The 105000-nt window shown below is 41.4% G+C and overlaps 2 protein-coding genes across 5 annotated transcripts in view; both read left to right on the plus strand.

Moving 5' to 3' along the window:
* Positions 1-2612, plus strand: part of trdmt1 (tRNA aspartic acid methyltransferase 1) — an 84437-nt gene extending 81825 nt beyond the window's left edge. For all 4 annotated transcript variants that reach the window (XM_077623773.1, XM_077623770.1, XM_077623771.1 and 1 more), the window contains one exon: positions 2468-2612. In XM_077623773.1, coding sequence (XP_077479899.1) covers positions 2468-2574 — 107 coding nt within the window. In that variant the 3' untranslated portion in view covers positions 2575-2612. The remainder of the gene's footprint in view (positions 1-2467) is intronic.
* Positions 2613-39892: 37280 nt separating this feature from the next.
* rsu1 (Ras suppressor protein 1) lies at positions 39893-96065 on the plus strand. The gene is made up of 9 exons (XM_077623844.1): positions 39893-40039; positions 40169-40279; positions 45972-46022; positions 49368-49488; positions 52312-52430; positions 66035-66117; positions 74020-74134; positions 80231-80363; positions 95486-96065. The coding sequence occupies exons 2-9, from the start codon at positions 40171-40173 to the stop codon at positions 95586-95588; spliced, it is 834 nt and encodes a 277-aa protein (XP_077479970.1). The 5' UTR covers positions 39893-40039; positions 40169-40170; the 3' UTR covers positions 95589-96065.
* Positions 96066-105000: the final 8935 nt, after the last annotated feature.

The following is a 105000-nucleotide window of genomic DNA, read 5'->3' on the forward strand; positions in this document are numbered from 1 at the left end:
TGTGTGTGTGGTGTGTGTGTGTGTGTGTGTGTGTGTGTGTGTGTGTGTGTGTGTGTGTGTGTGTGTGTGTGTGTGTGTGTGTGTGTGTGTGTGTGTGTGTGTGTGTGTGTGTGTGTGTGTGTGTGTGTGTGTGTGTGTGTGTGTGTGTGTGTGTGTGTGTGTGTGTGTGTGTGTGTGTGTGTGTGTGTGTGTGTGTGTGTGTGTGTGTGTGTGTGTGTGTGTGTGTGTGGTGTGTGTGTGTGTGTGTGTGTGTGTGTGTGTGTGTGTGTGTGTGTGTGTGTGTGTGTGTGTGTGTGTGTGTGTGTGTGTGTGTGTGTGTGTGTGTGTGTGTGTGTGTGTGTGTGTGTGTGTGTGTGTGTGTGTGTGTGTGTGTGTGTGTGTGTGTGTGTGTGTGTGTGTGTGTGTGTGTGTGTGTGTGTGTGTGTGTGTGTGTGTGTGTGTGTGTGTGTGTGTGTGTGTGTGTGTGTGTGTGTGTGTGTGTGTGTGTGTGTGTGTGTGTGTGTGTGTGTGTGTGTGTGTGTGTGTGTGTGTGTGTGTGTGTGTGTGTGTGTGTGTGTGTGTGTGTGTGTGTGTGTGTGTGTGTGTGTGTGTGTGTGTGTGTGTGTGTGTGTGTGTGTGTGTGTGTGTGTGTGTGTGTGTGTGTGTGTGTGTGTGTGTGTGTGTGTGTGTGTGTGTGTGTGTGTGTGTGTGTGTGTGTGTGTGTGTGTGTGTGTGTGTGTGTGTGTGTGTGTGTGTGTGTGTGTGTGTGTGTGTGTGTGTGTGTGTGTGTGTGTGTGTGTGTGTGTGTGTGTGTGTGTGTGTGTGTGTGTGTGTGTGTGTGTGTGTGTGTGTGTGTGTGTGTGTGTGTGTGTGTGTGTGTGTGTGTGTGTGTGTGTGTGTGTGTGTGTGTGTGTGTGTGTGTGTGTGTGTGTGTGTGTGTGTGTGTGTGTACAGACGCTCCCCTACTTACAAACGAGTTAGGTTCCGAGCAATTGTTCATAAGTTGCTCAGTGCTATATTTTGTATTATAATTTATGTTTAAGGCCTATATAAGTATATTGAAGGTTTATATAAGTGCATTTGTATGTTTAAGGCTTGTATAAGTAACACGCATTGGTTTGTACTGAAAAAAACATTTAATAAAATGGAGAGAATACATACAGTACTGTATACATACATTAGAGAGAGAGAGATTTACTAGAAACTGGCCGAAATAAGCTATCTAATGACGATTGCAGTTTTCTTTTTTCATCATAAATGATCCGGTAGCACTGTATGGCATCATTCAATTGATTTGCAAACTTTGTGCAACGTTCAATATTTGGGTCCTGCTGCTCGATCTTTATGTTTATAAATGGTACTGACGGTCGAACGATTCAAGTTGTTTTCCCGTGCAACGCTCGCCACTTTCTCACGCGCATCAAGCTTCGTTATTATTGCCGCTCATTTCAAATGAAATGGCTTGCCTCTTCCTTGCACCTCCCTCACTAGAAGCCTTTCGCTTTTCACAAACCATATTGAATAATGGATGGACGAGATATTTAATGATAAAAATGAAAAAGGTTCTTTGCGCACTGGAGATACGTTCATGCACTTCCGCACTGCAACGAACTGGGCAGAGGAAGGTGGATGCTGGGTGAGCTGAGCTCTCACAGCGCCAGGCGTCGGTATTAGCGGCGGAAAGAAGCACTACTCGGAAAAAGGCGCGCAATACAAAATCGAACTTACGAACATTTTTCGACATAAACGCAATTTGCAGACATGTTCGTATGTACCGTTGTTCATAAGTCAAATGTTCATAAGTAGGGGAGCGTCTGTATATGTACATATCAGTTGCGGGCCGTCAGGGCCTTCAAGGCCTTCTCTGCTGGCCTAAGAAATATCTGAATCATATATTATATTTTATCCATCAATACTTATTAAATAATTCCAAATTGTCTGTTAGCTTCCTTTCATTGCTTATCCCCCTGGTTGCACTGCTTCCAGATTGTTTTCTTATTGAAGCATTTAACCAATCACATTTCAGCCATTATTTGTTGCCAGGGTCAGAAATCTGCCTCAAAGCCTTCACAATTAGTTCTGCGGGCTCTGCTGCATTAAACAAGCGTCGATAAGACTGTTGCTTTAACCAATCAGATTTCGAGTTGGCAACACCTCAATGCCTTGTCGCAGGTGTAGGGATACCAAAGAAAAGGTGACATAACGAAAGACAGAAAATACACTGGTTGATGTGATGACATTAACAAACACGTGGGTCGCACAAAGGAAGCAGAGCCAGAAAGCAGAGGTCGGCCACGGACACCCCGGGTACACTGTCTCCTGACTGGTATGGAAAAGCCTTGATCCCCCCGCCCACCTGAACTTGGATAAAGGATGAGGGCAGCTTAGTAACACCGGCTCACTCCCTAGAACTTGAAATACTGTGTTGACAATGTCTTTATATAATATCATCTATATCATATAATTTTTTTTTCATATTTCCTTTTAGCCTTTCCAGAGGAGATCTCTATCAAGCAACGTTACAAAATTCTCGGAAACAGCCTCAATGTTTTGGTGGTGTCGACACTGCTACGCCAGCTGATCTTCAACTGTTGAACAATAAATACAATAAGGAACCATTGCAGAATTTGTAATTGCTGCCGCCTTTGTGTGCTTCAATTTTTCTGTTAAATAAATAATCATATACTGCAAATTTATATTCAAAAATATGTATATATCACATTGCTCTGTAATCATACTGAAGGAAAACAATTTAGGTAAATATTTTGTGATAACCTTTATCTATAATCCTTATAAAGCGTGATTTATGGGTGTGTGGGTTAAGATTCTCTCGCTACATTTGTCCAAACCGTGCAACGTAGAGAGTTGAAAATTTTTATGGTGGCTAGAAACAGCTGTCAGATCCTAATAGACGATTGAATTTCTTCACCTTCTCTAAGTGTGTAAACTCAACTTTTATTTTTTAAAGAAAAAAAAGCTGAGTTGATGATGTGCCCTAAACACACCGCGTGGCTGATTGTTCGTAACGTCGGACGCCTTTCCACGTCATTTACTAACGTCATTTTCTGAAGAATTTCCGCCAGTGAGTTGCTAGGTGCTCTCCGAACACTTTTTTTTCCGTCGTAACGGGAGTTATAAAACATCCACCCATCCATAAATCACGCTTTATCTCTTCTTTAATCCTTTTAAAGTGTGATTTATGGATGGATCTGTGGGTGTGTGCACCTGGAAACCACACTGAAGTGATTCTTAGTCACTTCACACACAAATACCCATCAGCACCGCTATTGTGAGTTTTTATTTTCTCACTTCACACACAAATACCCATCAGCACCGCTATTGTGAGTTTTTATTTTCATCATATTTTCACTTTGGTTTACAATGTTTTACCAAAAATAAAAATGCCCAAACATTGCTTAAATAGGTAAAATTCGTCAGCCTTTTGTTGGATTTATTATGGGATGTTTCTATATGTTTTGTAAGCATTTTTAATAAGTAATAAGGCTATGATGATATTATAGATGTATGCATTTTAATTACTTTTGTATAAGAGTGTCTTTAATTTGAGACTGGGACAAACTCGAGGTCACCCTGCTGGCTCCAGCTTGTTGACATAACACCTCACCCTCCAAGGACTGTTACTGGGAGATAGACCTCGCAACCCAGACACCCAGATGCAAGTTCGCAATGATCTACGAAGGACTCATAAATTGTTTTGTCTGGGACGCCGGCAGTTTACCTTATAAAGAAATTATTATGCTTATACTGCAAATTCTTATGCAGGTGTTTTGGTTTCAATCTAATAATGGCAATTGTTTTGAATCAGATTGCATTGAAATGTTTTCAGTTATGTGCGACTAAATACAGAGAAGAGGAGACTGCACGTCAGAAATGCTCAGGAACGAAGGCGCGTTATGAGTGTGGCTCCTTGCAAGTTGTAACCAGATATGTTAAAGATGTCTTCCAATTTTAATTAAATATTACTAATAATGATTTAAGGGTATTAATCATTATTCCAACACCTTTCTTTTGAAATTGACCGTCAGTTTTCCTTACTTTTTTCCTAAAAGGCATACTGCCTGTTAGGAGTAGCTTTTTATTGTTTTCCCCATTGCCTTTTCCCTACTCTTGTTTGTCCCTCCTGCCTTGCCGTTGTGCTCGCGCAGCTGCGTGTGATTCAAAATTAGTTCCTGTTGTCTATTTAAACCCCACTGATTATAATGTCATTGTCAGATTGTCTGCCTGATTTCCCTTGCGGTGCAATTGCGTAGAGTGGAACTGACTAGTGGGCGGGACAACGGAGTGTATATTGGGGGCGTGGCAAATAACCACTCCCTTCACAAAAGTATTAGGCAGAAGAAAGGAGTGCGTTGTTTTATTTTTTGTGACCATTGCATCACTTGAGAAGAATTTAATTTAACCCTGTGGGTTTCACAACCACTGACTAATGTGTTTGTATTGAAATCATTTTTTTCTCACCAGTCCTCTTGATTTATTGACATTAAACAAAGCTAGTGGATTTTGTCTGTTGACGAACCTAACATTTATCGTATTTATTAGTCTTTCGAGTTTGGGAGTCAATATGCCGAGGGACCCAGCAGCTGAGCCGATATCCGGGAAGACCGTAGCCACGGCAGTTAAGACCCTTTTAATGGGCAGGGCTTCAGCTCAGCACCTGGGTACCTTATTTTAAGGAGTTGAAGACGGTGAGTCCAGGTGAATGTGTCCATTCGTTAGGGCATGATTGTGGTGTGTGTGTTGATAACCTGAGGAAAATGAAAGAATGGGGAAATTGCAGCCCTCATCCAGTATTAAAAATTTGTTGAGAACCAGTCCGCTTCGAGGTTGAAACGCTTAAATTTATGTATGCCAAAATATTACTTTGCTGGCCAGCTTAATGAGATGAGGAAAAAGGGATACAGTGGTACCTTGAGATACGAGCTTAGTGCGTTCCGGTACTGAGCTCATATGTCGATTTACTCGTGACTCAAATGAACGTTTCCCATAGAAATGAACTAAATACAAATTAATTTGTTCCCATCCTCTGAAAAAACAACAACCAAAAAACATATTACAATGGAAAAACAATTTTATTTGTTCTAAATCACCATCTATTAACAAAGTAACAAATAACTAGTGGTTTAATAGTAATAAAGTATGTTTAATAGTACTAAAATTAGACGGATTTCACGGAGGGGAGAGAGAGGGAAAGAGAGAGGGAGGGGGAGAGACTTTTTGCACAGCAATGCGCTCGTAACATAACAAACACATTTAAATGAACTTGGATTACGATGCAGACTGTTGGGTCTGTTCTGGATTCAGGAGCAGGCACAGAAAGAGAGACCAATTTGAAGGAAATAAGTTTAAGACTGCAGAATAGGGAGAGTCCGAACAATGCGGACGCACAGTCTGTTCCTTGCAACTCTCTCAGAACGAACAGTTTGTGAGTCTATATATTTGTGAAAAACAGGAATTTGCTGGCAAGACTTTGGACTGATACGTTTAGACATCTGCAGGGCAAAGTTTGATTAATCAGTGTCAGACAGTTGAGTATTTGGGCTGATACGTTTAAACATCTGTAACAACGATATGTTTATAACTCACACAAACTGATGCAATACAAACAAGCAATTGCAAAGCGACTTTTTCAGCTTATCTTACACAGACACACTCAAAAATAAGTTTAATCTAACCTTACACTAAACTTATTTCTAATTTTGTTTTACATTTTTATACCATTCTTCTCCCAGGTTGGCTCTATTTGCCACGCCTCCACCCTGACTTTCAGATGCAGCTAAAAGGAACCTATCAAGGGTTGTTTGCTTTTGTCTTCCCTTCAAAATATTCCGAAAATGATGTACACAAATGTCCTCACAATAGGATAACGCACGACCACTTGCCAACTTGCCTGGGAAGTAGTACTCCTCTCGTATTAGCAAACAAGCTCAGCCATTCTCACTGACTAACGGGGAAAAAAAACTGAAAAAATGCAAGGTTCCGCCCAGTGCTCGTGGAGACATTACACGAGGGAGTTGCGACCAGAAAGACAGTGCCCATGATGTTCTTATGAGCAACCTCTCGCGTCCGCTGTATGCTCGTATTTCAAAATTTGTCTCGTATTGCAAGATAAATATTTGTTCAAAATTTTACTCGTATCTCAAATTGCTCGTATGTCAAGGTATTACTGTACCTGCAGTTAAAAGTAAATTCAGCTCAAAAGAGATTAAAATAATAATAATAATAAATGATAGGTTCACCAATAGGCATTCCCAAATACACGCACAAATAAAGAGAAAAGGCAATCTTCTGGATTTCTTCTTGCAAGGAGAAGCGAACCCTTGAGGTGAAGTCCCCGTTTCGTTCACGCGTCACACGCTTCTTTTCTTGTTTATTAACTTCAAGGACCCTAGTTACAATGGATGTCTCAACTGCCAAGGGAGGGGTCGGAATCAGAAGTGAGACGTCAATATAGTCAAAAGAAATGAAGGGTGTAAAGTCATGTGTGTTCTGAATCTTCTTTGTTTAGTTCACTCCAAGCAGTCCAAGATCTAATACGTTTTGGTGTTTAGTCTCCCTAAACTTCTCAAGAGCAAAGCATTTACTTCGTTGCAAGCAACCATATAATAATAATATGAAACTAAGTTTACTAGTAAAGCAAAGCATTCTTCATTGCAAGTAAATATAAAATAATGTAAAACTAATAATCCTAACAAATAACAACAACAATAATAAAAATAATAACAACAATAATATTAACAACAACAATAATAACAACAATAATAACAACAATAATATTAACAACAACAATAATAACAACAATAATATTAACAATAATAAAAATAACAACAATAATATTAACAATAATAATAATAACAACAATAATATTAACAACAACAATAATGATAATAATAATTTAGGATATTGGGATCCCACAGCCGTTTCTGGCCACCGTAAAAAATTCAACTCTCTACCTTGTACGGTTTGGACAAACGTAGCGAGAGAATCTTAACATACACACACATCCATAAATCACGCTAAGGATTATGGATGACCACCGAGGTCGAAGCCTCGCCACCACTTTGGAATGCAGAAGATTGTGCTACCATCTTGGTACACTTCAATTGATTACGCCTTTCCCAACTCAGTACAAAATGAGAAGTCCTCTTTTTTGGCATAATTGGTGAAAAGTGGGCGGCCGGTAGCGCGTCAGCCTCACAGCTCTGGGGTCCTGGGTTCAAATCCAGGTCATGTCCATCTGTGTGGAGTTTGCATGTTCTTCCCGGGCCTGTGTGGGTTTCCTCCGGGTGCTCCGGTTTCCTCCCACATTCCAAAATAAACATGCATGGTAGGCTGATTGGACACTCTAAATTGCCCCTAGGTATCGGTGTGAGTGTGCATGGTTGTCCGTCTCCTTGTGCCCTGTGATCGGCTAAACACCGATTCAGGGTGTCCCCCTCCTCTGGCCCGGATACAGCTGGGATTGGCCCCAGCACCCCCTCTGACCCTAATGACGATAAAGCGGTTCATAAGATGAGAGATGAGATGAGATGATATCAAACATTAAACAACAATGCAGGAATGGGATCCATTCAAACAATTAAGTAAAAAGTAGCTTGCTGGTTTGGATAAATTAATTGATATTTGAATAGGTATAATTTCCCTTGTTTTCAGTGCATGGAAGACATTCCCTGTTCTGTCCTAGGCGGAGACCGCTGGGATTGGCTCCAGCACCCCCTGTGACTCTAATGAGGATAAAGCGGTTCATGAGATGAGAGATGAGATGAGATGATATCAAACATTAAACAACAATGCAGGAATGGGATCCATTCAAACAATTAAGTAAAAAGTAGCTTGCTGGTTTGGATAAATTAATTGATATTTGAATAGGCATAATTTCCCTTGTTTTCAGTGAACGGAAGACATTCCCTGTTCTGTCCTAGGCGGAGACCGCTGGGATTGGCTCCAGCACCCCCCGCGACCCTAATGAGGATAAAGCGGTTCAGAAAATGAGATGATATGATGATAATAACAATAACAACAATAATACTAATAACAATAATAATACTAATAATAATAATAATTAGTAATAATTAATAATTGATAAAGGTAGTTATAAAGAGACAAAAAGAAAACGGGGTTTTAATAGGGAAAAGAGTCAGACAACTTATTTTGGTTGTCTTAATTGGCTATAAGTGCACTCAATTTTGTATGTGACAGTCCTGTCCTTTTTTACCCCTCTCTCCTCTTTCTGTCTCCAAGTGTTCTCACAGCTGTGATCTAATGTGTATGTAATGTGTATTTTTCGTTGCTATCAAACTGGGCCGTGACCGGGAGTCTGTCCCGCTATCATTATTGTATATCATTGTTGTTTCTCTTTTATCGTGCTTAAGTCTGTGCATTATGAGAAAAGTATAAACATTGCTAGACAAAGGAGTGAAATGTATGACGGAAGAGCATTGTCATAATTCTTTACAAATTTATCTAATTGCGGAAACTCTTTTTGTTATAAAGCCTAGTACGGGAGAAGAAGCGATGCTTCAGACCAACCATTCCATCTATTATGGGAAAGTGAGATTGTTGAGTTGAGTTGAGTTGTACACTGTTACTGTTGATTCTTCAGCTCCAGACTACTGAGGGACTGTGCGGATACGCTTGGAAGAGTGACTGCATATTTTCAACCTCGGTCTCAGTCTGCAGAAGTTCCCCATCTTGTGGAAGACTTCCTGTGTGTGGGTCCAGTTTTATCCAACTCTACAATGTCTTTTTCTTGTGTCTGTATCCGTTTTTGCTACTGCAACCAAGGTGGCGCCGCTCAAGTGGCAGCCGGTAGAGGTAGCTCCATCCGCTCTTGCTCGTTTTGTGTTTTTGCTGCTTTTCTATCTTTTTTGATTGCATTTTAATATTTCATCATGCTTTCCCATATACTTTACTTTGCTTTGTAATTTGTGCTTTTTGCTTTGTTCTTCTGCAACCTTTGCGACTCGAACCCACTCGTCGCGTGGCTTGGTTTCTTTGTGCTCGTCCTAGACATCTTTGGAGCTGTTCAGCTGTGCCTCCGCTGTCATGCACGCAGGATCAGCTGTGAGCAGTGGACGATAGTGCCGGGAGAAGAGGCAACGCTCCAGACCGAGCATTCCATCATTGTTATGAGAGCGTGAGATCTCTCCCCGGTCATATGGAGGAGCTGCGGGTGCTTGCTGGGCTGCTTGTGTGCTTTGAAGCCCCCCACCGGCCTCTCCAATGCTGCTGATTAGGTGCTAGGACAGCTTAGGAGGCTGTAGGCAAGGAAGATGATCTTTAAAACCTCCAGACTATTGAGGGACGGTCCGGTAACCTTAGTCTCAGTCTGCAGAAGGTCCCCACCTTGTGGACTTCCTGTGTGTGGCTCCAGTTTTTTACCTAGGTCTACAATGTCTTGTGTGTCTTGTGTCTGTCTTGCTACTGCAACCAAGAAATTTCCCGAATATGGGATGAAATAAAGTTCTAATCTAATCAGCTAAATGTTAGAGTACAAATGAATCGATTGGCAAGGACAATCTTAAAAAAGTGGGGAATTGACAATTCAAAGCTGCAAAACCTCTAAATAAGAAGCAGATTATATTTGTTGTTTTCGGGGGTTTGACAAGCTGGTGGTTTATGGGTTATAGATTAGTACTCAAGTGTGGCTTCCATTTCTAAAACAAATTCGAGGGGATTTGGAAATTAGCCCTATTTGGCACTGGACACTCAGAATTTAGCAGGGCTTTCATGGCATAAAACAAGTGCAAGAATATGGTCAACTTTAGCACTTCTAAATTATGAAATATCAACTTCTGAATAATGCAAAATTCTTTATGTAGACGGGTTATATAAGAATTAATAGAACAGGTAAAACTCAAACAGGATAGGTCAAAGAGGATTGACCTACAGTATTTACTTGCATATAGGACGCTTTTGTCGGACAAAAAAAATGATGACTGAATTGAGGGTATGGCTTATATGTGCATAAAACACAACATGCAAAAAAACTGCAAATTGACGGCACCGTGACACGATGACGTCACGACAAAATGGCGCCATTGCGTCGGCGTGTGACGTCACGACGCAAGCGAATTTGGCCGATACTTTCATTTATTTCAAAATAGAGACAAGATAAACATATAAAATGCTAAACTAAAGAAAAAAATGTATGTATCTTGTATGAAACATCAAAAAACTCATTCCTGTCACTGCTCACTTGGGGCACAGCCATCTTACTTAGGGCGCTGACATATACACATAGTTAAACGTGCTCTGACTGGCCAGACGTGAAAGGCCTTGATTTTGAAATATAACAAAATTCCACTTTGATTGTTATGAATTTTCTGTTTTCCGTTGTTTTCATTAAAAGGTAGGTTATATCCTTCTTTTCATTCAAGCACCTAGGCGGACAGCTTGGGGTCCTATTGTTGTAATTTGAGTTGTAGTCTTTAGTAGAGAGCTCTGCGAACGTTTCCAGCGGAGTTTGATTCAGTGTTCATCAAAGTTGACTGTAATGTGTTGTCAAAGAAAAATGCTCTACATTGTCAATTACTTGGATTTGATATAATGAAGAATCATCTATGTGCCTTCATCTAACTCTCTGACCAAAGTATATGAGAAGATGACGTGTCTCAGCACTGTCAAAGAACATCGCAACGCAAAGCTAACTCGCTAATATTGATTTTTTTTCGTTGTATTTCTTGTTCGAAAATTACAACTATTGGAGTAATATGAACTATCGAAAGAATTGAGATGTTTTGACATTAGAAGCAATATGGCTGCCACAACATCTTAAACTTCTGGTAAGAAAATTGTAATTTCTGTAATTAATAAGCATCAGGTTCTCAGCAAGATAGACATTTCTTTTTTCAAATTGAATAATTTTATTAACGTCCTTATGATATTGACCCTAATAATGTGCTTTTGATTCATACAGTATCTCAGAAAACCACTTGTGATGATTTTTCTTAAGATTTTCCCTTCAAAGTAACACATTTGTACTCCCTATTAAAACCATGAATATGGAGGTGAAAATTGGGATACGGGGCGGTTTATACACAAGAAATTGTAAAATTCAAAAAGTTCAAGGCAATTTTCAGGGTGCAGCTTATACGTGCGTGCAGCTTATACGAGAGTATATACGGTATACTAATACTAAAGTTTTAGAAGCAGAGCTATTACCACCTCATTCCTATGCACAAACAGCTAAACTGATAGCATTAACAGAGGTGTATGACTTAATGCAAAACAAGGAGGTTAACATTTATGCAAACGATTAAAATGTTTGTGTGTGGGTGTGTGTTTTCAATGTGTCACAATTTTGACCATTACTGTGTTCTTTGCAAACATAAGGTTAATCACAACCAATGGCATGGCAGTCCTTTTGCTGACTTAGTGTCAGTGACTAGTGGCTGCAGTTCGACTTCCAAAACACATTATTTGTAAATGTGTGGCGCACACATCTAGTTCATTAATTACCTATTTCCTTCAGGAATTTCAGGAATTGCCCTTCATGGGGATGGCAGGCCTAAGGGCCTAATCGCGTACACAGTTTTGAGATTGACTATTGAGTCCACTGGTGGGTTCCAACCTTATAGTGTGTGGCATATGCATGGTGTCCACCGATAATTTGTGGGTTTTCTCCGGGTACCAGTTTCCTCCCACAAACCAAAATTATGCATTCTAGGCTGGTTGAACACACTGAATTACCCCTGTCTGTGAGTGTAAGCGTGAATGGTTGTTCGTCTTCTTGTGTTTTTGATTGACTGGCCACCGAGATATAATCAATCGATCAGATGTCAATGTGGAAAATATTTGGGAATTTGGAATCGATTTCTGAAATAGCCAATAAGCCTCTTTAGGGATGGCAGCGACAGATTATGGCAGAAATATTTTATCATATTAAAGTTTATTGAAATGCGGTGTGAATGAACAAATAAGCTGCTCTGCGAAATGGGGATTTTGGGAGCACTGGGGGAAAAATGGCGATAAACTTTCTTGGGTGGGCTCAGTGGCGGGCCGTCAGGGCCTTCAAGGCCTTCTCTGCTGGCCTAAGAAATATCTGAATCATATTATATTTTGTCCATCAATACTTATTATTCCAAATGGTCTGTTAGCTTCCTTCCATTGCTTTCCCCCCTGGTTGCACTGCTTCCAGATGTGTTTTCATATTGAAGCATTTAACCAATCACATTTCAGCCATTATTTGTTGCCAGATCAGATCTGCCTCAAAGCCTTCACAATCAGTTCTGCGGGCTCTGCTGCATTAAACTAGACTGTTGCTTTCAACCAATCAGATTTCGAGTTGGCAACCCCACAATGCTTTTTCATACGCATTAGCATTTTGCTGGCTGGGATATGTCATTGCTTTCACCAACTATGATTGGCTAGTAGGTGGGCCAAAGCCAGAGATCGCAAACTCCACCCATAATGGCCGACAGAAGCAAAAACAAATGGATTCTGTTGCAGATTTGCTCACAAAGCTATTTTCCAGACGGACTTTTCCAGAAAAAAATGGACATAATTAAGAAAGGGCGGTCAACTCTGAAGCTAGCAAGCCTGTTACAGCCGGGAAAATGGTGTGTGCAGCACTTTCAGTGCGCTAACTTAGCTGCACAAACAAATAGTATATTGTTGTGTTGATTTAAAGCCATTTTCAAAACGGACTATGCCGGAAATATGACAGGACAGGCTCGACTTTCATCATTAGCTTCGATGGCGATAGGAAAGAAGGAAGAAAGAAAGGAGGATGGATATTCTGTACAGTTAAAAATATTTTTTGGTGAGTGTAATATGGCTATATTCCTAAATAATATTTCAATTGTGGGCCTGGTTCTGATATCTGAAAAGTTCCAGTGTTTGTATTTAAGCCCCAGTGTTTGTATTTAATCACTAAATGCTGCTAGGATGTGGATTTTACCTAATTTTAGTGCATTTTTTGTCATTTCACGTATGGACGTATCGACATTCATCGCTGTCTTTTTACCGGGGAAATGATACTCTGGGCCCAGTTCTGATGTCTAAAAAGCTCCAGTATTTGTATTTAATCAATAAATGCTGTTTTCGGCTGGATTTTACCCCATTTTCGGGCAATGTTTGCCCGTACGCCATTGACGTTCATCTTGACGTTCATCACTGTCTTTTCCCGGGAAAATCGCCCCCCTGGCCTGGTTTTAATGTGTGAAAAGCTCCAGTATTTGTATTTAATCATGAAATGCTGCTAGGAAGTGGATTTTACCCCATTTTTGTGCATTGATTTTTTGCTCTAGCTGCAGTAGAGGTTTTATAGCCATAAAATAGTTTTTGAGGGTTGGATTGATACGTTGAAGGAGCTACCAGAAAAAGCACCGACTGCCACTGGGTGGGCTACTATATTGACTCATGGGAAGTCTCATGTCGCAACCAGAGGGGTGTTGGGCTGAATGCAGCGCCACTAAGCAACTTTTGGGTTAGTTTGATTTCTAAATACAAAAATTTCTTGGAAGTAATTGTTCGATCAGTGCTCCACATAATCCTCAGGGCAATACATGACCAAGGTGTGGTCAATCCCCCCCAAAATTTATCAATTTCAAAGAATCCATATAGATATTATCAAATTAAATGACAGTGAGAAGTATTATCTATTTATTGGAGATGTTTTTTTAAATGGGTTGACAATTCCATTATTCACTACGCAATGGGATTTAAATGACAAGGCAAATATATAACAAAATTAATGGCCTACTATCATGAATTGGTCAAATTAAACATTAAAAGGTAGATTGCTGAATGACTTAAGAGGTGCATAGTAAATAACTAACTTAATACACTTGCGGATGCAACAAGTCAGATGTTTAGAAACTGGTATAATTGTTTCAATCAGATAACGTAAATATTTAGACTTGAAGAAATAATGTAAGAAGAGTTTTTTAAAATGTGAAAATCTAGTCGACTAATTTGCTAACTCACAAACTTAAAATATAGGAATAAATGGGACTTTATATCGAGCTTTTATGTACCTTTAAAAGTTCTGACCATCGTGTTCAGGTGTTTAGTCTGGAGATGCTTTTGTGACTTATATATTACAAGCAGGGGGCCTGGCTTTGCCGGTCCCACATGCTTATTTAGAACCAAAAGACAATTGTTGCGCTATTAATTTTTAAAAAAAAAATGGTTGTTTAACAAATAAAAGCTTGAGTTTACACACTTAGAGAAGTTGAAGAAATTCAATCTATATTAGAATCCGACAGCCGTTTCTGGCCACCATAAAATGTCAACTCTCTACGTTGCACGGTTTGGACAAACATAGCGAGAGAATCTTAACATACACACACATAGACACACACACACACTCACACACCCATAAATCACGCTTTATAAGGATTATAGATTTTAAAAAATAATGATTTTGACTGGTGTCAGGTTTTCCACCTAACTGCTGGGTGAAACAACTCAAAAGAGAGACAAGTGCCGCCTATTAATTTTGCTCATGGCCAGTGTCTCCTCACTCGTACTTTTATTAACTAGGAGAGTCCTTTATTACACAAGCTCATGATGTACTCAGAGAAATGCAACATGAGCGCAAAGATTTTTTGCTTTGTGAGTGTGTGTGCCGTGTGACTGTTGTCTTGCACTATTGCACTATTCTCGGATAGGCTCGGGGGGAACCCCCGCCGATTTTTAAAGTGCTCAAACTCGGGAAATATATGGAGCTCGATAATGAAACTCAGCATGTGTCATTAAAATCCGCTGTTAGAATTATTATGGAATATTCTATATGTGTTGTAAGCATTTTTAATAAGTAATAAGGCATTTTAATTACTTTTGTATAAGACTGGGACAAACTCGAGGTCACCCTGCTGGCTCCAGCTTGTTGACATAACACCTCACCCTCCAAGGACTGTTTACTGGGAGATCTACGAAGGACTCATAAATTGTTTTGTCTGGGACACCGGCAGTTTACCTTATAAAGAAATTATTATGCTCATACTGCAAATTCTTACGCAGGTGTTTTTCTTTCAATGGCAATTGTTTAAATCAGATTACCTTTGAATGTTTTGGTTATGTGCCGCTAAATGTACCGAAGAGTATGCAGCTCGTCAGAATGCACTGGGGACTAAGGCGGCGTCACATTGCATCTCCTTGCAAGTTGTAGGCAGAGTTTGTTGGAAGATGTTTTTCCTTTTTTTAATTAAATATTACTAATAATGATTTAAAAGGTTTGAATCATTATTCCAACATTTGGTCCTTCGAGTAGCCGGGGTCAACAAACCGATAGGGAATCCAGACGCTGCGGTTTAATATCTGGAGTGACCGTGCACGGCGAGAATCCCTTTTCCAGGCCGGACTATTTCTCAGCAGCGCCTGTTTTCTAATCGGTTGACGACTATCCTCTTGGTAAGCATCTTTCGACATTTCTGCCGAGTCCGCGTGTGATGGCTGCATATTGAGACGGGTTCCGAGTGCGCGAAGGGCATCACACGCGAAGGCCTTATTTTGAGAAGTAAGGCTCGCGTCCTGGGGATTAGCGATTTTAAAACCCTGGGTATACTAGTCGATGCCAGGTAACGAGACAGAGCATGAGTCTATAAAACTTGGGGCAGTTCGGGGTGTCCTGTACCGCGGTCCGGATAGGTACAAATATAACTCTGACAGTATATCAGGCTAGGGTATACATTTGTGTTGCGTGTGTTACGTGTGTCGTTCCGCGGAAAAAGAATTTGCTAACTGATAACTAAGTGCGAGCGCGCTCCCTTCTAAAAATGGGCAGCGCAAATGTAAAAGCGGCTATTGACGACGATCCAAAGATGCGTCTGCCGTGTAAAGATTGGAAATTTGTTGAAAATCAAAGCGCTACAAGGGTTAAACACCTAAACTTATGGATAAATAAATATGGATTTGCTGGCCAGCTTAATATGCATAAGATATTGATACTGCAGGATAAAATACGTGCTAAGCATGGGGGAAATCTTAACAAAATGGAGCAGGAGGGATATAATGATACCCATTATTGGTTTATGATACATGGGTTAAATCAGTTGATAACGGTGGGACTGGAGACACAGAGGCTGTGTTATTCCACAGAAAAGAGGACGGCTAGCCCGGTGGGGAAGAAGTGTGTTGTTGTCGTTAAAAAGGAGGGCCCCCTCCGACAAATATGACCAGGTCGGGAGGGCCCGTGGGGGACATAGGGAGAAAACGCTATCTCCCCAGCCTGGGGCGCCGCCAATGAGTGATGTGTTTATTGAACAATATCCCATGATCGAAGTTGCTAATACTAATGTGGGCAAGGAGCAGGCTCCTACTAAATTTGGATGTTCGAATCCAAAAGCTGATGGTGGCCCGTTGTGTCATGACGGGCGTAATTTGAATTTGAGAGTGCATGAACTGATTGATCGGGTTACGGGGAAGTTTAAAACAAAAGTTAATTATACCGTGATCAGCAGAGCTAAGCAGAGGGATGGTGAGCCTTTTGCAGAATGTCAAATCAGGATGACGGCTTGTTTTAAGGCCAACAGCGGCCTCGCTGAAGACCACGCGGTGGGCAGCATTTATCAGGAGCAGCTAAAAAATGTGTTGCATGCTCATTCAAATGTGTTGCATGCTCATTCAAATTATACTTATATATATTACATATATCGCTTGATTGCCTGGACAAAAAGGTCTCTAAAAACAAGGCAGGCCTGCTCAAAATGATTTGAACATGAGGATGTTGAGCTAATTTTAAACCAGAGATCACATTCTTTGGGAATGAATTCAATTGGATTTTTTTTGTGTGATGCTGAAAGTTGTAAAATGGCAATTAAAATGGTTATTTCAAAGAATGAAATGGCTTATTGTGGCTTATCCTGGTTTCGTTCCCGTCTGCTAGCGGGAATATTTTGGTTAACAGAAATACAAAACAGCAAATTAAATGTTTAGCGGGGTTGCCAAAACTGCGTTTTGGTCAGACTCTAAACTTGCCGAATAATGCTTTGATTGCGGGGGGAGCGCTCTGTTTTGGTGCGGCTGAATATTAAAATAATTGGCCTTGGGGGTGCTGAAGCAAACTTGAGGGCAGAAATGGGTTTTGCTATGATATAGTTGTGCTTGCAGCATATTGTAATTTAGTCTTCTCTAAAAAATAATTGCTCACAGGAGGCACAAGAGGGGAAGCATTGGGCACAATAAAAAGAGAGCACTTAGGAATGTCAACATTGATAAGCTGCTTCTGCAGCGAGCGTGAAGGTCACAGTCAGCGGGTAAGGGCGCGCTTCCGTTTAAACATTTCAGAATAAGAACAAAACATGGTCTGCAAGGGATGCAGAGTTCCGCGATTATCTTCGCATTTATTTTTGGGATTTAATCAGAAATGTCTTTCGAGGTGATAGAAGATCTGTTTGGCTTTGGAATTGGGAATAATACTGTTATTATTGGTTTCTTTTTACTTTAATATAGGAGATTGGCTGGTTAAAGAAAAATGAATGGATTTTTTACAATATTATGGCATATTGGTTACAATTTGTGGGTCCTTTATTAAGCATTGAAAATTGTAATTAGGAAATGCCTAGTAAAAGGTGGATTTCACTAATTTAATTATTGTAGATTTTTCTTGTGGTAACAGGGAGCTATAAGAAATGGCTCTTATCTTAAGTAAACATAGTATGGGGTGATTTGCAATTTATGTCTTAGGTATTAAGGGTTATTTGGTTGTTAAAGAAATCAGACATGAAATTAACAATGCGGAAATGAGAAATTTCATGGCATTCGTCCAAATTGTTAGGTAAATTGAACCTGGCTGGGGTAGATAAGATAATTGGTTAAGGATAGGCATAGTTTCCCTAGAAGAAACATGGAGCGTCTTTAGGTGCACAAAAGACTTTCCTTGTTTGACCTGAAGGGGGCGTATGCTTTGCTATAGGTCATATTGATGACTATTGGGACGTTATTACTGTCTATTGCTTTAGAGGCATACACATTCAGAGTTTAGCCAAAACTTACTGCATTGCAATCATGGGGTTAATACAACTGAATGTTACGGTGATAACGATGGGCAATAACAAGCTTAGATAAAGGGGACTATCTACAACAAAGTCTGGTAGGGCCTTCCATGGTGTGAAACAAGTGAAATAATGTCTATGTTTTAAAAATAACAGCTCCAAATTATAAAATATCAACCTTGGAGAAATGCTTTAAGTAGATGGGTTGACTAGAATGGGCAAAATTCGATAACATTGAAAGGGGGTGTAACTTAATGCAGAACAATGAGATAAAGTTTTTTGCAAACGGTTAAAATACTAAAAGGGGGTGTGTGTGTGTTTCAATGTGTGCAACTTTTCCGTTATTGCATTATTGGCGAATAGATAGTTAATCACAGCCACTCGCATGGCAATCTACATGCTGACTGAATGGGGTAAGGGGCGGTGGCAATTGAACAAATTTCTATTTTTAGATATGTGGCATGTGAATCTAATACATTAATTATCTAGTTTCTTCAGGCATCAATCTTGATGATTGGGGGAGCACTCTAAATTTCTTGATTATGAGTGCCAGCGTGGATGAGTGTCTGTCTTTTGTGTTTCAATTGGCTAGCCACCAAGATATATCAATATTCTAATATCAAGGTGGAATATTTCTGAAATCGCTGATAAGCCTTTCAAGGACGGCGGTGGCAGAGTAGGACAGAAACAAAAAGAAAAGAATTTCGCCAAATGAAATTTTTTGATTTCTGCAATGGGAAATTTTGGGAACCTGGGGGACTAAACAAAAACAAAAGACTTATCTGGGAGGGCTGCCATTTTGAGTCATGGTAAATTTCATGCCTCAAAAAAGGGGGAGGTTATATATTCAATCTATATGCAGATATATGGCAAAAACACGGGCGATTCCCCCTTATGTCAAGCTACAAAAGCTACGTATCCATTTCAAAGGATACACATGGAATATGTGTGGTACATAACAGTCCTAAAACAGATTGGGGAAACCTTGTTGCAGAAACTGGTCTAGATTGGCAAGCTTGGATGACACACGTGTGCAAAAAACCATCAGGCCTTCGATAAAATTAACCCATACGGTGGGGCATTACAAATCATAATTCAGACTGACAAATTAACTTGTGAAACACCCGGATCCGCCATAGTAAAATTAAAATCTGAGATGACCAGAGAATTCATTTCTGCAACGGGGAGTTCCCAAACGGGAGGCGGTAAGAAATAATTGGTTATTGTTGATGGAAAATGCAGCTATTATAAATCAAACCTGTATCAAACCTGTATCAAACCTGTATAACATGTATGGGGGGCCGACCTCTCTTAAGAGTAGTACCCGCGCAAATTACCCCTGATTGTGTAAAGGAGATAATGCAAAATTTTTAGTGTTATATAAAGGTCTCATACTACAAGTTCTGTTTAGAAGTGTTACACAAAAGAGGAAATAATTTATAATTAGAATTATACCAATATTTATTACAATAATTTATACCAATTATTGTGGCATAAAGGCTCATTGAACTGTACTCATGTATTGATCTTGGATTGAATCGAATTTTGCCAGACTGTAATATCTGTACATACTGTATCGTTTTTCAAAGAATTGATATTGACAAAAGATGTAAGCCCAAAATGTATGAAATGGAATAATGTCTACCCAGTTACAACGGCAGCAAAGGACAAGCCTAACTTTTCAACACATGTCGCGTTTAATCATTTTACCTGCTTAGTCCTCACAGGGCACGGACCGGCACTGGGAGCGATAAATGTGACGTGGTGTGCCCACGTCCTAAAACAGACTACACCCCTGATTCCACGTTCTGACCTATGGTGGTGGTGGGGTCAAAACAAATTATACGACTCCTGTCAAAATGACAGCAGGACTTTGTGCCTTGGTCTCACTGCTATTACCAGTGTCTGTTTTTCCATCTACAGTAGAGGAGATACAATTGGCTGCACAGAAATCCGGTATGATGGCGGGCCCCTCGCGACGGCGTCGCATGGAGAGAGGGTGATCCGACATACATTGATGATGAGTATAAGTTGGCTAATCAGATCGCAGCAGGTTGGGAGTATATTTTTCTTTTAATTACTGCAAACAAAAATGTTGATTGGATAAATTACCTGCATTACAATGTCCAAAAACTTGGAAATTATACTGAACAGGGATTTGTGGCCATAAAGGAACAACTGGCAGCCACTAGTCTGACGGCGTTCCAGGATCGTGCAGCGGTTGAAATGCTTCTTGAAGGAGCAGGGGGCGTATGCAACGTTTGAAAATGTTGCACTCAACAACACGCCCCCCACTGGGTCCCACACCAGGGCCAACGATGGCCTGCAGACCCTAAACCGCAAGATGAAAAAGCATCCTGGAGTAGAATAATGTCCGCTGACAGATTTGTGGCCTCACTAATAATGATTTGGCCTAATTTGTGGTAGCCCTTTTTGCTACGATTTTGACATTATGTGGGTGTTGTATTATTCCCTGCTTAAGATCTTTGATGAGCCGACTTATAACCACTGCGATTGCCCCTACAAATTCCAAATTGCATGAATTATATCTCCTACTGAAGTGCTGACACTAACAGTGAATTCCAGGAGCATGGTAATTACGAGGATGGATTGGACGAAAATGATCTTGTGTTCTGCTTTTTAGACCTGCCGAACGAGTAGAGCCTAAGCGGGTAAAATTAAAACAGCCAACGGTGATATCCCTCTCATTTTGAATTTGTCATAAAATGAATAACAAACATATAGTAAAAGGAGGGAATGTTAGAATTATTATGGAATATTCTATATGTGTTGTAAGCATTTTTAATAAGTAATAAGGCATTTTAATTACTTTTGTATAAGACTGGGACAAACTCGAGGTCACCCTGCTGGCTCCAGCTTGTTGACATAACACCTCACCCTCCAAGGACTGTTTACTGGGAGATCTACGAAGGACTCATAAATTGTTTTGTCTGGGACACCGGCAGTTTACCTTATAAAGAAATTATTATGCTCATACTGCAAATTCTTACGCAGGTGTTTTTCTTTCAATGGCAATTGTTTAAATCAGATTACCTTTGAATGTTTTGGTTATGTGCCGCTAAATGTACCGAAGAGTATGCAGCTCGTCAGAATGCACTGGGGACTAAGGCGGCGTCACATTGCATCTCCTTGCAAGTTGTAGGCAGAGTTTGTTGGAAGATGTTTTTCCTTTTTTTAATTAAATATTACTAATAATGATTTAAAAGGTTTGAATCATTATTCCAACATCCGCCCACGAAGCACTGTTCCCGGGGAGAAACCCCTCCGATGACCGTAGGGATATGATTTACCTACTCGGCGGGCCGGATTAAAAATCCTAACAGGCCGTATATGACCCGCGGGCCGAGATTGAAAAACTTGTACACACACGATCCGGGGGCGGGGCGAGCGCGCGAATCCCGTTTCGGCGAAACCTCCGTCCGGCCGAATGACCGTTCGTTGGAACGTCCATTCGGCGACCTGTCCGTCTGTCAAACGTCCGTCGGCGAAACGTCTTTAGGCGAATCATCCGAGTACCGATGATGTTGAATACTAAAAAGAGACATTATTCAGTACAATGCGGAGTGCGGGAGGGGGAGAGACTTTTTTAGATCAGATTAGATTAGAACTTTATTTCATCTCGTATTCGGGAAATTTCTTGGTTTTTGCACGGCAACGCACTCGTAACATAATCTAAACTAATTTAAATGAACTTGGATTACGATACAGACACACTCAAAAATAAATTTAATCTAACCTTATACTGAATTTAATTCTAATTTTGTTTTTAATGTTTTTACCTTTCTTCTCCCGGCTTGACTCTTTTTGCCCCGCCTCCACCCTGACTTTCAGCAGATTTTAAAAAGAACCGATCGAGGGTTGTTTGCTTTTGTCTTCCCTTCAAAATATTCTGAAAATGACGCATACAAATGTCCCCACAATTTGATAATGCACGACCACTGGCCAACTTGTCCAGGTGCCTCTTTTACATAAAATCAGAAAACTCTTGCCACTTCGCTAACATGTCTTTGATTTCCTTTGTAGCGAGGCGGTCCCCTCTTCTACTTGCTCCTCGCTACTGAGGTCCCGCAATGCTCAGCCCATCATTTGAAGGTATCTTTACACAACGGATTTGCTGCGAGAAAGACATCAGAAAGAAATCATAAGCAGCCTCTCGCGTCTCGACCACCTGGCTGTCTCGTATCTCAAAAATTGTCTCGTATCTCAGGGCAAATATTTGCTCGGAATTTTACTCGTATCTCAAATTCCTCGTATGTAGGGGCACTCGTATGTCAAGGTATTACTGTAGTGCAGAGGCATATAATAAGTGTACCGAGCACTGTCCCGGTCCAACAAAAATCACGTGACCATCCCAAACGAGGCCCTGTACATCACCAGATGTATCGACGAATCACACTGTTTTGTGGGAATTTCATACTCGGGAAGCGCGAGCCTCACTCGGGCCGTCTCATTTAGTAGGAACGCAATAAAAAGTGATCGCTAAAAACATTTGTCATTTATTTAATAAAAATATTTGACAAACCTTACTGCAGACCGTTAAAGCCTCATTTGTCTCAATTTTCTTAGGATATTAACATCATATGGTATGCAATACATATTTCGTATATACTTCAATACGTATTGAAAGAAAAAATGAGAGACTTCAACAGTCTATTTGTGTGAATTACACTTGAGAAGGACGACACAATTATATGATTAAAAAAAGATGACATTAAATTAACTTTATTGAACATTTGTAAATGCTGAGACTCAATACATGACAGCATGGAATAAAGCTTTGAGAATTTGATTAAAACAGGTTTAACCTTCCTGGATCTGGCGTCCACATGTGTGGACATCACATTTTTGGTTGTCACAAGACTACAATGTTAAATTTTGGACTACAAAAGCCTGGCCTCCACTTATGATGTGGACATCATTTTTCTCAGAAACTACATCATGTGAAAAATATATAATTCTTTGTTTTTACACTCATCAGGTCCCAATTAGCCATATTATCAAAGAGTAAATAGAAATGCATGCCTTGAAAGAGTTTGGGTCTTAGGACGTTAAAAACAGGTTTATCCTACAGATAGAGCTCTTTCGCGGTGTTAAAAGCCTAAAGTCAGTGATTCATTTCAGGGCAACCGTCTCAGTAGTGGTTTGTTGTTTCGAAAAGCCCCAGTTTCTCCATTCCTAAGGCAAACATACACTTTGGTTGGAAAATGCATGATAATTGCACTTAATAATTCCAACACTGATGTAACGGTGTATTTGTGCTTGTCTTTCAAGCAAAGAAAAAAGTCTTAGTTATTGAGTTAGATTGAATTGAATGTTTTTATTCTCATTATACAAGTATACAGTAATCCCTCGAATATCGTGGATAACGCAGACCAGATATGGCTGCGACAAACGAATAACCGTGAATTAGGATCACCCCTATTATTACTACCATACTCCAGTCATACCTCTACTTACGAAATTCATTGGTTCCAGAACTTTTTTTGGTAAGTTGAAAAGTAACTAGAGCAGTAGTTTATATATAAATTCGCTAACTCGTTCCACAGTCCTCACAGTACTACCAACTAATTCCTTTAAAATTGATCAGTGTCCCAATTTTGTAGAAAAGATGGGGACACAAAAATGAGAGAAAATGATCATAACATTATTTAATAAGCCATTAAAATGAATAATAAACATGCAAAATCTATTTGCGTTGAAGCGCAGGTGCACAAGTGTAAGGATGCTAGGCAACAGAGATAGAGCACACAAACATCTAATAAACATAAAATTAAGAATTCAAAACAACCTTACATTGAACTTGTACAGTGGTACTGATAAGTTTATCCTTAGGTATTTCCAAATGCAACTTTCAATAAAAGGCATCTGAAGTCACATCTTTGTTTAATTCTTGCAAGAAGAGAATACATCCCGCGTGTCCGGTCAAGATCATTCTAATAACTCGATGTCTCTCTCGCTAACTTATTCATAAGATTTTAACACCATGGCCCACAGAAGTCTAAACATTTTTAGAGTCTCATAACAATTTATCTCAGTTCTAAAAACAATTGTAGGTTTGTCGAATCTTCCCAAGAGAGTTTTGATGTGAACCATCCTGAGAAGATGATGCTTCCCAAAATAATCCACAGTTCTTGTTGTGAGCCATACTGAGAACCTGATGCTTCTCAAAGCAATCCACTGTTCGATGTGAACCATCTTGATGCTTCCCAAAACAATCCACAGTTCGATGTGAACCATCTTGATGCACAGTTCTGATGCAAACCACAGTCATTACTTTTGCAAGAGATGTATTAAAATGCCCTTTGTATTAATGTCAATAACTCTTCGTTGCAAGCACATATTTAATATACTAATAATATTGATACACATTTATAATAATGATAAACCTAACATTCCCCCCTGTTATTATATATTTGTACGCAATCCCATAATCATTTTTTATTTATGACAAATACAAATACACTTGGGGGAAGGCCGTTGTCTCGATCTTTACCAGAATTCACCTTACTTGCATATCCGGCCTGAAAAAGGAAGAACAAAATCATTCTCGTTCAACTAATTTTCATAATTTGCATAATCCTAGACATCAATGTTATCACCAGTAGGCTGTCTAATAAGCAGATACAATCAAAAAGCAAAAAGCGTAAGCGTTAGGTTTATCCAATTGTTAGGTTTATCCTAGGGTATTTCCAAATTCAGCTTTCAATAAAAAAGGCATCTGTAGTCACATCACCATTTAGTTCTTGCAAGAAGAGAATACATCCACCCGCTCGTCCGGTCAAGATTATTCTGTCGAGCGGCATTATGTCCTGCCCATTTAAGGCCTCAAATCAAAACAATTACAAGGTGTTGGAGTAATCATTATTATAAATGTGGTTGCAATGCTTATTTAGGAATAGAAAGACTTATTATAAACATGCTTACTATATTAATCAATATATTTGCTTATTAGGAATAGTAATGCTCATCCTGAATGTGTAACAATATTAAACAATATATATGTGTTGAACGCTGTGCTTTTATGTTAGAGTTATTGGCATTAATAAAAGCCATTTTAATGCATGCCTTGCTAAAGTAAGAACTGTGGTTCACATCGAGAGGACAGGGAATGGCCATGGGCAGGGAGAGGTCTCAAAACAATTGCTCTTGGGAACTGCGAACTGTTTTCGGCTTCGGAGGACTCAGGACAGGTGCTCTTGGGAACTGAGGACTGTTTACGGCTTCGGGAGGAGGACTCACAACAAGCGCTCTTGGGAACCAAGGACTGTTTCGGGAAGATTCGACAGGACGTACAATTGTTTTGATAACTGTGCAAAATTGTTGTGAGACTCTACGAATGTTTAGACTTCTGTGGGGCATGGCGTTAAAACCTTATGAATAAATTAGCGAAACGGACTTCGAGTTGTGAGAATGATCTTGGCCGGAGACGCGGATGGATGTATTCTCTCTTGCAAGAATTAAATGTGGATGTGACTACAGATGCCTTTTTTATTGAAAGCTGAATACGGAAAAACCTAAGGATAAACCTACAATTGGATGAACCGAACATTTGGTCCTTCGAGCCTGTGGCCAAGATACCGGAGCAGAATCCAGGTCGCTTCCGTTCGATATCTGGAAAGACCGTGCACGGCGCTTAAATACCCTTTTCCGGGCTGGATTACTCGACGAGGCGACTTGGTTCTCGACGGTTGACGGCTAACACTCTGAAAAGGACATCTGGTGTCATATCTGGTAAGTCCACGTGAATGTCTGCGTTTGTTGAAGGGGCATTGCACGTGAGGTCCATTTTTTAAATGAGACTCGCGTCCAGGGGGACTGTGTAAAACCCTGGGTATACTAGTCGATGCCAGGTAAAGAGACAGAGCATGAGTCTATAAAACTTGGGGCAGTTCGGGGTGTCCTGTGCCGCGGTCCGGAAAGGTACAAATATAGCTCTGACAGTATTTCACGCTAGGTTATACATTAGGAATTTGGGGCAGTTCGGGGTGTCCTGTACGGAAGGTACAAATATAGCTCTGACAGTATTTCACGCTAGGTTATACATTAGGAATTTGGGGCAGTTCGGGGTGTCCTGTACGGAAGGTACAAATATAGCTCTGACAGTATATCACGCTAGGGTATACATTTGTGTTGCGTGTGTTACGTGTGTCCTTCTGCGGAAAAGAAAGTTAACTAACTGATAACTGAGTGCACGCAAGCTCCCTTAAAAATGGGCAGCTCAAATATCAAAGCGGTTAGCGACGACGATGTGAAACAGTGTCCGCCGTGTAAAGATGAAATTTATTGAAAATCAAAGCGCTACAAGGGTTAAACACCTAAATTTATGGATAAACAAATATGGGTTTGCTGGCCAGCTTAAATATGCATGAAATATTAAAACCTGCAGGATAAAATACGCACTAAGCATAGAAGTAATCTATATAATATGTGAAGGGAGATACAAGCGAGGCGGCTTGTTCCACAGAAAAAAGAGTGATAAAACGGGTCCGTTGTGTGAAATAAAAAATAAAAGATAGCGCGGGCTACTCGGCTGACGGGAGAGGATAGGAATGTAAGCCAAGAAGTTGGAAAAAACAAATGAAATCTGGTTTTCAAAAATGCTATGTGCGTGATTGCCTGGACAAAAAGTCTCTAAAAACAAGGCAGGCCTGCTCAAAATGATTTGAATGAGGATTTTGAACATGAGGATGTTGAGCTAATTTTAAACCAGAGATCACATCCTTTGTGAATGAATTCAATTGGAATTTTTTGTGTGATGCTGAAAGTTGTAAAACGGCAATTAAAATGGTTATTTCCAAGTCCTAGGCATACTTTGTTAATAGTACCTAAATGTACTGTCAATTTAATGGAATGAAATGGCTTATTGCGGATTATCTTGGTTTTATCCTGTCAGCGGGAATGTTTTGGTTAACAGTAGAAAAGAAATACAAAACGACCAATTAAATGTTTAGCGGGGTTGCCAAACCTGCGTTTTTTGTCATACTCTAAACTGGTCAAATAATGCGTCGGCTGCAGGGTAGCGCGGCTGTCTTTGCTGCTGATTTGAATGCAAAAAAACATGTGGACCGCGTAGCGGCTGATTTGACGGTGTTAGGCATTCAGTATGCGCGCAGACCGCACGAGCGACTAATTTTTTTGGACCCCTTCCGTGAAGACATTACAATAATTGGCCTTGGGGGTGCTGAAGCAAACTTGAGGGCAGAAATGGGTTTTGCTATGATATAGTGGTGCTTGCAGCATATTGTGATTATGGGGTCTTGGCAAACTATGGTGATATAGTTGGATATCGGGAGAGGAATTAATTTAGTCTTCTCTAAAAAGCGTTGTAATTGTGCACAGGAGGCGAAACATTGTGCGCAGAAAGAAAAAAAAGGTCGCTTAGGAATGTCAACATTGATAAGCTGCTTCTGCAGCGAGCGTGAAGGTCACAGTCAGCGGCTAAGGGCGCGCTTCCGTTTAAACATTTCAGAATAAGAACAAAACATGGTCTGCAAGGGATGCAGGGTTCCGCGATTATCTTCGCATTTATTTTTGGGATTTAATCAGAAATGTCTTTCGAGGTGATAGTAAATCTGTTTGGCAAAGATTGATTTGGTAAAAGCTTTGGAATTGGGAATAATACTATTATTTTTTTTTTTCTTTTCTGAAGTTCAAAGGGCTGTTAATTGAAGAGAGCTAGTTTTGGAGGATAAAACGATTGGCTGAAAAATGAATGGATTTTTTTTACAATATTATGGCATATTGGTTACAATTTGTGGGTCTTTTATTAAGCATTGAAAATTGTAATTAGGAAATGCCTAGTAAAAGGTGGATTTCTCTAATTTAATTGTACATTTTTCTTGTGGTAACAGGGAGCTATAAGAAATGGCTCTTATCTTAAGTAAACATAGTATGGGGTGATTTGCAATTTATGTCTTAGGTACTAAGAGTTATTTGGTTGTTAAAGAGATCAGACATGAATTTAACAATGCAGAAATGGCATGAGAAATTTCGTGGCATTCGTCCAAATTATTAGGTAAATTGAACCTGGCTGGGGTAGATAAGATAATTGATTTAAGATAGGCATAGTTTCCCTAGAAGAAACATGGAGCGTCTTTAAGTGCACAAAATACGTTCCCTGTTTGACCTGAAGGGGGCAGATGCTTTGGTATAGGTCATATTGATGACTATTGGGACGTTACTGCCTATTGCTTTAGGGGCATACAAATTAAGAAGTTAGCCAAAACTTACTGCATTGCAATTATGGGGTTAATACACCTGAATGTTACGGTGATAACGATTGGCAATAACAAGCTTAGATAAAGGGGAATATCTACAACAAATTCAGGTGGGGCCTTTCATGGTGTGAAACAAGTGATGAAATAATGTCTATGTTTTAAAAATAACATCTCCAAATTATAAAATATCAACCTTGGAGAAATGCTTTAAGTAGATGGGTTGACTAGAATGGGCAAAATTCGATAACATTGAAAGGGGGTGTAACTTAATGCAGAACAATGACAAAGTTTTTTACGAACGGTTAAAATACTAAAAGGGGGTGTGTGTGTGTTTCAATGTGTCACAACTTTTCCGTTATTGCATTATTGGCGAATAGATAGTTAATCACAGCCACTCGCATGGCAGTCTACATGCTGACTGACTGGGGTAAGGGGCGGTGGCAATTGAACAAATTTCTATTTTTAGATATGTGGCATGTGAATCTAATACATTAATTATCTAGTTTCTTCAGGCATCAATCTTGCGGTTCGAGGATCCACTAATGCGGAGTGGATCCAGACCTTCCGGAGTGTGGAGTATTCCTGGTGTCCTCAAGAATTCGTAGGTTTTCTCTGGGTACTCCAGTTTTACTCCAACAAACCAAAATTGTGGATGATTGGGGGAGCACTCAAAGCAAATTCCTTGATTATGAGTGCGAGCGTGGATGAGTGTCTGTCTTTTGTGTTTTAATTGGCTGGCCACCAAGATATATCGATATTCTAATATCAAGGTGGAATATTTCTGAAATCGCTGATAAGCCTTTCAAGGACGGCGGTGGCAGAGTAGGACAGAAACAAAAAGAAAAGAATTTCGCCTAATGAAATTTTTTGATTTCTGCAATGGGAAATTTTGGGAACCTGGGGGACTAAACAAAAACAAAAGACTTATCTAGGAGGGCTACCATTTTGAGTCATGGTAAATTTCATGCCTCAAAAAAGGGGGAGGTTATATATTCAATCTATATGCAGATATATGGCCAAAACACGGGCGATTCCCCCTTATGTCAAGCTACAAAAGCTACATATCCATTTCAAAGGATACACATGGATTTTATAGAATATGTGTGGTACATAACAGTCCTAAAACAGATTGGGGAAACCTTGTTGCAGAAACTGGTCTAGATTGGCAAGCTTGGATGACACGCGCGTGCGAAAAAACCATCAGGCCTTCGATAAAATTAACCCATATGGTGGGGGCATTACAAATCATAATTCAGACTGACAAATTAACTTGTGGATCTTTGTCTGACGTTTTTCCTAAGTCCATGGGCAGGTGGAGAACCATGTCTATGGAGACGGTAGGAAGGTCGTCAGAGATGGAAACACCCGGATCCGCCATAGTAAAATTAAAATCTGAGATGACCAGAGAATTCATTTCTGCAACGGGGAGTTCCCAAACGGGAGGCGGTAAGAAATAATTGGTTATTGTTGATGGAAAATGCAACTATTATAAATCAAACCTGTATAACATGTAGGGGGCCGACCTCTCTTAAGAGTAGTACCCGCGCAAATTACCCCTGATTGTGTAAAGGAGATAATGACAAAAGAAGATGTAAGCCCAAAACGTATGAAATGGAATAATGTCTACCCAGTTACAACGGCAGCAAAGGACAAGCCTAACTTTTCAACACATGTCGCGTTTAATCATTTTACCTGTTTAGTCCTCACAGGGCACGGTCCGGCACTGGGAGCGATAAATGTGACGTGGTGTGCCCACGTCCTAAAACAGACTGCACCCCTGATACCACGTTCTGACCTATGGTGGTGGTGCGGCCAAAACAAATTATACGACGCCTGCCAAAATGCAGCAGGACTTTGTGCCTTGGTCTCACTGCTATTACCAGTGTCTGTTTTTCCATCTACAGTAGAGGAGATACAATTGGCTGCACAGAAATCCGGTATGATGGCGGGCCCCTCGCGACGGCGTCGATCGGCATGGAGAGAGGGTGATCCGACATACATTGATGCGATTGGCATCCCCGGGGCGTACCAGATGAGAATAGGTTGGTTAATCAGATCGCAGCAGGTTGGGAGTCTATTTTTCTTTTAATTACTCCAAACAAAATGTTGATCGGATAAATTACCTGCATTACAATGTCCAAAAACTTGGAAACTATACTGAACAGGGATTTGTGGCGATATAGGAACAATTGGCAGCCACCAGTCTTATGGCGTTCCAGGATCGCATAGCAGTTGATATGCTGCTTGCGGAGCAAGGGGGCGTATGCAATGTTTGAAAATGTTGCACTCAACAACACGTCACCCGGTGGGTCCCTCACCCAGGCCATTAGTGGCCTGCAGACCCTCAACCGCAATATGACGAAGCATTCTGGAGTCGGAGAATTCCGCCTTGAAAAGCTGGTGGCATGTCCTTTTTATTTGGCCCAATTTGTTGCATTTTCCGTAGCCCTTTTTGCTACGATTTTGACATTATGTGGGTGTTGTATTATTCCCTGCTTAAGATCTTTGATAAGCCGACTTATAACCACTGCGATTGCCCCTACAAATTCTAAATTACATGAATTATATCCTCTACTGATCAAACATTCTGAGGGGAGCAGTGAATTTCAAGAGCATGGTAATTGCAAGGATGAATTGGGCGAAAATGATTTTGTTTTTTGCTTTTCAGACCAGCCGTGCCAGTGAGCGGGTAAAACTAAAGCCAACGGAAACGGACATTTCCTCCCCATTTCTATTTTTTGCCATAAAATGAATTAATGGAATAAAGCCGAAAGGAAGTTTTATTAAGGAGATCATGTGCAAATTTATAATATAGGGGGGAATGTTGGAGTAATCATTATTATAAATGTGGTTGCAATGCTTATTTAGGAATAGAAAGCCTTATTATAAACATGCTTACTATATTAATCAATATATTTGCTTATTAGGAATAGTAATGCTCATCCTGAATATGTAACAATATTAAACAATATATATATGTGTTGAACGCTGTGCTTTTATGTTAGAGTTATTGGCATTAATAAAAGCCATTTTAATGCATGCCTTGCTAAAGTAAGAACTGTGGTTCACATCGAGAGGACAGGGAATGGCCATGGGCAGGGAGAGGTCTCAAAACAATTGCTCTTGGGAACTGCGAACTGTTTTCGGCTTCGGAGGACTCAGGACAGGTGCTCTTGGGAACTGAGGACTGTTTACGGCTTCGGGAGGAGGACTCACAACAAGCGCTCTTGGGAACCAAGGACTGTTTCGGGAAGATTCGACAGGACGTACAATTGTTTTGATAACTGTGCAAAATTGTTGTGAGACTCTACGAATGTTTAGACTTCTGTGGGGCATGGCGTTAAAACCTTATGAATAAATTAGCGAAACGGACTTCGAGTTGTGAGAATGATCTTGGCCGGAGACGCGGATGGATGTATTCTCTCTTGCAAGAATTAAATGTAGATATGACTACAGATGCCTTTTTTATTGAAAGCTGAATACGGAAAAACCTAAGGATAAACCTACAATTGGATGAACCGAACACAAGGTTATCGATTCGATCCAATTGCGTAAGCAAGAAACAAAACAATTCCATATCAAGCAAACCTAGCGTCACAAATTAAAACAATATGCGAGTAATCCCGGAGGTTGACTGATAGCCATCCGCTGAACCAACAACAATTTAAGCGTCCTTCACAGATCTTCATTGCGAACTTGCATCTGGGGAAAGGGTTGAGGCGTATCTTCCAGTAATCAGTCCTCGGAGCAAGGACTCAGTGTATTGTTAAGTCATTGCGAACTTGTATCTCTAGCTGGAGCCAGCTGTCCTGGAGAGCGACCTTGGAGTAAGCGTTTGTCTTCGTTGAAAGCACATATGAATTCTAACTCTAACATAAAAGCAATTAACACATATATATATATATATATATTGTTTAATATATAGTTACACATTTAGGATGAGCATTACTATTCCTAATAAGCAAATATATTGATTAATATTGTAAGTATGTATATTATAAGGCTTTATATTCATTGCAAACACATTTATAATAATGATTACTCCAACATTCCCCCCTATATTACAAATTTGCACATGATCCCCCTAATAAAACTTCAAACACATTTATAATAATGATTACTCCAACATTCCCCCCTATATTATAAATTTGCACATGATCCCCCTAATAAAACTTCAAACACATTTATAATAATGATTACTCCAACAGCAGGGGATAAGATAATACCCACATATTGTCAAAGTATTAGCCAAAACAGCTATTGATATCACCTCGGTGAAGGCTAATTTTTTACATTTGCCGAAGGCCTGATCCCACCAGTCTGCCAGAAGGTGGACCGTTCCACTCCAGAGTGCCTCTTCGTTTCCGGTTCAGGGTCTGCAGGCCTTCAACGGCCCAGGTTAGGGACCCATTGGGGGACGTGTTGTTGAGTGCAACATTTTCAAACATTGCATACGCCCCCTGCTCCCTCAAGAGCACATCAACCATCAGAAGCATATCAAGCACTTTGCGGTCCTGGAAAGTCATGAGACTGGTGGCTGCCAGCTGTTCCTTCATTGCAAATCCATTTTTTTGGACATTGTAATGGATGTTGTTCATCCTATTCATATTTTTATTTGGCTTAACCCAAAGAAAAATAGACTCCTGCTGCAATTTGGCAAACGAACCCATAAGTCGGATAGCCATCCCTCGATGAGGCTCAACGTCGTCGAGAGAGGCCAGTCGCCGCACCGAAATTCCGAGCTGCCAATTGTATCTCCTCCACTCTAAAACAGATACTGGTAAAAACAATGAAACCAAAGCACATAGTCCTGTTTCTTTTTTTACAGGAGTTATATAATTTATTTGCCCCACTTCACCACCATAAGCCAAAACGTGGAATCAGTGAGATCGTTTGTCTTGGACAATGGGCACACTATGTCTCATCTATTGCACCCAGATTCAGACCATGCCCTGTAAGGTTCAAACAGGTAAAGTTAGCACAGTGGAAAAAATGACTTGTCATTCACTGCTTCTGTAACAGGATAGACACAGTTTCAATATTTTTCGTTTTTACAAGCAGGACACTTTTTTCTTTTGTAAAAACACTTTCCCCAAAGGATGGTGATTGAGGGAAATGTTATATCCGATCGCATTTTCCCTCATCTGGTCGTTTGTTTTAACCTTTTGTAAGAAGGTTTAGTCTCAATTGAAACGTTTGAACCATTGAAACCATATGGAGACAATAAAACCAATATACAAAGTTCTTTCCAATTAATATTGGAGTGTTTGCATTTTATTGGGTCAGAAAGTTTATCTTACCCGTCTCCTCAAACGTTTCAACTGAGGGTACCTTCCTACAATGCAAAAGGTGGCTCCACATCCCCTTCTCGGCGTGCTAGTGCTTCTTTATACTGCAGGTTGAGCACCACCGTTGGTCCAGTCCGTTTCCTGTTGAGAAGCACAGTCTCCTTCTGCTAACCCAATTTGAATGTGTTTCCTTAAAGATTTTTCCAGTTTCAATCGTGCAGTGAATAATGGCGATTTGCATGGTCTACTAAATAGGATTTCCTTATGTTGTTGTCCTGTTGAACTCGTTATGTAGGCAGTGATTTCATAATGACATATGGAACCTTCTGTCCATCCAGCCAACAATTTTGTTAACACAATTTGGGTGCCATTATCACTATAAATCTTTGGAATTTCAAATTGTGCACTGATATGCTGAGCACAGGTTAAGCATGCTCTGCCACCAACTTAACCCTATAAATTGTGTAGTGGCACCGTACAGAGGCCACTACCCCCCTGTCGAGACAAAGGACTTCCCATGACTCAAGCTAGCTTTGTTAAAAGCAGCTCACCCAAGTAAGCTGAGGTAACAATTTGTTTTTGTTTTTACCTCAGTGATCCCAAATTTCACATTTCGCAGAGCAGATTATTTGTTTCTCCACGTTAAGTTTCAAATGTGGAGTATTGCTGCTGCATTCCTGTCAAAAATTTCATTTGGTGAATTTTTTTGTTCTTTCTTTTTGTTTTTGTTATTGTACTAACCTGCCGCCGCCATCCCCGAAAGGCTTATTGGCGATTTCAGAAATCAATATCAAATTTCCAAATCCTTTTTCACCTTGATATTTGATTGATAGATTATATCTTGGTGGCTAGCCAATCAAAAACACAAAAAGACAGACCATCATCCACGCTCACACTCATAATCAGGGGAATTTAGAGTGTTCAACCAGTCATCCATAATTTTGGTTTGTTGGAGTAAACTGGAGTACCTGGAGAAAACCAACGAATTCTCGAGGACACCAGGAATACTCCACACTGGAAGGTCTGGATCCACCCCGCTTCCATTAGTAGATCCTCGAACCGCAAGGTTGACGCGTTAATTACTAGTCTTTCAATATGGGTCGTTTACCCATACATCAGTGGCCCGTAAATTTTCATCACAGGTGTAAACCAGCATCCCCAGTGGGGCTTCTTGGTAGTTCACCCCCTTTGCTGCCCTATCAGCAATAATTATTCCAGAAGGAACTAGGCAATTAATGTATAATATTCGCGTGCCACACATCTACAAATAGAAATTTGTTTTGGAAGCTCAGTTGCCACCGTTCGTCACCCTAGTCAGCCAGGATGAGCGACTGCCATGCGAGTGGATCTGATTAACTCTTTGTTTGCCAATAATGCAATGACGGAAAAGTTGTGACACATTGAAACACACACCCCCACTCAAGTATATTATTACTGACCAACAGCCCCTTCTTGACGAGTGCTGTGGTGTTTGCTGCCCAAGTGAGATCAGCGGTGACATGAACCCCCAAGAATTTGAAAGTGCATTCGATCTTAACATTCGCTGTTGACATACAGTGGGGGCAGGAGCGGCGTTGTTCCATCAGAAGTCCAGGATGAGTTCTCTGGTTTTGGAAGCCTTGAGCGCCAAATTGTTGAGAGTTAATTTTCCCCCCTGTTTTTAGCATTTGTATGCTTATTCATTCATTAAAATCCTAAATTATGCACCAGCACTTACCGCTCGTTTGCCTACTTCCTGCTCCTGGGTTCCACTCCAAACCGCAGCCGAGGCGAATTCATACAAGTAGGCCATCTCGTTCCCCCTCTGTGATCATCCCCACCACCGTTGTATCATCTGCAAATTTCACAATAATGTTCTCAGGGTGCATGGGTCTGCAGTCGTGTGTAGAGGGAGTAAAGTAGTGGACTCAGCACACAGCCTTGGGGCGAGCCAGTGCTGAGCGTGCAAGCGGATGAAAGTTGGCGACCCAGCTAAATGTGCTGGGGTGGGTTGACCAGAAAGCCCTTAATCCAGGAGCAGGTGGGAGGTGGGAGCCCCAGGTAGGCCAATTTAGGGATAAGAATGTCCAGTATGATGGTCCTAAAGGTTGAGCTGTAGTGATGAGCATTCTGACATACCGTATTTACTCGCATATAAGCCACATTTGTCGGACATACAAATGATGACTGAATCGAGGGTAAGGCTTATATGCCCATAAAAAGATGATATGCACAAAACTGCAAGGTGACAAAGACGAAACACAATAATGCAGGACAATGTAGCTGATATTCACATTTATTTAGAAATTGAGAAACAATAAACAGATAAATCAACTATTGCAGTAATATGAACCATCGAAAAAAAACGAGATATTTTGACAGAAGCAATTTGGCCGCCACAACATCTTAAACTTCTTGTAAAAAACTTGTAATTTCTGTCTTTAAAGAGCATCAGGTTCTCATCAAGATTATTTCTTTTTTCAAATTGAATAATTTGATATTTTGCATTTACAAAGACAGGCATATTATTTTCCTTATGACAATGCCCCTAATAATGTGCTTTTGATTCATACAGTATCTCAGAAATACCACTTGTGATGATTTTTCTTAAGATTTTCCCTTCAAAGTAACACATTTGTACTTCCTATTAAAACCATGAAAATGGAGGTGAAAATTGTGAATCAGGGGGCGGCTTATACGCGCGGGCGGCTTCTATGCAAGTAAATATGGCACATTTTCGGTGGATCTATTCGGCCGATATGCAAACTGATGTGGGTCGTCGATGAGGGGAAGACCGGCTTTGATGAGTTTCAGTACCAGTTTTTCATAGCACTTTTTGATGATTGGTGTGAGAGAGCTACTAGGTGGTAGTTGCCCAGATTGTTTGCTGGTGACTTCTTGGGTAGTGGGTTGATGGTGGCCACTTTTAGGCAGACTGGAATGGTGGCTTGTTCTAGTAACAGATTGAAAATGTTTGTGAAGACCGCTGCTAGTTGGTCAGCACATGCCTTGAGCACTTTCCCTGATATTCCATCTGGTCCTGTGACTTACTGTCACTTTTTGTTGGGGTTTTGGGTGGATGTGTGCGTGTTTTCCCTTGTTTGTGCTGTCCGGGTTATAGTGTGCTTTTCGCCTCTTGTATCTCTCCTTGCTTCCCTTTCCTCTCGTGGCCAGTTGTGTGTATTTTGTGATTAGTCCCTGTCCGTGTATTTAAGCGTGAGTTTCTTGTTGCATAGTGTGGGAGTATTACCTTGTGTCTCGTATTTCGTGTGGTCTCGGTTCACATAAGTCATGTTTTTGCCCCTTTGTCGGTCTGCGTTCTCCCCCGTTTATTTGAGACTTTTGTCCCAGTTTTTGTATCGTTAACTCATATTAAAATTCTGAGGTGTGCACCAGCACTTTCACCGCTTTTTTCTCTGCTTCTCGCATCCGGGGTTCTATTCTCCCTTCGCACCCGAGGCAGATCATGACAGAATACTCCCACCAAACCATGAACCCAGTGATGTGAGCCTCAAGTTCCCTTTTTGATTTTTCACAGGATGCGCCCTGGTGTGAGCTCTATGTGGACCCCTTCTCCCCGAACGCTTCCCTGGACAACGAGTTGGACAACCCCTACTGGGGTTCGCATTTGGCCGTATACCGTGGTCCTCCAAGTGGTGGTCTGCGGGGAAGGACGGATAGCCGGTATGCCAGCCGGCTGGCCCTCGCTATGTCGCCGAAGAGGGTGGCTGGACCGTGCCTCCCACTCAACGGCAGTGGGGGGGGAAGGAAGTGGTGGACCGCAGAGAACTTCGACGGCCACGCATGGGACTTCGTTGACCAAGCGTGGGGCTCCGACGGCCATTCTGAAGTGTGGCATGAGGACAACGGCCATTTAAAAACGTGGGACAAGGATGACGGCCTCGTGCAGGTACCTGCTCCGACTAGCCGTCCCTGCATGCCCACCCTAGCACCCCACTCTTGTGCGCCCGCCCCGGCGCCGCGCTTCTATGTGCCCGTCCCGGCGCCCCGCTTTTGTGGGCCCATCCCGGCACTCCGCTTTTGTGGGCCCATCCCGGCACTCCGCTTTTGTGGGCCCATCCCGGCACTCCGCTTTTGTGCGCCCGACAACGCCGATTCTATTGGTGAGGATCCCGACGGCGGCATTCCTTTTGGAAAGGGGCCCGACGGCGGTGATCCTTTTGGTGGGGGCCCCGACGGCGGATAGCTCTTCGGCGATGACTTGGAGGCCGAGGGTGAAGACCATCTCGGTGACGTCAATGACGAGGCCGAGGGTGGAGACCCTCGCGACGACGACGGCAACAACGAATCCAAGGGCAACTCTGGGGGCGATCAGCCTTCAGACTGTGATATGGACTGTGCTTTTCACCTCTTGTGTCCCTCCTGGCTTCCCTTTCCTCTTGTGGCCAGCTGCCGGTCAAGGCATCCAGCAAAATTGCCTCTGTTTTGGGTGAGTTGCTCCACCACTTCGCCGTCACATCTCCATGGACTGTCCAGGGCAAGACGCATCGCTACTGCCTCGCGGCACTGCCTGGGCGATCCCCTGATGGGCCAGCTCGCAGCATCTTGGCGGCCCAGTCGGGACGACCCCCTGAAGGCCTAGCTCACCGCATCTTCGCGGGCCAGCCGAGACGACCCCCTGAAGGGCCCCATAATAATAGATGGAATGGTTGGTTTGAGGCGTCACTTCTCCCGGCACTTTTGTCCAGCTCCAGATTTCCAGCGGCATTGAAGCGTTGCTCCTTCTGCTGCGTATTGTTCACAGCTAATCCCATGTGTATGACAGCGTAGGCATGGCTGAATGGTTCCAAAAACGAAGTAGCAGACAGAAGCCAGGCTAACAGAACAAAGAAAGTTGTAAAATCATTAAAGTAAAAAGTATAAAGTACAAAGTAAAGTAAAAATTAATGTATTAAGAAATATAAAAATGTAATAAAAAAGATAGAAAGGCTGTAAAGCACGAAAAACAAATAAGAGTGGACAGAGCTACTGCCACCGGCTGCTGCCTGACGGTGCCATCTTGGAAAAAAAAACTGAACCACTTATCCTCACAAAGATTGTGGGGGGTGCTGGAGCCTATCCCAGCTAATTATGGGCACCAGGAGAGGGTCACGCTGAATCGGTGAACAGCCAACATCAAGGCAGATAACCATTCACACTCATACCAAAAGGCAATTGTGTTCAACCAGCCTACCATGCATGTTTTTGGAATGTGGGAGGAAACCAGAGTACCTGGAGAAATTCCATGCAAGCCCCGGGAGAATATGGAACCTCCACACAGTGAGGACCGACCTGGGATTGAATCCACGACCCCAGAACTGTGAGACCGACATGCTAATTACTCAGTTATAATCTTGGTAGCCGATCATTCAGTGAATCACGCTTTAATGCAGAATAGGATTACAGACGCTCCCCTACTTACGAACATTCAACTTACGAACAACGGTACATACGAACATGTCTGCAAATTGCGTTTAAGTTCAAAAATGTTCGCAAGTCCAATTTTGTATTTCGCCTTTTTTGGAGTAGTACTTCTTTCCGCCGCTAATACCGACGCCTGGCGCTGTGAGAGCTCAGCTCACCCAGCATCTACCTTCTTCGTTGCAATGCGGAAGTGCGTGAATGTATCTCCAGTGTGCAAAGAACCTTTTTCATTTGTATCATTAAATATCTCATGCATCCAATATTGAATATGGTTGGTAAAAAGCTAAAGGCTTCTATTGAGGGAGTTGCAAGGAAGAGGCAAGCCATTTCATTTGAAACGAGTGGCAATAATAACGAAGCTTGATGCGCGTGAGAGTGGTGAGCGTTTCACGGGCATTGAATCGTTCGACCGTCAGTACCATTTATAAACAGAAAGATCGAGCAGCAGGACCCAAATATTGAACGTTGCACAAAGTTTGCAAATCAATTGAATGATGCCATACAGTGCTACCGCATCATTTATGATGAAAAAAAGAAGAAAACTGCAATTGTCATTAGGTCGCTTCTTTTGGCCAGTTTCTAATACATAAATCTCTCTCTCTCTCTACAGTACTGTACATATTCTCTCCATTTTATTAAAAAAAATTTTTCTTCAGTACAAACCAATGCGTGTTACTTATACAAGCCTTAAACATACAAATGCACTTATATAAACCTTCAATATACTTATATCGGCCTAAAACATAAATTATAATACAAAATATAGCACTGAATCAACTTACAAACAAATTCAACTTATGAACAATCGCTCGGAACCAATTGATTTCGTAAGTAGGGGAGCGTCTGTATATCAATTTCGTTTGAATTATATTTATTGTCACATATCTACTTAATGTTTTTACAGACCTGGCACAATATAAAAATTATGCAATCAATCAAATACAAATTATTTAAATATTTCTTTAGACCACAGTTTGCGGCTTGATTAAAAAGTATTTCTACAACTTTGACTCTAGAGGGCAGCGTAACATATTGTCCCGGTACAGACTGCCAAACTTTTATAACCTGAAGTAGAATTGCCAAACGCTACATCCTTTTTTGGTATGGTGCTTTTCCTTTTCACGGTTGGCGCTGCTAGGGTTGAAAATACTTTAACTCCCGTTAACGAGCAACGGTAAGCTTTGCGAAAACCTAATAGCGCTTTTCGATACATTGCACTTCCGTGGTTGTTGCTAATCGTCTTTTTGTATGTGAATGTGAGCGGTCGGATTTTAAAAAATGTGTCTTTGTTTTTCACCATCAGATATGTCGAAGTCAGTGAAGAAAATAGTGGATGAGAGCCGTGACAAGAACCTGTCAGAAGTAGAAATGTGCGAAAGAGGCATTTCAAACTTGTTGGATATACCCGGATTGTGTAAGGATACCCAACTTTTTTTCTTCTCCACGGATCCATCAAATGTCAATGTAACAGAAGGAACATTTATTATTATATATTTTTAACATTCGAATGCTCTATTGAAGTTGGGAGGGGCACGTTTGGATTTAAAGGGAATGCTCTTGATAGTTTTATTTCTCAAAATTGTGGTTAAAACCATTTTAAGCATTCAAACATTATGCACGGATTTAAGCATTAACACGGTGGTTCCATATAAACAAAAATGATTTTAAAAAACTAACTAATTTAAAACATACATATTGTACACTGTAGGATGTTCTTTTCTTTGTTCTGAAAGATCTGGTGAGACAAGTGTCAACAAAAATATAGGCAAGGCATTATTGAAGCTTCCATGACCAGTTATCTTTAATAACCAGAGAAAAGGCAAGACTGTCGTCCTTCTGACTCCATTTTAAAAGCCTTCATTATCTCTGCCCAAAGTGGGCGTTAATTTGAATACAAGTGGGTCAGTTTCAGCTACAATGAAATATGGCTGGTTTGAAATCAAATATTACAGTAATACCTTGATACGAGCTTAATATGTTCCGGGACCGAGCTCGTATATCAATTTACTCGTGTCTCAAATCAAGGTTTCCCATAGAAAAAATAAATACAAATTCATTCATTCACATTCTCCCAGTCCTCTTCTGGATCACCCAAATGCTCTCTAGGGAATCACAGATGGGCCTGGATGTGTACTGGCTTCAGCAGTCCCTGGCAGCGCATTGTTTTAGTGATAGTAGCCTTGGTTACTGTGGTCCCAGCTCTCTGTAGGTCAGGGGTCTCAAACTCAATTTACCTGGGGGCCGCTAGAGGCCGAGTCTGGGTGAGACTGGGCCGCATCAGGATTTCCACAAGAAATGCGCTGATAAAACATTCCAACATTATCAAATATCTTTATTTTTTAACAAAAAATAATGAATTAAATAAATTAACTTAAAGATGAATAAAAAATCAATCAATCAGTAATACAAAAATAAAATAATAATAATGAGCATACAGTAGATATACACTGGCTGCCTAAGTAGAGAAAATGAATTATTTTTATTCCGTTTCAAATGTCTGTATTAACAGCTTTAACCTTTAACTTTCTGAACTTGAATGGAACATTGAACATGAAATATTCTGAACATGGCTTCTCTTGCCTACTCCTTGCTGCTAGAGACCTGGCAGCGCTTCTTCTCACATAGCTGAGTTACATTTGGCTTGAGGGAGGAAGCAGTGGAGACCCTCAGTAGAGCTTGAGGATGCTCATCAGTAAGTCTGGACCTGTACTTGGACTTATTGAAGTTCAAGGTGAAGAGCTTCTCACACAAGTATGTGCTCCCAAAAAGGCACATGGTCCGCTTGAACATTCGGGAAAGTTCAGGGAAGCTGGGGGTCAACTCTCTCAAAAATTGCCCAAGCTTGTCTGCTTCTCCACTCACCTCCCTGAACTTGGCTTTGAGTGCAGAGTTGCACTGCAGGTCAATGAGCTCCATTTGAAGCTCAGGAGGGGCATCTTGCCCATCAAAGGAGAAGGGGTCCGAAAAAATTTGAAATGTAGCTTTGTGTGTCTTGAAGTCTGCAAATCTGTGATCAAATTCCTCCTATAGCTTCGAAATGGCCTCAACATACTTCTCACCACTGAATGGTGTGCCTGCATCCACGAGAGCCTTGCATGCTGGGAAATGGCAAAGGTTTGTCTGAGAGAGCTGGGCTTTCCATAACACAAGTTTAGTGCAGAATGCTCTCATGTCATAGGCAGCACTGACAAGTTGCCCCTGGCCTTGTAGCTTCTTGTTCAGTACATTAAGCTCATGTGTGATATCAACAAGAAAAGCCAAGTCCATGAGCCATTTGGGATCACTTAGCACAGGAACAGCAACCCCGTCTATCTCCATGAAGTCTTTTACTTCTGCTCTCAACTCAAAAAATCTCTTCAACACGTTTCCCCTGCTGAGCCAACGTACCTCAGTGAAGTAGAGCACATCCCCATATTCTGACTCCATTTCCTCTAAAAAAGCACAGAACCTTCTGTGCTTTAAGCCCCTGGATCTGATTTGGTTGATGCATTTCACAACGACAGACATCACATTGTCAAACTTTAGGCATCTGCTGCAAAGGGCCTGCTGATGGATAATGCAGTGCAGAGCTATGGCCTCCTCCACACCCTCCTCTTCCATTTTTTTTGAACAAGTGCTACCAGTCCATTCTTCCTCCCTGTCATTGATGGGGCTCCATCGGTTGTTATTCCAACAAAGCTCTTCCATGGCAAACCGGCATTCTTAATGGCATCACACAGCTGGTGAAATATTTCCTTAGCGGTGGTCTGGCCATGCATTGGAATTACTGTGAGCAACTCCTCCATTACTTTAAAATTGTCATCAACACCACGGACATGTATTGCGAGCTGGGCAGTGTCTGTGATGTCTGGGGTCTCATCAAGAGCCACTGAATATACACTGAAACATTGTGCTTTCTCACACAGTTGATCATAAATGTCACTTGACAGGTGAGAAATGCGCTCTGGCACGGTGTTGCCAGAAAGGCTGATGTGGTTGAACAGACTTTTCTTTTCTGGACAGACAATATGTGCAGCCTGTAATATGCACTTTTTGATAAATTCACCTTCTGTGAATGGCTTTCCTGCTTTAGCAATCAACTCACAAACGGCGTAGCTAGCTTCGACTGCTGCGTTACTGTCTTTGGTAGCCTTCTTGAAGAAATCCTGTTGCCTCAGAAGACATGTTTTAAGACTGGCAACCTGGTTGGCTCTCTCATCTCCCTGGTATTTTTCATACTCCTCAGCATGTCTCGTAATATAATGACGTTTCAAATTGTATTCCTTGTGCACCGCAACTTTTTCAGTGCAAATGAGACACGTTGGGGTGCCCCTGTGTTCAACAAAGAAATATTGCACTCCCCACTTTTCTTCAAACTGTCTGTGCTCATCACCGACCTTTCTCTTCACGGCAGGCTTTGAAAGAGACATCTCTGGGGCTCTGTAATATGTTTTTCCACTTGGAATGAGACTCGGGTTGATCTTTCACTTTCAGTCGCGCAGGTTTGTGGCGCATGCGCACTTTCGCTCTCCATTTCTCCGTTTCACTCGCGGAGATGGCTACACTGACACAGGCTGGATCATGGATCATAGCGCCTCATTCAGTTCTATGCTGAGGGCAGCGGAGGAGTGTGTGCGCCGAGCGGAGTGATCGGCTTCACGGCTTCTCTTCCGCCCAGCTGATTGGAGGAATGAATAAGTGAGCGAGGCACTGGACAGCCCGGCCGATGTCCCGCCCCCCAGAGCCGTATATCTCACCGTGATTGGTTCATTCAGCTCCGAACACAACATGTGTCATTCATACCAATCTTGCGGGCCGCACGAACATTAATATTTCATTTTAAGACGGGGGCCGCAAATTATCGTCCCGAGGGCCGCAGTTGGCCCGTGGGCCGTGAGTTTGAGACCCCTGCTGTAGGTCATTCACTAAGGTTCCCCTGTGTGGTTCTGGGATTTTTGCTCACCGGTCTTGTTAGTGTTTTGATGCCACGGGGTGAGATCTTGCATGGAGCCCCAGATCGAGGGAGCTTATCAGTGGTCTTGTATGTCTTTCGTTTTCTAAAAAATGCTCCCACAGTTGATTTCTTTACACCAAGCGTTTCACTTACTGGAGATTCAGTCTTCCCAGCCTGGTGCAGGTCTAAAATTGTGTCTCTGGTGTCCATCGACAGCTCTTTGGTCTTAGCCATAGTGGAGTTTGGAGTGTGAGAGACTGAGCTTGTGGACAGGTGTCTTTTATACCGATAATGAGTTAAAACAGATGCTATTGATACAGGTAACGAGTGGACACCTCATTAGAAGAAGTTATACCTCTTTGACAGCCAGAAATCTTGCTTGTTTGTAGGTGACCAAATACTTATTTTTCACTCTAATTTGCAAATCAATTCTTTAAAAATCAAACTGATTTTTTCCACATTCTGTCTCTCATGGTTGAGGTTTACCCATGTTGACAATTACAGCCTTCTGTAATCTTTTCAAGTAGGTTAACTTGCACAATTGGTGGTTGACTAAATTCTTATTTGCCCCATATATATATATATATATATATATATATACACGCACACACACACACACACACATATACAGTGGTACCTCGTCATACGACCGCTCGTCATACAAAATTCTCGTCTTACGGCGGAAATTTCGATCGAATAATTCGCCCGTCATGCGATCAAAATTTCGTGATGCGACCAAGCCAGGTCTTTTTTGCATATCTTTCGTGTATAACAATATTTACGAGCACGGAACGATTAATTCAGACGAGTTCCTCCTAGGACCAGGAAATGCACAACGCGCATGCAAAAAGAGGGCTTTCTGGGTAATGAAGTATACTCCTGCACACAACACCCATAGGCAATGGCAACCTTTCTCAGAATAAAACTTCATTACCCACAATCAATACGTGGGAAGCTCAGCTATGTCATTTCCTGTTATTCTTTCTAAGAAAAGAAGGTCCCGCGAACGTTCCTTAAAGACTATTTCTCGTTGGCAAGTGGTCGTGCGTTATCCTATTGTGAGGACATTTGTGTGCATCATTTTGGGAATATTTTGAAGGCAATACAACAGCAAACAGTCCATCGATAGCGAACGTGAGGGTGGAGGCGTGGCAAACTGCCAACCCGGAAAATGAAGGTAACAAAAGATTACAACAAAATTAGAATTCAGTTTTGTGTAAAGTTACATTAAACATATGTTTGAGTGTCTGCATATATTAATCCAAGTTAATTTAAATTTGTTTGTTCCGTTTACGAGTGCGTTGTCGTGGAAAAAAGACGAACCCCACGCCCCCAAACGTCTGTCTCCCGTCGGCGAAATCTGCCCAATTTTAGTTAGATTAAACACATTTTATTACTATTAAACCACTAATTATGTGTTACTTTGTTAATAGATGGCGAATTAGAAGAAATAAAACATTTTTTCCTATCCAATATCCTGTTTTTGGTGTTTTTTCAGAGGGCTGGAACGAATTAATTTGTTTTCCATTCATTTCAACGGAAAACGTCCGCTCGAGTTACGAGAATCTCGTCATACGAGCTCAGTTCCGGAACGGATTAAGCTCGTATCTCGAGGTACCACTGTATACGAAAATATGTATGTAGATCTTTACACATATATACGTATATATGTATGTATATATACACATACGTATATGTTTGTGTGTATATATACACACATAAATATGTATATATACATATATACTTGCTTGCTTGCTATCAGTTGAGCAACCCGAAAGCTGGCCCGAACAGATGACCGTTTCAGCTGATCTTTGCGTACAAATATATTCTGCTGAGCAAACAGTCCTTTTTTTCGCTTTGAGAGTTTGTCTCAATTGCCCTTGCAAGATATCATACTTGTCTTTGTGACGGGTTTCATAGTTTTGCCGCAGATTGTATTCTTTGAATACCGCCGCCGCCTCTTGACAGATGAGACAGACAGACTTTTTTTGCATTTAACAAAAAAAGTGTTAAAAAGTTTGTCCACTGTAGATTAAATTTTTTTATGGTCGGCCTCGTGCTTGTAGCTTCATTAACAACAAATATATGTCGATGTATAGGAGGATTTATGGTTTATGTAAACAGTTTGAAATGTTATTTGTTTAAAAATTATTCATGTCCTTTTTCTTTTTAGTCACTTTGTGCAACATAACTCAATTGGTGCTGAGTCACAACAAGCTCACAGGTGAGACATCTTGTAAAGTGAGATTTTGTTACATTTTATTTACTTTCATTTATTGTTTTGGTTATTTTCACTTGTGCAAATCTAATTGGATTGGATGGGATAACTTTATTCATCCCGTATTCGGGAAATTTCATTGTCACAGTAGCAAGAGGGTGAGAATGCAGATACAGGAAAGGCATACTTACACATAGTTACAAGTTAGACAATACAGTCGCAAAGGCCGCAGAACAACAAAGCAAAAACCACAAAGTGCAAAGCAAAGTATATGGGATCATTAAGAATCATTAAGTCAAATCATTAAGACAGAAATTACAGTAATTCCTCGAAGATCGCGGAAAATGTGATACTAAAATGAAAGACTTTCCTCTTTATTCATTTATGAAAGTAACTACCGTATTTTCACGACTTAAAAGTCACTAAAAGACACTTAAAAGTCTTAAATTTTCTCCAAAATAGACAGGGTGCCTTATAATCCAGTGCGCTTTATTTATGGACCAATACTAAAATTGTTACCACGATAAAATTAAATAAATCAGTCGATAGGGTACACCGTCCTCTACAGCTCTCACAAATACGGCAAACAGCCCCCGACTCTACTATTTTCCCTGTAGAAAAAGTACTGCGCAGTGACTGCTGGGATATATAGTTCTTTTGTCAATACACCCAGTATGACGGCGAGCACACTAATTTGGTGCTCGCGTCATTCCGGCTGGATTTACAAAAGAACTCCTGTCGCTAGCTACTAGCTAGCTACTATTTGCGAATGGATTGTGGCCTGGTCATCGACATCAACACAGCTTTATGAACGGTGGCAGGCAGCGTCGGGCTAGTTACGCTAGCTACTATTCGCGAATGGATTGTGGCTACCTGCACGAACGTATAAAACTCAGCGTTTTCGATGACTCATTTGGACAATCGTTCAATTCGGACACAGAAAATTAGGACTTTGATGGATTTGTGGGTGATGATGACATGAGCACATTGTAAAATGGCTAAATAAAGTACAAAAAGAAATTGTAATATTCAACAATTTTAAAGCAATTTTAAGGGTGCGGCTTATACATGCAGGTGGCTTATATACACAAGTAAATACGGTATGTATTATTAAGGCTCACGAAACCACCAGTCTTTTGTTTTTAAACAAACCCTATCATTCCCGGCGTTGTTCTAAAGGAAGTAGGCATACTTAGCACTGTTAAGTCTTATTAATAATGTACCTCCTCGGAATAAGCGCAAAATGGATAGCAATTTGGATGAAACGTTTAAGAAATCCAGACACTTGCTTCTTATTCGACTTATAACTATGCCTTTTCTTGCTACTGTCACAATAAAATTTCCCAAATACGGGATGAATAAAGTTATCCAATCCAATCCAAAATATCCCATGGTGATGCCGTCTTCAAAAGGACCGACATTTGCACATTGCACAACATGCATGTGGGATTTCAGCGTGACACATGGTGGAATACCTGACAGTAAAACACACGTAGAAGGACACAAAAATAAACTCATTTTCATTATGTTGTGCTTTTTCAATAGTTTGCAAAAACAATATTTCAATTATTGTAAAAACATGATAACAGTTTGATTTGAATTGTCCTACTTTTTTTTTACATTTTAAATCGATTTTGCAAGAAATCGCATTTATCCCGGAAATATTCCGGAAATGGGAGGTTGGCCGCTCTGGAAACCATGAATATGGAGGAGAAAATTGTGAATCAGCGGACGGCTTATTCGCGAGAAATTGTAAAATTCAACAATTTTAAGGTTGCGGCTTATACGTTAAGGCGGCTCATATCGAGTAAATATGGTACTTTTAAAGGTCCAAATGTTTTTCATTCCATTTCAAGCTGTGTCTTCTCAACAAACACTCTCATCTTACAAAATTCCAAATTTGGTCCTGTTTTTGTCCGCCCCTGGTTTAATTCACCTAAAATGAAATATAACTTCTATATAATATACCTTAGTTTTTATCTTTTTTCGTTTCGTTTTTTTTTTTTTTTGGAAAAAATATATTAAAGTCAAAAGCCTTTATTGTCATTATACAACACCTGACAATAAAGTATTTGTTTTTAATTCTCTATGATTAATCTGCACAAAAGTGTTACAATTTGGCCTAACAGAGAAAAATGCTGAATCTATGGAAGTTTACATCACAGGTCATTTTTTTTCTTTACGAGTGTCATATTTTAAACTATGTCACAGTTGGGTCGTCAAAAATAAATTAGGAGCATAACCTCCAATATAAATGTCCAAAAGGAGCACATTTTAATGAGCAGAGCAGATGTTTCACCTGAGGCAATTGTCAATGTGAGACCGGTGAGCATGGCCCGAAGAAAATAGAAACCATTGAAACGTCTGCTCATTAAAATTTGCTCCTTGTGATAGGGCTTGAGTGTGATTTTCTTCTTTTCAGTGTGCAATCCCGGCGCATACAATACGTCACTAAAAATGCTTTAAGAGATTCATGATATTCATATTAGATTTTTAAGATTACTTTTGACAAATGGGCTGACAGTAATACATTTGATAACAAGAGCTGTCCCAACATCATTGATGACGTAAATGTGTCTGCAAAACCTACAGTTGACATCTGATGGCGTGAATGCATCACCATTAAATCAGCTGACAGTGTTTGCACTGCTAAAATAGGCTTGAAGAGAGAGAGAAAGGCACAAATGCTGATTATGTTGGGGCCATTCCCTAGCAGTTTTCCACCCAATGTACAATATTTACAATCTTCTAAAAAGCAATTGGTTGTCAGTCAGGGTGCTGTTTGGACTTTATTGTATTTTTTCTTTTTATTGATTTTTTTTTAATCATTAATATTTTAACAGCTTCTTACCCCTTCTGTGTTTCTATTTGAATTCTACTGGTGTGTTATGTTAAATTTGCCCTTAATCAAAGTGATTTGGCAAAAATCAGTGAGATGTGACTGTTCATTCAGAGAGAGAGGGAGAGACCTCTTCAGCGATTGCACGCTTGAACTGGGGGGCTTTTTTGTGTTATTACACGGTGTTGTGGAAACATTTTAATGGCTTAATAGTTTATTTTATTGCATACGTATTTCATACAACATTGGTATACTTTTATCATTTTTAAAGGGTTTATAGTGGCTAGTATTAAAGATTGTGGAATGAATTATACTAATTCAATATAAAATGCTGCTTTATTTACCCAAAATCCAAGTTACAAAACAAGTTCTGGAACCAATTAATTTCGTAAGTAAAGGTATCACTGTATTCTGATTTGGGGTATACTGTAATTCTAATTGAACTCCTTTAAAAACGTAGAATAGACTTGTCTGCGAGACTTGAAATGTTCACGTTGTTTTCTCTCTTTCAGTGGTTCCTGCTAACATCGCTGAGCTAAAAAATTTGGAGGTTCTTAATATGTTCAACAACCAAATTGAAGAGCTACCAACTCAAATTAGCACTCTCCAGAAGTTGAAACACCTTAATCTTGGGTATACCACGCAAGTTTCACCCTCAATATAACTTTTTTTTATTCCAGTTTGCATTATCATTATTCAATGTACATGAACCTTCAAAACAAAATATATTTTGGTATTTCTGCACTGTGTGTGTGTGTGTGTGTGCGCGCGCGTGTGCGCGTGCGCGTGCGCGTGTGCGCGTGTGCGCGTGCGCGCGTGCGCGTGTGCGCGTGCGCGCGTGCGCGTGTGCGCGCGCGTATTTTCTTTCGTGCTTGCTTGTTTGCTTTCTTGCTTGCTGGTCTGTCTGTACCTGTCCTCTGTTCAGCTCAATAGACAAAAAGAAAAGTAAATCTGTGTATCTTTATAGGTTGAAACTCCATCCCCCCCCCCCCCCCCCCCCCCCCCCCATTCAAAATGATCAATGTTGTCTAGAGCAAAACAACAAAAATATTTCCAATTCTGAAAATGAGTCATGGGGAAAAACTGAAATAATTGCATAATTGTTGAGCACTTGAACTACAAATACTGCAGCCTTCCTGTGTGAAGATGGCATGTTCTCCCTGTGCCTGTGTGGGTTTCCTCCAGGTCCTCCATTTTGTCCCACGTCGCAAAAACATGCATAGTAGGCTAATTGTACAGGCAAAAAAAATCAAATGGGGTGGTCTTTGGCAACAACATCAAAGACCTCGACTTGACGAGCACCTCGTCGCTTATGTTAGAGCCGGAGAGAGCAGGCAGAAGAGAGAGACAAAAAGCCCAGTTTTAAATTAATTTCTTCATATTTGCCGTTTGGATTAATCAACCCGACCTATTCTCGGTTGATCACTACTATATAGTGTACACACATACTCCACTTACTGTATTGGCCGTAATATAAGACAGTGTTTTTTGAGTTTGAGTTTGATTTATTTAATAAGTTGAAAGTCAAGAGTGATTCCTAGGTACTTATTTCCATTCACAACGCTAGATGGCGCCAGATATCTTAAATCAAATGCTGAACACTGATGGTTAGTGGAGTTATTGCAATTTTTTTTTTTTCAGACTAGATTGGTTAATTTACATTTAAAAAACAAGCCATTCAATTACAAATGTTGATTTCACTGTAGTTTATATATTTTAAGATTTTTTGCATGATTTGAATGGGGCAAATTAACATGCTGTTTCTCTCAAATATTTGAGTTTGATTTATTTAATAAATTCTAACTATTTCCAACTATTTACAAATAGTATGTAAGATTATAGTCAATGGCTAATTTCCACCTTTACTCCCTTGTGCAGGTTGAAGATAAAAGCAATAAGGCATTACTGAACAAAAGACTAGAAAGCAGCATAGAAACAATGAGACATAAAGTAGCACAGATCTAGTCAGCATTGTGATCACAATTGTTGTTCATCCAGCAGCCAGTCATTAAGATGATTGGCAAAGAGGTTCAGAGATGAGTGTTCACAAATGGTCATTGATATTGAGTTCCAGGTATATGTGGCACAAACAGAGAAGAGAAGGTGGTTTGGCTAATTGCACTCTTTCTAAAGGGAACTCCACAGTCACCTCGAGAACCAGCCCTTGTTGATCGGTTGGATTTTTTTTTTTACACAAATTCTTCCAGTGATGGAAGATTTTGTAAACTAACATGGATGGCATCAGCATAGTTAACAGTATTGTCCCAGTTCAGGCGTTTGTGTTTATTTAATATCTTAACGTAATGGTGTGTTTTTAGGTCTTCTGTCCAATACTTTCGGAGCTTGCTTATAGTGCTGAGCGATACAACGCTAATGATATTTATCGTGAAATAATTTTTGTCAACAATGATAAAAAGTTTTGATAAAATTCGATAATTTTAAACTGCAATTACACCACCCAACCACCACAAAGAACGGGGGCACTGTTGCGAGATGAATACTAGTTCCAGACCAACACTCAGGAGAAGAGGATGTTAAGGAAATGTGTTTTTTGGTTAGCAATAGAGGCTAACACAGCGGATGAACGCAAAAGGACAGTAACGGCCAAAATGAGCGCTTGAGATGCAAAACAACCAAGATCCGATCCACTAAAAGATCCAAGTGATTTCTCTGTGTTGTTTTCTTATTTTTTTTAAATGCCCCTTAACAGAGGAGCCTTATTGAAAATAAAACCAACTTTTTAATTAATTTTATTAGTAAATTCACACTTTCTTTTTGTAAGGCTGAAAATAGTCTGCTTACCGATGTCTAAGGTTGATTTTTTTTTTTTTCATATTGCACAGCAACTTTTGGTGTGAGGATGAATTTATAAAAATAAGGACGCCTGTCAAAATTTCTGCAAATTCTATTCATTACTTTTCATGATGTAAGGAGGGAGTTGTCTTATCTTTATTGCACAACAGAACAACAAAAATGTTTTAAAATCATGTATTCTCTTTTCTTATGAAGTAAGGGTATGAATGTATATTGAACTACACATTGAAAATAGCCCATGCCTACAATCTTACATATTTATGTTCATTAACATGAATATGTTCATTAATGTGCTGTCCCTTCTTAGATGAATCAAACTCAAACTTTCACAAATTAATAATGAGAAAAGTGATTTATTTACTTAAGTTATTAAGAAGTTTGAAGTTTCAAATTTGAAAGAAAAATATGTTATAGTTATCGTGATAATTATTGATATCGACTGATAATTTTTTTGTCATATTGCCCAGCTCTACTTGCTTTTAAACAAGTACAATACGATTATTTTCTGTATTAAAAATGTGTGTTTAAAAGTCTTTTTTCAAACTTCATTCTTGAAAAAAGAATAATTAGCGCCAATACTGTATATGTTAGTCCCTTTTATTTGGTACCTGTATCTAAAACAATGGCTAAATTTGTGCACAGAATGAACCGCCTTTACAACTTACCCAGAGGCTTTGGTTCTTTGCCATCCCTTGAAGTTTTGGACCTAACCTACAATAACCTCAGCCAGAATTCCTTACCTGGAAACTTCTTCTATCTCAGTGAGTAAATACACATACAAACAAGTATTTTGTATTGTATTGTAAACTATTACTGTAATCCCTCTTCACTTGGCGGCTTTACTACATCGCAGAAATTTTTTCTGAAGTGTTAAAAAAGAAATTCATAATGTCAAAATCCACGCTGAAACTTGCAATCGGAAGCCACTTCCTTGTCTTCCGCTTGCCACTAAGAAAATAGCGGAAGACAGAGGACTGTCAATCAACTCGGAACCAAGAAAAAAAATGGCGAGCAGCAGAGACTCTGTGAGGGTGGATTTTATCTGAAATGCGAGCCCCGTGCAACTTTAAGCCGTGGCACTAATTTGAAAATAGAACTTGCTCGGCAAACTGGAAGCAGAGCCTCAGTGAAGGGGGATTTTTTTTCGACTTTTCGGCGGACGCCATCACCCCTGTCCGAAAATAGAGCCCTTTGGACAGCTAAGCTGGCTGGACACTGTGGCGGAGCTCATGGTGAAATGCTTCCATGTGCAACCTCTGGGCGACGTTACGGTGGACGGCTTCACCCTAGTCTGAAAATATTGCCCTTTGGGCGGCAAGGATGGCTGGGTGACCCAAAGGGCAACGTGGAAGTTAAAATCCCATTTAAGTCTGTGCAGCGGGCGGACATCATTGCATTTACCATATTTACTCCCGTATAAGCCGCACCCTTAAAATTGTTGCATTTTACAATTTTTCGCATTTAAGCAGCCCCTTGATTCACAATTTCACCTCCATATTCATGGTTTTAATAGGGAGTACAAATGTTTTACTTCGAAGGGAAAATTTTAACAATCATTGCATGTTGTACTTCTGAGATACTGTATGAATCAAAAGCACATTGTTAGGGTCAATATCTGTTAAGTCAACTAAGTGGGAGACCCGTCTGCCCCCCTCCAGACCAACGGGGCAGAGAAACCCCAATCAGGCTCCACACTTCCTGCCTGAGGTCACAAAGTATATGAATCACCAACAGAGCAAGAAGACTTACAGGACAGGCAACTAAGAAGCCAAAGACACCCTTCAGTTCTCGGTTGTGTTCTTCTACTACTATGAGTAACACAATGCGACGCCAGGGACTCAAATCCTGCACTGCCAGACCTGCCCCCCTGCTGAAGCCAGTACACATCCAGGCCCGTCTGCAGTTCGCTAGAGAGCATTTGGATGATCCAGAAGAGGACTGGGAGAATGTGTTATGGTCAGATGAAACCAAAATAAAACTTTTTGGTAGAAACACAGGTTCTCGTGTTTGGATAAGAAAGAATACTGAATTGCATCCGAAGGACACCATACCCACTGTGAAGCATGGGGGTGGTATCATCATGCTTTGGGGCAGTTTTTCTGCTAAGGGACCAGGATGACTGATCTGTGCAAAGGAAAGAATGAATGGGGCCATGTATCGAGCGATTTTCAGTGAAAATCTTCTTCCATCAGCAAGGACATTGAAAATTAGACTTAGCTGGGTCTTTCAGCATGACGATGATCCCAAACACACAGCCAGGGCAACAAAGGAGTGGCTTTGTAAGAAGCATTTCAAGGTCCTGGAGTGGCCTAGCCAGTCTCCAGATCTCAGCCCCATAGAAAATCTGTGGAGGGAGTTGAAAGTCCATGTTGCCCAAAGACAGCTTGACATGGAGGAATGGGCCAAAATACCAGCAACAGTGTGTGAAAAGCTTGTGAAGAGTTACAGAAAACGTTTGGCCTCCGTTATTGCCAACAAAGGGTACATAAAGTATTGAGATGAACTTTTGGTATTCACGAAATACTTATTTTCCACCATGATTTGCAAATAAATTCTTAAAAAATCAAACAAAATTCCTCGGTACGCCACTGTAAGGAATTTATCTAAATATTTTTCAATAATTGGGTGAAAACTATGTTGGTGCGGATATTTATTCTCTTTTAATGGGAAAAAACAGATTTAAACCCCCAAAATTAAATTTTGATTACCCCTGGGACTACAACCCCAAAGTTCCTATCCGGAATCCAAAAGAAAATTGCGTTTTTTGGGTTCGCGGTAGTAGATTCATATGAAAAAATAGAGAACTATGGGGAATCTTCCGAAGGATTTCAGAGTGCGCTCAACCAGTCTACATCTGTTGGCGTTGGACTATTTCCCCCGGGGAATCTTGTGGAGGGTACTCCAGGAGTATGGGGTTCCGGAACCCGTGTTACGTGAGGTTCGGTGCCTTTATGACCGGTGTCAGTCTGGTCCGCGTCGGATTTGTTTTGAGTGGGGTTGGACTCCATCAGGCCTGTCCTATGTCACCGATTCTGTTCATCACTGTTGTGGACAGAATATTTTTTTGATAAAGCACAGCACATATTAATTAGATTAGATATTACATTGGATTGGATCGGATCGGATTGATCCCGTATTCGGGAAATTCAGTTTTTTGCAGTAGCAAGCTCAGAAACTGGAAAAGACCTAGATAAAGCTGGAACCACACACACAGGAAACCCACACAAGGTTAGGACCTTCTGCAGGCTGAGGCTGAGGTTGAAAATATGCAGAATCACTCTTCCAAGATGATCCGCACAGTCCTTCAGTAGTCTGGAGCTGATCATCAGGATCGGAAGCCTTCCTGGCCTGAATGGTTCCCAAAAATTTCCAGGAAATAGAACAATGACTGCCTCACACACGCGATGGGTCAAGTCGAGTGGTAAAGGTCGTGAAAACAATAAAGTAAAAGGTATAAAGTACAAATTAAAGTACAGTGGTACCTCGAGATACGAGCTTAATGCGTTCCGGGACTGAGCTCATATGTCGATTTACACGTATCTCAAATGAACGTTTCCCATAGAAATGAACTAAAAACAAATTATTTTGTTCCAACCCGCTGAAAAAACACCCAAACAGGATATTGGAATGGAAAAACATTTTTATTTTTTCTAATTCCTCATCTATTAACAGAGTAACAAATAACTAGTGGTTATGATTTTTAATAGTACTAAAGTTAGATGGATTTCGCAGAGGGGAGAGCGAGAGGGACTTTTTGCACGGCAACGCGCTCGTAACAACAGACAAATTGAAATGAACTTGGATTACAATACAGACGCACTCAAAAAGAAGTTTAATCTAACCTTACACTAAACTTAATTCTAATTTTGTTTTACATTTTGATACCTTTTTTCTCCCGGGTTGGCCCTATTTTCCCCGCCTCCACCCTAACTTTCAGCTGCAGCTAAAAGGAACCAACGAGGCTTGTTTGCTTTTGTCTTCCCTTCAAAATATTCCCAAAATAATGTACACAAATGTCTTTATAATAGGATAACGCACAACCACTTTCCAAAGAGAATTAGAGAAAGCTCCGCCATTCTGCACTGACTAACGGGGAAAAAAACACTGAAAAAATGCAACACTCCGCCCACTGCTTGTAGTGACATTACACGAGGGAGTTGCGGTGAGTAGGACAGTGCTCATGATGTTCTTATGAGCAGCCTCTCGCGTCCGCTGTATGCTCGTATATCAAAATTTGTCTCGTATCTCAAGATGAATATTTGCTCAAAATTTTACTCATCCCAAATTGCTCATATGTCGGGGCACCTTGCTTGCAGTAGAAAGACCTGATACAGACACAGAAAGACATTGTAGAGCTAGATAAAACTGGTCTTCCACAAAGGTTGAAAATATGCATAATCACTCTTCCAAGCTTATCCGCACAGTCCCTCAGTAGTCTGGAGCTGAAGAATCAACAATAACAGAGTACAACACTCCCAATACTCCGTTTCCGGCCTGGTAAGCAGCAACACCTCATCCATCTTATTGGGGAGGGATCTCACTTTCCCTATAATAATAGATGGAACGATTGGTCTGAAACCTCACTTCTTCTCCCGGCCCTTTTGTCCAGCTCCAGATTTCCAGCGGCATTGAAGTGTTGCTCTTTCTGCGAGGCATAGCTGAATGCTTCCAAAATGAACTAGCAGAAAGAAACTAAGCTAATAGAACAAAAATACTTGTAAAAAGCGGACAGACCTACTGCCACCAGCTGCTGCGTGACGGCGCCATCTTGAAAAAAGAAAATGTATATTCATTTTAATGAACATATATATGTAAATATGTTAGATTGTCGCCGTGGGCTAATTTCCATCTTTTGTCCCTTGTGTAGGTACAAGATAAACGATGACACACACGCACACACACCTAGTACAATTTTAGACAGTGTCGTGATCACAATTTTTTTCATCTAACAGCCAGTCTTTAAGATGATTGGCAAAGAGTTTCAGAGATAGGAGTTCACGTATGTTAATTGGTATTGAGTTCCAGATATGTGCGGCACGGACCGAGAAGGTGCTTTGGCCCAAAGCACTCTTTGAAGACACAGTCACCTCTAGAGCCAGCCCTTGTTGATGTGTTGGAATTTTTTGTTCAAAATCTTGCAGTGGAGGAGGGGCTTTGTGTTGGAAGATTTTGTAAACTAAGGTGGCATCTGCATATTTAACAGTACTGTTCCAGTTCAGGTGTTTGCATTTAAAAAAAAATCTTAGTGTGGTGCGTTTTTGGCTTTCTGTCCAGTACTTTCAAAGCTTCCTTATAAATGGTTTCAATTGGTTTTAGTGTTGTTTTCCAGGCCGATGAACAACTTGTTTGGCAGTAAGTCATGTGTGATATTATCATTGTGTCAAAATATAACTTTGCTGACTCAGGTGTTAGATTGTTCCTAATGAACCTAAAATTGGACAAATTGAATTAATTTTATTTAGCCTGTTTTTTTATCTGTCGTTTGAAGGCTAGTTGAAAGTCAAGATTGATTCCTAGGTATTTAAATTCTTGGAGTACATTGATAGTTTTTCTTGGACAAAAACATTGGGGTCGCTGTTATTTTTCGGTCTTTTTGAAAAGTACATACAGACAGTCTTAGACATGTTTAAGTGTAGTTGAGATTTCGGTTATTCACGCTCGTCATTGCATCTGTGAGTTCCTGTGCAGCATGTTTTTTGTCTTTCGTGTGGACATGTAGGACGGCATTATCGGCATACATTTGGCAGGTGACAGTTGACGGACAACAGTTTGACAGATTATTTAGTAAAGACTGACGTGCAGTGGGCCTAGGACTGACTCTGCGGTACCACAAGACTGTTATTCCACAGAGTAGATTTTTTGTTTTGTATCCTGACGCACTGTGTTCTTACAGATAAGTATGATTCAATCCAATTTAGTGTGCTTGGTGAGAAATTAAAATTAGATACCGTATTTTCACGCCTATTTGGCGCATCGTTTTTTACGCCGCGGTGTCAGTAACGAGTGCTATTTCTGTATTTTAGAGACACGAAGCACGCACCATTTCATTAGACGCATATATATTATATATGGATTAACATCGAAACGCAATAGCGCTGGCTACCGGAAGCAGTTTATTTCCGGGTTCCGGTGCGCAGTGACTGCTGGGAAATATAGTTCTTGGACGCTACACCCACACGCTAAAAACACGCTTTAAAAAGGCATTTCGGCTGTATTTACAAAAGAAATCCTGCCGCTAAATGTTGGCGTCAACAGAGCATTCAGAGCTAGACTGTGAACTATGTATATTGTTGGGAATTTTCTCTATAATTATATTAAAGTTAAGTTAGTAATCTGACTCCAATTTGTGACCTTACCCAACTGCCACTCATCCAACAATTTGCGCGCTCGTTCTGCAATAGAAAGGTATCAGGAAGCTAGCAGTTTCACACACACGAGTGGATTTATTCCTAACACACAAATCTAATACATATGACTGGGTCTCAGGTCCCTCTCAGCACAGCTCTATACGTCTGTGTTGCCACCAGTCGACATAGTACTACTGAGTTGCCAAGCAAATGAATTATACTACACAATATGCAAATGGAACAGCAACAAAGGCATCCTGGCATTATTCTATTGGCTATGTGTACACTGCAGTTAACTTTAGCTTGCTCATTGGTCGTTCTTCCCCTGCAGAATCTCCCGCCGGTTCCGCCCAGTTGTAGTCTTCCCTTCTCAGCATCTGTAAAACATCCCACTGGTGCAACCCCCCCACGGCATCTCCAAACATTCCACGCTTGCAAACCCCCCTACATCCTGTCCTGTTACCTCGCACACACTCAACATTCCACAGGATGTAGGAACATCTAATGCACAACTTTAAGCTCAAACTGTTATATTCCTTTATTCCCTCTCATGACCTCAGACGACTGAGGTCATCACTTGAATACCTTGTTTTATTGTTAAACACGAGCTAAAATCAATGGCCATAAGCTAAAAATCAGTAAACAATTAAAAAATCAGTAGAAAACTAAAAATCAGTATAAGATTTCATTCTAGTAAAAAATCAGTAAAAAAAATTCATTCTCTCCTCATGGCCTCAGATCCCTGAGGCTACCTTCCCATACTCACATCCCGAACTCCCGGAGGGCCACAGCTGTCTCCGCCTCCTGGGGGTCCTTCTGAGGGATCATCATGTACTGGCCACCCGGAGGGAGTGGCCCCAACGTGCGTTCAATTGTCCTAACAGTTAATGATCTGATACATGGAATACAACAACATCCGCATAACACCATAATAGCGGTAAACACAGCGATAGAAACCAGTATTGATGCAATCAAGCTTTTGTATTTGCCAAAGCCGTTTAACCATGCTCCTTCATTCTGTTACTTAGCGTGCGCAGACCCTCCAATGCCTTAGTAAGGCGACCGTCAGGAGACGTATTGTTGGGAATCAGAGTACAGCACTGATCCCCAAAAATACCACACACCTCTTTCGGCTAACACCATATCTAAACCCATTCTATTTTTGAATGCCATAAGAGACGTGGCTGCTAATTGCTCATGCACTGCCTGTAGTGCCGAGGTGGTGAAGTTCGCCAATCGTTGGACATTGTAGTGGACATGATTAATCCGGTCCACATTTTTGTTTACTGTAACGAACAGGAAAATACTGTCCCATCCTGCCGCCACTTGATCATGTCCCTTTTCTTCCTCACAAGGAAGTCAATTCTTCCCCACCGTCCAACGCCTTCCCAATTTATTCCTGCCACGTCTAATGCTGTCACACTAATTGGCATGATCAGCGTTACTAGGGCGCACTTACCCGAGGCATTGGAGGGAAGCCTATCGTACAACACTTTCGCTCCACACCACAGCCAAACATCAGCACGAGCGAGAGGGATTCCTGCTGGCAAAGACACATTTTCATTACACCATGACTCCTGGATATTTCCAATCCCAGGGCCAGTCCCATTTAACTCTAGGCAAGTGAAATTTTGTTGTGCAACATGGGTGTCAAAAATGGGCTTTTTCTTTTCCATATCTGTCAGTGGAAAGGCAGAGTCCAATTGTCTGCACTCTCCTTGGAGAGTCTTGTTATACAGGAAACCAAAGAGACAGTTTTTGGATACAGCAGTTGCTGCCATGATTTTCAAAACTGGTCTTGCACCTGTGTCGGTTGTTTACACTTCAGATTTAGCAGTAGTTGTTGTATCTGTGTCAGCGTCTTACCACCATCTTGCTCTGCTTCATACCATACCGTTCCATTACAGGAATGATACACCATCACTCGTTCTCCTTTCGCTCCATCACTTCTGTCATCCTGCACCATATGTTCAAACGTCAACATAGTCCACACGAAGCACAAGCCAGCAAGCAAAATAGTCAATCTTTGTTCAGACACTTTCGAGTCCGACTTTGATCCAATTCTTGCCATCGTCACATTCCCTCTCTTGACCTGCCCGTCCGGGCGGTCAACCTTTATGCTCACCATTGGCAGGCACAAAGTCTGGGGCCGGGTGCAACTGTGAGTAATGGTACCACTTTTGTCCTTTAGTGCAATTAAAACTCATTACATTTAAAATGCATATTAATCAAGTCCCAATTCATTCAATAATGTGTATCGCGTTGCATAGTAAACTCGGTTGTCTGAAATTCCAAATATCCCAGTCTAGTAGTCTTTTTATCAAATGTAACATTCCATTGTCTTTGGAGTTTGCCAATCATCTCCTATAAAACTTTCTTAATCAATCTTTTCCAATATTCATGACGAAATATGGAAACGTTTGTCCATTCAGTCAATTATACTGTTAACACAATTTTGGATGCCATTATCACTATAAATCCATAGTACTTTTGGAATTTCTTATCATGCACTGTCTTTGGTTTTTTCTCAGTGCTCCTAAATTTCACATAGCAGATTTGTTTCTCCACTTCAAGTTTCACGTTTGGAGTACTGCTGCTTTTTCCATTAAAATTTTCATTTGACGAAATATTTTTTTTCCATAATTTGTCGCTGCCATCCCTGGAACGGACTTATTGGCGAATTCCGAAATCGATTCCAATTTGCTAAATCATTTTCCACCTTGATATCTAATTGAATAATTATATCTCGGTGGTCGGCCAATCAAAAACACAAAAAGACAAACAAACAACCATTCATGCTCACACTCATTTTCAGACAGTGGTCTGCAATTTTTTCATCACTAGTGGAGAGCGCCATCCCACGTCTGGGCTTCTTGGCAGCTTACCTCCATTTTGCTGTCCTATCAGCCTAATCATTCTCAAAAGAAATAGGTTAACGTCATTTGGTTGACATCAATTGTTCGATGCTTATGCAATCCATATATCATTAATATTCTAATAGTCATTAATATGACCCACGCTAAAACATATTTCATCTGCTGATGGGCAAAACGAGATACATATCCCGTGCACTGAACATGTATGAAACTTTAATCCATCTCAGAGAAATCATGCCTATCCTAAATTAATTATTCTATCTAAATTAACCTAATAATTTGTATAAATGCCATTTCTGTATTGTCTTCATGTTTGATATCATTAATAATTTGGATGATTCCTAATACTTAAGTCTAAATCGCAAATCACTCTCATATTGCTAAAATATCTATGAGGATAGCTAAATTCCTATTCTGCTCCAAGCTTGTGTTTATTTAAAATAAGAGCCATTTTTGTAGCTCACTCTTACCACAATTAAAATTTAGAGTAACTAACCTTCCGCTTAGCCATTTTCTAATTATAAATTTCAGTGTCTAATAGAGGACCCATAATTTGTCACTAATATATCCCAATACTGTCAACTATCTCTCTCCCTACATCTCTCTATCCTTCCCCCTCCCTGTTTGCGCAGAGGGAGGGGGCCTTGGGCTGGGCTGGTGGGGCTCTCTCTCGCCTGGCTCCAGGTGATAAAGGAGCAGTAAGCGCTATGGGCGACCCCCTCTTTTTGTTTGCACAGGGTGTGCTTAGTTTGTCGGGTGAGGGGCGTCCGCATCTGTGAAGGGGTGCTGACCGTGACCATTGGACCGAGCCGGCGAGCCTCATGACCAGGAGACAGAGCCAAAGAAATGTGTGGGTCGGCTGTGTCCGACATTTTGTACCACACCTTTTCGATTCTTTCAACTGCCAGGGTGTTCCAAGAACCTTCTGAAAACGGTAAAACAACGTACAATGAAAATCATCCATGGGTGGATGGTAAGGCCGGAGTGAGTCAATGAATGATTTTCACCGGTGATATACAGACAACAGTCCCCCAGTGGCCGGAGTTTCAGGCTCAAGACGTGACCTATAGATTGTCCACCACTGTCCACATGTTCATATTGGTTGTGAACATGGAATCTTTGCACCATTTGGTAAAGTCACTGTGAGGCCATCCAGTCCACATAAGATGGTAGCTCCAATAGACATCAACAAGTCTCTTCCCATCAAATTCACATGAGCCTCTTAGGCACCTCTCTTCGGAGTGTGGAGGCTCTCATGGACCGTAATAATCATCTCCGCCCTGATAATATTGTCCAGGTGACTGGGCCGGCTGCTGGGGGCCGCCATGGTCCGCCAGCGCCTCGTCCTCCTCCGCGCGTAGGCCACTGTTGCTGTAGTGGGCCATACTGCTGTGCTTGGGTTGCCGTGGGAACGGTTGTTGCGGTTGCTGCTGTTGACTGGGACAATCACGTGCCCCGTGTCCAATACCGCCACACACAAAACAGTTGCCTTGCCTTGTTGGCCTTGTCCTGAGTACCCTCTTCCCCGGCCACCAGAGAAACCACGCCCGTGACCACAGTGTCCACCACTGAACCGACCACCTCGGGCCCCACCATAGCTTGGAACATCTGGACGGATTGCTCTATCTTTTCCTGTTTAGAATTTTTCCTTTGACCTTCTCGTCATCATACATAGGTTCCGGAAGACCCTCGACAATAACAGCTCCAATCATTCGTACCTGATGTCTCATGTCAAGCGCGCAGCTCTGTCCACTGATCCAGGCCTAAAGCCCCATCAGCCATGGACTTCCTCCCCTCGCCAGAGGGGGGGGGGAATTTAGTGCCACATCTCTAAGAACCATATATCACGCCTCCTCCCTGAGGGTGGAGGGGAAACATACCTCCTCTCTCTGTATTGGGCCACGCCTCCAACCACTCACTCCCTCATTTCACTTTTTTTTTTTAAAGTTCTGCCTTAGCTGTGACGTCACGCTCCTTTTTCTTTTTTTCTTTTTTTTTCAATGCTACGGACAAACGCTTTTGACCCGTACCATGTAACTTTCCTTTCAACGTACAAAATTATTTCTCCAACTCACATCTAATTTTAGCTTGTCTTTAAAAACCTGTGCTTCTACATCTCCGTACAAACTCATCAATTAGTTCCATTCTCCTTCAGCATCTTTCTCCAACATTCCTTTTCCTTCTTAACTTTCTTACTTTCTATTCCACTAATTACTCTTTTCTCCATGCTTACCAAAATCTTTTCTATTCACAATTCCCTTTCTATGTTCATCAAACCTTCCATATCCTTCATCAAACCTTCCACATCCTTCAAATTGGGACAGAAACCATGCCTCTCCACCCATCGCGGCAGACACAGGCAACCCCCCACACTACGCATCCGCACATCCACACACATCACCAACCCTCCGATCTCCATTTGTCTGAAGTGCCACAACCTGAGAGGGACCCGAGGCCACTATCACACTTCTTCTCATCCGCCATCTTGAAATCCACCCGTGCGTGTCCCAACCACTTTTTACGCAAAACAATTTTAGTTTTCAATTTTAGTTTTCACACTCACACCGCTTCCACACTGATACATAAATCCCAGATTTTAAACCGTATCGAACCACGAATAGTTCCACATTATTGTAGTAGGTAAATCCCAGATTTTATACCCTACTAATGGAACTATTCTAGTAGGTAAATCCCAGATTTTATACCCTACTAATGTCCACACTTACACTTTTAAGCCGTTCCGCTCCTCCTTCCTCTTATAATTTAGCGTTGTCAATGTGCAGAACTTGAAAAGGAATCTGCTTACCTTGATTCATTTTGGGCCCAAGAGGAAAGACGGTCGGACATGTGGCTCCTTTATCAGGTCGTCACCTGGTGTGGACGTGGGTCCCAGACCCGAGTCCCAGACTCTTGTGGTTCTTCTACCTCTTTTGCATCACGTCAGGGTCACCATAAATTGTTGGGAATTTTCTCTATAATTATATTAAAGTTAAGTTAGTAATCTGACTCCAATTTGTGACCTTACCCAACTGCCACTCATCCAATTTGCGCGCTCATTCTGCAATAGAAAGGTATCAGGAAGCTAGCAGTTTCACACACGAGTGGATTTATTCCTAACACACAAATCTAATACATATGACTGGGTCTCAGGTCCCTCTCAGCACAGCTCTATACGTCTGTGTTGCCACCAGTCGACATAGTACTACTGAGTTGCCAAGCAAATGAATTATACTACACAATATGCAAATGGAACAGCAACAAAGGCATCCTGGCATTATTCTATTGGCTATGTGTACACTGCAGTTGACTTTAGCTTGCTCATTGGTCGTTCTTCCCCTGCAGAATCTCCCGCCGGTTCCGCCCAGTTGTAGTCTTCCCTTCTCAGCATCTGTAAAACATCCCACTGGTGCAACCCCCCCACGGCATCTCCAAACATTCCACGCTTGCAAACCCCCCTACATCCTGTCCTGTTACCTCGCACACACTCAACATTCCACAGGATGTAGGAACATCTAATGAACTACTTTCAGCTCAAACTGTTATATTCCTTTAATATATATTATATAAAATAACTCGGAGCTTGCCGTCATTACCGGAGGCTTAAGAACTACAACCGCGCGACCCAGCGTTTTGGAAGACTCATTTGGGCAATTGTTTGATTCGGACACAGAAAATGAGGACTTTGATGGATTTGTGGGTGATGATGACGTGAGTAAGTTGTACAATGTCTAAATAAAGTACAACCGAACTCAGTTTTGCTTCCGTTGCTTTTTTAAAGCGTGCTTTTAGCGTGTGGGTGTTGCGCACAAGAACTCTATATCCCAGCAGTCACTGCGCAGTACTTTATCTACGGGAAAATAGTAGAGTCGGGCTGCTTGGCGTAGTTAGTTGTGTGTGTGTGTGTATATATATATATATATATATACATATTTCACAGTCTAGCTCTGAATGCTCTGTTGATGCCAACATTTAGCGGCAGGATTTATTTTGTAAATACAGCCGAAATGACGGCCAGCACCAAATTAGTGTGGTTGCCATCATACTAACTGTATTGAAGAACTGGGTGTATTAAGAACTCTATATCCCAGCAGTCACTGCGCAGTACTTTATCTACGGGAAAATAGTAGTCGGGGGCTGGTTTCTGTAGTTGTCCTATTGACTGATTTATTTTATTTTATCGTGATGACAATTTTAGTATTGGTCCATATATAAAGCGCACTGGATTATACGGCGCCCTGTCTATTTTGGAGAAATTTTTTGACTCTTATGCGCGCCTTATAGGCGTGAAAATACGGTAGTTTAGTCAGCAGTATCTGGTGGTTGATGGTGTCAAATGCCTTTTTGAGATCAATGAAGACCGCACCAATGACCCCGACTTTATCTAGTTTTGATTTTATGTTTTCTAGAAAGAAGCAAACTGCCGTTTCGGTAGAATGATGTTTTCTAAAGCCGAATTGTAGCCTGTTAAGGGTATATGGATTGCTGTTAATGTGATCCACAATTTGCTGCATTACTGTCTTTTCCAAGACTTTTGAGAGGGCTGGAAGGATGCTTATAGTTCCCTAGTTGTTGGTTAATGCGAGGTTCCCTGTTTTGAGGACTGGTATAATAACTGAGCACTTCCAGGTTTCAGGGAAGAGAATCTCATTTATGGATTGGTTTACAATGGTGGTTTATGGAGCTATGAGAGATTCTTTGTGGTATTTCAGAAATGTTACATCCATGTTAAATGCATCTTTTGCTTTGGAGCTTTTGAGGCCAGATACCGCTTTCTGAACTTGTGACCGCAAAACTATGTTAAGATTAAGAATGGGTTCATTGGTGTTTAGTGGTTGTGGTGGGTGATATTCTATTTGAGGGATAGTAGGTGTCAGTTTTTTAACTGAGTCTATAAAGTAATCATTTAAAGTTGTAGCTATGTCCCTTGGGACACGGATTGTTTTCTCGTTTAATTGTAGTTCTTTTATTTGTTTCAAGTCAACAGGAACTATTTCATATCTTGGAACAAAAGGATTACAAAAATTACAAAAACATTAAAACTTTTCATAAACTGACTATTTATATGTAGAAGCATTTGTAAAGAGAGGTACCACTGTACTTCCACTTGATGACAATTACTTAACAATTATGCTTTTTTTGCAGCAACTCTTCGTGCTCTATATCTGAGCGATAATGACTTTGAAGTCCTGCCAGGTGACATTGGGAAGATGACAAAACTACAAATAGTAAGTTGATGCTGTTGGCTACACTGGATAATGCCACTTAAAATCCCACTATCACAAATTTTACACACTCATTAAATACTCTACAGTACAGATATGCACTAGAGCAGGGGTCTCGAACTCAATTTACCTGGGGGCCGCTAGAGGCCGAGTCTGGGTGAGACTGGGCCGCATCAGGATTTCCACAAGAAAAGCACTGATAAAACATTCCAACGTTATCAAATATCTTTATTTTTTAACAAAAAATAATGAATTAAATAAATTAACTTAAAGATGAATAAAAAAAAAATCAATCAGTAATACAAAACCAAATAATACTAATGAGCATACAGTAGATATACACTGGCTGGCTAAGTAGAGAAAATGAATTATTTTTATTCCGTTTCAAATGTCTGTATTAATAGCTCTTTAACCTTTAACTTTCTGAACTTGAATGGAACATTGAACATGAAATATTCTGAACACTGCTTCTCTTGCCTACTCCTTGCTGCTAGAGACCTGGCAGCGCTTCTTCTCACATAGTCACATTTGGCTTGAGGGAGGAAGCAGTGGAGACCCTCAGTAGAGCTTGAAGATGCTCATCAGTAAGTCTGGACCTGTACTTGGACTTATTGAAGTTCAAGGTGGAGAAGAGCTTCTCACACAAGTATGTGCTCCCAAAAAGGCACATGGTCCGCTTGAACCTTCGGGAAAGTTCAGGGAAGCTGGGGGTCAACTCTCTCAAAAATTGCCCAAGCTTGTCTGCTTCTCCACTCACCTCCCTGAACTTGGCTTTGAGTGCAGAGTTGCACTGCAGGTCAATGAGCTCCATTTGAAGCTCAGGAGGGGCATCTTGCACATCAAAGGAGAAGGGGTCCGCAAAAATTTGAAATGTGGCTTTGTGTGTCTTGAAGTCTGCAAATCTGTGATCAAATTCCTCCTGTAGCTTCGAAATGGCCTCAACATACTTCTCACCACTGAATGGTGTGCCTGCATCCACGAGAGCCTTGCATGCTGGGAAATGGCAAAGGTTTGTCTGAGAGAGCTGGGCTTTCCATAACACAAGTTTAGTGCAGAATGCTCTCACGTTGTCATAGGCAGCACTGACAAGTTGCCCCTGGCCTTGTAGCTTCTTGTTCAGTACATTAAGCTCATGTGTGATATCAACAAGAAAAGCCAAGTCCATGAGCCATTTGGGATCACTTAGCACAGGATCAATCAACTCACAAACGGCGTAGCTAGCTTTGACTGCTGCATTACTGTCTTTGGTAGCCTTCTTGAAGAGATCCTGTTGCCTCAGAAGACGTGTTTTAAGACTGGCAACCTGGTTGGCTCTCTCATCTCCCTGGTATTTTTCGTACTCCTCAGCATGTCTCGTAGTACAATTACGTTTCAAATTGTATTCCTTGTGCACTTCAACTTTTTCAGTGTAAATGAGACACGTCGGGGTGCCCCTGTGTTCAACAAAGAAATATTGCACTCCCCACTTTTCTTGAAACTGTCTGTGCTCATCACCGACCTTTCTCTTCACGGCAGGCTTTGAAAGAGACATCTCTGGGGCTCTGTAATATGTTTTTCCACTTGGAATGAGTCTCGGGTTGATCTTTCACATTCAGTCGCGCGGGTTTGTGGCGCACGTGCACTTTCGCTCTCCGTTTCAATCGCGGAGATGGCTACAGACACTGACACAGGCTGGATCACGGATCATAGCGCCTCATTCAGTTCTATGCTGAGAGCAGCGGAGGAGTGTGCGCGCCGAGCGGAGTGATTGGCCTCACGGCTTCTCCTCCGCCCAGCTGATTGGAGGAATGAATGAGTGAGTGAGCGAGGCACTGGACAGCCCGGCCGATGTCCCGCCCTCCAGAGCCGTATACCTCACCGTGATTGGTTCATTCAGCTCCGAACCAAAGTTCCCTCTAATTTTTTGTTGGTCTGAGCAGAAAGACAACCTCCCTGAGCGCACTGAGTACCAGTGTGAGCGACATCATCGGTACTCGGATGATTCGCCTAAAGACGTTTCGCCGACGGACGTTTGACAGACGGGCAGGTCGCCGAATGGACGTTCCACCGAACGTTCATTCGGCCGAACGGAGGTTTCGCCGAAACGGGATTCGAACGCTCGCCCCGCCGGATCGTGTGTGTACAAGTTTTTCAACCTCGGCCCGCGGGCCATATACGCCCGTTAGGATTTTTAATCCGGCCCGCCGCCGGTGTTGTCCAAATTATAGTAAAATTCAATGTTCGTCTACCATCAATGGCAGTCCGGGAATAAGCACTCTTGGGCAGGCAGATGTAGCAGAACCGAGCCGTAAAATGACAGCAATCGGGTCAAATCCATCCTAAAACAGCATTTAATGATTAAATACAAATACTGGATGCGATGGAGGCAAAAAAACGTCTATAGACGTCCATTCGCCAAACGGCTCAAAATGCTCTCAAATTCGGTCAAATCCAGCTGAAAACAGCGTTTAATGATTAAATACAAATACTAGTATTTGTATTTAATCATTAAACTAACAAATACTAGTACGACCTGTCCGTCTGTCAAACGTCCGTCGGCGAAACGTCTTTAGGCGAATCATCCGGTCACGACATCATCATTGCTCGCTATCGGCACACCAGTATCACACCTGCCACAAGCAGGTGCATGTCAATGTTCCCTCTAATTTTTCATGTAAAACATGCTGTAAAACAAGAAAAACATGAGTGGACAGAGCTACTGCCACTGGCTGCCACTTAAACGGCGCCATCATGGGGAAAGGGGTAAAAAAAAAAAAAAAATCGATCTTTCATATTAAGACGGGGGCCGCAAATTATCGTCCCGAGGGCCGCAGTTGGCCCGCGGGCCACAAGTTTGAGACCCCTGCACTAGAGCTTCCATTACATTACATACAAATCTAATAAACCAAGTTACCAACATAAACCATGGAAACCTCCCTTACAATGCCTTCATGAGCGGAAGCTAGTCTCGGCCTTTAGCGTGGCGTTTACCATGCTTTCCTGTTGCGCTGGCCGCCTTGTGCGGCACAGCTTTTGAGCCCTGACCAGGTAGACGACAACAAATGGCGCCATCGCCCCGGTTTTGGGGTGGTAACTGAGTGCTCGCAGGTTCATTGTGTACGTTCTATACCTTGAAAACCTCTCTCGTGATCTTTTCGGGAGGACACGAGTGACTAAGCTGCTAGCTTCAGCCTAGAATTTACTGGCTGAGTCTTTCCTTGTCAATCCCCGAGGTTGGCAATCCGATCCTCGAGGGCCGCTGTTGGTGCCAACCGATCCAACACAGAGAATTTAACTAATTAGATTTCTGCTAAAACAAGAAGCACCTCACTGCAATCCACTATCTAAAATACCAGATTGGTGGAAATATTTCCTCTTCTGGGTTGGAACGAAAACCAGCACCGACTGCGGCTTTTGTGGAATTAATTGCCCACCACTGGTATTCGGTCAGGAATCAAAGCCTCGGTCAGGAATCAAAGCCGCGGCCAGCGTGGCTGGAGAACACAGTAGCTGCTAGGCCATAAACCCATGCTGAAAGCCTAGTTTGGAGCATCCTTTTTTGAAAACATAGGGAGGGATGTTTCCATTGTATCCAATGCATGAAATGAACCATTATTAACCTGTAACACACGTAAGTTGTATGCCTGACCAATTAAGGATGGGAGTCTGAGGTGGTATGTCGAACCAAGGAGACAAACAGTGATGCTTTATTTACATTTATTCAGCAGCCAAAAACCGTGACCGGAGGATTTGCCGAAAGGCGTTTGGCCGAACGGGCGTTTGGCCGAACGGGCGTTTGGCCGAAACGGGATTCGCGCGCTCGCCCCGCCCCCGGATCGCATGTGTACATGTTTTTCAACTTCGGCCCGCGGGCCATATACGTCCCGTTCATTTGATATCATTCAGTATTTGTATTTGATCATTAAATGCTGTTTTAGGATGGATTTGACCCGATTGCTGTCATTTCACGGCTCGGTTCTGCTACATCTGCCCGCCCAAGAGTGCTTAATCCCGGGCTGACATGCCCGCCCAAGAGTGCTTATTCCCGGGCTGCCATTGACGGTAGACTAATAAATTCAGAGTGATGAGCGGCAAAGGGAAATGAATCATTGATTTTTACTATAATTTGGACAACGCCGGCGGCGGGCTGGATTAAAAATCCTAACAGGCCGTATATGGCCCGCGGGCCGAGGTTGAAAAACTTGTACACACACATCCGGGGCCGGGGCGAGCGCGCGAATCCCTTTTCGGCTAAACATCCGTTCGGCTGAATATCCGTTCGGCGGAACGTCCGTCGGCGAAACGTCTTTACGCGAATCATCCGGTCACACATATATATACATATATACAAATGACGCGCTGAATATTATAAAAGGCCGAGTAGGACTACATCTTGCCTTCTCTTTTGTTGCAAATAATTTTCCCATTGCGCACATAACCTGTGGAGAAAGACTACGCCGAACCTATTCCAGCTTTGTTTGGATTTTGAGCTGCCATTGAAAATGCCTCCTAAACGTCCTAGGCCATCTAAGGCATCCAATGAGCGCAAGAATAGAGACATGATGACAGTGACAGAAAAAGTGATGTTGCTACATATGCTAAAGGCGTAGCACACCATTTCAGCATTAATGAATCTCTCTAGCTTGTGTTATACCAAGAAAGAAGAGGCGAACATTCGGAAAATGCCAACAATATCCTTGTCCAAGGACACCAAGCAAGTAGTAACCACTAGGAATAGCAAAATGAACCAGCATTATGAGGGATTTACGCCGAGATAATGCAGTGGAGTTGGCATGACGAGAGGACATAAACACACTGCTCGGAGATTCCATCGATGGTCCAATGCCTCTTGAATCTGACAAAGAGAACTTGGACTAAGGCTCCCAATAACCTGTTTTTTTTAAAATAAAATTAGCAAGTAGTAACCACTAGGAATAGCAAAATGAACCAGCATTATGAGGGATTTACGCCGAGATAATGCAGTGGAGTTGGCATGACGAGAGGACATAAACACACTGCTCGGAGATTCCATCGATGGTCCAATGCCTCTTGAATCTGACAAAGAGAACTTGGACTAAGGCTCCCAATAACCTGTTTTTTTTTAAATAAAATTAGTATTCTTATTTAAATCATGCAGAGATTTCACTGTGATTACAGTATTTAAAGTATTTAAATTTGTATGTCATTATATTTAGATATTAATGCTTACAGCTGTAATATTTAATAAATACCATATTTACTCGCATATAAGCCGCTTTTGTCGGACAAAAACATGATGACTGAATCGAGGGTACGGCTTATATGCGCATAAAAACATGACATGCACGAAACTGCAAGTTGACGACGCCATGACACGATGACGCAATGGTGCCATGACCTCTTGACGCAAGACAATGTTGCCTAGGGGCTCTGCCGTCTAAAACTGGTTAAACATGTTCTGTCTGGCCAGACGCGAGTAGCCTTTATTTTGAAATAAAACTAAATTCCACTATGATTTTTTGTTTGTTTTGTTTCTTGTTCAAAAGTGACAACCGCTGGAGTAATATGAACCATCGAAATAATTGAGATAATTTGACATTAGAAGCAATATGGCTGCCACAACATCTTAAACTTCTGGTAAGAAAATAGTAATTTCTGTCATTAGAAAGCATCAGGTTCTCATCAAGATTGATAATTGCTTTTTTACAAAGACAGGCATATTAATGTCCTTATGATATTGACCCTAATAATGTGCTTTTGATTCATACAGTATCGCAGAAATACCAATTATGATGATTTTTCTTAAGATTTTCCCTTCAAAGTAACACATTTGTACTCCCTATTAAAACCATGAATATGGAGGTGAAAATTGGGAATCGGGGTGGCCTATACGTGAGAAATTGTAATAAAATTCAGCAATTTTAAGGGTGTGGCTTAAACTCACGGGCGGCTTATATGTGACTAAATATGGTATACAGTTGTTGATAATTGTACTTAAGTACTTGTATTTTTGTATAGGTGCAAAACATGTAGTATGGTACTAATAATAGGGGTGATCCTACGTTGTGGTTTTTCTATTATCACGACAAAGTCTGGTCTACATTATCCGCGATATTCAAGGGATTACTGTATTCTCATATCGCAGATTGTATTAACCATCTTGCAAATGAAGGGAGCATATATAAATGGGGTAATGATGATAAATAATGGAATAATGGTGCAAAGAAAGCCAGAACGACCTTGCAGTATACAGTGGTACCTCGACATACGATCGTAATCCGTTCCGAGACTGAGCTCGTATGACGAGCTTTTCGTAACTCGAGCGGACATTTCCCATTGAAATGAATTGAAAACAAATTAATTCGTTCCAACCATCTGCAAAAACACCAAAAACAGGATATTGGATTGGAAAAAATGTTTTATTTCTTCTAATTCGCCATATATTGACAAAGTAATAAATAACGAGTGGTTTAATAGTAATGAAATGTGTTTAATATAAGTAAAATTAGACGCATTTCGCGAAGGGGAGCGACAAGGACAACGACACACACGGAAGAGGAGGGGAGGGGGTGCTGTTCGGGGGCACTTTATCCACGGAGTTCGTAAACGAACAAACAAATCTAAATTAACTTGGATAACAATATACAGACACTCAACGTTTAACGTAACTTCACACAAAACTGAATTCTGATTTTGTTTTAATCTTTTTTTTACCTTCGTTCTACGGGTTGACACCACCTGGACGCTCCGCCGAAGTCTTCAAAACGAACGCATCAAGAGTTGTTTGTTTTTGCCCCCCTTCAAAATGTCTCGAAAATGACGCGTAATCCAAACTTTAGAATTAGTGCGCCACATCACTTGTAGGTTTGCTTTCTTGATGTTGTGTCTCTTGAAGGCACGCGGGTTCTCCGCATTGTACACTAGTAGCGGCTTAATTTTACAGTCACTGCTGGCATTAGCACACAACGCTAGCGTTAAGCGGTCCTTCATAGGTTTGTGCCACGGTAATGCCTTCTCCTCTGCCACGATGAATGTCCGCCTGGGCATCTTTTTCCAAAAAAGACAAGTTTCATCGCAGTTGAAAACTTGCTGGAGGATGTAACTTTCCTGGGTGATAATCAAGGCAAATGTCTTGATAAATTCCACTGCGGCTTTCGAATTGGAACTCGCCGCTTCCCCGTGTCGGATTACCGAGTGTACTCCAGATCTTTTTTTAAATTTTTCGAACCAGCCATGACTCGCATTAAAAGCTTGTGAAGTTGTTGAAGGCTCTCGTTTCGTTGTTATCAGATCCATGTCCATTCCGCTGGCTTTTTCACATATGGTTGACTCGGTCACGCTATCTCCTGCTAATTGTTTTTCTTTTATCCACAATAAAAGAAGTCTCTCCATCTCGTCATGAATGTCACTGCGCCGGTAGGAAATGATAGTTAGTCCTTTGGAAGGTCTCTTCTCCTTAATTGCGTCCTTCTGCTTAAGGATGGTGGATATGGTTGACCTATTCCTCTCGTATTGCCGAGCGAGCTCGGTAACACGTACCCCACTCTCATATTTTTCAATTATTTCACGTTTCATGTCCATTGTCAACGGTCGCCTTTTCTTTGCAAAACTCTGCCGATCCATAATAATATTGTTTACCTGGTATGTAAATGTAGACCAACATGGGGGGAAAAAGCGGGCGGGTGGGGAAATGCAAAGTCCGCCCAGTTTTCGTAGATATATTTTATACACGGAAGAGATGCAAAAAAAGACAGTGCCATGGCCACCTGGCTTGGTCGCATGACGAAATTTTGATCGGATCTCGGGCGAATTATTCGATCGAAATTTCCGTCGTAAGACAAGCATGTCGTATGACGAGCGGTCGTATGACGAGGTACGACTGTACAATCTTTCTATGCTAATTTTTACTCTACCACCCTCCCCCTGACCCCCTCCCACTCAATCTAGTTGAGCCTACGGGACAACGATCTAATCTCTCTACCAAAGGATATTGGGGAGTTGCTACAACTCAAGGAGCTTCACATCCAGGGGAATAGACTGACTGTACTACCTCCAGAACTTGGTACTGCATGATCAATTGTGTAATATGCTGATTGTTTATACAGTGGTACCTCGAGATAGGAGCTTAATGCGTTCCGAGACTGAGCTCGTATGTCGATATTCTCGTAACTCAAACGTACATTTCCCATAGAAATGAATTAAAAACAAATTAATTCGTTCCAACCCTCTGAAAAAACACCCAAAACAGGATATTGGATTGGAATAACATTTTTATTTGTTCAAATTCGCCATCTATTAACAAAGTAACAAATAACTAGTGCTTTAATATGACTAAAATGTGTTTAATAGTACTAAAATTATACGGATTTCGCAGGGGAGAGAGAGAGAGAGAGATGTTTTTTTCTGGGAAAACGCACTTTGTGGAGTAGCACCACCAATTTCGTTATACGCAGCTGGGTATGATGACAATAAAGGCTTTTGATTTGATTGATTTGATTTATTTCAAGCGTAGAGTAACTGTATACAATGTGAGTACAGTATTCAAAGTATTTACAATTTTTTGATATCTAGATTATATTTAGATATTAATACATTAGATAGAGCTGCCAACCTCCGTGACCCCATTTCCAGAGTATTTCCGGGGTGAATCCGATTCATGCAAAATCGATCTAAAATGCAAAAAAATAAGCGCAGGAATATTTAAATCAAACTGTTATAAGCATGTTTTTACATTCATTGAAATTTTGTGTTTTTGGAAACTATTGAAAAAGTACAGTATAATGAAAATAAGTTTATCTTTGTGTTTGGGTCCTTCTATGTGCGCTTTACAGTCAGTAATTCCACCATGTGTCATGCTGAAGTCGCACATTAATGTTTTTGCGGGGGGTTGCTGGGTCCTAACCCAGCTGACTTCGGGCGAAAGGCAGACTACACCCTAGCCCAGGGGTGGGCAAACTATTCCACAAAGGGCCGCAGTGTGTGCGGGTTTTCATTCCAACCCTTTGAGAGAGCACCTTTTAAACAATCTGGTGCAATCAGTGGATTGCTGTCAGGTGCTTCTTGTTTTCTGCAGAAATCTCATTGGTTAAACTGTCTGTGCTATATTGGTTGGAATAAAAACCTGCACCCACAGCGGCCCTCGAGGACCGGTTTGCCCATCCCTGCCCTAGCCGTAGGGCACACAGAGAGACAAATGACCATACGCACTCAAAATGATGCCGCCACCAGCAGGAACCCCGCGCCTCCCTGCACCAAAGTCAGGCGAGTGAACCTTTACACTAGTGTTTCCCAATCTTCTTAGAGCTGCAGCACACTTTTTGCTTTGAATAAATCTCAAGGCCAACCACTATCTGAAAATCTTCTCATTTAAAACTGCTGCCTATATTAACATTATAACGTCGTTCTCAAAGTTTTATTAACAGGAATGAAATAATCCCCACCCAAATTATTCCGAAATCTATTGTTTTGATGTCATCAAAGTTGATGTCCGTAGACCCCGAATAGCTCTCAGTTTGGCTGATGTTAAAATAATGAATGCAGTTTTTTCAACCTTATTTTAATTTTTGACTTTTTCTCCCAATATTACCCAAAAAGTACCGTATTTTCACACCTATGAAAGGCACCGTCTCATTTGCGAGTATATTTTCTGTTTTTTTGTCACTACATAGGACGCTTCGTTTCAAAAGGCGCTAGCATAACACTAGGCTAGCGTATGTTATGTTAGCCGCTAGCGTACCTACGTTATGTTAGCCGCTAGCGTACCTACGTTATGCTAGCCGCTAGCGTACCTACGTTATGCTAGCCGCTAGCGTACCTACGTTATGCTAGCCGCTAGCGTATGTTAGGCTAGTCGCTAGCGTGTTTTTTTAAAGACCGCACGAGCAAAACTAAGTTTGATAATTCTTAATTGATATAAAAAGTTGGGCCTTTAACATGCTAGGCTCCACTGTCAGTTAGAGTCGGGAACTTGATTCCAGCTTTGGCGAAAGCTCGAACAACAGTGCTGGTCGACATTTAAGCCGAGTCATCCACAATCAATTGTTACTCGCAACATGCATCACTTCCAAGCCTTTGATTCTCCTCGCTGTTATATCGGCATCGACAATTCATTCCATCATGTAACTCGTGCGACGCTGCCTGCCCGAACTACTATGTTGGCCATCCGCTAGCAATCCGTTAGCAAAGCTGTTAAATTGTGTTCGATCCATGGCTTCCGTCCATTTTCCAAGCATTCACACCCGCATTCTGTTGTCATTCACGTCAGGCATTTCCTCTGTATAGCTCTAATATGCTGTTCCTCTGAGGGTTAAAAGCGCTGCGAGCACACGGAAGTCAAATGCCTTGCCACTCCCCTGGGATGTTTTGAATGGATTTACCGAAATGCTTGAATGCGCGGGGAGGCAATTTTTAGGGTGAACGTCCGCTGGGTTGATTGCAATAAGTAGCGGGTCGGCAAGAAATAAAACCAGTCACTCAAGCGATCAAAATTGAATTTAGTCCACAGACAAGGCGCACCGACCGATTGGGCTCATCGACCATTTTAGACTTAAGTGCGCCCTATAGGTGTGAAAATACGGTAATGTGCTCACAGAGACTTTACGTCTCCAAAAGTTAATGCCCCTGAAACCAAACAACTTCCGGTTCACGTACCTTAAAAACAGGAAAATGACTTAAATCTCGTAATATCATGACTTTTTTCCTCCCAATATTACTTCAACCACCTAACACTACGAGAAGAGCCGTTTTGTGCTCACACAGACTAAATGTCGACAAAAATTGAAGCCTGGAAAAGCAAATAGCGTAAATAATTACATAAAAATAAGCAACAAAATGACTCATCATACTCTCATAATATTATGATTTTAATCTTGTGATTGTACAATATGATTTCATATTTCAATTTTAACCTCGTAATGTTCGATTTTAAATTCTTAATATTTAGATTTCTCTCTTGGATTATTACGATTTATGATTTATTGCAATTTCCCGCGGCAGACCTGAACATCGCTCACGGCACACTGGTTGGGAAACACTGCTCACACCACGAACTGGCCATGCATGTTGCACAATATGCAAATGTCGGCCCTTTTGGAGACGGCGTCACCATGGAATATTTCCTCAAATAAGAAGCAATAAAGTTCTGCGATTGTCTGGATTTCTTAAAAGTTTCATCCAAATTGCGATCCATTTTTTACTTATTCCGAGGAGGTATACTGAATTGAATTGAAAGCGTTATTGTCATTGGCTTACCAGTGCTGTGTTCGTCTACTTCCTTTAGAACCCAGGAAATGATGGGATTTGTTTCAAAACAAAAGACTGGTGTTTTAGTCAGCCTTAATAATACTTAGTTCCCCTATGGGAAAAACAAAAATGAAAAAGTAAAATCGATCGTGGCCTACCTGATTACAGGGTAAATACACATCATGAGAATTATGCTTGTGTACTTGTATTTTTGTATAGGCGCAAAAACAAGAGTATGGTAGTAATGATAGGGCTGATCCTACTTCACGCTATTTCGATTCTACGCCGTATATGCGAGAAAATACGGTAAGTAAAGCAGCATGATCCGTCATCTTCTGCTTATCCGAGGTCGGCTCGCGGGGACAGCATCTTCAGCAGGGAAGCCCAGACTTCTCTCCCCCCAGCCTCTTGATGCAGCTCTTCCGGGAGGATCTCAAGGCGGTCCTGGCTCTGCCGGGAGACAAATTATCCTCAGCGTGTTCTGGGTTGGCCCATCTCACCTTATCGCTAAGAGAGTCTGGACAACCTTTGGAAAAAACTCATCTCATGTATCTTGTTCTTTCGGTCATGACCCACAACTCTTGACCTTAGATGAGGGGAGAAACAAAGATTGATCGGTAAATTAAGAGCTTTGCCTTTCAGCTCAGCTCCTTCTCAACCACGGCAGACTGATTCAGGGAACCGCATCGCTGCAGACACCGCAGCAATCTGCCTGTGAATCTCCTGCTCGATTTTTCTCTAACTTCTAAACAAGATCCCAATATACTTAAACTCATCCACTTGGGGAAGGACCTCATCCGTGACTTAGAGCGGGCATGTCACCTTTTTCCGACGGAGGACCATGGGCTCAGATTTGGAGGTGGAGATTCTCATCCCGACCCCTTCACACTCAGTTCCAAGTTCCGTATCGTTCAACTCATTTGGAAATTGGGGCCTGATGAAGCCATCAGTATCTCATTGTCTGCAAGAAGCAGGGGTGCAATACTGAGGCCATCAAACCGGACCCCCTCAACACCACGGCTGCATTTAGATATACTGTCCATAAAAGTTATGAACAGTGACATAGGGGAGCCCTGGCAGAGTCCAACTCCCACTGGAAAAGAAACCGACTTTCTGCCGGCGATGAGAACAACACTAGGACACCAGTTTTATCAGAGATTCGGTAGCTCATCCTCCCGGAGGACCATCCTCAAGACTCACCGGAAAACACGGTCAAAGACCTTCTCCAAGTCCACAAAGCACATGTGGACTAGTTGGGCGAAATCATATGACCCCTGAGAACCCAGCTGAGGGTACAGAGCTGATCCACTGTTCCAGGGCCAGGACGAAAACCACACTGTTCCTTCTGAATCCAAGAGTCAACTTCCCGGTGGACCCTCCTTTCCAGTACCCCTGAATAGAGACGGAGGAGTGGTATTCCTCTATAATTGCAACCCAGCCTGCAGTCTTCCTTTTTAAAAAGGGGAACCACCCCCCGATCTTCCAATCTCGAGGCCCTGTCGCTGATGTCCATGTAATGTTGCATATGCGTGTCAACCAAGACAACCCGACAACATCCAGAGCCTTTAAAAACTCCGGACAGATCTCACCTGCCCCCAGGGCGATGGCACCGGGGTTTAACCATGTCAGTGCCTTCCCTGGCTTTGATTCCTCATGGGAAGGTGTGTCAGTGGCGTTGAGGATGTCTTAAAAGTATTCCGCCCACCGATTCACAACATCCCGAGTCGAGGTCAGGAACACGTCCTAATGGTTTGAAACACGTCCCAAATTGAAACCAGGTACCACCCAACCGAAATTACTATCTAATATCAGCTATACTTTTAAATACTTTGCTCTCATTACAGCTTCATTTGGTAGGTTTTATACAAAATGAAGCTCAGTGTCACTTTTGGGTAAATATTTTATTCACATTCTCATATGGATATATGGAGTAGTATTTCCAACCCCATTGTGAGGTCCGGAACACTATTTGCATTGAAAAATTCCAAGGCACTTCATTAGCTGAAAATCTTGAAATATATATTTTTATAGTATGCAGTCATTTTCATTTTTATCAGCAGGAATCAAATAAATACAATAAAGGATTTCAACATTTGAATTCTGTGGACCCAGACAACTTCTGGTTCTTGTAATGCAAAATAAGTAATACAGCAACTTTAATTTTGTAATAACTTTTTTCTCCCAATATATATTTTTTTAATTTCCTATTTTTAGTCCTATAGCAGTTTTGTCTTCTCTCAAATCCAACTTTGCCAAAAGTTGAAGCCAGTGAAACCAAACAAGTTGCAGTTTGGTTCACTTAAAGTCAAAATAAGCAACAAAAGAATTTGCAGAGATGCCAATCTCCGTCAACCCCATTTCAGGAGTGTCCTTGTCCCATTTCCACAGTTTATCCGGAGTGAATGCGATTCAGGCAAAATGGACATGCGCTGAAGTCGCAAAAGACGAATCATTCATCAGAACTTGTAACTCGGATGATTCACAATGCACTTGTTACCGAATTCTTCTGGTTTACAGTGCAGTTGAATCAAGATGGCGGAAGCCGTAGCGATGGTGTGAATTTCGAGGCATTTAAATAAGAAATTCCGTACTTTTCTGAAATGGTTGCTTAAAACATGTAGGTGACAATTTTTGGGGATTTCCGGAGTTTTGGGAGGTTGTCCAGAGTCCTGGAGTTTGCATTACATTTTCGGGTAAACTCCTGAAATTCCGGAGTACTTGGCAGCTCTGAATTTGCGTCTCCTAATAATACAAATTTTCTATCATAATAAAATCGTTTTAATCTTGTTATAATACAGTGAGCGACAGAATTGCCTTCTTTCCTTTTCAGGCACATTCCCAGTGATATACCTTTTCAGACAGTTTTTAAAAAATATATTAAAAGAATAATTTTAAATGTGTTCTTATTAATCCTTAGGTAATCTTGATCTGACTGGTCCAAAGCAGGTCTTCAAGGCTGAGAACAATCCCTGGGTCACTCCCATTTCTGACCAGTTCCAACTAGGAGTCTCGCATGTTTTTGAATATGTTCGCTCTGAGACCTACAAATAGTATGTACACCCACACTATCACACTTACACATATGTGCATATCTCAACCAGCTATTTCTTAAACAACGTCAAAATGAGAAATGATGACTTTTTGATGCAATCTGCATGTTAAAATATATATTTTTATTGATTAACAAAACAATTGAGATAATTGGTACAGAACAACTTTGACGGTTACTTACATCTGTAGCGTTGCAATATATGCTGTAATGTGTTGACAACATGGATGAAATCGACGACGTTGCTCACCTAAAATTGAAGGTCAAAAGCGTTGAGATTTCTATGGCTTTTTGTTTAACTCTAGGGTCTGGGCCTATTTTGTCGGATTTTTGCATCCCTTTGATGTATGCCTGGGCCTTGGGTCACCAACCTGTGGCTCTTTAGCCCTCTGCTAGTGGCTCTCTGAAGCTTTTTCTTTTGAATGTTGAAAATGGAAAAAGAGGGTGAGGAAAACATATTTTTGTTTTAACATGGTTTCTATAGGTGTACAAACATGACACAAACATTATTAACATTTTCCATTCATTTTCTTAACGGCTTTATCCTCAAGGGATGCAGGGGTTGCTGGAGCCTATCCCAGCTGAATTTTTAGCATGAGTCAGGGGACACCCTGAATCGCTGGCCAGCCGATCGCAAGGCACGAAGAGACAGACAACGATTACACTCATACGTAAGGGCGATTTAGAGTGTCCAACCAGCCTACCTTGCATGTCTTTGGAATGTGGGAGGAAATTGGAGTACCCGGAGGAATCCCACGCTGGGCCGGGGAGAACATGCAATCTCCACACAGGTGGACCAACCTGAATTTCTAACCCAGGACCCCAAAACTGTGAGGCCGATGCCGTAAACACTCATTCGCTGGGCCGCTAACATTTTCCAATGCTGTAAAAATGTGTACAATAAATATTACATTTCAACACATTTAACACATGACATGGTCATTTAAATATCTGAAGCATCTTACCAAAGTGTGACCAAATTCATTATCTATTAAGTAACATAAACCTTTTTATTTTTTTTATTTTATATATACTTAACCGAGACCTGGCTAAATGTAATTTCACCGATGGCAGGATTGCAAATACAGTCATACCTCTACTTACGAATGCCTCTACATACGAAAGTTTCAGGTTACAATTGTTTTTATATGCAAATGAGTAACTCGAGATATGAAAAAGATCCAAGTTACGAAATCCCCCCAAAAGTACATGCATATCCTTATCCGTTATTTTAGTTTGAAAATATTGTCGCGGATGTATTGATTCTCACTTGAGAACATCGCTACCCTCTACTGAGCTCTCATTTCATCGCTCTCATCCAATCTCATATAATGGCATTCAATTCAATTGGCTGTTTTACAACAACCACTATGTTTCAAGATTCTCTCTTACATACCTGGCCACCTCACCTAAATGCTTCCCTTATTAATGATTGCAATTCCACTTATTAAGCGATTAAAAACCATACAAATGCAACGAAACATATTTTCACACATGCACTCACACATAGGGCACACGTAAAAGTCTAAAATGTACTACAAAGTGCAGGGCTTTCGCCCTGGTAGAACAGGCTCTTGTCGCCATCTGGGGGACAAACACGGGTACTACGTCTCCCAGTATAACGGCTACGGAGGGAACTTTCAGCGGTGCAGGGCACATTTTCATATGCTTTTTTATTTTAAGACATTCACCCAGATGACTCGCTAGCGGAGGAACTGAACCGTTTCTTTGCCCGCTTTGAGACTGACAAATCAGACCCAGTCTCAACACCCCCACCAGCACCCTGCAGCAATACACTGAAGTTCCAGGAACAGAAAGTGAGACTGGTAATGCGGTCTGTGAACACCAGGAAGGCTGCTGGCCCTGACGGAGTACCTGGGAAGGTGGTCAAAGCCTGTGCCGACCAGCTGGCTGGAGTCTTCAAATTTTCAATTGTTCCCTGCAACAACCCATATTCCATCCTGCCTGAAATCTGCCACCATTATCCCTTTCCCCAAAAAGCCAACCATTGACAGCATGAATGATTATAGGCCTGTTGCACTCACGCCTGTACACCAACCCACCAGTCTAACTCCATCATCAAATTTGCCGATGACACCACTGTGGTCGGACTCATCTCAGGAGGGGATGAGTCTGCCTACAGAGATGAGGTCAACAAACTGTCTTCGTGGTGCTCGGTGAACAATCTCACACTGAACACCACCGAAACAAAAGAAATAATCCTGGACTTTCGCAAACGGCACAGATCTGGCCCCACTCCTCATAAATGGAGTATGTGTAGACAGGGTCCAGTCCTTTAAATTCCTGGGGGTCCACGTCACGTATAAGCTCTCCTGGTCTTCAAACACCACGGCAGTAGTGAAGAAGGCCCAGAAACGACTCCATTTCCTCAGGGTACTCAGGAGGAACAACTTTGACACCAAGCTTCTGCTAACCTTCTATAGAACCACTGTGGAGAGCATCCTGGCATACTGCATCACAGTGTGGTACTCTGGAAGCACGGCAGCAGACAAAAAGGTCCTGCAGAAAGTGATTAACACTGCCCAGAAGATCATCGGCTGCTCTGTGCCCTCACTGGAAGACATTGCCAGCCCTCGTTACCTCAGCAGAGCCAGGAACATAATCGGGGACCCATAGGTGACCATGGTCACAATCTGTTCCAGCTGCTGCCCTCTGGCAGACGCTATAGGTCCCACAAAGTACGGACAAATAGGCTTAAGGACAGTTTTTCCCCACATCCATCAGAACTCTAAACTTGGGGTAACACAACACACAATTCCTTCTGTGTAATAACTTCGGGGTGAGGTAATATGAAAAGATGTTTGGGTGGGGATCTGCCTCCTACTGGCTGACTGAAGATAAGTGAAAGACAGTGAGAGGTAAGTGATCCGCTTGGGGGGGTGATGCGATGCATCCATAACGGCAGAATGCCAAATTAAGAGTTCAAAACTATCACTTATTTAGGTCTTTTGCCGAGAAAACGCACCTTGTGGAGAAGCAATACCAATTTTGTCATACGCAGTTTCTGGGTGTGATGACAATTAGGCTTTTGTTGTTGATGATTACGACAGGGCCTATGTCCGATTATTATTATAATCTTCCATACAAAATTGGGGCACTGACCAATTTTAAAGGGTTTAGATCAGGGGTCCCCAAACTTTTTCCTGTGAGGGCCACATAACTTTTCCCTTCTCTGATGGGGGGCCGGTGTCAGTTTGTAACAGAAAAAGTGTGACGATCGTAGAGGAGCTTAATTTTTTTTTATTGTTTTCCAGAAAGCCACACATAACCAAATAACCCTTTCCAGGTTCTTTACAGAAAAAAGTCAGAAAACAAATAATAACACTATTAATGAAATAAATAACTAAATAACCCTCTCTGAGTTCTTCACATAAAAAACAGGAAATAAATAACACTATTTATGAAATAAATAAGAACTAAATAACTCTCTCTGGGTTCTTCATAGAAAAAAAGCCATGGAACATTAACTTTCTGTTGTGCCATGCACAATCTTAACAGATAAAAGTTCAGCTCAGTTGTCAGAGCAGAATCTCTCTGACACATATGAGCAGTCTCCTAAAGTTCTTGTGTTTCTTCCTTATAATCCTTTTGTTCCAATAGGCTTGTAGACACCGCTGTTTGCAGCTCTCTCATCAACTTCCCTGTGAAAACCACAAAGGAAGCAGGTTGAGAAACTGAACTAAGTGAAACCGCACCTACACAGCACAATACATTTCACTACCAGTATGGTTGTAAAGATGGATTTTATCCCAGTAGATTTTATTATGATTATATTTGTTTATGCTCAGAATGACTCATTCAAATCAGAAAAGTGAGCTTACCTATGTCTGTTCATCAGTGTGAACTGTGGGCCTGCATCTGGCTGGTGAGAAGTTGAATATCAGGTTCCATTCTAGTTACAGCCAGTCTCAAGCACTTATGCAAATGTTCATCTGTCAATCTTGATCTCATCGGAGTTTTCAGCAGTTTCATGCGAGAGAAGGTTTTCTCGCAGATATACGTGCTGCCAAAAACTGAGGACATTTTCATTGCATGTTTTTTGATGTTTGGATATGTGTCGTTTGGGAGGGAGGCATAGAAGTCAATGAGACTGTTGAGCTTGAATGCGTCTTTCAGAACATCACAGTTCTGTAACTCAGCCAACTCAAACTGATATGAAGGCTGGGCTTCATCAATGTCGGCAACAAAGGGGTTCTGAAAAAGACGGATTTCTTTTGCATGAACATGTAGTTCAGTGAATCGCACACCGAACTCCGCCTTCAGCATTTCCAGTGCTTCCACGCACTTTTCAGCTGACAACGGGACCGCTGGGTTCTCTGTCGACAGGTTTTGGGTAGCAGGAAGATGGACAAAGTTGCGCTTTTTCACTTGTTCCAAAAGCAGCGCTAATTTCACCTCAAATGCTTTTATGTGTGAATACATGTCGCAAATGAGTTTCCCTTCGCCTTGTAGCTGCAAGTTAAGGTGGGTAAGTATTTCTGTCACGTCTGTTAAAAATGCGAGGTGCCATTTCCATTCTGGGTTGATCAGCTCTGGGACCGTTTTGTCTTTTAAATGAAGAAACGCATTAATTTCGGGTGGAAGCTCGTAAAAACGCCTCAAAACTCTGCCCCGGCTCAGCCATCGGACCTCTGTGTAGTACAGCACATCTCCGTGCGTAGACTCCAGTTCAGACAGGAATTCTTGGAACTGCCTGTGTTTAAGTCCCTTTGCCCTGATGAAGTTTATGCACGACACCACGACCTTCATTACAGAATCCCACGTCAACACTTTGCAGCACAGTGCTTGCTGGTGAATTAGGCAGTGGACTCGTAGCGGGGCGGTGAGACCCCTTTTTTCCAACTCACGGTTCATGCGTCCTATTAAACCGCGAGTTTCGCCCACCATGCTAGGAGCCCCGTCAGTCGTGATGCTAGCCAGCTTTGACCAGTCCAGCTCCAACTTCTCCATGGTTTGGCACACTTTGTCAAAAATATCCTCTCCCGTTGTGGTCCCTTTGAGACTTTGGAGGGCTGCCAGATCCTCGCATATCTCAAAGTTTGCGCTAACTCCACGAATAAAAATGAGCAGTTGCGCTGTGTCTTGCACGTCCGTGCTTTCACTGAAAAAAAGTCAAATTCTTTCGTCTTCTGCTGCAGCTGGGCATAGACATTATTCCCGATTTCTTCAACGCGTCTGGTGATTGTACTCGCCGACAGACTTACGGCATTAAATGCATCTTTCTTCTCGGGACACACTTCCTCCACGACAACATCCATACATTTCTTAAAAAACTCTCCGTCAGTGAAAGGCTTACCGTTGCTTGCTATCAGTTTAGCAACCCGAAAGCTGGCCCGAACGGATGCCTGGTTCAGCTGAGCTTGGCGTAGAAATGTAGTCTGCTGAGATAATAGTCCAACTTTTAGCTTTGAGAGTTTGTCTCCTCGTATTTGGCCTTGCACGCTATCGTACTTGTCCTTGTGACGGGATTCGTAGTGCCGGCGAAGATTGTATTCTTTGAATACTGCGACCGTCTCTTGACAGATGAGACAAACAGCCTTTTCTTTGCATTGAACAAAAAAATAATCGTTTGTCCACTGCAGGTTAAATACCCTGCATTCTGAATCAATTTTTCTCTTAACTAACCTTTTCGCCATTATTCCGTTCTCAAACAGGTTCAGGTTGCACAGTTTTTATATGCTTGAATAGCATCGCAATAGCCATGGTACCAGGGCTCCGCCCTCACCTGCGATCGTCCAGATGTCTCGCTAACACTCTGCTCACACATGCAACGGTGGAATGCCCGCATGCATCAAAGGCAAACACTCTCCCCGCGCGTGTCACCAAAGGAGCAATGCGAAGGCCCGATTCACTGGGAAGATTTGTGGGCTCAGCAGGGGTGCAATGAACCAAACACAAGATTAAAACGTCCCAGTCTTCAAGGCCAAATAGGAAAATAAATCCGATAGCGTCTCTGGTATTGTTCAGAGGGCCGGTCCAAATGTGCCGGCGGGCTGCATCCCCCCCCCCCCCCCCCCCCCAAAAAAAAAAAAAAAAAACCATAGCGTCTCTGGTATTGTTCAGAGGGCCGGTCCAAATGTGCCGGCGGGCCGTATCCGGCCGGCGGGCCGTAGTTTGGTGACCCCTGGTTTAGATGGTAGTTTTGTGAGGACTGTGGAACGAATTACAGAATTTACAGATAAAGTACGCCTCCACTTACGAAATTTTCAAGTTACGAAATAAGTTCTGGAACCAATTAATTTGTTAAGCAGAGGTACCACTGTACCGGGATACAATATCTTCAGAAGAGACCGTATGGGGAACCGTGACGGGGGAGTGATGTTCTATATTAAGGATACCTTAAATGTAAACAAATAGAATGGGTCAACGTACACATCCTTGAATGCATCAGCCTTAAAATATCACTATCCCCACAGATGTAAATGACTCAAATTGGCATATAAAAACCTCCATCCAAAAATGAAGTTATCTTACTTGGAGATTTAAATATTAACTGGCTCGATAAATCCAATTGGCGACAGTTGAAATCACTAAAATCACTGTTTACTAAATTTAACTTAACGCAACTAATCAAAAGTCCTAATAGACTAACTGCTTTTTCCGAAACATGCATAGATCTACTCTTTTCCAATAAGTATGAGAGGATCCAAAAGACGTTCAATAAGATTAGAGGTCAATCGGCCCACAACCTCATCCTATTCTCAAGAAAGCTTCCTAAAAATAGATATGCATGCGCAAAAAAAAAATTCTGAGTGGATGAGAGTACCGAAAAGGGAGAACCCACATCTGATACAGGCGTTAAACAATATCAATTGGGACGGTTATCTCTACCATAACCATACTAATAATGGCACCTGCAACACTTTCAAGACCATTATCCAAGACAGTCTACATTCACAAGAAAAATTAAAACAAAACCATCAAAAAATAATCACAACCATGGTTGAATGACGACATACAGGCATTCATGAAAAAATGACACCATGCTCTCAAAATGTCACTTAAAACAAAAAGGATTAATGAGAGAGACATTTACTTCTCTAAGAAACAAATTAATAAAATAAATTTGAACTACAAAATCAAATTTCTTTATAAACATAATTAACACAGCAAAAGGAATACAAAAAAGATCTAGAAAAATATTTAAAAACTGGCAGGGAATACTTCCAAGCACAAACAAATAAAGGAACTGCAATTGAAGGAGAAAACAATCCGTGACCCAAAGGACATAGCCACAACTTTAAATAATTATGTTATAGACTCCGTTAAAGAACTGACACCCATCATCGCTCAAAGAGAATGTCACCCACCACAACCACAAAACACCAATGAACCCGTTCTTAATATTAACATAGTTTCGCAGTCACAAGTTAAGAAAGCGGTATCTGGCCTCAAAAGCAAAAGATGCGTTTAACATGGATGTAACATTTCTGAAATACCACGAAGAATCTCTCATAGCTGCATTACTCACTATTGTAAAAAAAAAAATACATATAGGAGAGTCTCTTTCCTGGACCCTGGAAGTGCTCAGTTTAGTCCTCAAATCAATGAACCCCGCATTAACCAACAACTACAGACCTATAAGCATCCTTCGAGCTGTCTCACAATTCTTGGAAAAGATAGTAGCAGAGCAAATTGTGGATCACATTAATAACAGTCCATACACCCTTAACAGGCTGCAATTCGGCTTTAGAAAACATCATTCTACTGAAATATATATATATATATATATATATATATATATATATATATATATATATATATATATATATATATATATATATATATATATATATATATAAATATGTTCATTATGTTCTGTTCCTTATCAAATAAATCAAACTCAAACACTTCTGCCAACTAACATTTGCGTCTACACTACACCAAACACAGCTTGTTTTTAAGGCAAATTTATAAAAATAAAGATGCCAGTCAAAATTTCTGCCAGTGTTATTCATTTCTTTTCTTAGCGTTATGTCTTATCTTTTGTTGCACGACAGAACAACAGAAATGCTTTAAAAAAATCACATTTCATATTCTTTTTTTAAAGGTATAGTTACTTTCTTAATTGAATGAGTATTTGAATTTATTCACTTATTCACAAGTTTGAAGTTTCAAATTTGAAATACAAAACATGGTAGTTACCATGATAATTTTCTATCGACTGATTTTTATTAAAATGTTTTTTTATCATGCTAACAATTTTTGTCATATCGCCCCAGCCTACTTTGATGCTTCCTTTATATTTCAAAGAAAGACTTACTTACAATGGCCTGGTTTGGTCCCTTTTTATCAGGACAATATAATCCGCTTGCCTTAACTGTTTTATCTTCACTCAGACCAGCTATATCAACATTTTGGTCTAGATCAGGGGTCTCAAACTTGCGGCCCGCGGGCCAACTGCGGCCCTCGGGACGATAATTTGCGGCCCCCGTCTTAATATGAAAGATCGATTTTTTTATTTTTTATTTTTATTTTTTATTTTTTATTTTTTTATTTTTTTTACCCCTTTCCCCATGATGGCGCCGTTTAAGTGGCAGCCAGTGGCAGTAGCTCTGTCCACTCATGTTTTTCTTGTTTTACAGCATGTTTTACATGAAAAACTAGAGGGAACATTGACATGCACCTGCTTGTGGCAGGTGTGATACTGGTGTGCCGATAGCGAGCAATGATGATGTCGTGACCGGATGATTCGCCTAAAGACGTTTCGCCGACGGACGTTTGACAGACGGACAGGTCGTACTAGTATTTGTTAGTTTAATGATTAAATACAAATACTAGTATTTGTATTTAATCATTAAACGCTGTTTTCAGCTGGATTTGACCGAATTTGAGAGCATTTTGAGCCGTTTGGCGAATGGACGTCTATAGACGTTTTTTTGCCTCCATCGCGATATCATCCAGTATTTGTATTTAATCATTAAATGCTGTTTTAGGATGGATTTGACCCGATTGCTGTCATTTTACGGCTCGGTTCTGCTACATCTGCCTGCCCAAGAGTGCTTATTCCCGGACTGCCATTGATGGTAGACGAACATTGATTTTTACTATAATTTGGACAACACCGGCGGCAGGCCGGATTAAAAATCCTAACGGGCCGTATATGGCCCGCGGGCCGAGGTTGAAAAACTTGTACACACACGATCCGGCGGGGCGAGCGTTCGAATCCCGTTTCGGCGAAACCTCCGTTCGGCCGAATGAACGTTCGGTGGAACGTCCATTCGGCGACCTGCCCGTCTGTCAAACGTCCGTCGGCGAAACGTCTTTAGGCGAATCATCCGAGTACCGATGATGTCGCTCACACTGGTACTCAGTGCGCTCAGGGAGGTTGTCTTTCTGCTCAGACCAACAAAAAATTTGAGGGAACTTTGGTTCGGAGCTGAATGAACCAATCACGGTGAGGTATACGGCTCTGGAGGGCGGGACATCGGCCGGGCTGTCCAGTGCCTCGCTCACTCACTCATTCATTCCTCCAATCAGCTGGGCGGAGGAGAAGCCGTGAGGCCGATCACTCCGCTCGGCGCGCACACTCCTCCGCTGCTCTCAGCATAGAACTTAATGAGGCGCTATGATCCGTGATCCAGCCTGTGTCAGTGTCTGTAGCCATCTCCGCGATTGAAACGGAGAGCGAAAGTGCACATGCGCCACAAACCCGCGCGACTGAATGTGAAAGATCAACCCGAGACTCATTCCAAGTGGAAAAACATATTACAGAGCCCCAGAGATGTCTCTTTCAAAGCCTGCCGTGAAGAGAAAGGTCGGTGATGAGCACAGACAGTTTCAAGAAAAGTGGGGAGTGCAATATTTCTTTGTTGAACACAGGGGCACCCCGACGTGTCTCATTTACACTGAAAAAGTTGCGGTGCACAAGGAATACAATTTGAAACGTAATTGTACTACGAGACATGCTGAGGAGTACGAAAAATACCAGGGAGATGAGAGAGCCAACCAGGTTGCCAGTCTTAAAACACGTCTTCTGAGGCAACAGGATCTCTTCAAGAAGGCTACCAAAGACAGTAATGCAGCAGTCAAAGCTAGCTACGCCGTTTGTGAGTTGATTGATCCTGTGCTAAGTGATCCCAAATGGCTCATGGACTTGGCTTTTCTTGTTGATATCACACATGAGCTTAATGTACTGAACAAGAAGCTACAAGGCCAGGGGCAACTTGTCAGTGCTGCCTATGACAACGTGAGAGCATTCTGCACTAAACTTGTGTTATGGAAAGCCCAGCTCTCTCAGACAAACCTTTGCCATTTCCCAGCATGCAAGGCTCTCGTGGATGCAGGCACACCATTCAGTGGTGAGAAGTATGTTGAGGCCATTTCGAAGCTACAGGAGGAATTTGATCACAGATTTGCAGACTTCAAGACACACAAAGCCACATTTCAAATTTTTGCGGACCCCTTCTCCTTTGATGTGCAAGATGCCCCTCCTGAGCTTCAAATGGAGCTCATTGACCTGCAGTGCAACTCTGCACTCAAAGCCAAGTTCAGGGAGGTGAGTGGAGAAGCAGACAAGCTTGGGCAATTTTTGAGAGAGTTGACCCCCAGCTTCCCTAAACTTTCCCGAAGGTTCAAGCGGACCATGTGCCTTTTTGGGAGCACATACTTGTGTGAGAAGCTCTTCTCCACCTTGAACTTCAATAAGTCCAAGTACAGGTCCAGACTTACTGATGAGCATCTTCAAGCTCTACTGAGGGTCTCCACTGCTTCCTCCCTCAAAACAAATGTGACTATGTGAGAAAAAGCGCTGCCAGGTCTCTAGCAGCAAGGAGTAGGCAAGAGAAGCCGTGTTCAGAATATTTCATGTTCAATGTTCCATTCAAGTTCAGAAAGTTAAAGGTTAAAGAGCTGTTAATACAGACATTTGAAACGGAATAAAAATAATTCATTTTCTCTACTTAGCCAGCCAGTGTATATCTACTGTATGCTCATTAGTATTATTTGGTTTTGTATTACTGATTGATTTATTTTTTATTCATCTTTAAGTTAATTTATTTAATTCATTATTTTTTGTTAAAAAATAAAGATATTTGATAACGTTGGAATGTTTTATCAGTGCTTTTCTTTTGGAAATCCGGATGCGGCCCAGTCTCACCCAGACTCGGCCTCTAGCGGCCCCCAGGTAAATTGAGTTCGAGACCCCTGGTCTAGATGGACAAAGAAATCCTAATTTTGTTGAACGTTTTTTGTCATGTCTTATTGACAACCAAATGCATGACAAACTTTTGAAGGTTAATAATATTTCTTCAGTTTGTAAAAAGTAACATTCAACAGAAAGAAAATGAGACGGTATAGTTTTATCTTTGCTAACTCAACAAAACCAACAGGTATGGTAATTGGCATTTTTGGCCTTCATACGTAATATGGTCTAATATGGTCAATTCATGTTCTATACAGGATTACAACATTGGTGAAGATGAGGCAAATGGAATATCCTTTTCAGCAAGTTCATTTTCCGCTTATCCAAGTTTGGGTCGCATGGGCAGCAGCTTCAGCAGGGAAACCCAGACTTCCCTCTCCCCAGCCACTTCATCCAGCTCTTGTGGGCGGTTCCAAAGGCATGGGCAGCAGGTTCAGCAGGGAAACCCAGACTTCCCTCTCCCCAGCCACTTCATCCAGCTCTTGTGGGCGGTTCCAAAGGCATTCCCGGTCCACCGTGGCCTCCTCCTTGTGAGACGTGTACGGAACACCTCACCAGGTAGGCATCCAGGAGGCATCCTAATCAGATGGCGGAGCCATCTCATCTGGCTCCTCTCAATGCAGAGGAGCATTGGGTCTACTCCGAGCCCCTCCCGGATGACTAAGCTTCTCGCCTTATCTCTAAGGGAGAGTCAGGACATCCTATGGAGAAAGCTAATTTCAGCTACTTGTATCCGGGATCTTGTTTTATCGGTCACGACACACACGTCCGGACCTTAGATGATGATAGGAACATCGATCGACCTTTTTCATCACGAATGACCGATGCAGATTGCACATCATGGGCAGATGCCGCACCGATCCGCCGGTCAATCTCCTGCTTTATTTTTCTCTCACTGGTGAATAAAAACTCCTTCACTTGGAAGAACCTCATCCCTGACCTGGAGACGGCATGCCACATTTTGCTGACAGCACCATGGGCTCAGATTTGGAGATGCAGATTCTCATTCCTACTACTTCACACACTGTTGCGTACGTTCCAGTGAGAGTTGGAGATCGCGGCCTGATGAAGCTAACAGAATTCCAATCGTCTGCAAAAAGCAGCGATGCAATACTGAGGCCACCAAACCGGACCCCCTTAACGCCACGGCTGCACCTCGGTGTTCTGCCCATAAAAGTTACGAACAGAATCGGTGACACAGCCTTGGCGGAGTCAAACTGCCACTCGAAACGGATCCAACTTACTACCATATCCGAGGACCCAACTAGGACACTAGGGATTACGTTACTGCGCACTCCTGGAGTACCCCCCACAAGAATTCTCGGGAAACAGGTCGAGCGCATTCTCCAAGGCCACAAAGCACATGTAGAATGGTGATTGAAGTTGTTATATCCGATCGTATTCTTCCTCGTCTGGTCGTTTATTTTAACCCTTTGTAAGAAGGTTGAGTCTCAATTGAAACACTTTCACCTTTTTTGCATATGGAGACAATAAAACCATTATAAAAGTGGTCCCTATGGTTAATTGCATTGCTCCCTGAGCAATAATCCTTCTAATCAATATTGGAGTGGTCTTGTTCATTTTGTTTCTTACGTCAGAAAGTTGTTCTCACCTGTCTCCTCAAACATTTCAACTGAGAGAACCTTCTTACAGTGCAAAAGGTGGATCCACATCCTCCTCTCAGCTATTTTCATGTCTGTTGGTTGGTCAGCAACACTTGGTATAGACGTTCCCACTTTGGGTCGTGCTAGTACTTTTTTATGCTGTAGGTTGAGCACCCAGGCTCCAGGCTCCTGGCAATGTCCAGTCCGTTTCCTGTTGAGAAGCACTGTCTCCTTCTGCTAACCCAAAATCAATGCGTTTCCCCAAAGGTTTTTTTAATGTAGTCAGCAAGATTAGCCTCATCATCCAGTTCCAATCGTGCAGTGAATAATGGCAATTTGTATGGTCTACCAAATAGGATTTTCATATGTTGTCCGGTTGGACTCGTTATGTAGGCGCAATGATTTCATAACGAAATATGGAACCTTTTGCCAGTCAATTATTTTGTTAACAAAATTTGGGTGCCATTATCACAATGAATCAATGGTACTTTGGAATTCCATATCGTGCACTGATATGCCGAGCACAGGCAAAAATGCTCTGCAAAAATTTCCGCAAACAACTTAAACCCATAAGTTGTGTAGTGGCACAACTGGTAGGCCACCATCCCCCCTGTCGAGACATGGGACTTCCCATGACTCAATATGGCAGCTCACCCAAGTAAACTTATTTATTTTTTTCCTCAGCGCTTCCAAATTCCCCATTTCGCAGAGCAGGTTATTTGTTTCTCCACGTCAAGTTTCAAATTTGTAGTACTGCTGCTGCTATTTCGTTAAAATATTCATTTGATTAATTTTTTTTCTTGTTTTTTCTCTTGTCGCCGCCATCCCTGAAAAGGGCTTATTGGCAATTTTTTTCAACTAAAAAAGAGTTTCCGCAATTAGATAAATTTGTAAAAAGTATGACAATGCTTTTCCGTCATACATTTCACTCCTTCGTCTAGTAATTTTTTACTTTTCTCTGAAACAAAACAACTCCCTTTGCTTTCTCAGCCGCCTCACCCTTATCAACATTCTCACTCTCCCTCTGCTCACCTTTCTTTGCATTCTCATCGTGCCCTGTCGTTGCCATTCACAACCAAAAATTAGTATCATCATATCCATCTTTCTCCATTTTATATAATCACCCCTTCATTTAGTGCGAATTTTATCCTGCAGGTCTACTATTTTATGTATATTAAGCTGACCAGCAAACCCATGTGTTTAACCTTTTGAAGCGCTTTGATTCTCAACAAATTTCCAGACCTCACACACCAGACGCTGTTTCGGATCGTCTTCAATAGCCACCTTGCTATTCGATCTCCCCATTTTGAAACAGCTGTGTAATCAGGACAGAAATTTCCCTGTTATTTTCTATTTTTTCTTTCCCCCTTCGTTTGTTTTTCTCTAGGTTATCACCACATGCAACACACAATCATACACTCAAGTACTGACTGGCTTAGGTACAGGACAAATGATACTCTTACAGACTAATACTCTGTCTCTTTACCTGTTAGTGACTAGTATTTACAGGGTTTTATCTCACTCATTTGGACCCCCCCACAAATGGACCTTCATATAAATGATGCACCCGAACTCACACATCCTCCTACGAATGTTTAACTGAGCTCCCACATTCATATGGACTTACCAGAGATGTCTTCAATCTTGTGATCCCAGGTGCTCAGTCGAGGTCCAGTCCGCAAAAGGGTCTTAAATGCCGTGGTCATGGTCCTTCCCAGATTGCCGACTCAGCGCCTGTATTACTTCGGTATATTGACTCCCAGGATCGAAGGACCAATATGATAGGTTCACCAATAGGCATTCCCAAATGCATGCACAAATAAAGAGAAAAGACAGTCTTATGGATTTTTCTTGCAAGAAGAAGCGGACCGATGAGGTCAAGTCCCCGCTTCGTTCTGCCTTCACACGCTTCTCTTGTTTATTAACTTCAAGGACCCTAGTTACAATGGACGTCTCAACTCTCAAGGGAGGGGTGGGAAACAAGTGAGACGTTAATATAGTCAAAACAGATGAAGGTTTCATAGTCATGTGCATCTTAAGGTGTTTTGAATCTTCTTTGTTTAGTTCACTCCAAGCAGTCCAAGGTCCAAGGCGTTTTGGTGTTTAATCTACCTAAAGTTCTCAGGAGCAAAGCATTTACGTCGTTGCAAGCAACCATATAATAATATGAAACTAAGTTTAATAGTAAATCAAAGCATATAGTTCATTGCAAGCAAATGTATAATCATGTGAAACTAATAATAACGAGCAAAGTTTAAGAGTAAAGCAAAGCATTCTTCTTTGCAAGCAAATATATAATAATGTAAAACTAATAATCCTAACATGTATTTTGTCGCTTTGTTTTTTTCTCCTCAGCCTCTATGGCAGACACATGCAGGCGAACCCAGAACCTCCTAAGAAGAGCAACGACAAGAGTAAGAAGATCAGCCGAAAACCACTGGCTACCAAAAACAGATAAAAACAATAAATTAATGTTAATGTTGTATTAATTAAAGGAGGTATATGTAAGAATTGTAATTCAATTATTCATATGATAGGCCCAATATATATAGAGATGACTGAAACTTTTTTTTATTTTTGCAAATATCCCAGTTCTAAAAAAGTAATATTACCTATTTTACCTATATTACCTTATTTTGAGATTGTTAGCACGGAAAACCTTTTGTTGTGATTCTGGTTACAGCAGATGTACGGCCCATCACCAATCAGCCAATTAAAAGATTTATTCGGCGTCTGGATACAGGTTGCTAGAACTCATTAATCTGTGGCTACTTATACAAAGTCTGAATTAATGTCGTGCGTCAGCACGGCCCCAAAAAATATTTACGGATCTCAAATGAGTCATAACAAATTCAGAAATAAAGCAAGGATATGCATTGGAAATGTATTTGATCAATGGAGACTTTTGAAAACGAATAAACAAGTGTGGACAAATGCTGAAGTTACATGATTTCACCGCAACAGGTTGAGTTTTCCTATATTACTTTCAAACATGGTAAATTTAATTTTTTGAAATATGAACACATTTGTCATGCTTTTCCAAATATACATTACCCATGTACCACTGTTGGTAAGTTATTAAATTAAAATGGTTTGAGGAATAAAATCGTCTTTGTGAATGCTGTCAATGGATTACGTTTTGGGGGATATGAAAGGAAATCGGTGTACCCAGAGAAAGCTGGGTACAGGGCACTGCCATCTAAACCATTTTACCTAGGTCCCGGGCAGCCACCTTACCTAGGGCGCTGCTGTCTAAACCTAGTTAAACGTGTTCTGACTGGCCAGACGCGAGTAGCCTTGATTTTGAAATAAAACAAAATTCCACTTTGGTTTGTTTTCATTGTATTTCTAGTTCGAAAGTGACAACTATTGGAGTAATATGAACCATTGAAAGAATTTAGATATTTTGACATTAGAAGCAATATGGCTGCCTCAATATCTTAAACACCTCCAAGGAAATTTCCCGAATACGGGATAAAGTTCTAATCTAAAAATCTAATCTAGTTCATTTCTTCATTTTCCTTGTGATGTTCGTGGAGTGTTATAGTTGTGTTCAACAAATGTAAGATTAGCACTAACAAATGAAGACATTTGTCAAGGTCCGTTAAAAGGTAGCCCTATAGTATCTACAGGTGCCCCAAAGACACTTTCTAATGAAACATGGTTGATACTTTGATTTTTTAATTTTATTTTTTAAGTACACTCACAAAAGTGAGAAAGCCCCTCTCATATCTCCTCTCGCATCCGCTGTCTGCTCGTATATCAAGGGATAATTCGGAAGAAATGAAGGTTGGATAATAACAAATGTATTGTATCTTCAAAATATCTCAAAACAGCAGTGAATGTGTAAAATGCTGCCAACAAAAGTGAGTAAGACCCAAGTGAAAATCTCAAAATTAGCCCAAAAATTGGAACCAATTAGATATTTCCCCACCCTGTGTAATTCAACTAGTTAGTGTAACAAGATGTCAGGTGTGATTGTAAGTAGGTGTATTAAATTCGGCATAGTAACTCATACTGGTCACTGAAAAGTCCTAACATCTTCCTACTTGATATATACAATCTCACCAAGTTGTTATTAACTCTACAGTGCTTACACAATCCGTGAATATTTAAATAGTTATCAACATGATGCATGACAAAATATATCTTACCTGTCCAATGGAGAACAGGTTACAGTAATCCCTTGAATACGGATGAAAAACCACGAAGTGGGATCACCCCCATTATAACTACCACAATACATTGGTACCTTGAGATACGAGCTTGATGCGTTCCGGGCTGAGCTCGTATCTCAAATGAATGTTTTCTATAGAAATGAACTAAAAACAAATTCATTCGTTCCAACCCTCTGAAAAAACAACCAAAACAGGATATTGGATTGGAAAAACATTTTAATTTGTTCGAATTTGCCATCTATTAACAAAGTAACAAATAACTAGTGGTTTAATATGACTAAAATGTGTTTAATAGTACTAAAATTATACGGATTTTGCAGGGGGAGAGAGAGACGGACAGAGTGGGGAGGACGAGGGGGGGGGGGCTTTTTGCACGGCAACACGCTCGTAACATAACAAACAAATTTAAATGAACTTGGATTACGATGCAGACACTCAAAAATAAATTTAATCTTACCTAACACTAAACTTAATTCTAATTTAGTTTGACATTTTGATACCTTTCTTCTCCCGGGTTGGCTCTATTTGCCCCGCCTCCACACTGACTTTCAGTCAATGTCGAGGGTTGTTTGATTTTGTATTCCCTTCAAAATATTCCCAAAATGATGCATACAAATGTCCTCACAATAGGATAACGCACGACCACTTGCCAACGAGAAGTAGTATATACGCCATTCGCACTGACTAACGGAAAAAAAAGACTGAAAAAATGCAACACTCCGCCCAGTGCTCGCAGAGACATTACACGAGGGAGTTGCGACCACAGAGACATTACACGAGGGAGTTGCTGCGAGAGAGACAGTGCCCATGATGTTCTTATGAGCAGCCTCTCGCGTCCGCTCTCTGCTCGTATATCAAAATTTGACTCGTATCTCAAGATAGATATCTGCTCAAAATTGTACTTGCATTTCAAAATGCTTGTATGTCGGGGCACTCGTATTTCGTGGTACCACTGTACTATAATTGACCAATTAACACCACAAACAGGATATTGATTTGGAAAAACATTTCTATTTGTTCTAATTCACCATCTATTAATACAGTAACAAATAACTAGTGGTTATGATGTTTAATGGTACTAAAATTAGATGGATTTCACGGAGGGGAGAGAGTCTGTCGAGAGGGTGACAGAGAGAGAGGAGGGGAGAGAGACTTTTTGCATGGCAACGCGCTCGTAACAACAAACAAATTTAAATAAACTTGGATTACGATACAGACTAACTCAAAAATAAATGTAATCTAACCTTACACTAAACTTAATTCTAATTTTGTTTTACATTTTTATACCTTTCTTCTCCCGGGTTGGCTCTATTTGACCCACCTCCACCCTGACTTTCAGCTGCAGCTAAAAGAACCTATCGAGGGTTGTTTGCTTTTGTCTTCCCTTCAAAATATTCCCAAAATGATGCACACAAATGTCCTCACAATAGGATAACGCACGACCACTTGCCAACGAGAAGTAGTATATAATACTCCTCGCGTATTAGCGATCGCTCCGACATTCGCACTGACTAACGGGAAAAAAAACACTGAAAAAATGCAACGCTACGGCCAGTGCTCGTAGAGACATTACACGAGGGAGTTGCAACCAGAAAGACAGTGCCCACGATGTTCTTATGAGCAGCCTCTCACGTCCACTGTATGCTCGTATATCAAAATTTGTCTTTTATCTCAAGATAAATATTTGCTCAATCTTACTTGTATCTCAAATTGCTTGTATGTCGGGGCACTCGTATCTCGAGGTATTACTGTCCATGTTTTCGCGCCTATACAGAAATAAAGGTACACAAGTACAATGATCAAAAAGTGTATATTTATCAAATATTATAGCGACAGAAATCCATTAACAAACGAGTGCCCTGACATACGAGGAATTTGAGATCTGAGTAAAATTCCGAGCAAATATATTTACCTTGAGATAATGGACACATTTTGAGATACGAGCAGACGCAAGAGGCTGCTGATTTCTTTCTCAGCGCATCTCCCTCGCGCGAAGATCTATACAAGCACTGGGCGGAGCGTTGCATTTTTTTCATGTTTTTGTTGTTGCTTTAGTCATTGCAGTATTTAGGGAAACACAATGGGTCCAAAGCAAGCCGGTGCAATGAAGTGTAGTGCAAAGAAAAGGCGTATGATGACAATCGATATTAAGAATGAAATAATCGAAAAACATGAATAGTGTACGCGTGACTGAGCTGGCCCGCCAATACGTATGGAGAAGCAGGAAGTTCTCAAAAGCCGCGGTGGAATATATTAATCTCTTTGCCTTAGTTATTGCACAAGGTTTAAATTTAGTGCAACGTAAAATTTAAACTTTTTTTAAGTGTGTGTATCGGAATCTACCATATTTTCACACCTATAGGGCGCATCCTGTTTTGGTACGTGAACCGGAAGTTGTTTGGTTTCAGGGGCATTAACTTTTGGAGACGTAAAGTCTCTGTGAGCACGTATTTTCAAACCTATAGAGCACACTTAAAAGTAAAATGTTCTCTAAAAAGGTCGATGAGCCCAATCTGTCGGTGCGCCTTGTCTGTGCACTAAATTAAATTTTTGTATGGCCCTGATCGCTTGAGTGATGAGTTTTTTTTTCTTGCCAGCACGCTACTTATTGGGATCAACCCAGCGGCTGTCACCCTAAAAATAGCCTACCCACGCATTCCAAGCATTACGGTAAATCCATTCTAAACATCCCAGGGGAGGGACAAGGCATTTGACTTCCGTGTGCTTGCAGCGCTTTTAACCCTCAAAAACACTCAATACTTAAAGAAACAGCATATCAGAGCTATACGGAGGAAATGCCTGGTATGAATGACAACACAATGCGGGTGTGAACGCTTTGAAAATGGACTGAATTCATGGCTCGAACACAATTTAACAGCTTTGCTAACGGATTGCACACAGATTATTAATGGATTGCTAACGGATGGCCAACATTGTAGTTCGGGCAGGCAGCGTCGCACAAGTTACGTGACGATTAGGAATGAATTGTCGATGCCGATATAACAGCGAGGAGAATCAAAGGCTTGGAAGTGATGCATGTCGCGAGTTCCAATGGATTGTGGATGACTGGGCTCAAGTGTTGGCCAGCACTGTTTGAGCTTTCGCCAAAGCTGGAATCAAGTTCCCGGAATACACAACTCTGACTGACAGTGGAGCCTAGCATGTTAAACACCGAACTCTATATATCAGAGTGTACCTTTGACTTCAATAACGCATTATCAAACTTAGTTTTGCTCGTGCTGTCTTTAAAAAAACACACTAGTGCCAAGCCTAACATATACTAGCAGCTAGTGTAACATACGCTGTGGCTAGCATAACATAGGTACGCTAGCCTAGTGTCATGCTATTGCCTTATCGGACGAGGCGTCCAATGTATTGAAAAAAAATTGAAAATATACTCTCAAATGACGGTATGTTTTATAGGTGTGAAAATACGGTAAGTTCATTTAAGTTACATTTAAAGTTTATGTTACGTTACGAGCATATTCGTCAAGTCTCTCTCTCTCTCGCATCCGCAAATTCCGCGTTCTATTAAATGTCTCATTTTATTATTAAACTTCATAACCACTAGTTATTTGTTACTCTGTTAGTAGATGGTGAATTACAACCAATAAAAATGTTATTCCATTGTAATATCCTGTTTTTGGTGTTTTTTTCAGTGGGAACGAATTAACTTGTATTTAGTTCATTTCTATGGGAAATGTTGATTTGAGATACGAGCAAATCGACATGACAACACATTAAGCTCATATCTCAAGGTATGACTATAAGCATATAAAAAACTAATGGATTAATATCTAAATATGTATATAAAGACGCTCCCCTACTTACGAACAACGGTACATACGAACATGTCTGCAAATTGCGTTTAAGTCCAAAAATGTTCGCAAGTCCAATTTTGTATTTCGCGCCTTTTTCGGAGTAGTGCTTCTTTCCGCCGCTAATACCGACGCCTGGCACTGTGAGAGCTCAGCTCACCCAGCATCTACCTTCTTCTTCGTTGCAATGCGGAAGTGCGTGAATGTATCTCCAGTGTGCAAAGAACCTTTTTCATTTGTATCATTAAATATCTCATGCATCCAATATTGAATATGGTTGGTAAAAAGCTAAAGGCTTCTATTGAGGGAGTTGCAAGGAAGAGGCAAGCCATTTCTTCTGAAACGAGTGGCAATAATAACAAAGCTTGATGCGCGTGAGAGTGGTAAGCGTTTCACGGGCATTGAATCGTTTGACCGTCAGTACCATTTATAAACAGAAAGATCGAGCAGCAGGACCCAAATATTGAACGTTGCACAAAGTTTGCAAATCAATTGAATGATGCCATACAGTGCTACCGCATCATTTATGATGAAAAAAAGAAGAAAACTGTGCAATCGTCATTAGGTCGCTTCTTTTGGCCAGTTTCTAATACATAAATCTCTCTCTCTACAGTACTGTACATATTCTCTCCATTTTATTAAATATTTTTTTTCAGTACAAACCAATGCGTGTTACTTATACAAGCCTTAAACATACAAATGCACTTATATAAACCTTCAATATACTTATATCGGCCTTAAACATAAATTATAATACAAAATATAGCACTGAATCAACTTACAAACAAATTCAACTTATGAACAATCGCTCGGAACCAATTGCGTTCGTAAGTAGGGGAGCGTCTGTATATTTAAAAATGTAACTACTTTAAAGACTGTACTCACAGTGAAAATAGTTCCTCTCTGCTTAATATAAATGTTAAAATCTGGTAAATTGGAGTTTTAGTCCAAGTCCTTTGTCTTCTTGTGGCCATGGGTCCATTGTCCGCGATATTCGCGGGATTACTGTACCCGCCTGACTAAACATGTCAGGTAACAAAACGACTTTAAAAAACACCACTGTCTGTTATAAACAAATCTGTCGAAACGTAGTTTTGGTTCTTGTTTTTAAACCGTGAGTACGGTCGAACTTGTTGACTAAGGCTGGCTTTTCCATGAAGCCACCCATCAGCATCCTCACACATGCGATCCGTATGAAGCCTGGCATTTTCAGTTCGCTTTTGAATAAAAATGTCCAGCATCCTCTTCCAAAAAACTTGTCGCTGCCTGTTCCGGGGCAGACCTCGCTTGCTGCTGGACCACCAGCCGACGCTGTGGGCACGGGCCACCAAAGCCCCGGCTGATGCCGCAGGCATGGGCCGCCGTAGCGCAGGCTGATACCGCCAAAGCCCTGGCCGACGCCACAGGGACGGGCTGCCAATGCGCAGCCCGACACCGCAGGCACGGGCCGCCAAAGCCCCGGCCGATGCAGCGGGGATGGGCCGCTGAAGCTTGTAGCACACTCACACATTCTTAACCCTTTTATGAATGCATACTCACTCTCATTAGTCGTCAACCCTTGACCCACAGGTCGGGTGTCATACTCCAGCCCCGTAAAAGGCACTGAAATGCCGTGGCCACGGTCTTGCCTTGATATCGACTCTGCCTTTGGAGATACGTCCGGTATATTGACCTTCATTGCTTGAAGGACCAAACACCTCAGCAGGGAGGCGTCCAGGAAGCATCCTAATCAGATGCCCGAGCCTACTCATTTGGCTCCTCTCGATGCGGAGGAGCAGCAACTGTACTCCAAGCCACTCTTGGATGATCGATCTTTTCACCTTATCTCTAATCTTATCTCCGGAGGAAACTCATTTTAGCTGCTTGTATCCGGGATCTTGTTCTTTCGGTCAGAACCCCCAGCATGGGAACAAAATGAGGGTAGGACCGTAGATCGACCTCTAAATAGAGCGTTTCACCTTTCGTCTCAGCTCCTTCAATACGACAGACCGATAGTCCACATCACTGCAGACGCCGCACCAATCCGCCTGTCGATCTCCCGCTCCGTTTTTCATTCACCGGTTAACAAGACCCTGTCAGATTCGCCATTAGACATTCCCAAATTCACGCACAAATAAAGAGGAAAAGACAGTCTTCTGGAAGTTTCACGCACAAATAAAGAGGAAAAGACAGTCTTCTGGAAGCTTCACTTGCAAAGAGAACGGCTGTTAATAACTCCGCTACATCCGTGAGCACCAACTCTACACTGCCGAGAGTGAGCAAAAAATGTTGGCCTGGTTCTTGCACCCCTACAGAAATATGCTGGTGACAACTCGGATTAAAATGTGCTGCTGCATGGCACAAAGCACTATTTATTGAAACTTCTATGAGTGGGAATGAACCATTGATCTCAGAATTGTTAGCCGGGCGTGCTAACCAGTTTCTACCAAGCCCCCTAAACATTACATTAAAAAAAAGTTTTTTTTTTCTTCTCTCTGTTCTGACCTACACATCGTTTCTGTTGTTTTATTACATTCGAGGGCATTGATTACACGGACGTCTCAACTCTAAGAGGAGGGGTGAAAACACAAGTGAGCCGTCTGAGCGTGCATGTGCGTTGATTACACGGACATCTCAACTCTAAGAGGAGGGGTGAAAACACAAGTGAGCCGTCTGATCGTGTATGTGCGTTGATTCATATGTAGTCAAAACAGACGAGAACCGAAACGTTAGGAAGCCGTGTTTAGCATCTGTGGTTATCAGGAGCAAAGCTTTTACTTCATTGGAAGCAAATACTATGCCAATAATGATGAGCAAAGCAAGTTTAATAGTAAGGCCAAGCGTATTCTTTGTTCCAAGCAAATGTATAATAATATGAAATAAAATCCTGACATTCCACCCTGTTTATTATAGATTTGTAGATAATCTAATATCCATAATGAAACTTCTTTGCGGCTTTATTTTGTTAATTCATTTTTATGACAGACAAAATTTCACCCAGGGTTGGGGGTGTTTGTAGGACTGCTCTTTACCCAAATTCCCCTTACTTGCCCCCTTACCCTTCACTTTCATATTGATCATAGTTATCGACATCAGTTCTCTCACCAGTAGGTTGTGTATTAAGAGGATACAATTCTTGTAATTTGTAGTGGCGATTGCAGTAATTCTGAGTCGGTTTAGCAAAGAGCGTAAGCAGGGGATATGTCAACACCCACACAATGTCAAACTAGTAAAACAGCCATTGATCTCACCATAGAGAAGGCCAAATCTTTATAGGTCTTATCCCACCTGACTGCCTAGAAAGACAATCCATTCCAGTATGCTTCTTTGTTTTCTGATTGAGGGTCTGCAGGCCTCTGATAAGAGACCCATCGGTTGACGCATCATTGGGTATGAAGGTGCAACGTTGATCTCCAAACATTGCACACACCCTCTTGCTCCGCCAGAAGCATATCAACTGTTATGCGTTTGAAATAATCTTGAGTAAACAAAAATATTGCTTCAATGTGTCATAGCCTTCAATATATGTCATAGCCTTCATCCGTATCACAGCCGTCATCCATGTCACAGCGCTGCATCTTTGTCATAGAGACTTTGTATGTCACGCAATCTTGTCCTAATAAGACCTGTTGATGCGGAAACGGGAGTCGGAAATTGGAGAGTGGAAACAGTCGAAGATTGAACGGAGTCTTACGCAGAGCAACTCTCCATCTGTTTTCTCTCCGTGCTCCCCTTCTGCAGAAGCGTCAAAATCTCACTCATCTGTCTTGGTGTGCTTACTTGTGTTCGACCTTGTTGAATGTTCAGCGTGGACCGGACAATACGGTCTTGGAAAGCCATGAGACTGTTGGATGCCAGCTATTCCTTCATTGCTAAAAATCCCTGCTCAGTATAA

The sequence above is a fragment of the Stigmatopora argus genome, chromosome 17 (assembly GCF_051989625.1).
Source record: "Stigmatopora argus isolate UIUO_Sarg chromosome 17, RoL_Sarg_1.0, whole genome shotgun sequence".
In the NCBI taxonomy this organism is placed as follows: Eukaryota; Metazoa; Chordata; class Actinopteri; order Syngnathiformes; family Syngnathidae; genus Stigmatopora; species Stigmatopora argus.

Coding starts and splice junctions, on each gene's coding strand:
- rsu1 (XM_077623844.1), top strand. CDS start 40,171: ATGTCGAAGTCAGTGAAGAAAATAGTGGATGAGAGCCGTGACAAGAAC. Junction 49,489..52,311: donor TTGAAACACCTTAATCTTGG/GTATACCACGCA, acceptor ATTTGTGCACAG/AATGAACCGCCTTTACAACT. Junction 52,431..66,034: donor TGGAAACTTCTTCTATCTCA/GTGAGTAAATAC, acceptor CTTTTTTTGCAG/CAACTCTTCGTGCTCTATAT.